Source organism: Ostrinia nubilalis, chromosome 23 (assembly GCF_963855985.1).
Source record: "Ostrinia nubilalis chromosome 23, ilOstNubi1.1, whole genome shotgun sequence".
NCBI classification, from domain to species: domain Eukaryota; kingdom Metazoa; phylum Arthropoda; class Insecta; order Lepidoptera; family Crambidae; genus Ostrinia; species Ostrinia nubilalis.
The window spans coordinates 4,550,213-4,694,391 of NC_087110.1; the positions used below are offsets into that span (position 1 = coordinate 4,550,213).

The window sequence follows — 144,179 nt, forward strand, 5'->3', positions numbered from 1 at the left end:
TATTTATGAGGATATTCTTGTAATGATGAAACTATCTGCATGACAGATACCTTGAAATATCCATGCCTTGAAAAGGGTTCCATTTAGTACCCAGTTGTATTCAATGTTCCACAAGATCGAACTCAAAAAAGAGCCATGTGGATCTTCCTACTCGATGCCATGCTGTCAAACTTGGCCGACACTATTGATAAAGAAAATTTACCGGTTCTACAAGTATTCTTCAGTCAAAAGACCCCTTAGATAAGGAAGAATCTTAAGGTATTGAGTGCCTCCAAAATGCAACTATCTGGGAAACGAGGCGGGACGCTGTTATGCCTCGTCGAGCAGGACTATGGGCCTAGAGTGAGAGTGTAAGATGTGGTGTCAAAGTAAGACTGATGTCAAGATGTCATACAACTACGCCGTATCAACCGCTGATGGGATTTATTGAGAGACGTGTATTAGCTGCCGAATGCTTTATTGCACTGATTATAAAAATGTTAGAACTACCAAAGTCCCAAATGTAGGTCAGGCGTAGCTGGCCAAAGTGCATGAATAAAATGCAAGTTAACAATAAATTAATTAGTAATAAAAATGTGCGAGTTGACTCGTACAGAGAGTTACTGTCAATAGTAGCTGAACTTTGTTCCCGTGTACAACTACTTATGTGGCAGTTAATAATTTTAACAAATATATTACTCCGACGTAAAAGTTAGTAAGTACCACTTACGTAATTTGTAATTAGAAACTTTCCGTTGTATAAGTGAGTAAATGACAAATACCTAATACACTTATTGTGATTATTTTTTGATAATTCTTCATGTTTTATAAAATATACCTCATATAAAACTATCATACCAAATTTCATCAATGTATGATAATTAAAACGCGAGCTACACATGTTTAAACTTTCAAACCGCTCTCCTGTAAAATTGACCGTTTTCAGATACGTTTTTATACGTAGGGACCGTCGATATTATCTTCATTAGTAGGAGAGGTATTGAAACGACAATAGCCTAGTGGTAAAAGTGTCACATTGGCCGAATTGAGATCCGAGGAACGCGGGTTCGAACCCTGCCGTCGCTGGACTATTGTGGTGAACCAACTCGTAACTCAAGCATATTATTTAGCTTACCATCCGGGCTAGAATAGGTATGCATCGTGATAAAATTTTATCGATCGACAAATGTATAGGCCTATCGCTTAGAAATCGATATTATTATAGTGCGATAAAAGCTTATCTTATTAAGTAATTAACCAATATTCTTTACTAACAAAAGAAATAGTAAGATGGAGGTTAGTAGGAAGTACTTTATATCGTAACACATATTCGAAACTACAACTTAAGATAAAGTTAAAAGTGAAACAGAAAATAAAAGCTACACAAGTGTTTCGAGAGAGCAGTAAAATGCTTGAAACGTTAAAAGATTATCAAACAAATGTTACTGTACTAGATAGAGACTGGAAATACCCCGATATTTTGTACTCTTTCAGAGAGTTCTAGCTTTGGAAAGTCCTCTTGAGGAAATTGATTTCAATAAGTTACATAATATACTTACTTGATGGGAAATCTTTAGATGCTACACCACAAATGAAAATACCTAATATTGTACACATGCTTTGAACAAATTATGTATCTTTATCTCTACACGTTGCTACTTATGAGCAATTTTTTATGTTCTACTGTTTTTTTTTTTGTTTCATATGATACGTTTTTATTGGATGGGAATATTTGCCATAAGTGCCTTTTGTTAATTAGTCGTTTAATGCCTGTTTTCACCATCAATCCCTAATTTTAAAGTGATCCATATGAAAACAATATTCCTGTTATGTGTTACCTTATGGGTCACTTAAAAATTAGGAATTGATGGTCAAAACGGGCATAAGTTCGCTTCCACCTTCGGCCTGATCGTCACTTTACCATCAGGTGAGATACAGGCCAAGAGCTTCCTCGTTGTGGATAAAAAAATAGTTCTCTTTTTATCCAAAAACAAGAGAAAGAAATGACCAGGCTGAATCCTGAACTAAAAACCTCAATCAAATTAAAATATCGAAATACTCCTATAATAGAAAGTAATAAAACCGTAACAACCATTTCAAATGATAAAAGAAAATTGGAAACATGTAAGATGTAACACAATATCAAATAGGTAAACATTCCAAAAGTTTAACAGAGCAGTGAAATGCTTTTTAAAATGATGATCCGTTCGAGTGTTGCCATGCTCGAGTCGAAAATATCCGTGGAAAAGTCACTGCAAAGGAAATCGATTTTGAGACGGGAAATCTTTTCCTGCTACATTCTTGCTGTTACTTTTGAAATAAGTTTAAACATTTTACTTGAAGTTAAAAGGGAAATAAATATTGTTTTAAACGGCTACCGTTTTTACCCGACTGTGTCTGGAGGGTTATGTTTGTCTTAAACAGTTAGCATCGATGGCGAGTAAGGTTCTGTTCACTAGACTTAACAATCTAGAGGAAAAAAAACTATTAATTTATATGAAATTCCTTCTCTTTCTAAGTAAATATTTTTGACTTCCCTAAAGTGTAAAAAAGAGAATAAAGAAATAAGGATATTGTGTTTAAAGTAGGTACATAAATTAAAAAAAAAGGAATATCGCAATTTAAATTAATTGATTAATTGATTTAATGAGATTTGAAACAAATCGCTATCAGAATTCACCATTACATTACACCCAATTTACAAAACCGTAAATCACCACTCAATCTAACCTCAAAGTTTAAACGAATCAGTGCATTACGTCATAGATCATGGAACCGCCACTGCGAGCCATTTATCACTCAATTTGAGAGCTCTACGTAATCTATGGTTAGATAGTACACCCCTGTATCAGTACACAACCTCCCGACTCTACGTCAGTACAACCCCTGGTTGGCGGGAGAACGCACGTCTTGCTCCCCAAAAGAGCGGGAAACCGCGAACTCGGATTCGTAACTCGAAAAAATAACTGGCAGGTTGAATAAAAAATAATAATGTGGCAGGAAAAGTGTTAAATGGATTCTAATTTCAAATGTGGACGCGCGATTCGATTTTGTTTTGACTGACTTTGTGTTGCGAAAATGGATTTGAAGTTTTGGAAGTGTCTGCTATTTTTGTTTTGTTTTGGTAAGTTGTTACAAATTGTTATAACATCGTTAATTACTAATCAATACTTGGAAAATAATATATCTTACACATATTTCATCATTTTAATTACAATTCATTAAGGTTTTTTACTTTTCCCTTGCCGGTGGTTTTTCTAAAGTTGTGCGTTACATCATGTAAAAAATAATTCGGGCAAAACAGGTAAAATTGTAATATCGTCTAATTCAAAATTAAACATTATTCAATCTAGAATTTATTTGAAAACTATGAAAGTATGAAGATTTCACAAAGTAAGTACAAACTTACTAAAACTAGCGTAAGTATCAGTAAAGGTAAATCTCTTTCAAGTCAATAACTATTAGATAATCATGCAAAATAACTTATAACATCGAAATTAATGACATAAAACAATAGTAACAATGGTTTATTCGTCTAAAAGTGACCTTCCCTTTGATGCCGAATAATCCGATACAATAAATAAAGTTAATCCGGTCCTTTTCTATCTCCGAATTCCCTGGACAGTCGACTTCTATTCTTATTATTGGCTTAGTGAACTATTTTCGTATGTAATACACTCAACGTCAAATAAATTGCACCTCCCGCGACAATAACTTTAAAGATTTTCTTCAGACACAATCATGGTGCCCCACCAATATTGTTGTTACTTGAAAGCCCAATAATTAATAAACTTGAAGAAAAACTCATTTTTTTTATTAACAATTAACAGGTACCATAAATGTGACTTGAAAAAAGCCTCACTTGGGGCCCACCTCTGGGACCAATTAGACAATTTTTGTAGTTCTAAAACTAAATAATGTCCTCTCAGATAGTTAATCCATAATATCCATAAAATCCATAATATCCATAAAATTCATAATATCCATTATATCCATAAAAGTTCATAACAACCTGTCGCATTTTAGGGGTAAAAACCTCTCCTTTAATGAAATGAAGTCTAGAACTAGGCTTTCAAATGGTACCAATATTGGTAGGAAGTGGAGATAAAGCATTGTTACTATAGTGAGGATTTTGTCGGCCGTTTGGTGTATTGGTTCGGAAACGGACTACTATGCTGTGATTATGCCGAGAGGTCCCGGGTTTGATTCCCGGCCGGGCAGAAATTGAAATTATGAATTTTAATTTCTGTGACGGTCTGGGTGTTACTATGTATAATATGTATGTATTTACAAAAAAAAAGTATTTAAGTATGTTTATATCCGTACCGTATATGTCTAGTACCCATAGTACAAGCTTTGCTTAGTTTGGGACTAGAAGCGTAGTGTAAAATGTCCAAGGATATTTATTTATTGATTATTTATTTATTTACTAGCTGACCCCGCGAAGTCTGTTCCGCCTTAAAGGCAATAAATAAGCCATCGCAATTTTTCCTTATTTGCTCACCGTTTAGACCTACCCTGGACTACGACAAACATTTTAAAACCAAAATCAGCTCAATCGGCCCAGTCGTTCTCGAGTTTTAATCAGACTAACGAACATTAATTCATTTTTATTTATATAGATTTTATACCTTTGAATTTGTTTGTCGCGGGAGGTGCGGTTTATTTGGGTTAGTCCCAACGGCCCCGGTGGATCTGCCCCGTCAACGGGGTGGATGGGAAAAAGTGTTTCAACGACCCCGGTAGTCATAGTCTTAGCGTTCAACGGGGTAGATGGAACACATCAAGTGTCAACCACCCCGGTATATCGTTTAACGGGGCGGATGGATCAAATAAAGTTTCAACCACCCCGGTATTTCACTAAACGTGACGGATGACACAGATCTAAAAGGTTCCACCTCGGTATTGCATACCGAAAATAAAACCTGTTAATAAAATAAAAAATAATAATATGTAAATAATAATCAAGTTTTATATAACAGTCACTGTTTAAAAAATGTTCAGCTTAAAAGTAAGTTTTATTGTCACAAAATATTATGGTCATAAACCTATAGATTACTTTTAGAATCACAGATACGCAATTGCATTAATCAGTCAATATTAATAACACTCTAATAGTCTAATGTGATAAAAAGTAACTCTAAAACTCCTCACTAACAAATAATAACAAGGAAATCTAAAATTTTTACAAAATATAATTATTATTTAAGAATCACAGATACGTAGTTACATTTATCAGGTGCAGTGGCGGCGTAGCATAGGTTGGCACCCGGGGCGGCACCCCCCCCCCCCCCCCCGTCATAATATAAATTATAGCCTAAGGCACCCCAGAATGGCACCCCCCCTGTCATGACATCACGACCGTTCTTGCCATGCAGATGCGTCAGTGAGTACTAATCTGCGCGACTTTGTCACCCCCTGATGCTTGGCACCCGGGGCGGACCGCCCCCACCGCCCCCCCCTTACGCCGCTACTGATCAGGTGTTGATTAACAATAGTACTTAAACTACTAATTAAATAAATCATTAATAACGAAAAAAGTATTCTAAAAGTGACATAAAAATATCACGGTAAAAAATTATGATTAGTCCAGTCATTAAAGCATTATAGATGGAAAACCGTGGAACACAATTTCTGACCTCGGGACTTTATTTAGACTAGTTAGGAGGTGAACATAGCAAAAGTCCCCGCCCTTAGCCCTTGAGCCGGCGGGAAGAGGGGGGTTTAAAGGTACCACTTTTCGGTTTTTTGCTTAATCCTCGGAAACTATGCGTCCTAGTGACATGACTACTATGAACCAAAAAAAGCTTATTGAATTTGCTACAGGTGAGATAGTCAAGTTTTTCTATATCTTGTATAGTTTTCGCGGCATCTACTCTAGAAGGTCTGTAATATTGGAAATTTTATTTTTGTCTTACATGTTCCCATCAGGAGAAAATCGACTAAATCAACATTGAGCAAATATTTTAGACATGCGGGAGCATGTTAAGCCTAGTTCCAGGGAGGGGACTGCACCGTGCGTATATTTAGACGAACCACTTGGAGCCACTTTTGACTCCTCATCACTCAAAAAGTACTGTGCGTTAACACTTTAAATTTGGCTCATGTGTTGAGACTTGCAAAATAAACATCAGCTTCAAATTTCATAAATATACCTCAAACGGTACTTTAGGTATTGACGTCCAAAAATCTACATGGCTGACCTATAAGACCAAATTCTAACCACTTCCAGGTGACCTTGAAGGTTCAAATTTGGCATCCAGATAGGTAGTTGTGTAAATACAAAGGAACAAATAAAAAACCAGTAAATTTTAACATTTCACAGGTGATAGATAGATTTGAGTGTCCTAAATGTCGATTTTTGAACGTCAATACCTAAAAAACCGTTTGAGGTATATTTATGAAATTTGAAGCTGATGTTTATCTTGCAAGTCTCAACACATGAGCCAAATTTAAAGTGTTAATGCACAGTACTTTTTGAGTGATGAGGAGTCAAAAGTGGCCCCAAGTGGTTCGTCTAAATATACGCACGGTGCAGTCCCTTACCTGGAATTAGGCTTAACATGCTCCCGCTTGTCTAGAATGTTTGCTCAATGTTGATTTAGTCGATTTTCTCCTGTTAGGAACATGTAAGACAAAAATAAAATTTCCAATATTACAGACCTTCTAGAGCAGATTACGCGAAAACTATACAAGATATAGAAAAACTTGACTCTCTCACCTGTAGCAAATTGAATAAGCTTTTTTTGGTTCATAGTAGTCATGTCACTAGGACGCATAGTTTCCGAGGATTAAGCGAAAAACCGAAAAGTGGTACCTTTAAACCCCCCTCTCCCCGCCGGCTTAAGGGCTAAGGACGGGGACTTTTGCTATGTTCACCTCCTAACTAGTCTAAATAAAGTCCCGAGGTCAGAAATTGTGTTCCACGGATTTCTCTCTACACCGTCGTTAAAGCATTCATTGACTGGACTAGATTATAAGTTTTAGAATCACAGATGCGCAATTACATTCATCATCATCATCATTTCAGCCACAGTACGTCCACTGCTGAACATAGGCCTCCCCCAATTCCCCAACGTCTCTGTGATTCTAAAGTAATAAAATTATTATATTCTGTAATAATTTTAGATTTTTTTTGTTGTTATTATTTGTTAGTAGTAGTTAAGAGTTACTTTTAATAACATTAAAGTGTTTATTGACTTATTAATGCAATTGCGCATCTGTGATTCTAAAAGTAATCTATCTATAGGTTTATAACCATAATGTTTTGTGACAATTAAACTTATTTTTATGCTGAAGATTTTTTAAACAGTGACTGTTATATAAAACTGATTATTATTTACATATGATTATTATTTATTTTATTAACAGGTTTTATTTTCGGTATGCAATACCGAGGTGGAACCTTTTAGATCTGTGTCATCCGTCACGTTTAGACAAATACCGGGGTGGTTGAAACTTGATTTGATCCATCTGCCCCGTTAAACGATATACCGGGGTGGTTGACACTTGATGTGTTCCATCTACCCCGTTGAACGCTAAGACTATGACTACCGGGGTCGTTGAAACACTTTTTCCCATCCACCCCGTTGACGGGGCAGATCCACCGGGGCCGTTGGGACTAACCCGTTTATGGGTTGTTTATGGGTTTATTTTGACACCGTGTGTAGCTCCTACTGTGTCCTATTATTATTTTCTACGTCCGTGACTTCGTCCACGGGATTTTTGGCCTGATTCGGAGTTATTTTTATCGCCCCTATCATTATTACATTTTAATTTTCTCACCGACGACATCATAAAGGTAGACATCATCAGGAAGGCGCTGGACGCAGGCCGCTACCAATCAATCAACATGAAAATCATTGGGGAAGGCCTATGTTCAGCAGTGGACGTCCTATGGCTGAATAATGATGATGATGATGATGATTTCTCACACAAAAGTTTCATCTAGTTCAACCGCGCGTGTCTATGGGCGACGGTAATCATTTACCATCAGGTGATCCGTCTGCTCGTTTGCCTCCTATCACATAAAAAAAAAAAAAACCTTTTAAGAGCTTTTTAACTGCGCAAAATTTTTTATCTTTATTTACTACTTATAAATGCGGAAGAGTTTGTTTGGTTGAACGCGATGATTTCAGGAACTACCTACTACTGGTCCGATTTGAAAAAAATATTTTTGTGTAGGATAGCCCATTTATGGAGGAAGGCCATAGGCTGATTACATTACTACGACTAGTAGGAAAAGAGCATCAATGAAAAATGGAAAACGGGAAAATTATTCCCATTTTTAAACTGGTTAAAAAACCAATTCTAGAATCTCTTGTCTAACATAATATACTTACGAACGGACTTGAAGATAAATTCTTACGTAGCCTAGGGGTGCACTAAAATCAGAGGGTGGAATGTTATTTGGGGAGTCCAAGTTTTAGGGTGAAAGCTGAGGGGACTTTTTTTTCATACACTACATAATGACGAAAATCTTATTTTCGAAATGATATTATTGATACTAATAGTTACGATCGATAATAATAGGAGATCGATCTATTGATAAAATAATTACTTAAACTCATAAGAACGAAGATTTTTAAGTGTGTATCAAAAACTGAATCAAATCGTTGGATATTTTATATTTATTCGGTCTGGTAACTTTGAAAAACAAAACCTGCGTATTCACAAACATTGCTTACTTAAATGAAGCAGAAAATCGAACAGCGTTGAATAGAGCTCTATGATTGGTTCATGTGTCACTCTGTGCGTCCACACACACTGTGAGACCTCATAGTAATGTTTGTGAATACGGGCGTAAATGACGACAAATGTGAATACCTACTTCTGTACAAATGCTGTAGAAAAGCAGCGTTCTGAAAGAGTTAATAAGTAAGGATTTTACTATCCAATTCTATTTTTCCATGTATTGTAGGTATAAGCCGTTAAGGCGTTAAAAGGTGGTCTTTATACCAAATAATATTACCAGCTATATTATTTTATTCCCATATCCAGAACACAATACCAATATGCCCGAATAAAATCTACTTTACTACCCTATTATCGCCAATGTCCAGTCTATGAAAAGGTGGGAAGCAAGAATAGCGCTAATACCCATTTGTGGGGTTATAAAAGATACACAGAGGGTTGGCGTAAAGGGTTAGTGTTATTACTGCTATTTTTTCGAGCAATAGAAAGAGCTATCGCAATAACTGACTCTGGTCTAAAGGTTAGGTCGCACTGTAAGAGAGGCTACTAAAGCCCGGTCTGTGAGCACGTAGAATTTTGTCCAATGAGCCCAAGCTACCCATCCTTATCGCTCGCGCGTAATTATATTGCTGTCACGACCGTGCGACGGGCGCCCGCAGTGAGTGTGCGAGCGATAAGGATGGGTAGCTTGGGGTCATTGGAAAATTCTACGTGCTCGCAGACCAGACTATAGAAATATAAAAACTTTATTGAAACTCTACTTATGTTTTTGTTGAGCGGCTTTTCTAGTTCAATGAAGTCCTAGGCCTATTTTTTTGTAGTTCGCCTCCGTGTCCTTATCTATTACGTAGTAGTTAGTAGTTTACTCCTTCTATGTTCTTCTGATTGATTTCGTTGCGGGTTCAATGACAGTTTAACTTTCCCCCGGGACCAACTTGACCTTCATTGGTTGGGTTTTTGTGGCGGTCAAGCTGTAGATCCTGGCTACACAGGAGTTGCAGTGGTGGGAACGAGAGGTGGGAATAGTCCCGTTTTATCTATTACGTAGTGCAGTATCTTTTAGGGGCGATATGTTTTACAATTTAAGTCTTATGGGCCTAGGATGTGTTTGCCCAGGTGAACTCACAAGCCTCATAGGCTTAGCAAGCGGTCTGTGCGTTAAACTCTTTTGTGCGCCTGCGCATCTCCGCTACAGTGAGTCTCGTAGCTACGGCAAAACAGAATACTCAAAACATTTATAAGTCAATTACTCGGCACTCGGTCAAGTGTTGTCGGTCTATCACACTTTTTTACTTTTTTATCAATCACCTTTTCACACTTCTATCACTGCACCGATTTTGGTACAGATAGTCTAGAAAGCCAGGGAATAACAAATAGCTTTTATGCTGGTAATTTAAAAGGGGACACGTACGCTTTAATTTTTTTCTGGGATACAACAAAATTCACGCGGGCGAACCCCTAACGGGACTATTCCCACCTCTCGTTCCCACCACTGCAACTCCTGTGTAGCCAGGATCTACAGCTTGACCGCCATAAAAACCCAACCAATGAAGGTCAAGTTTGTCCCGAGGGAAAGTTAAAATGTCATTGGACCCGCAACGAAATTAATCAGAAGAACATAGGAGGAGTTCGAAATTAAGGTTCGACTTCCCTCCATTGCAAAGCGGATGACAGGACAAACAAAGGTTTAAAACCTCTAAGAAAAGATGAACCGATGATGAAGGGCGAACCCCTAGCTACAATTAGCGTTTAGTAAAGTGTATCTTTCCCAGCAGTGTAGCACTAGCTTTATACCCAGCCCTCAATCCGCACAAATGACATCGCCTCGCTGACGCGGCGAGAACGCGTACGTAATCGTGGTCAACTACGGTACTGGGAAATTTTCAAGAGTGCGTAGTGGCCAATTTTGAAAAAAGACTCTAGGAGTTAGGGACCCATTTTTTTACTATAGTCTGGTCGCCGAGCACGTAGAATTATGTCCAATGACCCCAAGCTACCCATCCTTATCGCTCGTGCGTAATTATATTATTGTCGCGCTCGCACACGCACTGCTACCGCCCGTCGCACAGTCGCGACAGCAATATAATTAGAGCGATAAGGATAGGTAGCTTGGGGTCATTGGACAAAATTCTACGTGCTCGGCGACCAGACTTTAAATAAGTTTCCTCCGAATAATATACTCGGCTACGTATCTAAGCCCCATTTGCTATGGTGCACCAGTTTGGGCTGACAAAGCTACTATAGGAGCCGCTCGACGGAAACTACTTCAAAGTCAACGCCTTGCACTGATTTTTCTTTGCAAAGCTTACAGAACTATGAGCACGGAAGCTCTGGTGTACTGCCGATCGACTTAGAGGTACAAAAGCGTGCGGCTATGTACTTCGCATCAAGGGAAAATATAACCACCGATTTCATAAATAGCCACGGTCGTTCTAAAATAAGCCGACTATTAATTGATTACAGTCAAGTCGTTGAAGAGGAATTACTTACTGAATGGCAAAAAAGATGGGATACGTCAGTCAAAGGGCGTCATTTATACAGGGTGGAAACGATAAGTGACTCACTCGATTATATCTAAACTATACGATATCGAAAAACTGGTTACTGATCCTGAAAGTACTTCACAAGTCTTTCAAACGGTATCAGTAATAGGTTACAGAATTAACTGGATCTATCGGAAAATTCAATGTTTTCAGCTTCCATACATTTAGTAAAACCACATACCTAATTATTTAAAACTATACAAGATATCCAAAAAATATAGTTTATAAACACGACAAACGTGCGTCTCAAAACGTCTAATTAATTTGAAAGAGCTTCATTTGGCAATTCTGCGAACTTTGGGCTTTTCAATATACGAAACAATTACTTTATTTGACAACAAAAACATCGCAACCACGTATTAACAAAGCAGTCTCCAATTCCCCCAACTTAAATTGGGGAGCCCCAAAGTTAATAAGATTGGGTAAACAAATAACACAAGCTCATAATATTCCACTGCATGTGGAGTTTAATTACGCTTAAGATGTCTCAAAGACAAATATAAAACTTGAGACTGAAGTCAGACATAGACCAAATGGAAGAAACAACCTTTGGACGAACAAATAAAATAAACTTTAGTCGTTTCGCACTATCATTAATTTGGACCGCGAGCGGTGTGAATCTTCTAAGTGCTTTTTTTGAAAGGAAACTTAGGGGTAAATAAAAAGACCAAAGGGATCATTTTGAAGTAAATGTCTTGGCCAACTTAACGTTCATGCATTTTATCAGACAAGTTCTTGTTTATAAATCTAGGATTAAAAGTACTTTGTTTTCTCTACCAGTATTACTCGTATTTATCCACCAAAAACATGTTCATGTAAAATCCCTATTGTCACATGATTGTAAGGTGAAACATTTAATCATCGTTCATTAGGTACTTATACTAGTTCTTGTAGCAACGAAATGGCCAAGCCTAAGTTAACTTTGACTAAGGTGTGGTGTAGAGTCGTCGTCACCTTTAGGACATAAAACAGCAATAGTTTCTTTCCCTTGAACTTCACAACCTTAACAAAAAAAAAATCTTAAATGGTGTGGCTGTTTTTACACAGGCTGTGGCAAATATGACTTACGCTGAAGAATATAGACCGTACGCGTCGTAATTGCTCAAGTTCGAGTTCTGAAAGTTTTAACGACGTCGCCAAGTCGCAGTCTCCAACAATATTACTTAGCGTTTCTTCACAGATATGAACGGTGCTTTGTATCTTCATAGGCACTTTTGTGAAGTTGCTTTTCTTGTCTGCTTTTGGGGTGTTTTTGGGGTTTTTCACTTGAAGGATGACAAAGGAACCCTATTAAAGTGTATTATGAAATCGAATAGACCTTGACAGATTTTATTAGATATTTATTATAATAATAATCATCAGGTAATTTATTCTCCACTACGGTAGAACGACCCCTACCTGATTCATCAAAGGGAAATAGCGGATTTGTATTACATTCCTCACATGGGTTGGGGAAGCCTGATTTTTCCATATTGTCCTTTTAAGACGTGGTTCTGGTCATATTACGGTGGTTTAAATCTATAACATACGAGTATTTTCATGTACTAGACACCATCCCGTTATAAGCTGTGGGGTACGATTGAGTACGAAGTGATGTATTTTTGTATACGGCGACGTTTAGTAGGTACTCAAAATTCGAGCTTGTACATAATATTTAGTTATTCAATTTAAAAATATTGCCGTAGCCCGTAACTGTAATAGTAATTGAACGCTCAACCGAACACAAAACAATAACGCCCTAGGGAACCGTGTTTGTTCCGGATACAGCACAAATATTGTTTTAACGTAATACCCAACGTAATTATTGTTTCAACTACAAGGGCTGTCGATATTTTCGCCCGTATTCACAAACGATGCTTGCTTAAGTGAAGCAGCAAATCGAACGCACAGCGTTGAATAGAGCTCTGGGATTGGTTCATGTGTCACCCTGTGCGTCCACGCGCACTGTGAAACCTCATAGTAATGTTTGTGAATAAGGGCGTTTGACACCGTTAGGTAGAAATTTTAATAAAATGAAATACGAAACACGTCTTCCATTAATTCTGTTATAAGAATGTTGTTGCATTGAAGTAGATTGGACCAAGGAATCGCTTTGCTCCATAAAAACTGTGTCACCCTTTTTTACCCCCTTTCTTATCGGATGCCTACGTCAAATAAAGAACACACCTTCCAAGTTTCAGGTCTCAATCATAATTCAGGACATAGCATTTTAATGTCAGTCGGCGTCAGAAAAATCTCTCTCGGGCCTATAGCTCCTAGATTTCCACAGTTCATATAGGCTTATACTGTAATTACATAAACATTACATAAACATTAGGTAACCATAGTGCTAACATAATTACAATAACAGAGCTGGATACTCGCAAACATTTTGTTAACTCAATTAAGGTGGATAGATGTCACACACAGGCTTGTGACGTCACAACCGGACGCTGGCGTACCGGTTGTGGTGTGGCCATGATTTGGTTTAGTTTTGGGATAAAATATTGATTAAATCATACGTCTGTATTCTGAAGAAGAAGGAAGGGAAGAGCCTGGATTGTGGAAAACCTTGGGAGAGACCTTTGTCCAGCAGTGGACAGTGAGACTTCATAGTAATGTTTGTGAATACGGGCGATTTTTATTAGGGTGTGGATTTTAATAATAATAATAATAATAAATAAATAATAAATAAATAAAAAATAAATAAATCTTTAGACAATTTCACACATCGCCAGCTAGCCCCAAAGTAAGCAACTTAATGCTTGTGTTATGGGTGCTAGCTTAACGGATATACTACTTATACATATACTTTTTTTTTAAATACATACATATTATACATAGTAACACCCAGACCCGTCACAGAAATTAAAATTCATCATTTCAATTTCTGCCCGGCCGGGAATCGAACCCGGGACCTCTTGGCATAGTAGCACGTTCTGAACCACTACACCAAACGGCCGACAAATAATAATAATAGTGTATCAATAATGTAATTCATAATTACATATTAAAATTTGAAAGATATTGACGAGTTATTGACTCTATCTACTACACTGTAAATGTAGATTCTATAGACAACCTAAATAGTATACCTCCCTACTCTTTATCGTTTATTAAACTAAGTAAAAACAGAACTTCCTTAGTAACATGCCTCTCAAATGATCACGACCGCAGAAAACCCTAAGGCTGGGTTGCACCATCTTACTTTAACTTTGACAAAAGTAAAAAATCTGTCAAACTTCATAAAAAAACACCGGTTATCGTTATAGTTACTGTCAAAGTTAGATGGTGCAACTCAGCCTTAGAGAAAACAAAATCATTGCAGATTAGGCACACAATCAAAACTTTTTTATAAAACCCAAAATCTAAGTAAGAAAATGGTAAGAAGTTAATAGCATTGAGTGAGTGATTCAATATTTCATTCCCCTAGGAACATTTTGAAAGCTTTATGTAAATAGGGCTGAAATTATTATAAAGGCAATCTTAATAGTAACATAATTACAATAACAGTGCTCTATACATTTTGTTGATTAAATTAACGTGGCTAGGGTTGTCACAGTTAGGTGGATATGACGTCTCAACCGGATGCTTGCCAATGTTTTCGGATATTATTGCGTCTTGATTTCTAAAAATAAATTAAAATAGTAATAAATTGAAAACAAAAATAATAATAAAGAAGCTAAGTCATGACTTCTAGAAATTCTTCAATTTTTTTTTGTCGTTTTTACATGTCAGTCTTAAAAACTCTTAGGATTTTTTATTTAAGTAGCTAAACTAAGATACATAAAAACAGAGCAATCAAAGCGAAAGTTCAAGTTTCAATACCCGCTAGAGACATTAGATGAAATTAATACTCGTAGTCTTGAAGAATTTCTCCAATGTGGCAACCCTATAGTTAAATCATTGATTTGCTGGTTAAGCTAGAGCTTGCGGTGGATGTTAGTACATCCGGTTCCGGGAAACCTGGTAATGTTGGATTTGCTTACATAATATAAACATAAATAATATTTGAACGCGAATACCAATTAAAATCAGGAAATTAACGGATTACAACAGATGCTGGTTCGAATCCCATCGCAGGAAGATTTTAGAGAGTTGAGTGTAGCGTTGGTTGTATAAGAAGACGGTTTCAATGTTTGAAACAATCAAATCAAATCAAATCGTCTACTTATGCAAGTAGGCTCCCCAAGAGCACTTTTACCCAAGTCTGTCGCCATAACAACAATGTTAACAGCAATGTTGTTTTTCGGCAGTTAGAGGTAAAGCTTCAACCACACCAACGCGTGCAGATCGCCATAGCCGGCGCGATCATAGGCCAATGACAGGTCGCGTGGAATATTATGGGTCGCGCGAGATCGGCGATATGGCGATCTGCACGCGTTGGTGTGGTTGAAGCTTAAGATGGCCAATTTTTCTGTAGTTGTGGATTCACCTTCGTAGGTCGAAGGTGAATCACGCAATTTATTTCATCTTCTGTACACTTACTCTGAATTCTAAGTTTTAAATGTTTTTACCCGACTGCACCAGAAGGAGTGTTATTGAACTAGGCTATAACTATGTAATATGGAAATATTATCATTGCACGATCAAGGGAAAAACGATCACACAGTCGAATTGCAAGCCTCCTTTTTTGAAGTCGGTTAAAAATAAACTTAGTCCCCCGTTCCCACACTCGACACACCCCCAAAGGCACAAAAGTCTTATCTAGGTTACATCTCGCCTCATTCAGACTTTGTCAAAGCGCTTTCAACTTAACAGGACTCTTTTGAGTCTAAGCAAGTACGGGAATTTGGGGCTTTTTGAGCTTCGCAAGCGCAATTAAAAGCTCCAACGAATGCGTTATAAGGGTGAGTGTCACTTGACACAAATGCTGCTATTTTGGGTTTTTAAAAGGGCAGTGGTGAAAATTATTATTAAGCGTTATAGAAAGCATTCTCAAGAGTCGTGGCGAGAGCTTATGAACAGTTTTTATGTTTTTGTCATTATTTTCATTACTATTCACGCCCATTCATAACCCATGGTCGTGGTTGTGCTGACGAGGTACACGGTGGGGTGTTCGATATCATCTCCGAGGGTAGCTCTCCTGGCGATGTGCTTCCATTTCTGACGGTTAGAGGCGTCGCGAGTACACTGGACCATGGTGGACTCAGAGCCTTTCTGACCTCAAATTCTCAACCTCTCAAGATCTCAAATTTTCCAGAGAAAATGGAGGACATGGCGGTTTAAGTAGGCCTGATGTACGAATAATAAAATGTTTGTCCTTTAAAATAATATGTTTTATTTATATTGTCATATTCATGGCCTTAATAAAAAAAGTATTTTTTTTTGTTTCAGTTGCTATAGTTTCATCGGCCTTTGTGGATCACCAATTCAATTTACTTGGAAGCGGTATCCAGATTTTAAGGTAAGATTTCAAGTTATTATTTTGTATATTTTTAAGATTGTTTTGGGGACCTTCAAGAATTTAAATAGTTGATTTGGTATTACTAGATTTCTTGGTATGACCGAGCGGAGTTTGATATGACCAAGTAATACCTAGTTATTTAGAGTTACTAAATACTCTAAGTCCCAATAGATTAAGATAATACCAGTAAAAAGATGTTAAGAAAACTTTTTAAGTGAGCGCGATTACATACAAACATAAGGTAGGTTTACTACTGTACTGTACCTATTTGGTTTGTTTTTCTCTGAAGTATGCAATTTGGAAAAGAAGGGTAATTTTATTGAATCACTACAATTGAAGCATAATACTTGTTTTGTGACTAAACTGATAGCCTAAATTAATAATAATTATGAACAATATTAATTCTATGCATAAAATTCATTGTCCTCTATAATAGGTATAATAACTTTAAAATACAATCGCATTTGAGCAATATGTAAATAAATCCCCTGAATTTACCAATACAATGTGAAATACGATTTACTTTAATTGAAAAGCTCGGTCATACAATATTAACCATGGAACATGGTATTGTAGCCAGTAACTATTGCAATTACGAACGACATACTCTCGTCGAACTTTGCTAAACTAAATTGGTAAATAATGTGGACTAAACACACTGTCACAGTATAGTGGAACTCAGTAGGTGCATTCATCTATCGTTCGTTCGTTTCAGCCGAATGACAAAGGCCTCCCCCAATGATTTCCACAAAGACCGGTCCTGCGCCGGCCGTATCCAGGCACTTCCCGCGACCTTCACCAGATCGTCGGTCCAACTTCAATACTATTTTAAATATTAAAAAGCTGAAGACTTTGTTCGATTGATGAACGCGCTAGTCTCAGGAACTGATGGTTGACAAGTTGGATATTTAACATTATGTTACGACCCATAGGAGTAGAGTATCAATGAAAAATGTTGCAAAAACGGAGAAAATTTTTGAAAGAGTTTGATGCTATCTGACAATACCTTAGTTGTCAATCTACAATGGACTGGCTTGGTAGAAAAGAACTCGAAAGATCCCTGTCTGTCTGTTATTGAACTGATTAAGATGGAGATCCAGGGCAAACACATCAGATTGGTTTTTTATCCCAGTTTTTGAAGAAGGGAAAAATCGTGTTCTTGGGTATGGATAAGTATGCTTGCGATAAAGTTTTTCTGTGACAGACCGTTTATGCAGGCGAATTTGCGTTCTAAAGTTAGTATCTTGCGGTTCATGTGTAAGTATTTAGAAAAGGGTCTACTGTTCCCAAATAATTTGTCGTTAGCTCTGAACTAAAGCCAAACAAGAGGATTATTAGTGTTCGTAAACTCATCTCTCTCCTCTGATGCAATTACGGTGCAGTTTCGTTTGACAAACTAAAAGCAACGGCCAAATCGCTTGTATTATGTTTCGCTAAGCAAAGTTTGAACCCTAATACAGTCGGCCATCAACACTTCAAAAATTTTCTGCAAAATAGCACTAATCCGAACTCTATAGGCTTTCGTCCAACTAAACTAAACGACGTTTTACTGCTGGACTGAGGCCTCCCTCAAGGATTTGCACAACGACCGGCCTTGCGCTGCCCGCATCCAGCTGTTTCTCACGACCCTCACTAGGTCATCACACCACCTAGGAAGCCTGCCTATACTACGCCTTACGGTACGGCCCGTGTAGTCACCACTTTAGAACTTGTCTGCCCCAATGGCCATCAATTCTACGAGCTGTGTCTCGTCCACTGCTACTTAAAATACCTTCCAGACGCAAATGGGCAACAAAAACGTATCAAGGACGTCCACTTAGTGTGAGTTTACACAGAGTAGGTAAATACAAATGAGTAGGTCATCTTCATAGAAACGCACCGAGCGCGGTTTGTATGTGAGCGCGCGCAACTCGGGGCAACTCACCGCTAATCCACGCTAAATTTTGGCAGTGTGTGCGTGCGCGCCGCATACGTATTGGCGCGCTCACATACAAAACGCGTTTGGGCGTTTCTATGAAGATGACCTACTCATTTGTATTTACTCTGGTTTACATCAAACGTCTTTACTAGTGTCTGCGTAAAAAAATGACATTAAATGTATGACGGATTGGACAGCGACCCTAGCGGATACTTTCAAGAACTAAATTTTTTATAGATTTTATTGACGCGCTCGCTAGTGACGACGGTTGATGTAAACTCACACTAAGCCCTCTGAACAAGGGCCTCTCCCAATGATTTCCATAATGACTTGGTAGCGGCCTACATCCAGCGCCTTCCTGCTACCTTTATGAGGTCGTCCCCTTGTGGGTACAAAATACCAACTTTCCGTTAATTTATCGAAGCTGACTGTGAACAACTACGCAACTTTATTTATTAAAAGTTGTATCCTTAATTAAAACGCGCATGGCAACATTGTTGAACTATGAAACATTCCAGCGAGTAAGTCGCGTTACCGAATAGTTGCAGCGAACTATGCGGCCGTTTGTGGAGCCCAACATAGTACAATTAGGTCAGCCAAGATAGAAAGATCGTTCGTTCGATCAGCCAAATGAGGACCACTGTTGGACAAAGGCCCCCAAGTTGGCCCCAATTGTCATGTGCTTCCCGTACGAAAGTGTTTCCTGCGACCTTTACTAGTTTCTCATTAATTCATTTATTTTCTGCAAATGTCAATTGTTTTCTGTAAACAGGTTTATTATTAAGCGCTTTTGCATGTCCTATTATTACTTAATCCTACTTACTGTTTCGTAACAATAAGTAGGTAGGTCAGTGCTGAAACTCAATGAGGATCAGTACTGTTGTAGAAAATTCAATAAAACTAGTATCTACGTTAATCTTTAAGACATAAGAAAGATATATCTTTTTGAATTATCCAAATCGGACCATTACTTACGAAGATATTAAGTAATAAACATAGGCCGTTTTTGCCGCTAAAAGTCAACGTACGCAAGGCCGCGTGACGTCACTATATCCGAATCGAGCGCAGCCGGCGTACTATTGGGATGGAAAATATTTTTTTCCGGCTAAACTATCAGTTTTAGAAAAAAACTTTTAATAACATTTATTCTTCAAAATAAAGTAACCTATCGACCAGTAATTTTTAAAAATAAAAATTGTGAAAAATAAGTATTGCTATGTCCAAAAACCACATTTTCATAGGATTCGATGCAATGCGGAGACGCGGTTGGGGTGAGTGTTTGTATTGAACATAATAATACATAATATGATGCTAATACCCAGTTTCTGGCCTGGGGGGGGGGATTGATTTTGTACTACACTTTTTGCTGAAAGCCAGTTATTGTTTTGAAATTAATTTGTGATTGATTGACACCTTACCTAAATTTTACAGTATTTAAAAAAATTAGAAACTGCTCTACTTTCTACACAATACAATATAATAAGTAGAAGGACGACGAATTTTTAAAATTATTATTGCTTACATAATGGTGTCAATTAACCCACGAAGAACTTGGTGGGAGGGGGGAGAGGCTTATGCTTATGGAGTGGGGGAAGGGGCTAGCCTTACCCAGCTTCTGGCTTGGGGAGGGGGGGAGGGGGAAGGGAGGGGTCAAGTCATAACCAGTTTCTATGGGCTGGGGGGAGGGGCTAGCCTTACCCAGCTTATGGCCTGAGGGAGGGGGGGGGTCAAGTCATACCCAGTTTCTGGCATTTCTGGCATGGGGGGGGTGTCATACCCAGCTTCTGGCCGAAGGGGAGTCATATCCAGCTTATGCTTATGGCCTGGGGGTAGGGGCAAGCCTTACCTAGCTTCTGGCCTGGGGGGAGGGGGAGGGGTCAAGTCAGCCGACCCAGTTTCGGGCGGGGGGGGGGGGGGGTAAATCATACCCAACTTCTGGCCGAGGGGGAAGTCATGCCCAGCTTATGACCTGGGGAGAGGAGAGGGGCGGGGTAGTCATACCCAGCTTCTAGGCTAAGATTAAATAGATTTCCAGCACGGAACGGCTGTCCTTTCCTGCAGCAGCTGGCCCGCCCATGGGAACGGCGAATAGATAGGTAGGTGCGTAGGTTTAACTCAGAAAAACTAAATAACAGGTAGGTATTGCGTGTACATCGAAATTATTTTCATAGCAATGTCTTGTAGCCTAGGCAGAGTGTATCTGCCTCAGCTATACCTTATTGTTAGAAGTAAATAAATTAATACTTATACATGTTTATATTTTACTTGGAAGAAGATATGACTCTAACAACACTTATGAACACTTTATTTGAATAAATCGCCAAATATACCACCGCGGAGACCCCAATCGCGTCTCTGCGTGCCATTGAATCGTATGAGCGTATGGATTTTTTGCGTTATTTTTCACAATTTCTATTTTTAAAAATTACCTATCGATAGCTTACTTTATTCTGATGAATAAATGTCATTACAAGTTTTTCTCTAAAACTGATAATTTGGCTAGAAAAAAATATTTTCTATCCACGCAGTACGCCGGCAGCGTTCGGATCGGATATAATGACGTCATCGTCCCCGCGCCGGGCGGTCAGTGAACTTTTTTAGTAATTTGGCCATAACTTCGTCAATTTTTGTCGTAGAACAAAAATTTTTACACTGTGTATTAAGGATTTCTTAGCCCTATAAATCTGCATTCACAGCTAAAAATCGAAATGATCCTCATTAGGCATAAACAGACGTTGATAGTTGACTATCTACATCTGCTTTGGGAGAAATCGCGTTATTTGTTGCGGAGTGTTGTTATAATAATCAGTTTTTTGGTAGGTACGAGTATGCAATTATCATAAATAACGTGTAGGTCCAGGTATGCCGTTGATTTTGATTCTGAACTAGCTCTTCTATTTACGCTGTGCTCATACTAACCACAAGCAGAATGTTGACGATTCGTCAGCCCAGCATTAAAAACTCATAGTATAAAACGTATAAAGGATTTTTGTGGTATATTACACCTCCGAAATACGAATTTAAACATTGAAAATCACAAAACAACTTTTAACTGAAATGAATAAATCGCTTCAACAAAAAGACGTACCTAAAAGCTTCTTGAAAGTTTCCACAACAACCGGTGCCCAGCAGATCGTCGGTCCACTGAGTGAGACGCCTGCCTACACAGTCTTCCGGTCAATGGTTGCCGCTCAATAACTTTTCTGCCCCAAAGGTCATCCGTAACAGTATAATGCCCGCTCACTGTCACATAAGTTTGGAACTTTTGGGGGTTGTTTATTTTTAATTAATTGTTGTTAAAAACTGGAACAGAAGTACACATTTTGTACCTTTTTCTTTTGTATGGTTCATGACATACAGTGGAGGAATATGTTGTGCATCATCAGGTCACTTTGTCACCACTGCAGGAGTATGTTCCTCTCAAACTTACCAGCCGGGCTACGATGTGCGCCATGATAAAATCTTATCGATCATTTTAGATGACAAATATATGGGTTTATCGCGTAAAATCGATAAAATGGCGTGATAAACGCTTATCGCGGCGCTCATCCTAGGCCTACAGGGGCAAATAATTTGGCCTACACTCCCCATGCTGGCCAGACGGGTTGTAAAGGCAAGATATTTGCGTCGTATATCCGTCGTTGTTCCTTATTATAGTAGACGGGGTCTTCCACCAAAGCGGGTAGAAGAGATGTCTTTGAATAATCAGGTTTCGTTATTTCCACATCATATCTCCGATCATTTCTGACATCTGTATTATACACGGGACTATTCCCACCTCTCGTTCCCACCACTGCAACTCCTGTGTAGCCAGGATCTACAGCTTGACCGCCACAAAAACCCAACCAATGAAGGTCAAGTTTGTCCCGGGGGAAAGTTAAACTGTCATTGGACCCGCAACGAAATTAATCAGAAGAACTTAGGAGGAGTTCGAAATTAAGGTTCGACTTCCCTCCATTGCAAAGCGGATGACAGACAAACAAAGGTTTAAAACCTTTAAGAAAAAGATTATGCACCACGGACAATAAATTAAATTAAGGGGGCCTATCTTATGAGCGATTAGCAACTACCTGCCAATAATATTTTTCACAAAATCGCTTAAAAGCACGGAAATTTTTCCTTGTCGCGACAAGATCGGTGTAATAAATTGCGGAAACAGATGTATGTTGTATTGAATTAAGCATTATATCACGTTCATGTTTCCAACGATCACACTCCCACAAGATATGATGGGCAGACTGCTCATGACTGACATCATCAGTGGAACACTCGCAAAAAGGAGACGGAACTAGTTTGAATTCGTGAAGTTTATGTTTAAAGTTGCCATGTCCCGTGAGGAACTGCGACGAGCAATGGTCGATTTCTAACCATCGCCTAGTTAGACGTTCGCGTACATTCGGGAAGAATTTATATAAGTGACGTCCTTTGACTGACGTATCCCATCTTTTTTGCCATTCATTAAGTAAATCTTCTTCAACGACTTCTCGGGAATCAAATAATCGACTTATTTTAGAACGATCGCGGCTATTTAAGAAATCGGAGGTTATATTTTCCCTTGATGCGAAGTACATAGCCGCACGCTTTTGTACCTCTAAATCGACCGGCAGTACACCAGCCAGGACTGGCAGAGCCTCCGTGCTCACAGTTCTGTAAGCTTTGCAAAGAAAAATCAATGCATCTGTATTATCTGAGATCTGTATTATTTAAATATTCAAACACATCTCTCCTCACCTGTCGGCCGTTTGGTGTAGTGGTTCGAAACGGACTACTATACCGGAGGTAGCGGGTTCGATTCCCGCACAGTACAAACATTTGTGTGCATGAACATATTTGTTTGTATTGGACTGGGTGTTTTCTATGTATAATAAGTATGTATTTACAAAAAAAAAAGTATTTAAGTATGTTTATATCCGTTGTCTAGTACCCATAGTACAAGCTTCATTGCTTAGTTTGGGACCAGAAGCGCAGTGTAAAATGTCTAAGGATATTTATTATTTATTATTATTATTACCTTTTGGTGGAAATCGGGCTTTAGACGGCCCCTGTATTAAAATTTGTTGCGACCAAAAGCTTATTTTTACACACGTACGTTGGTACGGCCGTAGCTACGCCTGTACGGAACCCCGATACTTTTAGATTGCGCGAAAATAAAAATAACACGTATACGGATTCTCTATGTTCATCATGAGCGAGTGTAAAGAGCTTGAGGCTAAACCAGCCTCCGGGAATGGTGCGAATTGCACTGCCCCTACTATTGGCTAGTCGAAACTTTTCGAAATCCTATGTTCTTCTGATTAATTTCGTTGCGGGTCCAATGACAGTGTAACTTTCCCCCGGGACAAACGTGACCTTCACGGGTCAGGTTTTTCTTGGCGGTCAAGCTGTAGATCCTGTCTATGTTGCTGTAATTTCCACATTGTAGAGTTTAGACTGATAACGGGCTTAAATGTTTCTTGAGTGATTGGGTATTTCTCGCACACGAAATTCTTGGACGAAAAAGGGCAAAGTTTAAAAGTCCCAAGAGGACTGTTGCCCATTTGATCAAAATTGTGGTACAATAGTGCTATACACAGCACTTGTCGTTCAAAATTAAATAGAAAATCTTTATTTTGCGGGATCCTGCATTACTGGTTCCCATAAAACTGGATTGCCGTGTGAACGAGCCTTTATACTTAAAGATTTAAATATTATTTAGTCACGAGTATTCTTATGAAAAGTGAAAAACAAATAGTAGGGCCGCCGAAAAGGAGTTTCAGCACAACGAAGCGAGTGAATGCGATGCGCTTCGTTTGCACGTGTACGTGTACACGTACGTACAGCCTCTGTTGTTTTGATAAATGACTGTGTTTACAAACATTGTCGTCATGGGGAAGAAGGATGTTTATTTAAAATGATTCGCTTAAATACAATTATCTCGTTAAGGCTTAAGAACGTCTTCGCTATTACAATCCATTATATTTTGTTTGTAATTGTTAAGACAAGGTTTGTAAGGTTTCTTTCCTGGAAAGGATAATTTTAAATTTCGGAATTGATTGAACGATATTTTTACCTTCTTCTTCTTTTCGTGTCGACAACAAACCTGCACAGTGTCAGCCCAAAACTCCGCCACAAGAGTGGCGTTGTCAGCAGCATTCATCAAATCCTCCTGTTTACCTGACTGCGTTAAAAGGAGGGTCATGTTTTTCTAAGGGACTTTTTCTACGATATATCACTATGTGATATACAATAAGGTTTTGCAAAAAAATTATAACATTATTTTAGCCAACGAAAAAATGTCTTCAAAAACGACGTCGCCAAATCCCGTAACGAAGACAGCTTTCCGAATAACTTATCGGATATTCAGTGATCCGGAGTCGCTCATTTCTTCTGATTACACACAAGGGGCCTTTGAAGACTGCCTTGAAAGGATTCTGCATGGAAATAGCTGGGTTGGGTTAGTACTTGTACTTGAAAAAACATGTCAATGTCATTTATAAATGTGTAAGGCAAAAAAACAGAAGAAAAAATAAAGGGTTCCGTACTACAAAAGTGACAGAGAGAGGTGGATTAGCTAACCTATTAAACTTAACATGTAACGCAAATATGTTAAAGATTTGAATTTGAATAAGAAGTCTCCTGACAGAAGGAAACCTCCAGGAAGAAAAGTTCCTCCACTAGATGGACCGACGATCTAGTGAAGGTCGCGGGAGGTGTGGTTGTGGAAATCCTTGGGTGAGGCCTTTGTCCAGCAGTGGACGTCATTCGGCTGAAACGAACGGAGAAGTCCCTTTAACATTCCTGTACGGAATCCTAAAAAGGGACAGTGTGTCAGTATAAGTTAAGAAACAAGAATAGCGATCTATAAATAACTAATCAATAAACATATTGAGTATTGAGTATTGAAGCTAATTTTAGTAATGTAGGGCACATGCCTTTCTCAACCTTGTGGGTTGTTATGACTTATGACCAAATTATTCCATATCTATGTATTACGCAGAGAGTATTTCAATATAATCCACCTACCCTTAAACTATGTTAGAGCTTTAATATTGACGGTTAAACACACTACCTACTACCCGTTCGCGCTAAGTTTGCCCGTCGTCCGTGGAATGCGCGTCCCCTACCCCAACCTCGATTAAACGCAATTAATGTGTCTTATTTTACGCAAATACACAATTTTTATCAATAATAACAAATAAAAAATATTTTAAATTTAGTTATAGTTATAGACGCTTCCCTTCGAGTGACGTCATATCGCAAAGATGTTGTGAAAAGAAGGACTATTCATTTACCAAAAGTTAGAACTATCACTGGCTTGAATATTTTTTTGTTTCATATTTCTTAATACGGTCCTAGGATCTCTAACTGCACTGATGACATACGTATTTCACGTTTTAATGAAAACGTAGTTTTCCCAACTCGATGATTTTTTTATCTGAATTTTAACTGTTATTTTCAATTCGGTTTAATCGAAACTGCAATCTGAATTCAAACAGCAATCCTAGTTTTAATAAAGGCAACACGATCGATCATTTTAAAAATTAATTGATGGTCATATTCATTACAGCGTTGTTTCTCAAACTTTTTGTAGCCCCCCTATATCAGAATGCTATTGATATTATTAAAAAAACATACCAAACGAATTGAGAACCTCCTCCTTTTTTAAAGTCAGTTAAAAACAAAGAAGTCATTGCCCATGGGTGGACATAATTTCGACTAACTTGTATTTTGTTTCATTCGTTCTCTCTCCAATGTGCATACTTTAGAAAAAGACGTACTCGTAAGCCATAAATTCGTTTCTGTTTCTGACGTACTTTTTGATACTCTGATACTAAATGCTTTTATAGAGCAAGAGCCTCAATAGAAAGTTTCAACAGCATCTTACAAACAACAAGAACTTCGATTAATACCTAAAATAGAGTTTAATCTGATGCATGAAAACACTTGTTTATTATTTATACGGCTGGATTCTGATTTCTAAGTTAAATTGTATAAATTTTAATAATCTAACGTATTCACGGCCCATTCCCACGAGTGTAGCAAAAAATATCTTACATGCCGATCTTAATTTGTAAAATTCCCTATCTTTTATTTCGTCCACGGCGTACTTGCTTTTGGATAGCCTCTAAAAATAACCCGAAAAAGTTATTCTCTTAACTAAGTTTGTTGCTACAACTTTTAGCACTGGTCCCAAAACGGTGGCAACTTGAAGTTTCACTGGACCGTTTGTATTTATTATACTCACAAACCTCAGTACTTCAACTTGCTAAAACGTTCAATTCTGAACCTTATGATAAAGCAGGTAGGTTTTGACGTACAACCCGATCGAATTAACTGCACACCTGGCAGCCGTGACGTCACACGGGGAGGTTTGCGAGTGAGTGCGAAGGAGAGTCGCATTCAAGCGAGGTGCGCAGTTAGTTCGATCGGGTTGTATATTAGTATTTACAGTCAACAGCATATCAGATTATTCATTTTTGTTGCAAAATATCAACATTTATAACGATATAAGATCCCCCAATGTTCAGTTTGATTTGCAGTCATCTGTAAATAATGGGGGCTAAACCCCCACAGTTTGAGAACCTATGCCCAACAGAATAACATAGCGACTCCACCGATAGTCGCCCAGACTGTCCATTAAAAATAATTGGTCCGTGCTTCTCACTTTGCATCCATTTTCAGGGAAAAAACAGCGAGCAGTCGGGAGCGGTGGCTAAATATGTATCAAGGTAAATAATAATATACCTTTCTTAGAAATATTGAATATTCTGGAAATATTGCGGGCAATATTGCCCGATTTGGAGTTTATTTTTAGTCATTTTACATGTCCGTATACAGTAAGTAGTATCTAATAAGTAGCCAAAAATAGTACCTTCTTTGGGTAGGTAGTACCTACCCAAAGAGTTCGAATTCGCAGCACGTTATTAATAATATTACAATTGGAATGAGGTTGCGTCGTTGTCAACTTTTGACTTTTGGGCCACTTTGGGTGTTAGAGCGTTTTCACATTAGGGCGTTAGTAACTTAGTAGCGCGACTGCAGCGCGGCAGCGGCGATTTTATAATGGTGCGTCCACATTGGGCGAACGGGCTCGCGCGGCACGCTGGTCATCCTGCTCACCCTGCTCTTGAGTGAGCAGGATGTCGAGTTTGCCGCGCGAGCCCGTTCGCCTAGTGTGGACGCACCATAATGTGAAGGCATGCATTCGCTGTCACATAGTAGGTACGAAATTTTCGGCAGCGCGTCTATCGCGCGTTTGGCGCGCTGCTAAATCGCCTAAATGTGAAAGCACTCTTATGAGCTATTTGGCGCTGATTGTAGGCTATACATAACATATTTGATTGTTGCTAATATAATCATTATCTTTCAGGTTCACAAATAAAAAGGTATAAGAGGAATATGCCAATGATAATGTCGCAGCATTTTGGAGAAACTACACTAATGCCAGGGGGTGATGTAAGTAACTATAAATTATTATTTGTAAATTACTATTTATTGATATTATACTTGATACGACGGGATAAAAAGGCGAACTTGATGCCTTAAGGCAGGGGTGGCCAACTTGATTAGACATAAGATCTACTGTTTACTAACGAAACCCTGGCCGATCTAACACTTACATACTTCTTGAAATCTTAAATGGAACAGCATAGTTTAGTACACAATCATGTTAAGTATTTTGGCTTGCCACTATCGACTGGACTAATATTCGCGATCGACCGGTTGGCCACCCCTTCCTTAAGGCATTTGATTTCGTCAAACGTCAACAATACAGAAATTAAACCATTAATTTCAACATAATACATTTGAGATCTAGATATCCTGAAACACCTTTGTCAGTCGCCAGAATGTCCCATAAAATTCTATAATACGACTTCCATGCACATAAAATTTCACACTAAAACAAGATTGTTAAATACAGGATGAATTGCCAGAAGATCTCATAAACATAACATACTAGATAATATATTTGTAACATTTACAATATTCAGTATTAAACGAATTTATAAAACATATTTTAGACAAACAATTTGACACTCCATTGCCATATAAATATGTATCCTAAATGTATAATGCTATATCTGTCTATCAAACGATAAAACATTTTAGTAATTAAAAAATAAATAGTTTGTTAAGCAATTCCACAGGATATATCAAATTATAATATTTAGAAACTACATAAAATATTTGTAAGTTTTTTCTTAAGACATTTTTTTAGGTTTGTTGGTAAATTATTTAGTATATACCAGAACCGTGGAATTGGGTCAAAGTTCGTTTTATACCCAAAACGGGGAAAAGGGACTACTCACAACCCAAATCCTTCAGACCCATAAGTCTAACATCCTTCCTGATGAAGGCCATGGAAAGGATAATAGACCAGCACATTAGAGCCAAATACTTAGTGAAAAGACCACTAAGCATCAACCAACATGCATACCAAAAGGGAAAATCTACTGAAACAGCCCTGCTCGATCTGGTCGACAAGGTGCAAAAATCCCTAGAGGATAAGCAAACGGCCCTATGTGCTTTTCTTGATGTTGAAGGTGCATTTGACAATACCCCTATAGAAACCATTCTAAAAGGAATGGAGGCAAAAGGGATCGATATAAGCACCATCAGATGGGTAAAAAACATGCTCTCCAACCGAGTAGTAAACATAACCCTCAATGCTGCAAAGTTTGAATTTCTTGCCACAAGAGGATGTCCACAAGGAGGCGTACTATCCCCACTTTTATGGACCCTAGCAGTAGACCAACTACTTATTAAGATGGCAGAAAAAGACTATGATACTCAAGGCTATGCTGATGACCTAGTGGTTATCATCAGAGGTCCCTGCCTAAGCACAATTTCAAGTCTAATGCAAGGCGCTCTCAACACCATAAGTAGATGGTGTAGAGAAAACGAATTATCTATTAATGCGGATAAAACAGTGATAATACCATTCACAAGGAAGAGAAAACTGGAAAAACTGGTAAATCTGAAGTTAAATGGAAAGACTCTTCCTTTCTCAAGCGAAACCAAGTATCTAGGGGTAACTTTAGACCAAAAGCTTACTTGGAACTCGCATCTAAACAACATCACCCAAAAAGCCAAAATGGCTCTGTGGAGTTGTTGTCGAATGGCAGGGTCAAGATGGGGATGCAACGTTGGGCGTTGGGACGATTAAATAAGTAGACTGACTGCGTATTAAGAGCTATTAAGCGTGCGTTTATTGACGTGCATTGCCTTATATACTATGTAAGGGATGTGAGTGTGTGCGTGCGTGACGCGCATACTACACCTCCCCCGTTTTTTTATATAATTTTTTTTTTTAAGTTAAGAAAAAGAAAAAAAATATAGTTAGATAAGATTTGAGAAAAAAAAAATCGTTTTGTATACGTTTTAATAATTGGTTACTTGACACCATAATAAATCCAAGATATAAGATTGAGTAAAATAAAACAAAAAACACATTATTTAAATCAGCGGTGTCAAATAACCATAACAATTGAATAGTGTTAAAAATATTAAAAAAAAATCTTAGTCTAAACGTGTTGTTGACGACTATTTAAAATGTTTCAAAGATATCAATTTTATGTAATAAAATAAAGTCACATCCAAGTATTTCGTACTAGTACCTACCCAAGTCATATCCATTAAAGTTTCCATTTACGTCATCAATTCTTATGAGGTGGCCACCCTCATGTTTTAATAGTTAGTAGATCTACTACACTTACAAGTCATTATTTATTTATTTATAGTCGACTTAATTCATTTTATCATTTCATCATGGTACTTTTATAAAATGTGCGCGCACTTTATAATAATATTTATTTATTTATAATAATCATTTAAATTAAGGGATAATTTTAAGACTTATTAATGTCTCCAACTATTCTCACAGAGATATCTAGTATGCACCATGATCGAACGAAGGATAATTCCCCTTAATATTATTTATTTTAGTACCATGTTTACATAATATTCATATAATATTTCAATATTCATTCAATATCTAACAAAATACTTTACAATCTCACAAACCTACGCAATCAATGCACAAGAATATCTTAAAACTTTTGGGTGATCAGTCCAAAATAATTAAAAGTATCATATGTAATGAATGCATGCCTAACTTTTAGCTCACCTTTACAAACAATATCAAACTATTTTATAACTTTGCCTATCTGAATTTCAAACCAAAACCTGCATTATAACAACAAACCTTTATCTCATATAGCCTTCATCATTTAATAACATTAACGTACATTCCTATGCCTACAGTTTTCTAACTTACAATATTCCTCCTTATATTTTTTTTTACAATGTATAAATTATATTCTGTCATAGAATCAAAATTATTCTTATTATTATTATCGTCTTATCCGTGCAATCATATTTTCCATTTCATAGTTATTACATAATTTCTAGTTACATAATAAGTCATTTACTATACTGTAGGGTAATTCAAGTGCAATCTGTCATTTCAATCTATTCTATTTGTCATTTAGCTTGTTTAATCTGTGCTCAATAAAGTGCACAATATTTAAGCAGGATATGGTTGCACGCGGATTTTTAGAGAGTTAAATCTTTTGGCCAATAGAAAACGTCATAAGAACTGGGATTGGTCAATGACTTTTGAAATTAAAATCCGATGGCCTGAAAAAATCGGTTTTCCAACAAACGTCAGTTACGCGCAAGGAGGTTTAGCTATTTATCCATCGAAGTTAATAAGGGAGAAGACATAAGACTAATTTTATTATTTGCCTGCCGCGACCCGGTTTTTACGAACAATGACGATGACGAACGATGAACCAGTAACGAGGAGCACACTTAGCAATGCTTCCAGGTTGCGCCTCGGTATCAATTAAGTAACATTTTTCGTTAAGTTTACTTTATGGCCAACTAAAGGACTTTTGCCGTCTCCATGGACAAACTCGAAGTATGATAACTACAGTCATTGTCAAAATTTTGCACTGCCATTGCCGCTGGATACCATATATCGCTACTATATTCATAGATAATAGACTTTCAGTTAATCGTCAAAATTGACATTGTTTTTTAAATAACAACAAATGGTATGAATTTTTAAATGTGATATTTTTATAAAGGTAAGTCCCCAAAACAACATTTGATAGCCTATTTTCTTTCGTTGGCATCTAAGTTCCTGTTTTCTACATATATGTTACTACACCTATTTGATAAGTAACTAAAAACTTTGTCATTTTTTCCGTGTGAACAAAAGCCCTACAATAAATCACCTATTTTTACCTAGTAGGTATACCCTACATATTTATGCTAGACGTGTTGCAAAGACAATAATAGTTATTATTAGCATAGCATGCCATAGGTACTACTCGTACCTATGTACACGTGTGGAATGGCTCACATACTACCCGTTCGCGCTAAGTTTGCCGCCCTTCTGACCGACCGCACCAACAAACCACACTACCAGTAGTGTCGTGGGGAATATTTTTTCCCTTCTACACTACCAAGCCAGTAGTGTCCTGGGTAATGGGTTATTTATAAGGACCATACATCTTCATTCCCATCGACACTACTCCATAACTAAACGCGCGTCCCCTCCCCCAACCGCGATTCAAGGCAATCGGTTAGTGATTAAACGCAATTAATGTGTCTTATTTTATGCAAATACACAATTCTTATCAATATTAATAAATAAAAAACATTCTAAATATAGTTTGTTATAGTTATAGACGTTTCCCTTCGAGTGACGTCATATCGCCAGCGGCAAACTTAAAGCGAATGGATAGTAATTAAGCTGTAAATACCTATACCCTTGAGCCATGTGCGTGTGGACTGAGTTACTTAGGGCTGTTATGGATATTATGTAGTTTCGGTTATGGATACAGTTACGGATATAGGAATAATATTATACCGGTTTCGGTTACGGATATTTTTTTCGGTTCATTCATGGCCGCACACTTTACATCGAATAAATAATATAAATTTATACTAGATGGCATTATAAAGGTAAATCAGACTGTTTTGCCTTTACATATAATGCTATACAAAAACAATTAAAACTGCCTACATCCGAAACTTTTAAATCGGTTACGGTTTCGGATAACCGAAAGTTTCGGTTACGGATATCCCTGGACAGAGTGATCTTTTCAAAAAACTCATCCAACACAACCAAATTTTGAGAGGATTTAGGATATAACTGTGAAAACTTCATAGTAAGGTATTCAATTTGTGAAACCTAAACATCGAAAGCTATAACTAATTTAATAAATCTACTGTCTGGGCAGCGCAGTTCTTTCACAATTATTCAAGTTTTATTTATTCATTCATTCATTTAATTTAAAGCAAGAAGTTATGAAGAAACAAATTTTATGGCTTAACTGCTCTAACTTGCTCAAAACTAAACAAATGTACATTATAGAGCTGCTTCAATAAAACAAGGAGGTATGAATTTTTTAATATTTTTATTTTTTTTTGGCAGCCTTTACTAGGCAGATTCAGTGGAGAACCTTCTGTTCTCTATTAAACAAAATCTTTTAATTAATATTATACACACTGATTGCTTCCCTTCTTGCCAGTCTGGTGAATGCATGCGCATTAAGTAAATCAAATAAATTGTTAAAATGCTCCAGAAAAGTGGCTGTTGCAACAGATCCTGCAGGCAGCTCATCTTAAACAATATTACAAGTTTTAGTTAAGTAATCAGATATTTTGACAGCATTTCTTAAAATAAAGAAAAGGGAGAAGAAACTAAGAAGATAATAATTTGATAGATAATTTATCCAAACAATATATTGGGCACTAGCGGCCGCCCGCGACTTTGTATGCGTGGATCCTGTTTTACCCCTATAGCCTATAATGTTATTCTGTGTTATAAAAAATAATACTGTAATATTAGTAGGATGTTATTATGACGTTTATACAATAATACTATAAAGTTTCAACAAAATCCCTTCAGTAGTTTTTGCGTGAAAGAGTAACATTCATAATACTCTTTTAATTTAATTTTAATTTGTACACCGCAAAGGTAAGACATGTTGATACCATTTTAAATGCTGACTTAACACCTTATGTAGGTACCTACACATGTTTGAACAAATAAATGTATCTTTATCTTTATACTCGCATAAACATACATTCACACACACTTTCGCATTTAAATAATATTATGTAAGATATTAAACCTTGGATTCCAGAGAAATTATTGTATTTCCCCGCAAAGAGGTTTCCTGTTTCAATGTTTCAATATATGACAAAGCTCCTGAAATTGGCCTTTGTTAAGCCTGTAACGTTGCCTGAACAGAAGCTCTGGCATGTCTTCAAAATTTTCTTCATATATTCTGGCTAATTCTCGCATTTTCCGCCTTCTCCGCAATTCTTCCCTGTGGGCAGCCCACAAGAAATGTAAAGTATTCATTTCGTTAGATTTTGTATCAAATAGTAGGATAGGGCTATTTGAAAAATAGCATCTGACAGTTTTGGTGGTAAAAAAAATATGATAGAAATAAAACCTTGACATTGGCAGCGGGGCGCCACCGTCAATACCGGATCGCTGGTTCCGATTTTTTGCCATGTTGGAAACTATATAGTTGAACGACGGTAGCGCCCCCTTATCAATGAGTTTGGTGGGACAGTTCAGTTTAGGCATAGAGTTTAGGTCATCTTTAAGATGTTTTTATATGTCATTGGATTGGAGGGAGGAATGATTGATGAAAGTTTACATTAGAGCTATAAAATAATAATTTAGTTATGTAAAGACAGCCTAATATAAGTCCCTCTGTTAAAATTACATAATATATTTACTTTAATGAAGACATTTATAATATACTAATATTATAAAGCTGAAGAGTTTGTTTGTTTGTTTGGTTGAACGCGCTAATCTCAGGAACTACTGGACCGATTTGAAAAAATATTTTTGTGTTGGATAGCCCGTTAGTTCCTGAAGGCTTTAGGCTATTTATCATCACGCTAAGACCAATAGGAGCGGAGCACCAATCAAGAATATTTCAAATCAATGAATTTTTACCTTTTGAGAGCTGATGCTGCGTAAACGGTTAAAGTTTCGCAAAAATCATGTATGACAGGATTGTTCCCCTTTAAAAGCTCTTTAAAAAAGTCCGCGGTAGCATTAGTCTATCTTTTAAGGTTGGCTCATAGTAACCATTTTTATGCAAAAAAAATCTGTTTTAAAATAATGCATTATTTGCGAAGGTGTTTTTATAAACATGATATTAATCCTTATCCAAATAAATAAATTATTCACCACAAGTATTTAATTTTAAACATTCTTGCCCTTTACACCATTCGATTTCAATAAATATCTTAGGAGATATCCCAGTTTTAAAATCACATCGCAGCAAAATAATGATCAAGTAGGTACTACGCGCGCTACTGATGGATCAATGCACAGCCTAAACCGCTGATCGTAAATACCTGAAACTTGGACGGTGTGTTCTTTGTATGACGTAAGCATCTGATAAGAAAGGATTTTCCAAAATTCTACCCCTAAGGAGGTAAAAAGGAGGGGCAAAGTTTGTATGAAATAACGAGATTCCTTCGTCCAATCTACTTAAAATTTTGCATAAGCATTCTATAACAGAATTAATGGAAGACGTGTTTCGTATTTTAGTGAAATGCACCCCCTAACTATGTTAAAAAGGGGTAGAAAGTTATTTTAGTGGTGATTTGCTTCAAAGTTGATATTAATTACTCATTAGTGCATTTTTTACAATCATGACGTCATGTTAACGACTACCATACTCTAGGGGCCTCCACTTAACCTCGGAGTGGGTGCCCGCTGCGTGCGCTCGCCCAACAATGCATAGTAATGCATGAAAGTCATGCCGCGGGCACCTGCTTGCGCTGTATACATAAACTCATTTTCGCGCGAGAGTTTTGGCGGAGGCCCTTGAGGTAGTGGGAGTAGTCTTGAGGAAAAGCTCCTTCTCCCACGGCCAGTGGCATGCTGGAAGCTTGGTGATTCTAGCACCCGTAGGAAAATATTAAAAAAAAGTTTACCAATAATACTGCGGTAGGTGTAGTTTTCGATTTCGTTGTAAAAAAATAATACCACCGAGTAACTTTCACCGGATCAAAGGCCGAGCTGCATATTCATAAAATATAAGAAAAAAATATTTTCATGTTTATTTAACCTGATTTTTATATTTTAAAAGTATTTAAACATTTAGATAATAACGTTAAAACATTTAAAAATAATCGTATGAGAACGTTTTCGACTTCTCCACGGACGAAGGCGCGGGCAAAAGCTATTTGTAAAATAATTAGACTAAATTATTAAAAGTGCCTACCCAAAGTCATTATTCCACGCGGACGAAGTCGCGGGCACAGCTAGTTTAATAAATAACACTGTGATTAAATCTGGATTTATCTGTAATTTACTATAAAGTGAATTTTAAAAACAAACTAATACAAAAACCATAAAGAAAATCGTATCATTTTCGGTCTTATTTAAAACATTACACTAATTGTCAAAAATGACAAATAAAAAAAACTATACGAATTCGAGCTAATTATTTTCATTGTAAATGGTTAAATCTTTAAATGGTTTTCAGATTATGCACCAAATCAAATGAACACAGTAAATAATGACAATAATTTAATCTAGGTGGAGAGATGTGGGTGTGCGAGGGAAGGGGTCAATCTTAATGTTAGATTTTATCAAATACTCAATACTCAATACGTTTATTGCTTCCATAATAGTAATATAGGTGTTACAATGTGATAATACAGTTAAAAACTGTTGTAAAGCCTTTGAAAATGACGAAAAGAGATATTAGCCCAGACCAACATTTATCGTGCCTTTCTAAGCATGGGTTATAATACTTATACTAGCTTTCCGCCCGCGGCTTCGCCCGCGTGGAATTTTGTCTGTCACCGAAATACATTACCGTGCGCGTCCCTGTTTCAAAAACCGGGATAAAAACTATCTATGTCCTTTCCCGGGAGTTAAACTATCTCTATGCCAAATTTCATCAAAATCGGTTGAAAGCAAGACAGACAGATTCCTTTTGCATTTATAATATTGGTATGGGTAGTATAAATTTATAGCAGTAAAACTAAGACACAAATCATTTTAGGCACTCTTACACAATTACGACAGCTTCTAGCTGCAACTGATTTCTACATACACACATACACGGTACTGCTCGAGCAGTTGTGACTACTTCGGCACGGTGAAATTTCAGTTGCCAGGTATATTTTATACTGACTGACAGGTATAAATATTACAAAGTAGCAGTGGTTCCTCTTCCTCAAAATCAATGTTGCTACTGATTTGAATGAAAATGAAATTGTGACCTGTTGAGCAGTTTCACTACCAACTACTCCAGCAGTTACCTATCAATGGTAGATTCAAGCTGTTGACTGGCTGCAAAAGCGGTCCGTGCCTTTATGTTGACCACTGGCTAATTGCTCGAACTGTCCGTGTATGACGGGCCCAAACAGACTAATTTTTGCGCATGATAATTTATTATATGAAAGTTCTGTAGCTCTACCATAAGTTTAACCTTACCAAGTGCGTACAAAATGTATGGCAGATTGCACAGCGCCCCTAGCGGTGAACGGCAGAAGTTTGTGTAAGTTACAGTTAGTAGCAGCTAGTGGTAAAGTTTTTTTGCAGTTTTACAAAACACTCCATCCACTATGTCATCCACTCCATCCAGTAGGTACCTATCCATATTTCTGCTTAAAAATCCAGACATAAGTGTAATAAGTTATATTATGGTAAATTTATGTTCAAATTTAAGCAAAAAGCATTCTGTGTTTATAAAATATGTTTATTTGCACCTAGTTTATCAATCACCATGTTATTTCCATGCTTTCTATCCAGTCGACTGCTCTAACGACAAGGGTGGGCAGTCGTTGAGATGACAGCGCGAAAATCGTCGGCATCCACTAATTATGACCCTTATGTACCACTATATTGACAAAGTTCTCCGTCTTCGTACGCGATATTGGAAATTTGGCATCTACCATCGGCTGATCTGACATTAGGCGTAGTCTGGCTTTGATATTCAATTTTCAACTGTATTACCTTGACAATCAGTTCAAAATTGATTACTAGAAAATTATTTGACAGACGATTTCTACTCTCGACAAATGCATTTGAATTAGCCCACTGAATAAACTGTAATAAAATCATATTAAAAACAAAACAAATAGATTTTAAGTAAAATTATTTACGTTCATAGTCGTAAAAGTTAAAATGTATGTAAATCATTGTGCAATATCTGTTGTGTGTTGACCCAAATAAATCAGCAATCTATAAGTCAGCCAAGTGATATTTTACCTACATTTTGCAAAATATTTTTCAACATAGCAATCATCAAATTCTTTATTTCATCATTACATAAATATTACATTACTTGACCGTGAAAAAAAATGTCAAAAGATTATTTTATGTACTTCAAAGTTAAATCCAATCAATAATCCTAATTAATGATTTTGTTAAGGATCCATATTTAGAAATGTGATCTTGGTAGTCTCAAAAAGTCTAGAAAATTATGACAATGATTTAAAGTGTTTACTTGCATATCAAACATAATTATTGTTTAAAAAGTAAAGATCTTAATTACAGCGAAGTATTGTGTCGATACGCTAGAAAATACCTACATGTCATCATAACGTGTCTGATGCTAAATCACGTTTTGCTGATTTGCAATAAGTCGTATGCGTTGAGTGCAATGACATGACTGAGTAACAAAATTATTGACCTACTTTTAGACAATCAAATTATTTTAAAAATTGTTGTAATAATATTAATGTACTTAAATAATTCCTAATCAAATAAAATGTAAAAAAATTAGACTGTAAAATATCACTGGTGTAAAACTACATAACTTAATTGCCAAAATATAAATAAAATCTTAAAAAAAATATCATGAAATAAAATTATTATGCAAATTATTATTCTTTCTTATTATCCAGTATTACTATATTGTTCAATATTATTATGTTATCAGTAAATTTACTAAGTCGTCAACAAACGTTATTATAAAATGTAAAACAATTACATAGTAAAAATATTCAAAATACATAATAAACATTTAACATCTTCAATAAAAATATCGAATTCTATTATTTATTCCTTTAAGTATATAAAATTGCAATTTTGTAAATTAAAATTAAGTAAACTAATACATTCAATATTTCTATAAAAAATATTCTCACAAAAATAATTTTCTTTAAAAAAAACGTTACGAAATTATTAAAAAAAATCATATCTCAAATTAAACCAATAAATTAGCAGTCAAAATTTAAATTAATCTCCAGAATTTAAATGATAATACTTAATAAATGACAAAAATATTTTACCGTAGAATGATGACCTATTTTTGAAGAGGACAAGAGGACTTTTCTTCATGGGGGACAAGGGGACTGAGAATACTACTGCACAGGGACTTATCATGACGTAGGGTTCTCCCGGCTGCGACCACTTCCGACTCGAACACTCCCGGCACCCCTGCTACCTGCTGTTAACCTCATCTGGCTCCATCATCGCCCGGCTCCCAGCACACTGTTGTTACCTCATCTGGCTCCATCATCGCCCGGCACCCAGCTTAACCAGTTCTTCATCACCTCGGTCCGTTTTCATACTTCTTATCTTCTCATCAGGAAATTCTTGCATTTTGGCACTTTTTTATTTCTATTTCGCGTACATATTTTTAGTTCGTTATTTTTATTGAAGATTTATTTAAGTCCAATATGTTTTAGTCCATTTTGTTTGTTAACATTTCACTTAATTTTGAATATATGAAACATTATTTTAAATAACTTTTATATTTCCTAAACCATCTGCGCAATGCTGCGTGAGCAGCACTGGCAGGGTCGCCATGCAACGTTGGGCGTTCGGACGATTAAATAAGTAGACTGACTGCGTATTAAGAGCTATTAAGCGTGCGTTTATTGACGTGCATTGCCTTATATACTATGTAAGGGATGTGAGTGTGTGCGTGCGTGACGCGCATACTACAGGGAGTAAAACCCGCAATCGCCCTATGGCTGTACACAGCGGTCGTGAGACCGATAATAACCTATGCCTCTGCCGTCTGGTGCAGCAAAGTCAACCAAGTGACAACAATACAGAAACTGAGCAGCCTACAACGGCTAGCCTGCATCACAGCAACCGGAGCACTATCAACGACACCAGGGGCTGCATTAAATGCTCTGCTGGATCTTATACCACTGCATATGCATGTGCAAAAAGAAGCCAAGCAGAGCACATAATAGAATCTGCACCCGCACGAAAGTCAGATGGGCTTCTCAAAATATGATAAGACTCAAGGAATCAGTACTTGAAAACAAACTTCTGTGCATGCCTAGTGACGACATGCATACGGAATGTAACTTCACCAAACTATATTCCGTAAACATACCTCCTAGAGACAAATGGCTAGAAGGCCAAATGTCATTTAAGGAAGGTAGTCACGTCTGGTACACGGACGGATCCAAAAAGGAAAATAATGTAGGTTGCGGGATCTACGGAGAGAGGCCTAAGCTCAAAGTTAGCCTAAACATGGGGACTGAAGCCTCAATCTTCCAAGCCGAGGTCTTTGCCATAAACAAATGTGCAGAGATAAACTTGGAAAGGAAGCTCCAGGATCAACACATCTACATCAACTCAGACAGCCAAGCAGCACTGCTGGCCTTAAAATCCTTCGAATACACGTCAAAATTGGTGCAAACATGCACCGAGACACTGAATGCACTGGGAAATACCAACAAAGTAACGCTTACATGGGTACCAGGACATTCGAATATAGAAGGAAACGAAGTAGCAGATGAACTCGCCAGAGATGGAGCCGATAACCCTCAAATCGGCGTAGAACCGTTCTGTGGCATTACCAAACAACGAGCCACCACGCTACTAACCGCCCTCTGCAAACAAGAGGCTATTGAGTGGTGGAAGTCTACATCGGGACAAAAACACTCAAAAGCACTCATTCAGGGATATAGCAACAAAGTAACTAAGGAACTGCTAAAGTTCAAAAGATACAAAGCCTGTGCAGTGACTAGAATACTGACCGGCCACTGCAAACTAAACAAACATAAATCGAACATGAACATGACCGAGGAAACTCTGTGCAGATTCTGCCATACAGAAGAAGAAACGGCCATGCATGTTCTTTGCTCATGCTTCCCGCTTATGAGCAAAAGAAGTATCCATCTCGGGCGACACATCATGCACCCGGATGAGATAGCAGATATCACGCTCCAAAGAATCTGGAAATTTATAGACTCAACGGGACTAAGCAGTGAACTCTAAAGACAAGGGCTGCCACAATAGATCAAACCTGGTCGAGTTGGCGCAAGTAAAGGCCCAAAAACCAATAATAATAAATTATTTAGTAAGCTTCCTATTCCTTCCTTTTTTAAAAAATAACTTACTCTAATGGTATTATTAGGTATATACTCAAGTTATACGTAGCGTAAAGTCAGTAAGTAGGTACCTTATTATGTTTGATGGCACAAATATTACTTTGCCTACGAGAGCAGATTCCATTCTTTACTTGTCACAACACAAAGAAGTAAAGCGAATTTAAATAAAGCGAATCTGGGGGCACGGTAGTGCCCCCGCCAAGTCGAGCGCGAAGCAAACACTGCCGTACCATCCTTTACTGAAATCATTTCGCCGCATTTTCAGGCCCCTATTTGAGAACCTCTGGATAAGACCAGAACGCAGAAATTTTCGTCATCTAGTAAGCTATAATCACATACTTAAAATCCAAAATTTCAAGTCTGTAGGTCATTTAGTTCCGAAGTTAAGCGAAAGCAAAGTTTCGCATTTATGACACTCACTCACTCACTGATGATCATCAAAATAGAACTAGTACTTCCCATAAACTCAGAGAGCTGAAATTTGGTACAGAGTTAGGGTTTAATGGCCACATAAAGGGAAAACTATAAAAAACTAGGAAAATCGAAGATCTGGAGTAACACCACATTCATAATCAATACTACTAGCGCCACACCGGCACCGTGTACCGCTCACCGCTAGATGGCGCTAGCACTTTGAGCGTCGATTTTCTGCACCGCGGTGTCCAGATTTTTTTTCTTATTATATCGTGAGGTTCGCTAAGGTTAAGTTATTATTGAAACAATTCTGATTCGTTGTCCATTTTAAAGGTAGATGTGTTTAATATCGTAAAAAATGACAATAATATTAAAGGACGACGACGTTAAATAATTATGCCACATTCTACAAAAAGAAGTGAAATCCCACCAAAAACATTCTGTAAAAAACTAGCCAAGTCTCGATGGAGCTGCTTGTTTATCTCTAAAAAGTAAAGAAATCTAGACAAAGTCGTGCCAAGTCTATGGTTCTTTACTGCGATTTCTTTATTATTATAGTTAATGTTGTGTGACTTGGCCGTTGAACAATCTTTATTAAAATAATCAATAATCATGCATAAGTATTATTGAAATACGCAGCTTTATTAAGCCTACAATTCACTGGTTATTAAATCAACGTTTTCCAAGTGGCAATTTTCCATCGTCAATGGGTAGTGGTTCTGGCAACAGATTGGTGCAATGGTGTCATGGAGCACCTGGTTTTGTACCCTTCAACGGCCAAGTCACACAACATTAACTATAATAATAAAGAAATCGCAGTAAAGAACCATAGACTTGGCACGACTTTGTCTAGATTTCTTTACTTTTTAGAGATAAACAAGCAGCTCCATCGAGACTTGGCTAGTTTTTTACAGAATGTTTTTGGTGGGATTTAAATTACAATGAATATTTAATGTACCTATTGCCGATCCATCCATTGTGTCGTGAAATATTTTACTACCGAGATTTTATGACATCAGCTATATATCTTTTTTGGCAATACGTCAAACTTTTGTGAAAGAAAAATGTTTTAAAAGTTAGAGAAGTTTTTGTGATGGCTTCTTTAGCGACTTGACACGTTTTAGAAGAATTCAAGTTTTGATTTTATTATTTGCGCCACATTTTTTACTGACGGTAATATTTTTAGATGCTTCACCTCATAGGGCAACAAATAAAGCCTTTATTCCCCTCGTGATAACAGCTATTATAGATTATTTTTTATTACTTCTTATCCCGTCGAATACAAGTATGTTCTTACAAAAATCTACATTAATTAATTTCCAATAACGTTGTGACTAAACCATTAAGACGTAATCGTTACAATTTTAATTATAAAATATCTCCAGACACGACACCCTATATTGCTTACGAAATACAGGTCTATTTCATGAATCACAAATGTAATTATTCTCCAAAGCAAAATTAAATACAGTGCACGGTATTCTAGAACGTATTCCAGACACATTAAGGGTGTTTTTGGTTTCAGGTCAGCCTCCAATGTATAGTCAACGGGCCTCACCCGGCCAGATTCGTTTGGGAGAGAGATGGGCTGGTTATTTCGTCCAACACAGATTCTAGGTTTGAATTTTCGCATTGATTTCGGTTTGGCACAAATTTCTGACTAAATTTGAGTTGGTACAGTATTCAGAATCAAGCACGTTACACAAGACTTTGCTGTATAACAGAAGAGACTTATTTTAGAGACGGCTCTCGTTTATGGTAGAGAGAAATAGAGCTGAAATTATTCCTGACGCTTTTATTTCACTTAAAGTCTCAGAAGTTATTTTGGTATGTTACTTTTTTAATTAAAAAAATAACGGAGTAGGCCTTTGTTATAAAGAGACACTCAAAAGTCTAATAATATTTAAGCAACCTAATATCACGTAATCAAAATGCGAACGTAAAACAACTACACCGTTATCTTTTGACTTTGACTAACTTTAACTTTGACTTAGTTAAATGAGTTGTTTATCAACAACTTGTCAGTAATAATATTTCGGTTTAGCACAGCCTGTCTAGAACCCATTTTTTAAGACGTTCAAAACTTGATAATAATTACAAATAACTGGTAAAAACGGGCATAAGTCAGATATAAATAAAGATTTTCTTCCAGATACGTGATCGGTCAAACTATGGCCCCCGACGGAGGTGTGGTGTCCCAACTCAACATGTCCCACGTTATGGTGGACGATGGGGGTCTATTCTCGTGCGTGGCCCACCACGGGGACACAGTGCTGGCACACCATGACAGAATTAATGTGTATGGTAAGTTATTTTGGAATTTGTAAGGTAGTAAAATAGGCGCTGAGTGAAACTGGAATATTTTCTGACAAACGCATAAGCGTGGTGCACATCGACTCATTGGGATCTTTTGTGCTTCCCTTTACCTTTATTCCCTCAACTGCAAAAAAATCTATCCATTAGTTGAATCAAGTGCTTGGGTGAGAGGGACCTAAGTCTTCTGGTGCCGGATAAGCCGACCCCAGGAGACCCATCCTAGTTCTTGCTAGCGCGTCGCATTCGCACAATAGGTGTTCCATGGACTTTGAGGGCATAAGTGGCCCTGTAGTTATAAGACATACTCGTCCCAAATAAAGCTTGCCCTACCACCACTTCAAGACAACATACAACAACAGTGATGAGAAGAAGTAGCGAATGAAACTCAGTCACCTTTGTCAGTTTGACTTTGACATCTTATTTAAATGTTATATTCCAACAAAAATATTATACACTCCTAATGTGCCTGCATATTCTACATTTCATTCCACTCGCTGCACTCAAAATGCGGTATTAATGTTTTCTGAATATCAGGTTAATTCAATAACATGTGAAACTTTACCCCTTTGAGGGGAATTTTACGAGCGAGCGGTGCCTGTGCAAATGCTTTGCTTAATGTTGTTTCAAAATCTGTTGTGCATTGTTCAAATAATTTGGTTTGGCAAATATGACGTGGTTATTTAATACAATGCTTTGACGGTAATATTTGATTGACGTTTGTTTCTTGTTTTATAAAAGTAATTTATTAATGCAAGTAGGCTTTTAAAAAGCACTTTTACACGTCCCAGTATTAACCCTACCACTGCTTCAGGACAATAAATGGGCCAGTGCTGAGAAGAAGCAGCACAAGGAACTCAGTAACTATTTATTACTTCTTCCACAAATCATTAATAGTCTCGCCAACCTCTTGTGCTAAGCTAAATTTTAATATGCTTGTCATACGAGTGGATTCACCATAATTTGATTAGAAATATTGCAGGATTAAAACAATAAGATTGTCTTATAAGAAATACGATTCTGAGCTTTGGAGAGCCCGATGATTCTGAGCTTTGGCCGTCGGTCCGGTGAGCCAAGCCAAAAGCTTATTTGGTCCAGTAAAGAAATCAGGGTTGTTGGATTTTAAATCCCGTAACGGTACTCCCATTCACTTGATAATGTTTGACAGAATGTGAACGATGGTTTCTGCGACTCTTTGATGGTATTTCAAAACCGCGATGTATGGACATCGCGTCATCTTTTGGTCGCCGTTGAAACTAAATTGGCTAGTTTGTAAGGTAATTGCTAAGTGCGATCAATGTAATATAATGGTTTGTTACAGGTCCGCCTTATATTAGAACACTGCCGCCTTTTAAAGTTCAAAGTGGTCAAAGTGTAACATTAAGATGTCCTTATTACGGTTACCCTGTAAGGTGAGTTACAATTTGTACTTTAAATACTTCTTGCGGGATTCGGACTTGAGACCATTGACTTTGTAGTCCCGTTCTAACCACAACTCGACCTGTTCAAGATCTTCTGGCAAAGTTTTCAAATAAATCTTGAAGTCGTTACCGATTTTCATTTCAGAAACTGATAAGTAATAAAGTTATGTTAAATATAAATTTGAATTTATAGAATTAGATATACAATATTTCAGATGAAAACTAAGTCCAAACTTAGTCTTGAGATCTGATAACAAAGATAATATAAAGTCACGCAAAAGTTGACCCTACTCCAATAAAGATACAAGCGAATTCATGAAAGTTCAGACTTCACTTTTCACACACAATTCTAATCCTTATCTTTCAGAGAAATAACATGGGAGTACAAAGGTAAAGAAATAAGCGCCGAATTGACAACCCAATCCAGTCGTTTTAAGCGTTTCGTCAAAAACACGGAGAGCATAGAGATATTTGGTCGAAAGCCCAAGTTAAGAACGAAGAGGGACTTAGCTACGGTGACTAATGATGGGGTTTTGAATATATTAAAGGTCACTAAAAGTGACAATGGGGCATCTTACGCGTGTATAGTGAGGAGTCCTACAGGGGAGATGGCTAAAAGATCGTTTGAGCTACATGTGGTGGAACCACCACAGCTAGAAGAAATATTGCTGGCTCAGGATCTGCAAGAAGGTCAGATAGTCCAAATACACTGTAACTTGAAGAGTGGGGACTCGCCTGTGTATTATTCTTGGCTGAAAGATGGCAAGAAGATTCCTACGCATCTAAAGGTGAGTCCAAAACTTAGTCTTTTTTGGTGGAATTACGATTTTACTCACTTCAATTAATTTCAAAACACTGTACCATCTATCTCATATCTTTCTTATTAATAAAATTACGGGTTCAATGAAGGAAAATTTTCCCGAATATTAGTGCACAAATTAGGAGTGAGTTCACCACCATAGTCCAAGTAAGTACATTTCGGGTCCAAACCATCCAGACAGAGTAAAATATCGTCTCACTGAAGTGCCTAATTACGCACTGTAGGTTATGTGATCCGAATCTGAGAAATTCTGAGAATTTTGGGTAGTTACACTGAATCTGGCCCTGGTCAAACAAGAGTGATGGCAATGAGAATTAGTGAAAGGTGGGAATAGTCCTGTTTTTCGCATCCGAACAGCTTAAATGGTCGCTTGGATTATAAATAAGTCCCCAAATAAATGACTTTGTAATTAAAAACGCAATATTCCGACGCATTAGTCCTCAGGGATCCTCTTAGGCCATACCCTCGAGCTATTTGCTTTGTTTCGCCCAGAAAGTCCGCGAATCTCAAAAGTTTTGTTGAAACCGATGAAATTTGCATAAATTAAAATTAAACACAAGTTGTTTGTTGTAATTATATCCTTAAACCAATTTTGGGAACTCTCGTTTGCATAATCCGCAGATTAGATGTTATTTCATTATTAACGCTTCAAATGCTTCATAATTTTGCCGCCATTCAGGGATGGAAGTCCCTGTTTCATCAAGGATGAAAGTCCCCGTTTCAGCGGGGGAAGTCTTAAAATTAATCTGGCTGTGACGTCATCTTTAATTATGTTGACATTGGCGCTGTTATCTTTTTATCCGAAAGCAAAGGGTTGGCTTAGATTTTGAATTATTTTTGACAACGATATTTTAAATGTAATAAATCGGTACCTGCCACTGTGTATTTTCTGACAATTACTTACATGCTTAACTTTCATATTTAACAAAGCACTAAGTAATAAAAGGGCAATTTTTCGACGCTTTCTCACACATAGAGTTAGCGTCAAATAGTTCTTGACACCTAAAGTAGCCAATAAGTGCGAACACACGTCTTTATTACAACTGAAATAAGATTGTGTTATCAACTTTTTGGCCACTTTTGGTGTCACGAACAAAATATAATATATTTGATACTGAAATAGAACTCCATTTAAAGCGTAATTGCAATTTTCAGATCGTAGAGCGAAGCATGGAGGTTTTCAGTGTGCTCATCATAAAGAACGTGTCTTTGGACCACTGTGGAACTTACACATGTGTGGCGGCCAACCACGTCGCCAAAGTGAATCGGACCGTCAATCTGTACATAAAAGGTATGTTCTTCTTCATCAGGTTACTTACCCCCGTATTCACAAACGATCCTTGCTTACGTGATGCAACAAATCGAACCGCACAGCGTTGAATAGCTCTGTGGTTGGTTCGTGTATCACCCTGTACCACGCGCACTGTGAGACTTCATAGTAGTGTTTTTGAATACGGGCGTTAGTCTCTACTACAGGAGCACGTCCTCTCTAATTTACCAGAGGCAAATGGATACAGAATCAGAAATGAAGAGATCCCTAAACGAACTAAAGTCGCTGACATAGCCCGACGGATCACCAAGCTAAAGTAGCAATGGGCAGGGCACATAGTACGCAGAACTGACGGCCGATGGGGCAGCAAGGTTCTAGAGTGGAGGCCGCGTACCGGAAAAGCAGCGTGGGACGTCCACCCACAAGGTGGACCGACGACATCATAAAGTTAGCAGGAAGGCACTGGACGCAGGCCGCTACCAACCGGTCATCATGAAAATTATTGGGGATGCCTATGTTCAGCAGTGGACGTCCTGTTGCTGAAATGATGATGATGAAATTTAGGATTCGGGCAACGCTTCTCACGCTGGCACACGGGTTGGGAAGTCCTGATGTTCAAATATTGATGGTCCATCAGTCACTTTTTACGATATCCATGGTAAAAGTAAGGTCTTACTCTGCTAGAACCACACTAAGGTTTGTATGTAGGTATATTACGAGTACTTATGTCTATGTCACCGTAAAATTGTGAATTCCGTCAGATTATAATCTGACGCAGTTAAATTACAATCTAACCTAACCCACTGTTAGTTTACAATCTAACGCGTTATATTATAAACTGACAGAGTTCACAATTTCACGTTGACTATATTCTATATTATAATGGCAGTATACGAACTAATTAATGTACGCAGGCGGTAACCCACAACTGGGGGCGTAGTGTGAATTTACGTCAAACGCACTCGATGTCGTCGACTGCGTAAAAAAGTGACATTATGTATGACGGATTGTTCAGCGACCCTAGCGGTAACTTTCAAGAAATAAAATCTAGTGACGACGTTTGATGGAAACTCACACTAAGGCCCAGAACAGACGGTGAAACACAACTGCAACGAAACTGCAACTTTCTGATGATTCTGATGAATGAAACTGAAACTGAAAGTTTCAAACTGGTCGTGTCATGTGTGGTCTTTCAACGGACGCTATGGCAGAAACTTAGATGCAACTCATAAGTAACTAGCAGTTGCAGTTTCGTTGCAGTTGCGTTTCACCGTCTGTTCTGGGCCTAAGGCCTCTGATAGACAAAGAGATAGACACTTTATATTTGCATACCACATTAAACTGACAATCAGTACCTGGTAGGTACAAGATACCATACCACGATAGAGCTCTGTGATTGGTTCGCACTCACTTAAGTATTGTCTATGAGTAGGTTTTTGGGACCCTGTGCGTCCACGCACACTGTGAGATCTCATAGTAATGTTTGTGAATATGGGCGTTAGTCAGCTACACAGGAATTGCAACCAATGAGAATAGGAAGTCTCTTTTGTATGCAATTTCGAAAATGTAATATGTAATTTCAAACCTTTCAAAATATCGTAACTTCGTGGGTTTTCTAAGGAAGTAAACGAAGTTAATGGTGATTGAAAACTGTGAAATTTGTTCGTTCCTGAGAGTAGTAAAGCTCGATCGAATCAAGACTGCTGATATAGTAAAAGCTGTTTTTCCTTTCTTCGAATAAAAACTTATGTGGCAGCGAATCACGTAGCTTAAGCTGAGGCACACAGAGAGTTTGAGGGTTGCTTGATAAGATTGAAAAATATTTTTAATTTTTTACCACTCTGTAGCAACCGAAGTAATTTTGCTCATAATGAGAGTATCTAATAAACAGCATTATCCTTTTAATTCCACTTCCACGTCATAAAAGGCGACATAAAAGAGATGCGAACATCTGGCCTACCTTTCTACTCTCAATACTCAATTCTTTATTGCATTTCACAGTGTAGACACTCTACCTTAGGTATGATGATAAATAAATAATAAATAAATAAATCTGTATGCCAAACGCTCTATTTGCCTTTGTTAATTTAAACAGTATGGTGTTCTAGCAGTAGACACTAAATACACACACAATATGCACAAAGCGTACAGGTAACTACTAAATATAATATTTTTGTTAAAATGTTATTTTAAAATAATTCTAACTGGACTTTGATATGGTGAAATCAATCTGTCAAAGTATTTTTTTAACAATAGTAGAAGGTAATTTTACCACTGTCTGGCACACTGGGGTCACAGGGGTGAAAATATAAATTAAACTTCAGAAATCTAACCCTTTCGCTCGCCGTGTGCCCCCATCGTAATGACCGTGCCGTTAACAACTACCTACATAAAAGGTAATATCGCCTTGGATCTGCAAAATCACTGCTCTTGTGTGTTTTTCCATTTCATTCCATCTGCGTTTGTAGTGTATTGAAAATAATGTGTTAAGGTTTTCGAAGAAAGCAAACGTTGTGTAGAAGAACGAGTAACAAAGAAAGTTGTTACTCATTTTACTAAGAAAAGATTGTTATCAATTTCCTTGGAAAACTTTCATAATTAAAGTTAATCAACTTTATTAATTTCTCTCCAGCGAGAGAAATTACACGAGCAATTAAAATTTTTAGTTACGTCGCAAATTGTTAGTGAAAATTTCAAAGTTCTATTGTACGGGTCATGTTATTTACATGCTGTCTCAATTTGTAGGTGGTATAAATAAGTAAGTTTTAAATACTGTGCCATCTTATGTCCTCGTAATAGGTGCTGTTTTCCAACAAAATAGTCTGATGTGTTGTTGACTTTACTTCATTTAGCTAAGTTGTGTCCCACCAACCGTCCAATCTGGAAATCATCAAGAGAGGCCTTTATTCAGCATTGGACATCCAGTGGTTAAATTGATGATGATATTGGCGACTTAAAGTGATTGGTTTGAAAGCTTTCGGTGTCATCATCATCAAAGCCAGCCATAGGACGTCCACTGCTGAACATAGGCCTCCCCCAATGCTTTCCATGTTGATCGATTGGTAGCGGCCTGCGACCAGCGCTTCCCTGCTACCTTTATCATGTCGTCGGCCCACCTTGTGGGTGGACGTCCCACGCTGCGTTTTCCGGTACGCGGCCTCCATTCCAGAACCTTGCTCCATCGGCCGTCGGTTCTGCGTACCTACTATGTGCCTGCATAGGCAATGATTTCTACAATGGCCGGTTGGTAGCGGCCTGCATCCAGCTCCTCCCTGCAACCTTTATGAGGTCATCGGTCCACCTTCGGTTTTCGGTGTATCCTTTGCTAATTTCATTGTTGTTTCTATGTTTAAACAGTTGCACCCAAATGGAGTGAAGAGCCTCAGAACGCATCGTTGTTGTTGGGACGAAGCGGGTACATATCGTGTAGTGCGAGTGGCTACCCACAGCCCCAGACACATTGGCTGAAGAGAGACAGTAAGAATAAGTCATAATATAATATTTGTATAAACCTTCCATGAAACTTGTTTGTGTTATTTGCCGAGAGATGTCACTGTACTTTGAGACGCGTAAAGCTGTACCGCGGTGTCCAGATTTTTTCCCCGGCTTTATATACTGTGAGGATTTTGACACCTTTGTGAACCATTGACAACCTGTGTCAAGCAATAAATTGTCACCTAAATATTGACGTCTTATATAAACCTAGATAAGAGTCTCTTAAGTGCGCCGAGAGTATCCGTGGTTTATTCAATATTTTCAACTTTCACGTTGCATTTGTTTTACTTAATTTTCACTAAAACGGGATTTGGCAACACATAAACACTTTTAAAAATGTTTTTACCTTTCCAACGTTTCGACTCGGTAGCACGAGTCGTTGTGATTAAAAAAAAATCTTGGTCGTGGACAGACTGAAGAAATGCGGCGTCGTCTGCTCGGGCGCGATTAATTTTTTTAACCCACCCGCATTTCCAAATCCCGTTTTAGTGAAAGTTAAGAATAAGTCATTTTAGCTTAAAAAATACCTTAAAACAAGCTTCTAAGAAAATGCACGAAAATAAACGAGGTTCACTTTCCATCTCCATCATCAGATCAAATCCATGTCATCACAATTTGCATTATCACGCTTTACCCATGCATGCATTTCAGCTCAATAGAAAACTGATTGGTTCAAACACATCTCTCTCCGGTTTGCTTGAAACCTTTGGTTTTCACCAAGGCGGAGCGGAGAGCGGAGAAATTTTTTGAACAACCAATCAGATGTCATCCAGATTTAATAAACTTGACAAAATAAAATCTGATTGGTTATTCAAAACACTTCTACGCTCCGCTCCGCCTTGGTGAAAACCGGGGCTTATGGTGTTTTTAATATCGTGGATTTCATCATCGCGAGATACCCGCAAGTGTCCTTTCCATACAAGTATTTATTGTAATGCATGGAATACGCAGTAAGACGTGCGGTTAGTGAAAATACTTGTATGAAAAGATCACACGAAGGGTATCACGCATGCGTAAATCCCGCGTCCATGAAGAAATCCGCACGATATTAAAAACAGCGTAATTTATTTATTTATTTATTTATTTATTTTGGCTTTTCAACAATAAGTACACTATTAAAATTTAAAATACATAACCAAAATTACATGTATAAGTGCCCCATCACTTAAAGAAAAGCACTGTAATCATGATCATATTCATTCATAACACACATTTTTCTTCCAATATAGTCAACTTGTGGGGAATCAGACTAGCTACTTTCCTGTATTATTTCCCCCTAGTTGTGTCGGAAGCCTGGAGACCAGTGCTAGAAGTGGCTGGAGGAGGGGTCCTCAGTCTGTCCAATGGGTCTCTGATCTTCGACTCGGTGGCTTTGTCTGACGCTGGACTGTACACTTGTCATGTGGAGAATGGGGTCGGAGAAGCCTTGAGCAAGACCGTTTGGATCTCAGTCAATAGTAAGTAAATGATCATTATAATCTGTCGTTGGTAAAACCAAATCCCCGTAACTATGTATTTACTACTATTTAGTTACTCTAACTACTACTTTACTATACAACGGAAATCAAAAGTGTCTGTTAGTTCAACGACTGCCTACAGGAAATCTCATGATCCGTTTTTACTAAACAAGCAACCTCTTCCAGAACCGGTCACCTTCGACCACGTATCAAGGAACGTCACAGCTAAACTGGGTCAGCACGTGACGATAGAATGTCACGCCAAAGGAGATGACCCCATTAGGATCATGTGGACGAAGAACACGAAACCTATTAATCCATTGACTCAGAGGTGTGTACAGTACTTCTCAAAAGAAATTGAAAATTTTAACCGGTATTTTTCGTATGGAGTTCACAGTTCAGCAGCTGTTTGAGACGATTTTCATCATAGTGCATTTACAAAATTGGCAGTTTTATTGCCACGGACTATAGTTGTTTTTAGTTGAGTAGATCGATAGACCTAGTGTGGGCAGGCCCCCCACTAGGTGGACCGACGATCTAGTGAGGGTCGCGGGAGATGCCTGGATGCGAGCGGCGCAGGATTGATCGTTGTGGAAATCCTTGGGAGGCCTTTGTCCAGCAGTGGACATCATTTGGCTGAAAGGAAAACGAACGATAATTGATTTTGTACAACAAGGTTATCCTAAGTTTCAAGTTAAAAGTGTCACTAGCTGTTTCTATGTAGGTACTTATGTGTGCTATGATAAGAGGTAAGAAGAGAGAATATTTGATAAGTTCTACATACTTTGTTGAAGTTATGAAAACTTTACAGACGGGTGAGATTCTCGTCGTCGACGTCTGAGAAGACGTTCACAGAATAGAGGTGTTATAAAGTCCCCTATTTCAAAATAACTCTCAAGATTCAATTTTAGTCGGAGATTGCCTTCATTGGTTAAAATATTGAAATTCAGTCAAATGATGTACATACTTGACTTTAAATTGAGTTTTGAGCTTCGATCTGTTTCACTTAGGCCTGAAAACTTTTATCCGAGAATAATTACTCCTGGTATAACTGGCACATTGACAGTTTCAGTATGGGAATTGTCAAAATGTCGAATAACTGACGATTTATTCAGTGATTAATATTAAGGTACTCTTGTTTGGTCGAATCCTCCTTTAGGTGTGCAATTACCTTGATTTGCATCTTTGTAAAATAAAATCATTAAAATAATATGAGCACAGATATGAGGTAGAATTTAGGCAAAAGTCTACGTAATAAGAGGTTTCGGTCCAATACATAGATGACATTTTAAAATGTTTTTTATGTGTCTATTTTTCACAAAACAAGTGGTAAAAATGTGCGAGATTATTAATTGATTAAAATCATTTATTCTATTACTGTCAAGTGCCTGATGACATCGTTTTTATCCTGTAGGGTAAAGATCTCTGAAGCGAAGACTGACGACGGCCTAACCAGCATTCTGGAGCTGATGCAGACGGAGACGAGCGATGGAGCCTTGTACCAGTGTCGAGCTGGCAACCCATTCGGCGCTGATGTGTTCAGCGTGCATCTTACTATTTTGGGTGAGCTGTTTTTATAATGATTTGGAAAGGATAAGTGGATAGGCCAAATCCTTAATTTGGCTCTGGTTTTGAGAAGTTCGTATTCCTGCAAGGGAATCCTGATAATGATAGTTCGACAAGTTATGAATCGCCCATATATCATTAGATTTTAAAAATAAACTGGAAAGCACTGAAAATATATAAAAAAAACTAAAAATGTCAGTACACAATACAGTTTATTTACATCTGTAGATGCAGTGAACACTTGAACTTCGAATTTGACGTTCGTTGATTGATTGGAATATTTTGATCTTCTACGTTATCTATCTCTCTCCACTATAATATCGTCTCTAATTCGAATATGATTCCCTCTATATCTAAAACATGAAAGCAAACGTCAGCTTTGTAACCCTTTACTATTCTACAAATAACTTCTAAGTTCTTAATCCTAAGGTCTCTTCTAGAACCACCATCACCCCCAACGGACTTATCCGTGGATTCCATCAAGAGTCGATGGGTGAAGCTCTCCTGGCGCGACATGGCTCGCTCCCTGGCGCAGTTCTACAGTCTTCAGATCACCAACAGCCAGCGGCTGGCCTGGTCGAGTGCCAGGACTATCAATGTCACCAGGTAAATAGACTATAAGTCAAGGGTAGAAGTATCATTTATCCGTGGACTCTATAAAGAGCCGCTGGGTGAAGCTCTCCTGGCGCGACATGACTCGCTCCCTGGCGCAGTTCTACAGCCTTCAGATCACCAACAGCCAGCGGCTGGCCTGGTCGAGTGCCAGAACTATTAATGTCACCAGGTAGGAAAATGGACTTTAAGTCATGGGTCGAAGCAAACGTTAGATCAGTAGCTAGAGATTAGCTGAGGTGAGTGTCAGGACAATATCATAAGGCAGGGAAAGAGACTAAGGGACAACCTCGCTGAGTTCACTGCGCACTTGGCAGCCGTGACCTCACATCGACGCTTTAGTACGGACGGGACCGAAGCGGGGAGGTGTGCGGGTAAGTGGGAGGGAGAGTCGCATCCAGCGAGGTCCGCAGTTAGTTTGATCGTCCTATCCTAATGCAGTAATGTAACAATCCTGTTTGAGTACCAGGACTATCAGTATCACACAGGATAAGAATAGATTTTTAAAATAAGGGTTCCGTTACTTCCCATTCTTAAACAAACTATAGAAGATCACTCACTAGAATTCAGAGATTAGCGGAGTCGAGTGTCAGATCCATAAATAACACGAGGTAGGTAATTTCAAGAAAGTTACAGTTACTTGAATTATAATAATATGTGTTCCTAGCCATTTCCATAAAGTTTTTAGTGAGAATTGAAAGTTTTTAGTTTAACACCCGAAATATATTCCATCAGTTCCATCGCCAGTTAAGCCAATATTGTCACAATCCTCAACTTTATGCCTTTGTCTTTAGGTTGAAAATGTATGGGGAATTTCCAGCTTGCTTGACTGTTAAAGGGTAATAATAAACTTGGTCTGGCAAAAAGTCTGCGGATAGTAACAGTTGGTGTCCTGGACGTCTGCCAGGAGTTCACGTCAGCACGTTGGATTAATTGGTTTTGTTTCCGGGTGTTTTTAGTTTTGTGGCTAAATATATTTACGAAACGGATGGTTTTTAACGAATAGGTTAATGGAAACAACACTGCAATATTCCCGATAACATTTCCAAGAAACTAAAATGTTTATGTTTGAAGGAATCGAACTATAGTGACCCCTAAAATTTTGGAATCGGCAGTCCGATGCTCACACTGTTAAGCTCACCTTGTTACCTCTTTTGGTCCTATATAAGGGAATTATTGTCCGAAGATCCAACTCTAAAGGGATGGTTTTAAGCCACTATGCTTTAAAATACCATGGGGCATCTTCTGTGCCAAAACTCATCACACACCTCTTCTGGTGAATTAGTTATGTAAAGTAATTCCACTCATTATACAGGGTGGAAACGATAAGTGATCTCACTCGATTATTTCTAAACTATACAATAGTTATCGAGAAACTGGTTACTGATCCTAAAAGTCACGAGCTCTTTTAAACGGTGTACTTTACAGAATAAATTGGATCTATCTGAAAATTCAGTGTTGATGGCATATTATAAAAAGTTTTTGGCCAATCACTACACTGCATGATTTACTATCAAATATTAACTTTAGACTGGATCTATAAACCAACTATCACGTTTCCCCCCAATAGATTAGATTCCAGACTTCCTGGAATCGATACCGTTTAATTTCGGGATCGTGCGAAATATAGGGTATCTAATATAGGGTATCTAATATAGGGTGGGATGTAATTATTGGCAAAGGGATTATCGTCTTGGCATCAAAAGATTGGCTTCCCATAAGACGCGCTCTCATAATAATATAACGTTGACTGCTGTTATAATGGTGAGTATGCATCTTAACTTTTTTAGAACAGCTAGTGATTGGAATTCTTGTTTGCAATTTTGCCCTGAGAAATATGACGTGTATTTTTAGGATTAATAATAATAAATAGGTACACTAAAATACACGTAAGACACGGGTCTTAATGCGACGTTTATTAATGAGTTACAATAAAAAAAAAACTTACTAGACATGTAAAAGTAGGAACGAGGTCTCATCAACCCGTCTGACAAGCGTGTGCAGGAAAGAATAAATCCCTAAAATCCCTAAAAAGGATTACATGCTGAGGCAGGTACCTACGTTTTACCTTAAATTGCATCTACACTTAACATTAGACGAGATTACGTCAAAGCCCGCTCATAGCAGATTTTTTTAATTTATTTATTTAAAGGCATAAATATTTATATCTCAAGTATATGAAATGCTATATTGTGTACTCATCTTTACGAAAAAGCCAGATTCATACAACACGTCGTCTCGTAGGTATGTTATTTTAACAACATATTCTTAGATTACGAAACCTGAAAACTTTTTCAGAATCAGTAAGAGTTGATAGATGGAAACATTGAATTTCGGATAGATCCAGTTTATTCTGTAACCTATTTATTGATACTAAGTTGATAGAGCTCTCGAAGCACTTTCAGGAATCAGTTTTTTGATATCTTGTATAGCAGGGGTGGCCAAACTTTTGACCTGTGAGGTCTGCTTAAGCTCGAAAATATTTCTTGTGAAATATGTAAAACATTTTAGCAGCAACAATACTACCACGTTTTACGACCGACCGAAGCGTGTACCTATATTTATAGGTAGATAGATAGCCAGTGTTTTGGCGCAAATAGTACATTTTAAAATAAGTTCAGTTTGTTTAACTTTCGCGGGCTACCAAAGTCGTCTTCGCGGTCGACCTCTTGGCCATCACTGTTGTATAGTTTAGAAATAATCCAGTGTGATCACTTATTGTTTCCACTCGAGTGCATGGAATTGCATTTAACAAACAAGTGTTATAAAATACCTACGGTATTTGAAGCTACCCACCAATTCCCATTCTACACATATTTACTGCCTTTAAGTATAAATCAATTGTTGCTTACTTCTTACAAAACAACGTTGTATTCCATAATAGCATGCTCATCAAAACCTTTCAAATCATAATGTAGCTTTTATTATGTCGAATAAAGAGGGCTGGTCTTCTACTGAATAATAAGCAAATTTTCTTGGAAAACGTATTAGTATTCATGAAAAATCCATTGAAAACTTCTTGATGGGTTATCGATTGCTTTGTAGCGCGTGTTTGACGTTTTTTAATAGCATCATATACCTACATGTGGTATACAAGAATGTGGCGTTACATTTATTAAAATTTACATACTTACTTACCCGTTTATGAATAAAAGCTACACGCGCGTTAAACACTTGTTTAAAGCGACGTTTAGTATGGAAATGACATTTTAAACGACAGTTTAACGCGTGTGTAACTTTTTATTAGATATTAAAGGGGACAAACGTCTATTTATATTTCTTTTGTTAAATATGGTGTGATATCACGAAGAAATTAATTACGGCATCAGTACACTCGAAACTACATAATTTATTAAAAACCGCAAGAGCTTCTACGCCTAACGCCCGTTTCCCTTGTCAGTCCTTGTCCAAATCCGGATTTCAACTGTAAAATTGAATTCAATTTTAAAACTAACCACTATATTCGATGAATTTATTTACACTTTAATATTGTTTATGAACAATATAAAAACATCTAATTTGCAGATATTTTGACGAAAAACATATTGAAAGGACAATGTTCGTTCTCCATACATTGTTCGCCTAAAGAACCAACAATTTTGACATATTACTACCCGAAAGCGAAATAATACGATTCTGTGTGTAAGAACAATGATTCCTGATGGACACTTGCCATAAAATTAATGATTAAGAATATTAAATCACAGCGATTTTATAATATGTCGTTTATGACAACATGGCGTCTAATGTATTGTGTGAATGTATGAACACCGATTCGCGAAAAATGTTTTGTATTGTCGTCACGCCGAGTCGCAGCCAAATAGTATAAAATAATAGAACAAGTTTTAGAAATACAACTCGGAATTCCACTTTTACAATATGCCCACATATTGCACGTAAATAAACAACATGAATCGTAGGTTGTTTCCACCCTTGTCATCTGACACATGAAATAAACTCCTATTGTATTATAGATATCGAAGCCGAATCGTATATAATAATAGAATGGGTTTTGGAGATCACTCGGGGTTCCACTTTTATAAAATACCTACATATTACATAAAAATACCACGAATCATGAGTTTTCTTTTCACCATTTACATCTGACACGAGATAACAAACTCCTATCTCCATGACTACCATCGTAGTCTATGCCAAAGACTACAATATTTTAAGCAAGAAGTTTCAAACCTTAGCGGCTACGGTAACCCCTGAGCCACATACATCATGATAACATTCGGTCGACACCGGAACGAAGTCTTGCGATTATGCAAAAAAGCATCGTATTCTAGTGCGGCTATATCACGTTCAACCGGGGTTTTAATTCGACTAAAGTCCTGACTAAAGACTGGAAGAAAATACGCCGCATTGTATGAGCACTTCGTGTTCGTTAAAGCGGCTTCAGATCTAGAGCCCACATAGTTTTCTTTCCAATAATATCCGCAAGTAGCGCTGCATGATCTTTACAACAAAAACGGCAATAGTTATTAAGGTGCCAAAATTATATGATTACTTTGGCACGGTATTATACACGTGCGAAGATTTGTCATTTTCATTCATTTCTTCATCATCATCATCATTTCAGCCACAGGACGTCCACTACTGAACATAGGCCTCCCCCAATGACTTCCACATCGCACGGTTGGTAGCGGCCTGCATCCAGCGCCTTCCCGCTACCTTTATCAGGTCGTCGGTCCACCTTGTGGTGGGTTGACATTGCAGAATATGACTTTTGATAGGTTCATCATAGAATTCGGCGGGGATATCCTCACGGAGGAAGTTCGTAAAAGGGCGGAACAAGATCTTATAATAATGCAAGGCCGAAGCTGTTACGCGCGTGCTCCTACGTGTAATCCGGCGAGTATGCAATAAATAGTAATGTCTGGTAAATAGTGGTAATACGTATCGTTCGTTCGTTCGTTTCAGCCGAAAAGACGTCCACTGCTGGACAAAGGCCTCCCCCAAGGATTTCCACGAAGACCGATCCTGCACCGCTCGCATACAGGCACCTCCCGCGACCTTCACCAGATCGTCGGTCCACCTAGTGGGAGGCCTGCCCACGCTACGTCTTTCGGCTCGTGGTCGCCACTCAAGAACTTTCCTGCCCCAGCGGCCAGGAAAGTCAGCTTTTTTTTCTTTTTTTTTTTTTTTTTATGTGATAGGAGGCAAACGAGCAGACGGATCACCTGATGGTAAGCAATTGCCGTCGCCCATGTACACCCGCAACATCAGTGAAGTCACAAGTGCGCTGCCAACCTTTTAAATCCCATTCCCCCCCAATTGGGCCTCCGGTATCCTCACTCACTCGGCGAAACACAGCGCAAGCGCTGCTTCACGCCGGTTTTTTGTGAGGCCGTGGTATCACTCCGGTCGAGCCGGCCCATTCATGCCGAAGCGTGGCTCTCCCACGGAAAAGAAAGCTTCAGTCTGTCTGCTCTTCTGTCAGCTCTACGAGCTATGTGCCCCGCCCAGTCTATGTCTGTATGCGCTACGATTACAGGGTATCATTTTGCATAGTCGCAAGACTTCACTCCGCTGCTGTCAAATCAATGTCGTATAATGTTATCGCAATGTGTGTGGCCCTTGGCCAAATCACAGAAGCCTATGCGAAGAAAGAGCACTTGAATGACAATAAAAATCAGGGTTACCATTTTATAAGATTTCCTCACTATTGAGGGTAACAAAGTAACATTAATAATCTAGCCATTAATTACATTTATTACCTATACGAGAAAGTAAAGCAACATGCGGTTTTATTTTAATTTGTAAAATATTAAACCCCTCATATTTGTAACAGTTTGTTCCAAGTTTAGTTTTACTGTTTTGTTAACAGTATTGCTGTTTCAGCTGTCACTGTGAAGCTTTGGGAAAATAAATAAATAGAAAAAATATTAACATAAATATTTATTTAAGTTTTTATGTTCATTATCATAATATGCCAATTTAAGTTACACTGTGTGACAGTCTTTGACACTAAACAAACTCTTCAGCTTAATAATACCTACCTACAGGGCGTTTTTATAGTTACTCTTGCTGATGAAACAAGAAGGGTTGATTCTACTACTGAAATACAACTACTTTTCTTACAGGACCAATATCAAATTCTCAAAAAAATTCACATCCTCGTGATGGTGATAATTTCTATGGAGAGGTTTTTTTTATATTCGGTCTCTTGGGATAAGTTATTCCATTTGAGCAGTAGAATTAATCCTTTTTATTCGATCACATATAAAAACAACACAAGTGTTTAGGAAAACTTCTTCTTTGGTATGGTATCACTACGGAGTTATAATGTCGGCAACTCTGTATCACTGACTTGTAACTTTCAAACAGCATGAATAATAAGGGCACCACATTGGTTTTCTTTCTGAAAAAAGGCTTTCAGTTTTAGTACTAACCCTTTAGCACTATTTCATTGAAATAAAAATACAATAAACGCACAGAAGACTGAAATTGAGTCAACTGACGTGACATTTATAATTTGTTGACATTATGACAGTTTGACAAGACTAGGGATTGAAAAAGTTTTAATTGAAAAAGTAAAATGACAATTTATTAAAACGATTCACATGGATATAATCGATTAAAAATATTTATAAAATGTTCTGATACTTGCCTGTAGCGATTATCCAATCCTGGTTTCTACTGAAAAACTACCTCGTGGCAAGATTTTAATAAAATAATAAAATCTTTATCTTCTCTTTCACAATCTATAAAAGTTCATTTGGTCTATTATTATACATGTGCTATGAATGAGGGTTTTCGCGATTGAAAAATCCGCGAGATGGCAATACGTAGACGCGAGGTCCAAATGCTGCATGATTGGTGGATATCTGTCAATGTCATGTCAAAAATAACCAATCATGCAGCATTTGGACCTCACGTCTACGTATTGCCATCTAGCGGATTTTTCAATCGCGAAAACCCTCATTGGCATAGATTATGAGAGACTGGCAACTATACTAGGTTGATATCAGGTGATCCGTCTGCTCATTTGCCTCCTGTCACATAAAAAAAAATATATATATGTTTCTCACACTTCAACTGGCATTGGATTCAACATCGGATTCTGACACTTTTACAGTTATGATACCATGAATATCAGTTTATGGTCCTAATTATTTTTATTTTATTTACGACCTTCGACCAGTTGGACACTTTAGATATCTTCTTGTAATAGTGTCAAACTGTCAATATCTTTTTAGCTTTTAACGCAAATCTAGTCTTCAAAGCAGTTTAATCGATTTATTTTATTTTCAAAATCGATATTTTATTGTCTATGATGGCCGCAGGAACATCACTATACATGGACTCCCAGCAATAAAGTACGGTAATGCCTCGTACAGATTTCATCGGCAAAAATTATGGAACTTGATAGGTTTTAGACCATGCCACGCACCAAAACGTCCGGAAGTTGTAATAGTATTATAGAATAAACGTTAAAAGACTTATTTATTTAATTTTTCAATGCTTAAGTGTCCATTAGAATGAAAGGGTGCTTAATGTATTAAAAAAAATAGAAAATAATTATGATGGGTTAATGTTTTTGGGCGGTTTTTTAGGCGGTTTCTGACAATGTCCTTTGCCAGTAGACGGACGGATTTGGATTAGGATTGAATATAGAAATCCAGCATAAGTCAGTCGCGTAGAGCTGAGGCTGAGTAGAATAAGATCACAGTCAGTGGTCTGACCACTCCCACTCTTCCTGTGGATGTTGTAAAAGGTGACTTAGGAACAAATATGCAAACATCAGGCCTCCCCCAACCCATCTGGCCAGGGTGAGAAGATGCAGCCCAATTCCTTCACTTGCCTCTGGTAAATTAGAAAAATCCTACTCCTGCAGTGGAGACTGGAGACTAAATTCACTTCAATACAATTAGGTTCACAAAAAACGTATTTTGAATTTGAAAATGATAATGATGATGCCCTGTTTCCTTAATGTCGTACTTCGATCTTGATGCTTACGGGACTATTCCCACCTCTCGTTCCCACCGCTGCAACTCCTGTGTAGCCAGGATCTACAGCTTGACCGCCACAAAAACCCAACCAATGAAGGTCATGTTTGTCCCGGGGGAAAGTTAAACTGTCATTGGACCCGCAACGAAATGTTCTCTTGATGCTTCTAAGCGACGGTGTTTTTCTTCAAAATATCAATGTTACTTCACACTACATTTCTCCGCAAGGCTTCATAAGCTTTCCTTTCACAGGCTAGACGACATCCGCCACTCCATCGAGATCGAAGACCTCCAGCCTGCCACAGGTTACACCGCGAGGGTCGCTGGAGGGAACCAGGCGGACCTCAGTCACTACTCTACACCTGTGAGGTTCACCACCACTGAGGAGGGTAAGTGTTACGGGACTACCTACTCCCATCTCTCGTTCCCACCTCTGCAACTCCTGTGTGGCCAGGATCTACAGCTTGACCGCCAATGAAAACCATGTCAAGATCAAGTTAAACTGTCACTGGACTCGTAACGAAATTAATCAGAAGAACATAGGAGGAGTTCGAAGTAAGACGAAGTGTATTGGTAAAAGAGTTATATCCTTTCGATTTAAGTCTTCGAGTTCGATTCTTAGGACAAATTGAAAATTATGTATCTTTGTTTTTTAAATGCCATTGTCATTTTCTGTACTAATGTTCAGTAAGTAGGTATGTAATAGTTGTGGGCCGTGTACCTTGTCAGCGCAACCACGACCACTCTAACAAGAGTGTCCGATTAAGATGAAGAATAGATCGAGGGTCTTCTTATAAACGTATACATGCCCCAAACTACACTACACTGATCTTCTGAAACCTTAATGGTACTGCAATAAAGACGTTATTTGTCTATTTTGTCGCAGCCCCATCATCACCACCTCTCGGAGTGCAACTGGAACAAACTGACTCCCCTGGAGAGCTCAGGGTGAAGTGGCTACCTCCACCGGCTGATGCTCACAACGGCCTGATCATTGGGTATCGGGTGAAGGCTGTTCCTCAACTCAATGGGATGATAGGTAAGAGTCACAAATAGCGATAGTTGTTCCTTTTGTGAACATTTAAACTAACTTGAAAGGAGGAGGCTCTTTGTTCCACTATACCTTTGTATTTTTCAGATGTGTGGGTAGTAAATAACAAAGAATAATAAATCGGTAGACTGATTTTTGCAGGAAAAGCATGGATGTGAAAATGCTTATATTCACTAACCACCATTTTAATTATTTTACTCGTACAGTACAATCCTTTTCTCATCCTTTGTCTTGAATAAACGGTTTTATAATATTTTGATGTTCTTTAGAATGAACTTTGAAGAACTTAAGTTTATTTTTTCGATAAACGAAAATCTGTCCAAACGAAAATGCTCCATAAAAAGTTCAATTTAAATTAGAAAAAAATGTCGTCCCCCAAATTTTATAACTCCGGTAGTTACTTATCTCGGATATTTTACGAGCACACTTTTATGTCTAACTCGAATTATTTCTTGCAGAGACCGAAGAAGCCAGCGATAAGACCATAAAAACTACCTCCTTATATTCCAAGCAGGAGACTGTTATTACGGGATTACTTAAAGGCGTGAGGTAAGTAATTTAGTAATTTTGTATCACTTTCCTTTCTTTTAAAAGATTAACTACCCTCGCGAGCAAAAATATGCAATCACCCCATTCGTTTCGAGTGATCTTTGGAACTAAATGACTGTGAATATTAAATTAGAAATGGTACCAGTTTAAAGGTTATATGTAACCTGTAACTTGATACCATACATACTAGATAATCATCGAGTTCATCAGATCGCTGGGAACGAAACACAAGAGGATGATTCCATACTTTTGTTAGTAAGTAAAGTAGTAGGAAATATCCATGCATCGACTTCAAAGTTATTCCATATCCAGAAACTGTATCTGTTGACTTCTCACCCTGAAACCACTGAAACGATTTATATTGAAAATTGGTTTAGGTATGTGACAGACCAACTAAGCGGGCGAGCCAAAAGCTATAATTTCATAAATAATAATTTATTTAAATCGACTGTAATCCATTTTCATTAAAAAAATATTTACTCTTCAAGTAGGTAGGTACAGCTTCACCGATTCGCAAAACTAAGTAACTTGCTTGATGTAAAAGCACACAGACTCAATCGTAACAAACTTACTACCACATTTGTAGACCTGTGCGCCCAGTGTTAGTTTACATCATGAATGAAAATGATGAAAATAAACAAAATAATGTATGAAAATTTTAGTTTTTGAACGTTTCCCGCTAGGGGCGCTGTACAATCCGACATTTTTGGCGTAAACTCACACTAGGCCCTCAGGGGCAGCATTCAACGGGGCCGGTTCAGGACCGTATTCCAATCCTTTGTTCCAAGTCCAAAATCCAAACTGAATCGTAACAAATACTTAAGTATCACCTTTGTTGCCCAGGTACGCAGTATCCATAGCAGCGTTCAACGGGGCCGGCTCAGGGCCGTATTCGATTCCTTTGTTTCAAGACACCAGGGAAGGCGGTAAGTTTGCCCAAGTTAAATCTGATACTTTACCCTTTAGCGTACAAAGTGAGGGCCACCGATGTACGATTGTCAACCTTATTGGTCACTGTATTCAGTGTATGCTGTGCAAGACGAGTCAGGATCGCTTGTAGCTGATTTACAAATTTCATCCTTGTTGACCAGATGTACGCTGTACGACTGACTATATTATGTGTTCTAAAATGTCCCACCGAAACGGTTGCCGAAGGGTAGTCAAATAACATGATGTCCCACACTCCTGGGCCACACAAATGGCAATATACCGAAGATTCGCACTATCGCGATGTGTGTAGCCCTGTAGCACGAGCCAAATTCGCGTATAATTTGATGCTTTTTTGCATAGTCGCAAGAACATCGCTCCACTGTCGCTTGAATAATATCGCGCCTAGGCTTACACTTAGCCGCAGACTACAGGCTTTTTGTCGGCCGATAGTTGGGTCGGGCTGTTAGTCAGTATTAGGTATGTATGTAAGTGCGCACATTGGATCGGCCGATTCTTCATACACATTAATAGAATCGGGCCCAACTATCGGCCGACTAAGAGTTTGTAATCTGCGGGGAGTCTAAATAGTCGTCGCTGAAAGATAAAATCTATCATGTGAATTTCAGTTCTTTTCATAAAAATTGCGCATACAATCGCGTCCAGTCGTTTCAGTGTAAATGTACCTTTTTATGTTTACTTTTATTGGTATTCCCTTCTTCCTTAATGACTTTTTGAGGAAATAAATCACTGTAAATCATTTTTAAATGTGTTTTTCATACATAAAACATATTTTATTGAAATTCTTTCATGTACTGAAGGTTATGCCAGTAATTTTAATTGAGTACGAAATGGTTTGAATGTTTTAATCTTCCGGGAACAATTGTATAACCTGCCCTTGTTTATGAATTTTGTAAAAAAAGCTTGTAGTCTATTAAAATATTATATACAGCAAACATTCCCAGAATGGAACCTTATCAATTTTGCTTTGACAAAAATGATGAATGGAATGTTCTTGTTAAAATACTTCAAACAATAAATAGGGAATTGTTAGAACAAAAGGATGTGTAATCTCGTTCCCGGAACACTTGACTAATAAGTATTTGAGTAGTGCACCTAATTAATTCTAAATTAGAATAATAATTCTTCAAAATGTACATAATTACATATTTTGACGTGCCATACTGAAAGTGAAAGTTTGACGCACATACAAGGTGAAAACGATAAGTAAGATCACCCTGTATAGTTAATATTAAAACTTCGCGTTTTAATATTAACTATACTTACTTGAATTATTAGCTTTTCATTGCAATATTGCCTAATAAATAAAGTTTTAAAAAGCGCCTTAAAAACAAAATGAAATGATCAGCAATATTTATTAATTTTGTTCTAAATGCTTAAAATCGTAAGCCACCTCAATAAATTTTCTAACAAAGAAAAAGGGTTAATAAACTGACTTTAAAAGAGATCGCCTCATCGGGCTCTTTGTTATCAATACTTTTTGTTGAACTTTCTTAACAAATACAAATAGAACCGCCATTCAACCCTTGCTGAAATCTAAAAGGGTACGTTTAGTCCCAAGTTCCAAACTTCGCTTTGTTCGTGTAGATTAGAGGTTCCCAAAGTTTTTTCTCGTAGATAGAATGTTTACTGGTTTTACCCTCCGAAGCTGCTTATTTTCCATCTTTCCAAAGGTTGTCATAGCTGAGAAATAGTTTTATTTCTTATACAGTCAGCGTCTAATATATAATAGTTCGTGACACCAAAAGTGGCCAAAAAGTTGACCATATTCCAATGGCAACAAAGCTAAATACGTGTTGCAAGCTTTTAACAACTTTAAGGCTGGGTTACACCATCTTATTTTGACTTTAACAAACGTCAAAAATCTGTCAAACTCCATACAAAATACGCCGGTTATCGATATAGTTACGGTCAAATTAAGTTAGGTGGTGCAACTCAGCCTAAGTGTATTTGACGCTGACAGAACAGCTTATCTATGTCTCAATGTGACATTTGTTCACGGAAATCGCATTTTTTTCTGTTGAAACTGGATAAAACTTCAAAAACCCTCACTTACAACTTGTAAACTCCCCTTTTTTATCACCACAAAACATAGACCTCCGTCTGCCATGAAACCCTAGGGGGCTCGGACAACTTTTGGAATCACTGACGTAGATGCAAATTTAGAGGGAAATGTTTTCCCTCTTTGTTGTGTCTGCGTGGCCTACATTTCCTTGCGATGACAAGGCGACTCTTGGCACATGGAAGTTTAGACCAAGATGTTCTAGTGTTGAAATATTTTTAGTTTTGAATTTGTCTTTTCTAGAACGGATTGTGTGAAACTAAAATGACGTAACTTAAAATTCAGAAGTTTCTCATGCATTTGTAAGGTAAATTTTTCTGGCATTCTGTTACCCCTTGGGATACGTCAGTTAATGTGGAGGTTTGCGAGTGCAACTAAAATAATATTAAATCTGTATAAAGGCCGAAAAAAAATGTATTTCTCGTCTGTTACTCTTAAGTACATAAGCAAAACTACTGCTTTTTGTTTAAATTTTTTTTTTTTTTTTCAATATAATACCTGAAAACCAGTGTCGAGACACGCGTACACGCGCGTTTCGATTAATACTTTTTGGCACGAGATTTATGTATTGTTTAATGTAATGTTTTTTTTTTGTGTTTTCTGTTCTTTTATTTGTTCATTTTCATTTGTGTTTTCGTGTCAAATAAAGGTTTTTCTATTCTATTCTATTCTATTCTACATTATTTTACTACGAGAAACCTTTTAAACAGAGTTTTAAAGGAGCACAAAATGTAAACTACTTGGGGTTTCCAGTCATAAATCAGATAAATCAAATGGATTAACGGTATCATCACCTCAGACACGGTTGTTAGTTGTAAAGTTTTCATATGACGTGTTGCTTTATTAATAATTGCAATAATTTATCTATAACCTGAAGTGCTTTCAAAGTCTGTATAATAATATTATGTTATCATATAAGACAAAAAAAATATATTAAGGCTGTTCCTTTCAAACTAAAAAACGACTCTTTTGTTTTCTTCTGATTATCTTACGCTCATCTTAACAACAAAGTCTAAAATATCACCGTAATCCCGCTTGAAAATTAAAAAGAAGTTTCAAATTCTCCTCGTAAAAAGGTGGGAAAGTAATTATAACAACAATAAGGAAGTAAGACAGTGTTAATGAAGACAATAAAGGTTCACGAGGCAACTTTGCGAAAAGTCTGAGTTTCTCTAATTTGTGAGTTGACGCAATTTGCAATTTTGAGAACATTTTGTGAAAGTGCAAAACGCTTTGCGTAACAGGACGACGTTAACAGCAACAGAAATAAAGGCAGTATACCTTCCGTTTATAGGGTAAGGTAATTTTGATAATTATAGCGTTTTACTGCAATAATGCGCTAACTCATAGCCAATAACTCTCTCTATGCTGATATAAAATTAAAATACCAATTACAAAAATGCTTTAAGGGTTGCCCTTAAAAGGCTTTACAAATCATAAAATCTTTTTTGCCTTACGAGTGCCTTTGAGACACATTTAAAGATAAAAAAGTCATTTTTGAAATGCTTCTGCTAAGCCCAAAAGTTAACTGGCAGAGAAAGCCTTATGCCATTCAGTTTGCCTCATTAGTATGGCTTTAAAGTTTAAATATATAAATAAACTAGCGGCCGCTCGCGACTTCGTACGCGCGGATCCCGTTTTACCCCCATAGGGGTGGAGTTTCGTAAATTCCTTTCTTAGCGGATGCCTACGTCATAACATCTACCTGCATGCCTTTCAGCCCGATCCGTCCAGTGGTTTGGGCTGTGCATTGATAGATCACTATGTCAGTTAGTCAGTCAGTCACCTTTGAGTTATTATATTGAGATCAATTTAGATCAAAGCAAGATAACTCTTTACTTTTCCACTGTGATATCAGGAAGTTGAAAAGATGCAAAGGCGAGGAACTTTTGTTTGCCCGTCTTGGAAATGTAAATGATACGGCTCATCCTGTTTGGTAAACTCCGTCGAGTTGGAAAGTTATTCATATTAAATTACTTGTTTATTACTTTTCGTATTCTTTACTCTCTTTTCTATAGAGCAGATGTTCATGTGAACTCTAAAGACAAGGGCTGCCACAATAGATCAAACCCTGTAGGCCTAAGATGCGCGCTGCGATAAGCGGTTATCACGCCATTTTATCGATTTTGCCCATACATTTTGCCGTCGATAAAAGTTATCACGGCGCGCATCTTAGGCCTACTGGTCGAGCTTGCGCAAATGAAGGCCCAAAAAGCAATAATAATATTAGCAGATATGTTTCTACACATTCATATAATAAAAGGTTCTTCTCTTCTCTGTCTGAAAGCGTTTCTAAATAGATATTAAATTGTACCGATTTTCCCTCACTGAAACAAACATTCATGACATCCATACTTCCTAGTATATCATCCTACCGGGAATATACATAGTTACTTAACTATACATATTAGGTTTTTTCCCTTTAACCTGAATGATCTGTCATTCTTTTTGGTTGAGAATTCGTTAAGTGTCAGCCAAAGGACGTCCACTGTTGGACAAAGGCTTTCCCAATGATTTCCACAACGACCGGTCCTGCGTTGCCTGCATGGCCTGCCCACTAGTGCCCACACTGCATCTTCCGGTCCATGGTCGCAAATTTGCAAACAGATCCCTAAATGGAAAAATAGTCTTAGAAACACCTAAGCCATTTTAAAGACCTGCCCAACGAAACTCCACACGAAGGGGTACAAGATGAAAAAAAATTCATCCATCATGAATTTTTTTGATTTTTGATGATAACTCTAAAAAAAATTGTTTTTTTCAAAATTTTATTTTACTGTTTTGTCGGCGTAATTAAAACACATACCTCCACAAAATTACAGCTCCTTAGTGCCAATAGTTTCCAAGCAAAACCTCGGACAGACAGACATATCGAAACTAAATATCTACCTATAAGCGTTCCTTGTCAGGACTACGTAACCCTAAAAATATGGTTGAGTATTTAGGCAAAATTACAAGTATATTAAATACATAAGAAGACGCTATAAGGGCTTAAGATTAGATAATATTCATTAAACCTCAATTTACTTCGGGATAATAACAGAAATATGATATTTTAATTCCACACCACAATATCTTGCAAGACCCAATTACCTTAAAAGCAAGCTTTTGAACTGGCACCAAAAATAAGACGATGATACTTAATCCAATGGAGTAAAGTCGAGATTCTACTGTACATAAGAAATAATGAGATTTAGGCTTTAAAATTACAAAACACACATGTGCGCCGTTGTAGAATAAAGCAAGGAAAATATTAACTTAAGATAACGTAGTAAAGATAATGATAATACGCGATTTTTCTTGGTAAAAGGCATGTTCTTGAGGCTTATACAATTTTTGAAATGAAAAGCTTTTTAAGCAGTGTTCATACTGTTAAAGTTTAGTGACACCAGAAGCTTTGTGGTTATTTCAAGCTTAATTTGACGATGATTATTGTAGTAGTGGCACGTACCGGAAAACGCAGCGTGGGACGTCCACCCACAAGGTGGACCGACGACCTCATAAAGGTAGCTGAAAGGCGCTGGATGCAGGCCGCTACCAACTGCGCGATATGGATATCATTGGGGGAGGCCTATGTTCAACAGTGGACGTCCTGTGGCTGAAATGATGAGCGTAGTGGTTGAGTTGAGAACTCTGCCAGAGATTTGGGGTTTGATACCTGCACAGTGCACCATAAACATTGTTAGCTCCAAAGTTTGATGGTGAAAAAAAAAATTATTTTGCTACTAAAACGCGGGATAAAATGCGGGATATTTTTTTTTAAGGATTCCATTAAAATTTATGAAAAATATCCCGCGTTTTAGTCTTGTTTTTTCATGAATCAGATTTCAAAGCTTCCAATTTAAACTATCCCTTCTTATTGGAAAAGTTTTATTTTAAATTGACATGGATAGTGTTTTTATTTACATTGCTCTCGTGAATTTCGCTTTCACACAAATAGGGAAATATTCTGTGTTGCAAAAGGACTTATGCGGCTTTTTATTATTATTAATCGACATAAAATAGCATTTTTTTATTCAAAATCTAGCTAGAGCTAGAGCGAGATAAATTAACACTTTAGATGCCACGCGGTTCACCGGTGAACTTTGAACAATAATTTAATTATTGTTACCACCAATATATTATTATATTTATTATGTACCACCAAGGAATCAAAAATAAAATATTTAAAAAATAAAATAACACATTGATCAGAAAAGTTTGTATTTTTTTTTATTGCAAAGTATTGCAATTTACACTACATAATGCCCATAATTAATGTCACATACTACGTAGTATTTGAATGAGTAAATAAAAAATGACAGTAAGTCCATAAAATGCAGAGTTGCTGCAGTTAGCATTAAAAATAGTAACAAAAAGAAAAAATGCGCTCCTGTCAGTTCCTTGCTAAGGGCCTCCTAACATTTTACACCCGGCAGGTGTCTGTCTCTACGTCAATTTGTCTCGCAACCTGAACGCGGCAAATTCAGACCACAGTGTAACTGAATTACTCTTTTTTTCCTATTTTGTCTGTGGTCAGGCCACTGGGACCTAAGTTAATTACGTTTTCGGGAATACCCCAAAGATTTTTTGCTTCTTTTTGACAGCTTAAAGGCGGTTAAGCTACTGGCCAATTTGATTTGATAACTTTCTTTTGCCCTATTTCTATTTAAGTAGAGGAATGTGTGTGTACTATTACTGTTGGTATTTCTAATTGATATCAAACCACTGACGTATCAAAAAATACTGTTCAGTAAAGTTGACTTCCATATGTTCTAAATCTACTAGACAAGGCTGTGTTCTGTTTAGAATACCTAAAAATAGTGTGACAATGCGGACAAGCGCCCCGGGCGTCTGAAATAACGCTAATTTATCGATCGCCATGATAAATATAATTATTATAGTGTTAGTATGTCTATTTCAATCATCGTGGGCGTTCTTCAGTTAAGCATAGCATACATTATAGGTGCATAAGAGTTTTTGTAGTGTTCCAAGTAGGCACTGCCTGTTTGCCCATTACTATTCACAGCACTCCTGTTTATAAAACTCATTTTCACATTTTCCTAACTAGTTAACACTTTCATTGTCCACATCAGTAAGCACAGTACGTCTGAGCTAATGCATAAATTACGTAACTTTTTAGAATTTTTCCCTTTTAATTCGGAGGAATTTTGCACAATATTTTCGCTCCAATGAATGCTGAAGACAAACTTCACTAATGGCAAAACAGACTTTAGCTAAAGACAAATGACGTCATTCTCGTAATGCTGTTTCCACAGACCAGCTATTTAATAACATCAGAACATCACTTTGATATAAAAAACCGACCAAGTGCGAGTCTGACTCGTGCAATAAGGGCTCCGGTTAAATTTAGGTTTGTAAATAGTTTATTCGAGCAAAAAACAGCAAACACAATTACATCTATTGTATGCCCCACATAAAAAAAAACTTTGTTTTAAGTATTTGTTGTAGCGGCAAAAATACATAATTTGTGAAAATGTCAACAGCTTGTAGACCTGGGATGCGCGCCGTGATAAGCTTTTTATCACGTCATTTTATCTAATTTACGCGTTAAGCCATTTGTCGTCTAAAATCGTCGATAAGATCTTATTACGGCGGGCATCCTAGCCCGGCTGGTGACAAACACTGAGTGACACACAGTAGAGTCTTAGTAATAGGGTGACGTTTTTATCCGTTGTTTACGGGACCCCAAAAAGAAGCATCCTGTACAACGACCGGTAATATAATTCTATTATCCCCTTTCTCGGGTTTTTTGTCGGAACTTTTTGAAACTTTCAGCAATTAACAGAGGAGGGAAGTTCGCCGCTTTGTTTTCGTTAAAACTTCACACGTTTGCGAGATTTCGAGCGTAATAAATCCGAAATGTCTGAAGTTGGATTTACGGGAGCTCTTTGTGATGTGGATATGTGAAGTTTTGGTATATTCATCATATTGCTGGATGTTTTTTGGTGCGTGAAGTATCTCATACACTTGGAGAAAGACGAGCAAACTTATCTTAAGGTTGCATCCCACAATTCTCATTTTAACTAATTTCGTTGCGGGTTCAATAAACCACCTTGACCTACACTGCTGGGTTTTTATTAAGATGTTATCCTGCCTATACATAAATACGTCACGACGTCCCATTAGACCTTGCCACTGCTTCAGGACAATAAATAGGCCAGTGTTGAGAAGAAGCAGCGCAAGAAGAATGACTCAGTCACTATTACAGAAGTGGCATTAGTGGTTACAAATGGTGGAAATAGTTTCGTATCCATCACATGGAGTGTATTAGCAGAGCAATATACTCGTATTTATGAACTACATAGATTAGAAGACTTGGCAGGAGAACTTACGCCCGTATTCACAAACGATGGTTGCTTAAGTGAAGCAGCAAATCGAACGCACAGCGTTGAAGCTCTGTGATTGGTTCATGTGTCACCCTGAACATTCATCAATTATGTACATAATGTTTATCCACTGCCTGGTAGCATCATTGTGCAAGATTTGTATAGTTTGGAACTTGACGACACATTCTAAAATGCCCGTAGATATTTTTTATTTGTGTTTAACCTCTAGACAAATGATAGACATATCCACACAGTATCAAATACCTACTATCACTTTCAATGAATACCCACAACCTGTAGTTAAATTTAACGATACGTATCGAATAGCGGCCATATTCTCAGAGTCGACTGTTAGTTCTCGGTTCCACGATGATACAGAGTATTGTATTTCGGACCTTATTCAACAGATATAAAGCACAAAGTAAACTCTCTTCTCCATTGTTTGTAGCAAAGAATGGAGACTAAATAGATAACCTGATGATGATGATGACTTACTTTGACTAGATTAGTTTGAAGTACAGGTTATCTGTTACGGAAAACGCAGCGTGGGACGTCTACCCACAAGGTGGACCGACGACATCATAAAGGTAGCAGGAAAGCGCTGGACGCAGGCCGCCGCTACCAACCGGGTAACATGGAAAGCATTGGGGGAGGCCTATGTTCAGCAGTGGACGTCCTATGGTTGAGATGATGATGATGACAGGTGATCTGTAATGCAAGCCCCTCGTCTAGCTCAAACACCAGTTCTACAGTATAATATGATGTACAAATTTTCCATCAGCCCTAGAACAGACTTTTTTCATTAGGTGGCTATAAAAATTAAAGTTTTTTAATTCCTCAACGCTCAGCCTTCTTAACCCGTCTCTCTAAGAGGGTCTAAGCTGTCTCTATGCTCTAGATACTATATTATGAGCTTATAATAATGATGATGATGATGACTTACCTACATTTTTTCCATTCCCACCAGCCCCAGAAGAGGCGCCATCTTCAGTGGAATGTGGCGGAGTGACGTCAAGCGCTCTGCGAGTGAGTTGGCAGCCGATACCGCCGCACCGACAGGCTGGGGCACTGATCGGGTACAATGTGCTCTATGCTGCGCAGGGTAAGGCTTACTTTCCAACAGCTTCAGAAAAGCCTCTGTAGTTTAAAAAAGAAGTGAAGTCAAGCACTCTACGAGTGAGTTGGCAGCCGATACCACCGCACCGACAGGCTGGGGCACTGATCGGGTACAACGTGCTGTATCCTGCGCAGGGTAAGTGTTATTTTTATTTGCTTACTTAAGGCAGAAAAGTTCATGAATGGCGACCACGCGCCGGAAGATGTAGTGTGGCCAGGCCCTCACTAGATGGACAAAGATCTGATAAAGGTCATGGAAAGTACCTGGATGTGGACAGCGCAGGACCGGTCGTTGTAGAAATCCTTGGGGGAGGTCTTTGTCCAGCAGTGGACGTCATTTGACTAAAACGAACGAACTACTGCACCGACAGGCTGGGGCACTGATGTAGTTATTATCTTATAAAAGGCTAAGGTTCCTGTAAGTAAACTTTACGGTTGCAGTTTTTTCAAATTTAGACGGCAGTGAATGGGTTAAGTAACACCCAAGTTGAATTAGCCGGGATAACCTCGTATTCCACATTTTTGGGACTGTCACTCTTACCCGTACGTTATTTATGAGCTAAGGGATGCGAAGATACCGCTGAAATATGGTGTGGCAAATATTCAGTTTGAATTTGTCTAATATTTTTTATTGTTTTTTATTGTTGTCTGACAAATTGTATGCTCTTTGAGCGGAACATAGTGATACTACCTAATGTAACATGTCACCATTTTACCTATGATTCACAATAAATGATTTTGTATTTGTATTTGTATTTAATTTTACATCATATTATGAAAATATCTTATATTAAGTGCAGTTTTGCAACAAAATGCTCTATCAAGCTACTGTATACCAAGAAATGAACACATTTTCTCGCTTATTCTTTCTATATTTTGAACACAAATACAAACTTTCTTGTTATAACCGTTCGCTCGTTGCCGGAAGTGTTATTTCCTTTTCAATTTGAACGGTGCGAGTTTACAAGTTGAAGTTTCGGTGACATCAAATAGTAGGTATTTAAGGCTTTTCCACACTGGTTGTGGTCTGCAGTCAGTTCAAAGTAAAATAAGTTCGAATATGTATGAGCATTGTCGTTCAGGGCAACGGTTTAGGGTTCAGATATGATATGATGACCCACTTCAGACTGGAATATTCTTTAACATTAGGCAAAAGTAAACAGTGACTGCTGCGCCAAACTTTCATAAGTTACTACAATATCACAATCACTTCGAGCTAACTATACAATTTTGTTGTAAAATCACACTTAATATCACAAATAAATAAGATGCCACAGAGTCAGCTTGATGTGCTGCTGTACAAATTATTCAAATAGCACTGGACCCAAGTCGCAGCTGAGTATGTCCCTTGTGGCTGAACTAGGAACGGATAGTTCTGGTTGAAACCCACAGACCAGAGAGAACAGCTTACAACTGTGAACCGATTGGAAATTATTTGGAACTTGCATTCGCGTTTATCGACTTCGTACGCGTGGATCCCGTTTTACCCGTTTGTATTTTGCTAATTCCCCTCTTAGACTTCTTGAGTGACAAAATTTGACTAATTTGAATATAATTTTACTTTTATTATCAATTATCAGATGTACCTATTGTTATTATGAATTTTAGTGAGCAACTACGTTCTAAAAAGAACCCCCATGCAAAATTCGCGACTCCTAGCACTTGTAGTTTCTGAAATTTCGTGATGAGTGAATGAGTAAGTCAGTGACCTTTCCCTTTATAGATATATATTTGTTATTGGAATAAATTGCTAGCCCTATCCAACTGTGGCGAATTCACCCTTACTTCAGAATAAGACAACACTACACGACAAGTAGGCTGAAACCTAGGGCAGGCAATTTTCGGGGGCGGCTGGGGACAAATGTCTGCTTTTCAAAAAAACAGTGCCAGTATATGAAATCCATCGATTTACCTAAAATGCTTTAGCACTTTCTGATACATAAATGTTTATTTCATTGTGTTGAAAAAAAAAAGAAAACACTAGTTGTGTTTTAATTAAAGTGTTGTAAACCCTTTGGGTAAATGAACCCTTGTAATTTGGTGCTTATTCAAGTTTTTTTCTACAGGTCGACAATGGATCAATGCTACTTCGCTAGTCACTGAACTACGGCTTCAAAGCTTGATGAAATTCACCAACTATACTGTAAAGGTAAGTAATGATTTCAAATTAGTAGATTTATTTTTTATCACATTACATTAATTAACTAAATAAATGAAGGTTTCTCTCCTACTCTTGCTCGTATATCGTTCTCTACAACTAGAATGAGCAAAGTACCTACGTAGGTACTTTACTCATTTTAAGTGGTTTAGCCACAGAACACCTAAAGAAACTGAGTCTTACTCATGTGGCTTAGGGCCACTAAACATTCGTTATATTATTTAGTCCCTTTTCAAACACTTGAACTCGTTCCAAATACGTTCCAAGTCCCATTTCAGAACAACTACTGTCTAGTCACTTACTATGGGCCTCATAAGAAGGCTCAAGGTCACCCAAAGAGCGATGGAGCGTGCTATGCTCGGAGTTACCCTGCGTGATCGAATCAGAAATGAGGAGATCCGTAGGAAAACCAGAGTGACAGACATAGCCCGCAGAATCGCCAAAATCAAGTGGCAGTGGGCGGGCCACATAGCTCGAAGAGCTGATGGCCGCTGGGGTCGGAAAGTTCTTGAGTGGCGACCACGAGCCGGAAGACGTAGCGTGGGCAGGCTTCCCACTAGGTGGACCGACGATCTGGTGAAGGTCGCGGGCGGTGCCTGGATGCGAGCGGCGCAGGACCAGTCTTTGTGGAAATCCTTGGGGGAGGCCTTTGTCCAGCAGTGGACCTCTTTCGGCTGAAACGAACAAATGAACTGTCTAGTACTGAGAAGTGGTGGAAGAAACTTTCTTATCATTGTAATGCCAAAGTGGAATATTACAGTTCCATTCTGAAGAATATGTCTTTAATCTTAGGTGGCTTGCTTACTCCTCGTTCCAAATACGTCCCAAGTCCCACCACTTCAGAACAACTAGTGCTGTGAAGTGCTGGAAGAAACTTGTTAGTTCTCTTTGTAACGCCAAAGTGGAATGTTATATTATTTTATTTTAGGTGGCTGGCTTCTCAAACTACGGGCTGGGGCCGTTCTCCTTCCCCATTGTCTGCTCGACACTCCAAGACGGTAAGTTCCAATTAGGGTTACCACCTCTAAAATTTTTCAACAGGACAAGACGCGTGAAAACCCCGGATTTTGAAGGCCACAAGCCGGGTTATGTGGGACTTTTATTTTAGGTGGCTGGCTTCTCAAACTACGGGCTGGGGCCGTTCTCCTTCCCCATTGTCTGCTCGACACTCCAAGACGGTAAGTTCCAATTAGGGTTACCACCTCTAAAATTTTTCAACAGGACAAGACGCGTGAAAACCCCGGATTTTGAAGGCCACAAGCCGGGTTATGTGGGACTTTTATTTTAGGTGGCTGGCTTCTCAAACTACGGGCTGGGGCCGTTCTCCTTCCCCATTGTCTGCTCGACACTCCAAGACGGTAAGTTCCAATTAGGGTTACCACCTCTAAAATTTTTCAACAGGACAAGACGCGTGAAAACCCCGGATTTTGAAGGCCACAAGCCGGGTTATGTGGGACTCTCCCCGCTTGCTCAGTAAAAGCGAGTCCTACCCACTAAAACCCGACGAGGTCCACCGGAGTACAAAAAACGGAGCCGCGAGTTATTGTCCTAGCTCGGACACTAGTCCACAGCTCCGCCTCAGCGCCCGGACGCACCCTAGGCCCCGAATGCGCTAATTTGTAATGTCTTCAATTCATTCGCGTTTCATATCTAGTCCACACTCCAATTACGCTCCATTATCATTCCAGCTGAAGTGCAATTTGGTATCGCGGTAAAGTTCACGCGCAAACAACGACAAAACAACGGATTTATGCACTTTCCATTAAAAATCCTTTTTTTTTTACTAAAAATACTAAAACACAGCATAACTATATTCGTGAAGCGTTTGACTTGCGTGTGCGACAAAAGTAGCTTACTGTCAGCTTTGACTCAAAGGCGCAGTTGCGTTCCGTTTAAGTTACAGCCTCGTTTGAACTAGCTGTCAAAACGACACCGCGATACGGATTTGTGCAAACAGCTGATGTTCGTCGTCCAGTTGCATTGCAGTTGAAAATTTTTTAGCGCAATCGGGGCACTGGATGCTCCTTATACTAGGACAAGTCCGGGGAAACCCGGACGGATGGCAGCCCTAGTTCCAGTTAGCGTTCCCAAACTGGAATTGTGACTAAGATATAGGTCGTTACCGGCTACAATCGAGTTTAATTTGTATTGTAATGGCTCCTGCTGTAATGTGAATTCTCAAGTTTTAGTGCTTGAGATTTCACGAGAATCTGTGTTGAATAGCGATAGTTCTGTATGGTGATTACATTGTTGGTTTGTTGCTACGTTTTAGTATTTAAGTACTATGAAGATCATGCTATTGGTGTAATAATATTTAATTTCACGGGTATAACAATGAAACTGACGCTAAACTTAGTATAGATGACCCACGCTGAACTGTCCCACCAAACTCAATGACAGGGGGGCGCTACCATCGTTCAACTATATGGTTTTCAACATGGCAAAAATCGGAACCAGCGATCCGGTATTGACGGTGGCGCCCCACTGTCAATGTCACGGATAGGACAGTTCAGTATTTTGGAACTATATAGGTCTAGAGAGAGGGTGTTTTTGAGACGTCAAAAGTCAGGGAAACTTCAGGTATGCTTTAGATTTGTATGGTCTGTCATGTCATAACATGTCAATGTCGCCTCTCCCGCTCCCACACCTCAGACACTGACTGAGTTATTATTTTTATTGTTCCACGATAGATCACATTAATGGGCGCTCGTTTTTATTCAGAAGTTTCTTCAAATTGACAATTTGACAATCGCATATCAACCCTTTGGCTATAGTTCCAAAATACTGGACTGTCCTGTCGATGACATTGACAGTGGGGCGCCACCGTCAATACCGGATCGCTGGTTCAGATTTTTGACATGTTGGAAACCATATAGTTGAACGATGGTAGCGCCCCCCTGTCATTGAGTTTGGTGGGACAGTTCAGCGTGGGTCATCTATAAGATCAAAGTGTAGTAGACAATTTGACATTTGTCACTATTCAGTTCACGGCTATGAACCGCAGGTAATTGGCCACAAATAATTAATATTAGAGCGTTTAGATTATTCAGACGATATCAGTATTGACAATAATCAACGGAGAGAAATTCTAAGGGATTACATAACAGCTGTTACTAAGGGCTTAACATTTTGAAAGGCCTAAAGGTCAAAGCAGACTTATCAACTGGGAAAGGGATCAATCGCCTTTTGCTAGCTGTCATCGCCTTACGCGCGCTGTCAACCGCGAAGCGAGGCGTTTACGTTACGGTGCGGATAAGTATGCGTTGCAGTATGGAGTTTCATACGAAGAATAAGTTCTCTCGAGTTCATACGGTTACGATCCCTTTCCGGGTTGATAAGTGTGCTATTTCCTTAAATTGTGCCGTCTCTTTTTTTCTTTTTTTGTCTTGTGTGGTGTACAATAAGTGTGTTCTCTCCATCTATTTTAAACGTTGAACTAATAATTAATTTTCTGTAATGTTAAAATGGTGTAGGTGTTTATGAATATGAATAATTTTGTTTGGAACCCTTATTAAATAATATACTATGTTTTAGTTCCCGACGCCCCAGCAGAAATCAAGCTTCTATCGCAATCTTCAAACATATTACTGGTCAGCTGGAAAAAGCCACGACAACCGAATGGCAGGCTGCTACATTATACAGTTTATTGTAAACCCACTGCAAGGTAAGAACTATGTTTGTGTTTCTGTCTCCTTTATTTCCTATAGTATTTTTCTTTAATGCGTAACAATAGGATCGCATGCCAGAACCTCCAATAAGGTGGTAGACGAAGTATCTCTAAATTATTAATAACTTGAAAAAATCGAACTGCCTAAGGCGGGAATTGAACCCACGACCTTTCCCGTCCCAAGTCCACTTTGATCACCCAGGTGATCTGTTTTATGCGGTTTTTAGAAAATATAAAAAAAAAATTATGTAAGTACCTACAACAATTGGACATGTGACTATTCAGAGGAGGTGTGATTTGTTTGTAGGTGATCAAACGACACTAAAATAATTATAATAGGTAATTTAACTGGATTACTGGAGTCCACTTTGATCATCCAGGGCAGCGTATTCGTGGGTGATCAAAGGACACTAAATTGTCGCTGGAAGTCCACTTTGATCACCTGGGTGAACAAAGCCAGGTGATCAAAGTGGAATAAACCTTAGATTTGTATTTACAAATTAAATTCCAATTTTTTTTAAGTTGCTTAATTTAATTATTTTTATTAAAAGATTCACGTTGGAACTTCCAAGAAGGCTAAAGAAACCAATTATATTTCCAACGTGATTATGAAAATCGTGTTGAGAGTTGTTCGTAACTAAAACTTTTAATTATTCGAAAAGTTTCCAAATTAGTGTCATAAAAACGTAGAAGCACTCATTTTAATATTCATTAAAATCATTTCTAAGTATTATTATAAGTATTATTTATCTTTTTTACTTTTAGACTGTTTTGGGATTATTCTGGCCAACAATATTTATTATAATAGTTTATTTCAGCTCATTGCAGGTGAACTATGATCTTTCATAATAAAGTTTCTATCATTAAAATCAATGTTAGGCTGAGTTCCACCACCTTATTTCAGTTGTAATTTTAACCATAACACGTGTTTTTGGATAGAGTTTTATATACTTTTGACGTTAAACTTGTTTGTTTGTTTAAAGTTAAAGTATGATGGTGCAATCCAACCTAAAGTTTCGTTGAATATAATTATCTTCCAACTTAATTCATTAGATATTGTATTTTGTTCACTATATCAAAATTCTGCATACCCATAACAAAGTTTTCCATTGTGACTGAAGTAACCAACTCTTTTTAGCAACGACGGCCCCCAAACCCTTCGGATAGACGCACAGCAAACGACTGATGCTTATGAGAAGACTCAAACAGTAGAACTGAAAGGGCTGAATGAAGGCAGACAGTATGACGTATGGGTCACCGCCAGCACAATCATCGGTGAAGGACCTGAGAGCAGGAGAGTCACTAACACTCCTTCACAGAGAGGTAAATGATTTTTCTTTGGAAGGGCGTAGGTACTTCAATATGCTAGTAAAAATGCGAGATCAAGAAGTTTGAAGACTTAGGACTATACTCGTTATGAAATCCCAAAGACTAATAGCTATTTGGCTCTCTTTGCGGTAGCCGCATCACGTTATATCGATTTGCGTCTCGTTTATCCAATGTAGCGCATGTCTAAAAAGGTGTGTAGCAAAATAATACGATGTAGGTATTAAAAACATGTGTAATTAAATAAAAGAATAAACGATGCACACAATCTTCAGAATTTATTTTTTGTAAGTGCACATAGACACTCATATTCACTGATATTATTGCATTGTTATTGTAATTATGTATCTTTACTGGTAAAAGCTTCCAATCTAGCTTAATATCTTTTCTGGAAACAACTTTAAGAAAGCACAGACTACTTAGGCACAGAACAGACCGTGAAACGCAACTGCAACGAAAGTGCAACTTTCTGATGAATGAAACTGAAAGTTTCAAACTGGTCGCGTCATGTGTGGTCTCTCAACGGACGCTATGGCAGAAACATAGATGCAACTCAAAAGTAACTAGCAGTTGCAGTTTCGTTGCAGTTGCGCTTCACCGTCTGTTCTGGGCCTTACTTTCATTTTGTTTTCCACCAGTTGTGGCAGGCGTAGCGTCATTAGGAGGAGAAGTGACTGTAGCTGTGAGGAACTCCCTCCTCCTAGAGTGCAAGAGTGTCGGCTCCCCCCCTCCTAGGACCGTGTGGTACCACAACCAGAACATCATCACCCACCACCCCAGGTTTACCAGAAACCGGGACGATAGCTTGCTGATTAAAAGTAAGTAATGAATAGACATTAAGGCTGAGTTGCACCACCTTCCTTTAATAACCGGTGTTTTTTGTATGGAGTTTGACATACTTTTGATGTTTATTATTGTTAATGTAAGATGGCATTTGACCATGATGACCCAGCCGAACTTTTTGTTGTTAGTTAATAAAAATAAATAAAATTAAATAAAAATAACTTAAACTTTTGAAAAATTAACAGTAGCGAGCCACCACACATGTAAAGAATTGGAGAAACTATAGTCGGTGATGTGCTAGATTTTTGTTCCTTACTTTTGTTATTGAGACCATAAAAACTACAGTTAGAGCACTTTCACATTATGGCGTTAGAAGCGCGGCAGCAGCGTTTTTATAATGTGAAGGCATGCATCCGCTGTCACATAGTATGAAATATTCGCGCGTCTGTCGCTCGTTTGTCGCGCGTCTGTCGCTCGTTTGTCGCGCGTCTGTCGCTCGTTTGTCGCGCGTCTGTCGCGCGTTTGTCGCGCTGCTAAATCGCCTAAATGTGAAAGCGCTCATAAATACTGTCTAACTTTTGTTGTTCAAAATCATTATTTTTCTGATTTCACAATTCAACGTATACTTAATAGACTCCTAGTATACACCTGTAGAAGCCAAAAAAGTCACGCTCTATCGATTCGCGACGTGTACATTTTTTTTATTTCTCTTAAATAATTTGTAAACCTCAAGAATATTTCCTCCAGGTATAGACCAAGCTCTGAGCGGCAACTACACCTGCCTAGCCAAGAACCTATACGGTTCCGACTCGGTGGTGTACACGGTTCGAGTCTTGCCCTTGCCAGACCCTCCAGCTATAAGGGCTACCCCGTATAAGGACTACATTGTGGTGGAATGGGATGAGATCAGACCTTATGGGAATGACACTTCGAATTTGGGTATCAGTGAGTATGACATTAGAAGTACAATTGTAATTTTTTGTATTTTTGCTCTACAATTTCCAAAACAGGCCTTTTTAATTTTAATATCCCACAAAATAAATTTTCACGATATACTTTTTAATAGACTTTAGTAAGCATTTGCCAAAACATAGCATAATTTATTGTCATAAGACAGATTAGCTTACATTTGACGCCTGATTAAACTAATTTAATTCTATTTAATAATCTAGAAGATGTCTTTTGAAACGTCTACAAAGTCTTCCAAGTTGGACAAAGTCTTCCAAGAATTTCCCCAACTGGTTGCAACAACGCTTTCCACGACCTTTACCAGATCGCCTGTCCACCGAGTGCGAGTCATCCCTATATCTACAAAGCCTTACTTTTCCGATTCCTTGGACCGGCGACCTCATAAAGGTAGCAGGAAGGCGCTGGGTGCAGGCCGCTACCAACTGGGCAATATGGAAATCATTGGGGGAGGCCTATGTTCTGCAGTGAGCGTCCTGTGGTTGAAATGATGAAGATGATGATGACTATGACTACATTTTCCCCTAGGTTACAATCTAACCTGGCGTGAAGGCGACGGCCTCTGGCAAGAGGCCTGGCCAGTAGCCCGAGAGACCAGGCTGCCTGGCGTCCAGCAACACACCCTGGCTGGGTTGAAATGCGGGACCAAATACTCCGTGAGGGTCACCGCCACCGACAGCATTGGGACGTCTGTGCCGGCGCATGCTGACGTCATCACTTTGGGAGGAGGTAAATGTCGATACAATTTTTCGTTGATTTTTGGAATAAAATCTAAGCTATGTCCTTGGAAATGGTCCCAGGATCTTAGAATAATTACTTTTATTATGCAAGACAGGGCAGGTATACAATATTTGATCGCAATCGCACCTGGTGTTAAGTGAGATTGCGCCTTGAAAAAGCCCGGATTATAGTATTCAGGAAAGACAGCAGCAGGCAGTGAATTCCAGTTCCTAGCTGTTCGCATTATAAAAGAGTTATCGAAACGCTTTGTGCCAGCTGGTGAAATGTCGACAATGTAGAGATTGTACGCTAACCTGCGTCTGGTTCCCCGGTGATGGAAGCCTTGCCAGTCAGTTCAGCAGTTTAAGCATGAAAAGGCTGACTGAGCTACTTTCGGATTTATAATTAAATAAATATTATATTAAATATGGAAGCTACAATCTAACCGTGTGGCGAAATATAAAATAGGTTTTGTGGTTAAATCCCAATCATCCAACATCAATATAATTATGAACGTAAAGCTTTTTATAAGCCTTTCCATATTTCCTCTACTATTTAATTCTATTTTATAGCACTTAAAATCGCTTTGAACGAAAACTAATCTAGTTTATTATAAAACGGAGATAAATATGAAGCGGTTTTTAGACGAGCTTATGAAGCTTTTTAATTCCATTACCTCTGCTCGAGGTAAAGATACTTTTAATGAAAGTGGCGTCCATTCTGACTTTGGCAATCAGTTAAAGTATCCTAATGTGATTGTTGCTTAAAATATTTAGACCTGGAAATTTGTCGGGTTAAAAACAAAATATTTGTGCTTCAAAAGATCAAAATCCAGGTCTCTTGAGAAATTATTGCTGGTACAGTTAGCGTCAAATAGTTCGTGACTCTAAAAGTGGCTAAAAATTTTACAACCCAACCTTATTCCAATTGAAACAAAGATGTATTGCGATTTTTGGGTACTTTGAGAGTCACGAACTACTCGACGCTGACTGTACCTGGTACAGAAAACACTCATGGTTCTATTTACTCATCTTCTGTAAGATTTATTTTAGCATTTAAAGGTCTAATATTTTTTTCCTAGGTCTTGGTTTGTCCCTATAGGAAAAGTCGTCAAAATTGGTTATTTAAAGCTATGCATTGTATTGTAGCGGCACATCGCAAAGATTTCGCCGAATCGCGCGACGCGGCGCCGCACTGCTCGTGTGCCCGCCACAGATACTTCTAAGTTCTATTTAATGCTTCATTTTCAACCACACCAACGCGTGCAGATCGCCATCGCTGGCGCGATCACGGCGCGATCATAGGGAAATGACAGGTCGCGCGGACTGTCATGGGTCGCGCGACCTGTCATTGGCCTTTGATCCCGCCGGCGATGGCATCTGCACGCGTTGGTGTGGTTAAAGCTCAAGACGAAGCAGCGACACTGCTCCGGCGTCGCACCACCATCGCAATGCATCGTGTGCTTTACTCATAAGCGTGAAAACTTAATAAACTTTTCTTTCGAATTAGGTATTTTCGGATCTCATTTATTTTGTAACATTATTATTTATTGTCATCGGAATCTAATCACTTGAGTCAAGGACTCTGATTTATCTTAATTGAAATTAATTAAGTAATATCCGCAGTAAGATTTATTCCCAAACTTCGGAAACATTACTGACCTAATTATCAAAGAAAACAAATTGAACTAAACTCGAGTCTTTAAGTATAATTAAGCCCTTAAGTTACATTCGAAATGATTGAGTCAGCGAAATTTTGTAGGATTGTTTGTACTAAGTAGCTTACCAAGTTTTCTCCGAGTTTGCCCGTCTGTATAAATTTTATAGGATCTGTCTGGATTTCAATTTATTTAGGACGGATTTTGCCATTAAACGAGTTACTTTAAACTAAGTTTAAGAGCTGCCATCGTCATGACGAGAGCATGTTTGCTGTCACCTGTTGTGCCTGATGTCTCCAGAAAATTAATGTAATAATAATAGAAAAAAAACCTTCTTGAAAATAAATAAATGTATCAAAAATTATTCTCATTTTTATCAAAGGCAATTATTAACAAAGTATTTTTCTTTTTAAAACAGGACAGTAAAAAAACCACGTTGCTGACAATGACAACTCTTAGGCTAAGTTGCACCACCTTATTTTAACCGTAACAGTAATAATAACCGGTGTTTTTTGTATGGAGTTTGACAGATTTTTGACGTTTGTCAAAGTTTAAGTAAGATGGTGCAACTCAGCCTTACTTACACACTCTGGTTAGACAACTCTGACTTAGACAGTCACAGAATATACCTACTGAGAAATGTGTTTAGTAACAAGTTTAAATTGCCATTGGAATAAATTGACACTTTTTGTAACATTAGCGTATTAAGCTTACTACAAGGGGTTAACGGGTCTATTTAATATTGTCTAGCGCTTGCTTAATTCAGTCAGTGCCTGTGGCATGGGAGCGGCACGGGAGGAGTGACATTGACATATTATGACGTGACAGATCATACAAATGTGAAGTCTCGCTGACGTTTGACGTCTCAAACGTCCCGTGCCGCTTCTATATCTCAGGCACTGATTGAGTTAAGTTCTAGATCTATAATTATGTAATATTCTATAAAAACAAACGTGTTTACGATTGTTCAAGCTCATAATTAATTGCGTCGCTGCCCTCAGATTAACTTTAGAATTTTATTGCGCTTCAAAGAAATAGATTAGGTTCATGATAATCTCCTTGAAAACTTAACTCGTTAGGGCTTAGTGATGAATATTGTAATATTCTAATCGAGCCAAACTAATTAATGAGATTCGTTAGCGCATCAATCTTAAAATTAAGTTCTTGGAAACTTCGTGGATGAGTTTATAGGGACGTGAAAAACAAAAAGTTGTTACTAGCGCTATTTTGTTCAATTCTTGTAGCAAAAAAATTATAACTTGGTTACTGACTCTAAGCAGAAGCCTGACGTTACGTTATATCATCATTTCAGCCATAGGACGTCCACTGCTGAACATAGGCCTCCCCCAATGACTTCCACATCCACGGTTGGTAGCGGTCTGCATCCAGGCACCTCCCGTGACCCTCACCAGAACGTCGGTCCACCTAATGGAGGGCTTACAGGACTATTCCCACCTCTCGTTCCCAACTCCTGTGTAGCCAGGATCTACAGCTTGACCGCCAATAAGAACCCAACCAGTGAAGGTCAAGTTTGTCCCGGGAAAGACTAGCCCACACTACATTTTCTCTTAAAGCTTTTTAATGAGCATTCTTTTAAACCAGCACTTCTCCACAGCTCCGATCTCCCCACCATCGACCGACTGGCTATGGAGCAACGCCACCCATATTTACATCCAGTTCAGCGGCTGGGACGATGGCGGCTGTGACGTCACCAAGTGGGAGGTGGAGTACAGACCTCTAGGATCCTCGAACTGGATCCGAACTGACAATAAAGCGGTAAGTTTGATTTTTATGTGACGTAAAAATATAGGGCGGTCGTAAAAAAATAAGTTTCGTTTTTTTTTTCATATTGCGTCTTCGTGCCTTGAACATTGTACTTATTATGTCAAGTTCTAGAGTATTTTATCTTCAGTATCTTTACTAAAATAAAAAAATGGATATTTGATAAATTATAGATGAATAAGGAATAACTGTTTGGGAAGTAAATACATGAAAATTTGATGTTCAAAGGTTAGGTACATTTATTAAGTGCACAAAATAAAAAGGTTTATCTATAAAAAATACTATGAAACAAACATTAGATCTGGTAAAAATGACCCTTAGTAAGGTAGTTTTTTATTTGATTACAATAGTACTTTTGTAATTTTTAGGCTCTATTTTTATAGAACCGAAAAATTATGAGCTTTTCTTCCGTAAAATTATTAAAGTTCCTTTATTTACATTGACATTTAGAGCGAATAACAAATGCCTACATTTCTCCCTAAGTGTCTTGAATTGATGCCAATATCATTTTATTACGTCAATATGTTTGCCTTGTATTTGGCAAACGTTTGGCAAACATTAACCAATATGGAGTAGGTATTCGATAACTTTATTACAGACTAGCGGCCGCCCGCGACTTCGTACGCGTGGATCCCGTTCTACCCCCTTAGGGGTGGAGTTTCATAAAATCCTTTCTTAGCGGATGCCTACGTCATAACATCTACCTGCATGCCAAATTTCAGCCCGATCCGTCCAGTGGTTTGAGCTGTGCGTTGATAGATCACTATGTCAGTCAGTCAAACGGTCAGTCAGTCACCTTTGAGTTATGTATATTTAGACTACAGAATACATGCTATATTTCAACAAAAATAAATGGCTTCACTTACTGTATGGTTAATTTTTTGTAGAATTTATGACAGGTAAGTTTATTTTACGAGGCTCGTTTTTATGGGTAATGAAATACTTTTATAACAGTTTTATTCCCCATTCAGACATTATGGAAGTTTTTTTTTCACAAAATATTATGAGTAACACTATGCAAAAGTTATATTAAAACAAAGAGCGTACACTATACAGGGTGAAAATGCCAACAGTTGCCAATTTTTTTAACGTTATATTTTTTTTCAAAAAAAAAAAGTATGCATACCTTATGTTTTAAAGGCTAACTAAGGCTTCTTTTCGCCCACCATAATGTCTATAAGTTTTGTAGTTTACTGTGCGTGCTTATTTTTCTGTGAACGAAGTAAATTACCCACAAGTGCCGATTTTGAAACCGCGCCACAGAATAAGTAATAGTACCAAGGACCGCGCGCAGCGTATTACTTTTACATGACGGAAAACTGTAGTAGACGTGAGAAAATGCAAGTTTAGCAGAATTTAGGACACCGTAAAAAACCTAAAATTCGCCAAAACAAATAATAGTACCAAACATTCTATACTTTTGCCTGACTTTGCAGAAAAAGGGTCATGTTTTTATTCCTTCTTATTCGATCTTTTTGTCCAGCCCATGGACCTCAACCTCGGCTGGAGTTACATCGAGGGCCACTACCAGGCCCCCCCTCTGCGGTCCATCCCCACTTCGTACGCGGTCGGCTCTCTCGCTCCCGCCAACTGGTACCAGCTAAGAGTGACTGCGACGAACGATGCTGGCACCGCTTCTACCATCTATACTTATGCTACGAAGACGCTGGATGGAGGTGAGTTTCACTTTTTTGGTCTAGGTTAAGACTCTCCCATGGAGACATCGCGTTTTATGAAGGTACTCTTTTTGTCGGATAGACCCTTTTAGTAGTATAAGATAAGGCTGAGTTGCACCACCTAACATTAACCGTATAACTTTAACGATACCCCGTGTTTTTTTTAGTGGTGTTGACAGATGGATCAGATCCATAATGGAATGTAATGAAGGGGCTACTTATTCCAGATTTGTCTCAATACAAATAGGCTTAATATAATCAATTGGATTGATCAAATTGGGGTACTTATCATTATTATCTATTGAAATCCTAAAAATAGGGTAAATATTACGCAACATAATGAAATACGTAACTCAACTGGGTAATTTAGAAAATATATTTACTTCGTTGTTGACAAAGTAATTGGTTTCTAAGACACAATTAAGTTACATAAACAGAGAAAAACATACCTTTTTTTCGTGTCCTATTTTAAGCAAAACGACCCTCAACACCAAATGTGTCTCCTCTCCTGTAAACCAACAAAATAGAACCGAGATCATATTATCTTAGAATATTCTAAGCATTTTAATTTTAAGCACGAAATATTCAAAGCTTTTTAAGCCCGCTTTGAGCACTCTAATTTAAAATTGTTGGCAAATCTTGACACATACCGAAAGGGCATCGCAATAATGCTGGCTTGTGACGTCATCATTGATTTAGCCCAATTTTTTGGTTTTCAATTAGGCATAGAACAAAAAAACTATTAAGACTATTTTAATTTCTTCGTCTATAAAGACACCGTTGCTTTAAGGACTATACACACCAAGCTTGGTGTCGACGGCTTTATATAAAAGAATCATAACGACGTTAAATGACCATACGTCGTATGCTTTCTCTATGACTCATAATATCTGGCGGATCGGCAGCTTTGGTGTACAGATGCAGTATACTGTGTAACAGACAGCATTACACAACACAATTCTTTCGATATTATAGTGAAGCAAAACTATTAGTGGTCCTGCGTAAAGAAGAAATAAAACAATCCTAAGAGCCAAAGCACACGATGCAAAGATTTCGCTGCACCGCTCGTGTGCCCGCCACAAATAATATTTCTATATAAGACGACGCAGCGACACCGCTCCGAAATCGCACCGCCACCGCAACGCATCTAAGTAGGAAGTGTGCTTTGGCTCTAAGCAGGAAGAAATCTTAACATTTTCAAGGCACCCCCACACATAATAATCATCGTCTAATTTCCAAGTTTATGAATGACAGCGCTCGCTGACTTTGTCAGTTGGTAATAACCAAAGTTTGGAGGATCCAACTTCCTGATCAGCATTGCTGATTGTCAGCAAGTCGGCAGTTGCGAACAATTATATTTGAATTGGTAGTGATTTTGCTGTACTGTTTAATTTGAGAACTTTGTAGAAAGCAAGAAGCATTTACGTAATTTTCTTTTTTATTATGATTTTGTAAACATTTAAAATCACTTAAGCTTAAAATAAACGTGCTCGAATAGTTTTATCCACGAAGTAGGTAGGTATATCGAACGTTTCATCCACGAAGACGCGCCCCACCACTTTTTGGTCGAGGGAAGCGCGGGGTGCGGGAAATTTGATTCGAGCAATCCGAGCATCATTATTGTAGTGTGCGTGTGCACTCATGGATAATTTAGCGTGTACCGATAACACTCAAACATTAGCGAAAAAATGGTGGGGCGCGTCTTAGTGGATGAAACGATCTATGTACTAGCAATAGTTCAATAGTGTCATGAGTTTGTGCTAGTAATGAGCATGTAATTGTGCCTTAACGGTAGATAAATGAAAGATATTGCTGATTGTATGTATATTTTTCTTCCGTATCTGATACTATCTAATTAATATTGTGACAAAGTGACCTCCCCGGAATACCTTCCAAAGCTTTAAGTATTTCAATGGAAAGCTGAAATAGGTTAATTAAGGTTCAGCCTAAATCTTAATTAATTCTAAGACTGAGAACTTTAGGAACTCTCAGTCTTTTGTAACAAGTTTTATTTATCCCAAAGAGACTAGAATTTATGTTTTGCGAATTAAAGCTTCAATACAAATTGAAATGTACTTTAATTGAAATGGACTTCACTTAAAATGATTTCAATAAAAAAAATAATCACTAGCTTTTGCTCGCGGGTTTGTCCGTGTGAATTTCGTATCTAATATCTCTTTCTCTATGCCAATCGTCTTCGTCTAAATTGGTTCAGTGGTATAATAGGTATAAGCTTGAAACGGTAACAGACAGAGAGTTAATGTATGGATATATCGGGAATCAATAATAATTTAACACGATAGCAATGTAAAAGCTCTTTGTTATGATTTTGGTGAAGCCGCGGGCAAAAGCTAGAAATAAAGTCTTCATAGAGATTTTTATCCACATTTATCGTAATAAAATGTTATTATTTGTTATTACTAAGACATGTAACTAAACAATAAAGTTTTAAGTAGACCAGAATGGTCTACTAAAAGTTTTCCCACTTTTCGTGCGCTTACTATCTATCTAGGCGTAAGTTGTTGGCCTGGTAATATCTATAAGTACCCTAAAAGAGCCGGCTACTAATAATTTGAATTCGAAAACATTAAAGATTGAAAACTATTTTGTCATAGAGGAAATCGGTCCACCATCAGAGCTGTTCGACCTGAACATGCTGGTCATCATCTGCAGCTCCATTCTGCTCGTCATCTGCCTGTTCGCATTCTTCTGTATACTCTTCAGGAGGCATCGGTGAGTACATAGAATAAGAGACTTGTTTATGAGACATAAGTTAATCTATATACAGGGTGTCCCGTAATGTAACGTCAAGCCGGAACTGGGTGTTGAGGCAAGTTGTGCTGGTTATCAGAAAAATATAAAAAAAAATCTATGTGGCATATTTTAAAAATAATAGGCATTTAAAAAAAATCTAAAAATTCTACTCCAGGTGACGGTCCTTTTACTCGTGTTGCCACAAATCTTCACTTTTTCCAAATTTTTTTTTTGTTATGTAACCCTGAATAATGCTTCTCTAAATTGTTATCAAAATTACAAAACCAGCTGCTCCAACTTGGATGAAAAAAATAAATTATTCCCAAAAAAAATATCAAAATAAAAATTTTACCTAGTTTAAACTGACTGTACTGAAAAAAAAATTGTACTACGCAAGTGTGGCAAGTGACGTCATAATTTGGCGCATTTAGTAAGGATTCCAAAATGGTATAACACTTTGTAAAATCTTGCTGTAATTGTCAACAATTTTTGTTTATTGGAAATAATCCCGTTTTTAACTTTATCTACCTTGGTTAAAAATATTATTCTAATGTGCCCAAAATGCAAGTTTCTGGCTTAAGTGAAGTGGAGAAGACATTTTAAAAGGTATGAGCGGGACGGAGAGGGCCATCTTACCAAGCAGGGATGTTATGGATATCCGTAACCGTAACCGAAACTATCGGATATCCGAAATAAAAAAATGTCCATAACCGTAACCGAAACTGATTCAAAAGTTACGGATAGTTTCGGATAAAGGCCAAACTGCAAAACTCTATGAAATCTGCAGTATACAGCCGCAGCTGCAATGCCGCGCTGCCGATTTCATGTAGTTTTGCAGTTTGCGGTTGCAGTTTGCGGTCTGCGACAAGTCTTGGAATTGTACCTTAAATCTTAATATTTGTTACCAACTTGTCTGGCATTCGCTGGCACCATCTAATATGCCAGCCTGTTTTACCTTTATCATACATAGGTGTCGTCTTAGTTGGTACATAAAGTAGCTATGTGGGTCACGCAGCATCTTGCTATTTGAATTATACCTACATTTTTGAAATTCTAATAATTCCGTAACCGAAATTATCCGAGACTTTCGGATAATCTGAAATGATTTCATATCCGTGACCGTAACCGAAACCGGTATAATATTATTCTAATATCCGTAACCGTATCCATAACCGAAACTTCATATCCTTATTATCCCTGTTACCAAGTACAAGTGCAGGCAGAGCAGGTAGTAAAGGCGCGCGCGCACGGGTGACTTTTGTCACAGTATGTCAACTACTAATTACCGTCATGGTGACAAAAGTTTCTGTGACTGTACGGTAGTCAGTCACAGAAACTTGAATTTTGGGCACATTAGAATAATAATTTTTAACCAAGGTAGATAAAGTTAAAAACGGGACTATTTCCAAAAAACCAAAAATTGTCGAAAATTCCAGCAAAACTTTACCAAGTGTTATACCATTTTGGAATCCTTACTAAATGCGCCAAATTATGACGTCACTTGCCACACTCGCGTAGTACATTTTTTTTTCAGTACAGTCAGTTTAAACTAGGCAAAATTTTTATTTTGAAATTTTTTTTGGGAATAATTTATTTTTTTCATCCAAGCTGGAGCAGCTGGTTTTGTAATTTTAATAACAATTTAGAGAAGCATTATTCAGGGTTACATAACAAAAAAAAAATTTGGAAAAAGTGAAGATTGGTGGCAACACGAGCAAAAGGACCGTCACCTGGAGAAGAATTTTTAGATTTTTTTTAAATGCCTATTATTTTTAAAATATGCCACATAGATTTTTTTTCATATTTTTCTGATAACCAGCACAACTTGCCTCAACACCCAGTTCCGGCTTGACGTTACATTACGGGACACCCTGTATACAGGGTGTTAGGTAAATGGGTATATGAGCCGACACTAGCCCATGTTAACATGGTCATATAAATGGTATGGTGAAGTCAGAAAATTGATATCTTCATTTTAATTATTTTAACTTTCATACAAATCGGATTTTATAAAATTTATTTTGGATGAAAATTAAAAAAATCAAAATGATGATATCAAATTTCTGACTTCACCATACCATTTATATGATCATGTTAACATGGGCTAGTGTCGGCTCATATACCCATTTACCTAACACCCTGTATAAAAGAAAGTCGTGTTAGTTACTCCACTTATAACTCAAGAACGGCTGAACCGATTTAGCTGAAAATTGTCAGGGAGGTAGTTTAGAGCCAGGAGAAGGACATAGGATACTTTTTATCCCGTTCGAAATAAAAAAAAGTCTGCTTATTTATTGCCATTAAAGCGGAACAAAGTTCGCCGGGTCAGCTAGTTGAAGATAAAACAAGAAAGATAGATACGTACGTCTAGAGTCGGCCGACATAGGTTAAGAATATAGACTAAATAAAATCTGCAGAAGGCATAGATAAGATAAGTAGGCATAGAACATAGATACATGTATGCTCAGTTCAGGCAGGAGACATGGCAGTTTAGACATAAAATATACATGTGAAGGGTCACGAAACGTAAGTAAGTAAGGCATAGAACATAAATACCTGTAGGGTCAAATGGGTAAGTAGGCAGAGAATAAAGTTAAGCCAGGAAACAGGTACGAGTCAGGAGATATAGGTAAGTAAGGTCAGTAGTAGACAAAAATACGCGTAAGGTCAGGACTTCAGGAGACACAGGTAGTAGGCATAGACTTATGTAGATACGTGTAGAGTCACAAGAAATACAATCTTTACAGCTCACTCATTCATACGAGTAGAACAAAATTCAACTCAGACCCAGTTCCCATTATCCTATTTACAATTAACCAATCTCCCACCAGGCAAAACTACTCGTCCCAATACCGGCACTCCATAGCTGACGAGGTGAAGTCCCGCAACGAGAGCGTGGCGTCCCACTCGGAGCACAAGGAGCGGTATGCGCACGCGCCGCGAATATACACGTCGCCCGCGCACGTCAGGAAGGCTAGTAAGAATGGTGAGTGGAAAAAAATATAGTTTTTTATATTGTGTAATGTAGGTATTACATATTCATATTTATATAAATTATTTATATGTTTTCCAAATAAAACAAAATCAAAACACTTAAAAAACCGTCTTAAAGGCCACCTTCTATCAACTGAGCGCGTGGTAAGTAACTTGCTTCTGAATGTATGTAACTTCCTACTTTTTTATATTTTTTTATATTTTTAAACCGGCAGACAGTGGTGACTGAGTTTGTTGCGGCGCTTCTTCTCAGCACTTGCCAAATGTTTGTCTCGAAGCGCTGGTAGGGCAAAAAAAGAATGAGACATGTATAGGCTCCTTAAGAGCATTTGACGATTTGCAAGAACTAATTTAATTAGTCTATTACAAATAAAGATAATTTTGATTTTGATTTTGATTTTGAACAATTTTATAATACTTACATATTTTACAAACATTTTAAATTATTTAAAAACTAAACTTTCAAAATTACTTTTTTGTTTACTATTCTATTCAATATTAGACCTACCCTGTCTGGGAATTAATTTCATCAAAACATAATTATATCGAATTCAAATTGTAACTGAGACAGTATTGGTTTTCGCTTTAGAACTTTTCTTTGAAACTAAAATTCTCAAGTTCCTATCTTTTCTGTAATAAGTAGTATTTTTCTTTTTGTCAATTAATTAACGTTTTTAACGTTTTTTTTTTGTTTAGAAATGTTCGAGATAAGTCCTTACGCGGAGTTCGCGCTCGGCTTCCGAACATTCGACCACGTGGAGAACCAAGACCTGCCCAGTCGACTGCCCAGCAGGCCGAGGTTTGATACAGGTAAGTCATTATCGTCATTATGATCATCATCATTAGTGCACCATCATCAGGTTCCACAGCGAGGCGAGGTAAATGAAGGGATTCTATTGGTTTTTTAACGACACAGTTAAGAGTTGCATCTCAAACTAATTTGAAAAAAATATTAAATAACTTGAAAAAATCTCTGGCCGTAACAGCGTAATACATTTGAAAATTTCAACGGGTTCATCCAGTGTCGAAGTAGCTCAGAATATGGAAGAGCAGTTGCCCGGCAAGCGAAGAGTCGTGGTTTCAATTCCCGCCTTAGTCAGTTCGATCTTTACAACGCATCGCTCGCTAAGCATCCTCGCACATCTCTAGTGGAAACGCAGCCTTAGCCGCCTCTTCTCGACTTGAATAATGTTTAATTTCAATACTATGTTTCCGCGACAACAAAACAAATGAAAAAAAAAAAATATCCAATCCAATCAGGCTGTAGCTATACGAGTACAGGCAAGTTTTGATCAGTTCCCAAATTAATTAAGAAATAATAGACCCATTTTAAAATTGCTTCATATTCCCAATCCACAAATGTCGACATACACGTCACACAATGTTACAACAATGTTCACCACCGCATAGCATTCCACAGTCTTTGCCAATCATTTCATTTTATTGCCCGGAAGTAGTCATAAATTTAATTTATTTGCTCGATTCCCGCTACATTCTATTTATAGATTCACCAATAACATTATGTTACAACTTCAAACATGACTACTGATTGCTCTTAGCAAATAAAATAACGAATACATAATTATTAACAGTGACGTCCATGGGGATTCGAATTTCTCGTTGCCAAATAACAATCCGTGGAATCACCAACCTGTAAAATATTGAATCACTTTACGTAATTTTATCGCATTTTTATTTTTATTTGTTTACAACATTCTTCCTCTTTTTTATGTCATTTGGGTTAAATTTTCTTTATGTGACCTTAAGATTATAAAAACCTGTAAAACACTGAAAAAAACATACCAATTAAAAATAAATACATCGTTTTCCCCATTCGCAGTTAAAAGGGGAGTATTAATACTACTTCTCCCCATAAATCTTCGTGTAACATAATAGGGTACAATATAAAGCCGCAATGTGACACATTCGGGATAAAACCTGTTTTGCCCGTAATCTAATTTATTGTCCCCAATTTTTCTGTAATTTTCAATTACTTACATTATTATTCCCATTCGTAGTTAAACTCTCCGTTTTACCTAATTCTCCCCATAAGTCAACGTGCCACATAAGGTACATTATAAAGCCGCAATGTGACACATTCGGGATAAAACCTGTTTTACCCAAAATCTAATATTGTCCCCCATTTTTCTGTAATTTTCACTTAGTTACATCATTTTCCCTATTCGCAGTTAAACGTCCCCGTATAACCTAATTCTCCCCATAAGTCAACGTGCCACATAAGGTACATTATAAAGCCGCAATGTGATGATAATTTTAAACATCCCACAGTACGGTACGCCAAGTATTTCACTTTATTGCCACGGGAGCGGTCGTAAATTTAATTTATTTGCTACATTATATTTTAGATTCCCCAATATTGCTCGTTGTTTATGCGTCGAACGTAATTGCTTATCTGGCACATTTTATCTGAAACTTCCTCTTTGATGATTTATGTACAAGATAAGGAATGTTGAAGTTAATTTTAATATTGTACTGTTATGAAAACGTGCACGAAAAAAGTTGTATCTGTAGGTACTGCCTATACATGTAGGATGTATTATTTTTTTTCGTTTTGAAATAAAAAGGGTTTTCCAAAAGGTCCACAGCTCTATTGTTTTCAAATAATGTAAGTTCATACTTTGATTTTATTCCCAACGGGAATCAGCCGGTTATCAGCAAGCTACTTTAAATTCTTACAAGCTTTTATTTGAAACTTGCGTTAGTTTATTATTACATAATTTAAATACAAGACATTTTTGATTTCCTCCTGAATAATTAATTTAACTATTAGTTAATTTAGCTACTATGTCAGAAATTAACCTACTTAACTATCAGAAATTGGGGCTCAATTTCAAGAAGTAATTTAGATTACGTATCTAGGTTATTTACTTCAAAATAAATTTATAGGAATCACTTAGTTACTAAGTAATCCAATATCTCTGATTACTTACAATAAAATATTAATTTTCTTCTATTGATATTTGAGCTTACAACTTTGGTATAGATGGAACAAATAAGGTATCAGGTTTACAAAAAATAAAGGACTAAAAGCTGCTGAACATGGTTTGGCTGAAACGAATTTGTTTTTTTAACGTACACGTTAGGGCAACGGGTTGTGTGAACACAAATATCACACACGTCCGATCCGAATCCGTCAAAATATGGATCACAAAAAACTATTAGAGAAATCGGATGAAGAATACCGGATCTAGTACGTAAACTACCATACGAATAGTTCTAATACCTACTCCAGACTGTATACGGGACTATTCCCACCTCTCGTTCCCACCACTGCAACTCCTGTGTAGCCAGGATCTACAGCTTGACCGCCACAAAAACCCAACCAATGAAGGTCAAGTTTGTCCCCGGGGAAAGTTAAACAGTCATTGGACCCGCAACCAAAATTAATCAGAAGAACATAGGAGGAGTTCGAAATTAAGGTTCGACTTCCCTCCATTGCAAAGCGGATGACAGGTGACAAAAAAAAGGTTTAAAACCTTTAAGAAAAGATTATGCACCACGGACAATAAATAAAAATTAAGGGGGCCTATCTTATGAGCAATTAGCAACTACCTGCCAATAGTATTTTTCACAAAATCGCTTAAAAGCACGGAAATTTCTCCAGACCGTATGTACCTTTAGTTGCGGATCTTATGTCTCTATCTAAACGCCTCTGTGTGTAGCTAGTAGTAAGACCACCTGCTTCAGACCGTAGGTCTCGGCTACTACTCCCAGTGGGAGAAGAGTTTTCTGTTTGGTTGGCCGTTTGGTGTAGTGGTTCGAAACGGATTACTATTCCGGAGGTAGCGGGTTTGATTCCCGCACAGTACAAACATTTGTGTGCATGAACATATTTGTTTGTATTGGACTGGGTGTTTTTTATGTAAAATAAGTATGTATTTACAAAAAAAAAGTATTTAGTATGTTTATATCTGTTGTCTAAGTACCCGTAGTACAAGCTTTGCTTAGTTTGGGACTAGTCCCAAACTAAGCAAAGCTTAGCGCTTCTAGAAGCGCAGTGTAAAATGTCCGGAGATATTTATTAGTTCCTTCCTTTACCTTCGGCCTGATCATCATTTACCATCAGGTGAGATACAGGCCAAGAGCTTCCTCGTTGTGGATAAAAAAAAAATATTATTTTTCTTAGTCTACCTTGTGAGTTTCTATCATCTTACCTAAGTGTCGCCATATAATAACAATCGATGGCTCCTACGTATAAAGGCGAAACTGCCGCTTACGCCTTTTTCCAATTATTTAAGAAATGATTTCATTTTGCTCTAATCTATAACGTCAGTAAGAAAAAAAAATTTTTTTTCCATTAGATACAAAATAAAATTTTAGGCAAATAGGCGTATGTGCAAAACTACGCCACGTATAAAGCCCAATCATACGATTCGTCAATCTATACGAGTAGTTGCTTACATAAATATATATTTTTTATAATCCAAATCTTAAATAAAGCCATGAAAATATTTAGCAAATTGTTTTATTTATAAATTATGACACATTATATAGTTATTTAATTTTTAGCGTTAAGAGTCGCATCTCAAACTAATTTGAAAATTATAAATAACTTGAAAAAATCGAACTGCCTAAGGCATCGTGGGTTCAATTCCCGCCTTAGGCAGTTCGATTTTTCAAGTTATTTATAATTTTTAAAAATATGACACATTATGTTAAAAGACCTAACTAAATCTCGAGCACAGTATATGGGCGTATTTGCGATAAAACGTAATAACGATACATTAAACAACTTTTTCTAACTGATTTATTATTGATATAGCACATGATAACAATTAAAATAATTACATGCATAAATAAAGAGAGTAATCGCTTAAAATATTATATTTACGTTGTCATTTAAGTCTCTTTACGTTGAACAATATACATGAAATTATAGAAATGTGACGACGTAAAAGGGCAATGCGTAAAATCTCAAAATATATAAGAAAAATATAAAAATTGATAACAGCAGTAGCAAAAGCATTACATGTTAAGGCTAAATGTGAAATTTCATTAAATTCGTTTTAGTAGGTCAGAAGATATGACCCAAAAATATGGTTCTGGCCACTAAAATGGCTCTCCTGTAAAATTTACTTTTTTCACTTACGCCAGTATACGTAGGAGCCATCGCAATGTCAGTGAGATCGCAGGTCAAGAGTTTCCCCGTCAGATGTCTCGTTTGACAATAGACCAGAATTTCAACTCAACAGGTTCCAACTAGCTACTACGTAAGAATTTAAAATTGATAACAACAAAAGTATACCTTTACAATGCTATTGTAAGTATTGTAACCCAAACTCAAAGAATTGATCCCTTAAACATTTTCCTTTAAAAACGGCACAAAGAAACCATTAGAAAATAGGTTTTTATTTTTTATTCTTTGACTCGTTGTGGATCGAATCTTTCAGTATTCAGAAGGCATTCAATCAATCATGCTCAGTCATTGCCTTTTGATAACGAATTCGGTTTCGGTAAAATATTGCATTGATGTTTATTTTAGTTTTTTTAGATTCCATACGTTTTTGCGATTACTTTTTTTGGATGTTTTGAAAATTAACTATTTAGAGTACATTGTCTTCAAAGGGTTAGCGTGGTGACTACAGGGTCGTTATGTTGCAATATTTCTGGTCTTATATTTTAAAATCCTGTAAAATGATCAACAACTCCGTAGGTTTCGACGTGTTGCTTATTGGGCACTTTTTTGAATTTGCAAGTTTACACTATTTACCCCTAATAACCGCAAATCACAAAGGAATAAAAGCTTGGTCGATTTCTACTACGCTAAAAGCTGAAATCGTTCGTCTCAGCCGAAAGACGTCCGCTGCTCGACAAAGGCCTCCCCAAGGATTTTCACAAAGACCGGTCTTGCGCCGCTCGCATCCACGCACCTCCCGCGACCTTCACCAGATCGTCGGTCCACCTAGTGGGAGGCCTGCCCACGCTACGTCTACCGACTCGTGGTCGCCACTCAAGAACTTTCCTGCCCCAGCGGCCATCAGCTCTACGAGCTATGTGCCCCGCGCACTGTCACTTGATTTTAGCGATTCTGCGGGCTATGTCAGTCACTCTGGTTCTCCTACGAATCTCCTCGTTTCTGATTCGATCACGCAGGGAAACTCCGAGCATAGCACGCACAAAAGCTGAAATAAATCTTTGAAAATACCTTTTAGAAACTCTAACGAGTAAACCTTTAAAAACAATAAAGAATATTTTATACTGGACTCTACAATATTAAAAAAGTACAGTTAACCAAGTTTTTATTCAGATTCTAAGTTTATTTCATGGACTTCGGTTTTACGTTATCTGGATAGTAAACGAAGGGAGTTAGGTGATTGAAAAGCTATTCAGAATACATTGTCACTGCTGTGTTGGCCCATAAAGAGATAGTTATACTGGATGTGCCAAAAGTATCTTTCCTTTCAAAACATTAGCTCGAAAGTGAGTTTAGAAAATTCAAGAACTGGAACAGAAATGCGGAAAATGTTTTTTTTGACGATTGTGTCAACCCTCCTTGGGTTATGTTTTTCGTGTTACGAGTATTTATTTATATTTCTTGGGCACGCTCATAAAACTAAACGGTTTGGTGGATTGTGAGGCGTCGTTAGATTCGTCTCAATTGTAAGAGTGAAAATTACTTTTCAATTTAAGTACACAATTTTTCAGTCAACGACTGGGGCTGGGATTTGTTTTTTTTTTTCAACAATATTACTGTATTAAATGTCCTGCTTCGATGTAAATATCTAAATAATTTTGAGTCATGCTCTTCCATTCTCTTTGCATCAGTGGCTGATTCAGCAGCGCGCCACCGCTCGGTTTCTTCAAATTATTGGACGACGTGCAGTCTTTATACTGATCAATTCACTGCTGGTCCCAAGACAGTTTGAGACGAGATTGTATGAGAACCTCCTAGTTTTTGAAGTCGGTTAATAAGATGGCTATTGTTAGTGGACGAGTTGTAAAATATTTTAGATCTTGGACGTAGGAATTGCAGTAGTTGAAACGAAGGAGTTTTTGAGTCGGAGAAAGTTGCGAATACTGACGACTCAACTTTTGCCAAATCTATACTCTATACTAATATTATAAATTCGAAAGTAACTCTGTCTGTCTGTCTGTCTGTCCGTCTGTCTGTCTGTCTTGCTTTCACGCCTAAACCACTGAACCGATTTTTATGAAATTTTGCTTAAAGATAGTTTGAGTCCCGGGAAAGGACATAGGATAGTTTGGAAAGCTAGTACTAATATACGCGCTAGCAAGAACTAAGATGGATCTCCTGGGGTCGGCTTACCCGACATCAGAAGATTAGAGGTCCCTCTCACCCAAGCACTTGATTCACTTAATGGATATGATTTTTTGCGGATGAGAGGGAATAAAGGTAAGGGGAGATACAAGAGATCCCAATGGGTAGACGTGCACGGCCCCTAAACAAGATACGATGAGATTTGCCATAGTTACTTCGTTTTTTTTTAATTGTTTTTATTATCAGAGTTTGCAAATGAATCTGTCAAAGCAAGCTGTGAATATTGTAGGTTATTTATATGCTATATTCTGTTTTGATATTTATATATTTTTTATTATTGTATACTTGTTTAGATCACAGACTGAGAGAAGGGAAACTAAACAATTTTCATTACGTGAACAGTGTGGTTGCGGTCGACTTTCCCTAATAGTACATACATAGTACACTATAGCATTAGACTTTAAATGTTTGTTGCAATATCGCCCTTATCTATACTCTATACTAATATTATAAATGCGAAAGTAACTCTGTCTGTCTGTCTTGCTTTCACGCCTAAACCACTGAATCAATTTTAATGAAATTTGGCATAGAGATAGTTTGAGTCCCGGGAAAGGACAAAGGATAGTTTTTTATCCCGGTTTTTGAAACAGGGACGCGCGCGATAAAGGTTTTTCTGTGACTGACAAAATTCCACGCGAGCGAAGCCGCGGGCGTAAAGCTAGTTATAAATATGTAAGATGCCACCACGCCACTATGCTAAGCCAGTGCTGACCATCTGACACTGAAAACAAGAAAACAGCTGACGTTCGTCTAGCCGACGATTTTCCACCGAAACTTTCATTGTTCACTTCCATTGTCTCTAAATTCGTGTCTGACTCAGCAGTGAGCGTTTCCTTTGAATTATTGGTAGAGAGGTACAGTTTTGTTGGTCCCGACTAGTGTTGCCGATATCGATAGTGACTGAGTTCCTTGCACTGCTTCTTCTCAGCACTGGCCCGAAGCATTGGTAGGGTTAGGACGTGTAAAAGTGCTCTTCGGGAGCCCACAATAAATGTTGTCATGAAGTAAGCTATATTTGGGACGTGTCTAAGTGCCCTGGAAAGGGAATGTACTGAATAAACTATTTCATTTCATTTCTACTTGTAAAAAATAAACGATTTAGATTTTTGATTAATTAATCGATATTACAATGAGGTCCAATGTAACAGATTTATCGCTAGCAAGTTTTGATACAATTCTGTTGATTTTATTATTGATACGATCGGTAGTACGGGATGCTAGACAAAATATTAAAATCGAACATTTATCGTAAAGTTAAATATTATGTATCGATATTGGCACTAATGTAAGTATTAACTGATAATCGATTATTAAATATCGAATCTTCTTCTTTTCGTGTCGACAACAAACCTACACACACAGTGTCAGCCCAAAACTCCGCCACAAGAGTGGCGTTGTCTGCAGCACTCATCAAATCCTCCTGAGTGCAGTTAAATACCGAATAAAATCAATTCAATCGATAAATCGATTATTCTCCAACACTAGCTCGGACTGCTGCGCTCTAGTTAATTGGAATCTGCACATAAATGCATTTTGATTCTATTCCGTTCCGTAACTACTTATTTAAAACCTCTATTTAATTGTAATTGAGATTTGATGAACTTTCTTCGTAATTATTTGTAGTTCGCATACCAGCTGTTGTAGATTGAATTCCTACAGTTAGCAAAATTAAATGTTAATGCGATTAAATACAATACGAACAATCCATCTTACTTTGACTTTAACAAACGTCAAAAATCTGTATCCATACAAAGTACACCGGTTATCGTTATAGTCACGGTTAGGCCCAGAACCCACGGTGAAACGCAATTGCAACGAAACTGCAACTTCTAGTTACTTTTGAGTTGCATCTAAGTTTCTGCCATAGATTCCGTTGAGAGACCACACATGACGCGACCATTTCAAACCGGTTTCAAACTGGTTGCAATTGCGTTTCACCGTGTGTTCTGGGCCTTAAAGTTTGGTGGTGCAACTCAGCCTTATATTCTTTTAAAAAAATCTGAACAATACAAAAAATATAGATTCTCGCATTTTTCAGCATTTCCACAGTGTTAATCAAAAACTCGTAACTGAATTAAGGGAGATAAAAGTCTGTAACTGCTACCAATAAAGAGGGGGAATTCTCCCATTTCCCACTTTTGTCAGCCCCCGATTATGTCTATTAGTCGTTCCTAAGGACCTCTAAATTTTTCCCTGAAGCCAAAATGAACTGAATAAGCGTAAAAGTGTAAATACACTTATTCGTTTTCCCTAAATTCAAGGATACAAGGAATCCTTGGGACAGCGATTTCAAATCTGCACTTATTCGATTACCTACATTAGGTATAAAGCATCTTGAGGCAGACATATCAAATCAAAATTAGTTTTTCATGAATATTTGGATGCGATAGTTCATAGCACAGACCCTTTTTAACACGGAAAAATTACACAGAAAATAGCGACATGCACAATTCAACGACAATTCGTGATCTGAGGTATTCACCAAGATATACTTACATAGATTTTATTTGGTTTCGAATCGACTGCTATTCCTAACTGCTTTTGTAAAATTATATTTTATGCATAGGTAATCAAGTTATTTTTCCGCTGTTAAAATTATTCAAGAAAATTGAATTTTTCTTTTCGTTCGAAAAAGACTTAAAAATAAAAACGCTTCTGCGTTTTATTCCTTCTTCCCAGAGACTCCTCTAAATTGGTAACCTGGGAATATTAATTTCATTAAAAGAGTACCGGCGAAGTCGCCAATCCCAAGAATAAGGAAACTGTTGAGCTGACTTTGTAAAAATAAATTAAAAAGTTTGCCAAATCTTTGCGAGAGCCGCCACGTTGGAATTGAAATAATATCATTCATTTCCGACCTTTTTAATCTCGTAGCTTATGCAATTTGAAGATTCCTATTAGGTAAGTAGTATTATACAATAGTGACTGAGTTTCTTGCGCTGCTTCTTCTCAGCACTGGCCTATTTATTGTTCCGAAGCAGTGGTAGGGTTAATATTGGGACGTGTAAAAGTGCTTTTTAAAAGCCTATTTGCAAAAATAAATGAGTTTTATGAGTTGTTTTTATGGTTACGAGAATTCAGATGTTCTTTAATTCCTGATAAAAGGATTGTAAGTAAGTAATATAAGTATAAAACTATGTAGATAAAACAAAGGCTAGTTTCACCATCTTAGTAGGTATTGTTTCAGCCTTAGGTTTTCCTTGAAAATACTGTTTTTAAGCTTACAAAAATATTGTCTACGAGCTACTGACACAGGCAGATTGTTCATAGTTCATTCAAGTTAATGTAGGTAAATATTTTTGCGCGCATAGTTTTTTTTTACTATCTTTTGCCCGCGGCTTCAACCGCATGAAATTTAGTTTGTCACAGGTCGTCTTAAATTATAGCCTATATGTTATTCTGGGTTATAAACAATAATACTGTAAAGTTTCATCAAAATCCGTTCAGTAGTTTTTGCGTGAAAGAGTAACAAACATGTTGACATCCAAGCAAACTTTCGCATATAATATAAGTAGGATATAGTAGAATTTTAGATGTTATGTTTGTTTTTAATGTCTATTTTCACCGCAAAATTATGTTCATAATCACAACAATAAAAGACGATCCACGCCAATATTCATTCGTAAGATATAAAGCCTCCACATTAAAATCTATCCAACAACAAAGCGTTCGGCAGTCAAAGATGAAAGCCGAAAGGTTTCGGCCGAACATCAATCTGCTATATCTCGGTTGAAATTAATGGTTCGGCCTTTATTGTTACATTAAGGAAGCTCACAGACGAGTGACAGTATATTGGCGCGGCGACTGCTTGCTACAATAGCCGATAATCGCCGATGGTCGCTGACAGTCGCCGATGCATTGCGACTCTCGGAAACGGGCAGTCGTCGTTATACGTCAGGGGTGGCCAACTTGATTAGACATAAGATCTACTGTTTACTAACGAAACCCTGGGTGATCTACCACTTACATACTTCTTGAAATCTTAAATGAAACAGCATAGTTTAGTACACAATCATGTAGTATTTTTTGCCTAATAGTCGCGATCGACCGGTTGGCCACCCCTGTTATACGTATAGTCATAGTTTCAACATCAACAGCGAAAGGCGCCAGTCGGAGACTTTCGCCGACAGTCGTCTACAATCGCTGACTGTCGCCTACCACTATCGCAAGCAGTCACCGATATAAGATCGCTCGTCTGTGAGCTCTCTAAGATTGTATACCCACAGGACAGTGGGAGTCTTCGTCTTCCCGCAGACTACAGATTTTAAGTCGGCCGATACTTTGGTCGGCTTCTAATTTGTTTGAGGAATCGGTCGATACCTAATCGGTGTAATGAGCGAACTTTAATTTTTTTATGCATAACAAGGCAGGTATTTGACCACAATCGCACCTGATGTTAAGTGGGATGCAGTCTAGGATGGTACATATCCAGTGCCGTAACTAGGGCGGTGCCAGCGGTGCCCAGGCACAGGGCGCAGACCCTGGAGGGGCGCAGAAATGACCCGACCAGTATCTAGTTTTGTTTCATGCATGGTAGTTAGTAGGTACATTTTGTTTTATTGCGAATATGGTGTAGACGCGCCCTCTGTACTATCTATATCTATATGGCATTTTTCAAGCGATCTTGAAACAACAACACTTGTAAAGGTGGTTTTATATTTGTTTGATGTGTCGTGCGTGACGTGACGACGCGTCAGAACGGTATCGGTTTCATACATTTAGTACTAGCTGGTGCCCGCGACTTCGTCTGCGCAGGATTAGTATTTCGAACAATATGTTTATAAATTGTAGCCTATGTGTTATTCTGATGTATAAGCTATATTATTGTAAAGTTTCATTAAAATCCATTCAGTAATTTTTGCGTGAAAGAGTAACAAACATCCATCTATCATCCATACAAACTTTCGCGTTTATAATATTAGTAGGATGGTAACGTTCACACTAGTGCGTAACGTGTTGTGTTGTGATGGCTTATGTATGGAACCGATACAGTTCTGACGCGTCACGTCACGACACATCAGATAAATATAAATCCACCTTGTCTTGCTCGCAATATTACATATGTTACGGTTAATGTGATAAATTGAAAATTATTAATAATAACCGGTTATTATGAATAATTACCGACAGTCGCGGTAAAAGTGATAAATTAATCACATTTAACAGTGATTATTTAATAATTCAACCTTAGTACTAACAAATTTCATAAAAGAGAACAACATTTTGTGTACATGCTCCTGTACAGCCAAACTTTTGAACGTTTTGATATCATATATTAATATAATTTGGCATAATAAGTTTGGAATGTTTTTTGCATAATATTACTTTTCCATGATGTCTATAACATAATGTTTTGATTTAAAGTGAAAAATAGGTTAAGGTGCGGCGGGGGTGGCCCTTGGGCCACCCCTAAGCCGCCTATTTAGTTTTATACACACATAAATGACCTCATATTAATCACATTTACCAAATCATGCGGTAATTATTCATAATAACCGGCGATTATTCATAATTTTCACATTTATCACTTTGACCGTAACACATACACAAACAAAAGTACCTATACCGTAACGTAACTATGAGACAATTTCTGTCTATCTTCATTTGGAGGGCGCCACTTCTAACTTGGAAAGTTCTAAGCAAATCTGTCAATCTAGCTGAGGAGATGTACATATACAGGGTGTTAGGTAAATGGGTATATGAGCCGACACTAGCCCATGTTAACATGGGCAAATAAATGGTATGGTGAAGTCAGAAAATTGATATCTCCATTTTAATTATTTTAATTTTCATACAAATCAGATTTTATAAAAAATATTTTGTATGAAAATTAAAAAAATTAAAATGATGATATCAAATTTCTGACTTCACCATACCATTTATATGACCATGTTAACATGGGCTAGTGTCGGCTCATATACCCATTTACCTAACACCCTGTATAGTTCCAAAATACTGAACTGTCCTATCCATGACATTGACAGCGGGGCGCCACCGTCAATACCGGATCGCTGGTTCCGATTTTTGCCATGTTGGAAATGCCATCACCTTAAAGTTGAACGATGGTAGCTCCCCCCTGTCATTGAGTTTGGTGGGACAGTTCAGCGTGGGTCATCTATAGTTCACGTTACGCTGTCATTGCTGTCAGCCACATTCATTGGTCCTCCCTTTATCTTTGATTTTATTCATTAACTACGTGCGGCGTTACTGACGCACTAGCGTGCGAGAGATAGATAGAAAATTTATCGTTCGACAAGAGTGAAAAGGATGACTTACAAAACTAAACGATTCACAAACGTTCCATTCTGCCGCGCCGTCCCACCCAATGTTCGGGGATTCCCCGATACATCGAGAATCACGCATTCAGATAGCCGCAGTGTTGCCAGAAGGTTACTTTTGTAACCTTTTAGGTTACTTTTGAACTGCATTGGTTACTTTTAGGTTACACTAATGAAAAGGTTACTTTTAGGTGATTTTTCAGAAATTGTAGAATTAACTTTTACAGGTTATTCAGTAAAAAATATTAATAGTGACAATTTAAAAATTATGTCATAAACTGCATTTAAACATGAATTTGATTTATTATTTGTTATAAAAAATGAGTTTTAGCCAATGTTTTTCGATAGTGAAACGCAAATCCATAAAACACGTTTTTATACGACCGGTCACTTTTCGGTCTTCATGGAATGGTCAAAATTTCGAATTTAGGTAAATGATTGATGATCAATGAGGATCAGTACTGTTGTAGAAAATTCAATAAAACTAGTATCTACGTTAATCTTTAAGACATAAGAAAGATATATCTTTTTGAATTATCCAAATCGGACCATTACTTACGAAGATATTAAGTAATAAACATAGGCCGTTTTTGCCGCTAAAAGTCAACGTACGCAGGGCCGCGTGACGTCACTATATCCGAATCGAGCGCAGCCGGCGTACTATTGGGATGGAAAATATTTTTTTCCAGCTAAACTATCAGTTTTAGAAAAAAACTTTTAATAACGTTGAAGTGAGGTTACGTTGTAAAGGGTGTCCAGCGAGAATTTTCCAAGTTCAAAATTGAATACAAATAAAACCAAAGAGTTTTCATTAAGTTTAATTGTTTCAAAATAGAGTCTAATGCGGATTTGAAATACGTCATGAGTCACTGGTCGGGAGCCTACAGAGCGTTCGCAGTTGAGCATTATTAGAGTATTTGAAATGTATTGTCGAATGATCAATGAATGTCTGATACCACAACTGCAACTGCATCCCGGTCAACTACGTAACTCTATTTCAGCAAAAAGGTGTCTCACCACACACGGAGAGTACCTCGATGGAGACATTGAGGACTATTTTTTTTTTTCAAATAAATGATCAGCAAGTACTGGGATATACCCTAGCCGCCTCGGTCACCAGATCTCACACCATGCGACTTTTTCTTGTGGAGATATCTCAAGTCAAAAGTTTACAGCAAACAATCCTTAAATAATTCAGGTTCTGAAAGAAAATATCCGCCGTGAAGTTGCAGGAAAATTATTAACGCGATTTGCTCTCGCATAGTTGCGAATGTAAGGGTCCGGCTGTGAGAGTGCCTATAGTAAAACGGGCATCATTTAAAAGACATTGCCTATAAAAAATTAAATCCGCATTGTTAAACTTCAGTTTGCATTAGTAATAAATAATAAAAATCATTAATTTATTTGTTGAATACATTTTTGAAGTTGAAAAATTCCCACTGGATAAAGGGTGCTTTATTTCTTCTTCACTTCCCAATATTTCAATATACACCGGAAATAATATTCTACTAAGAATTCATAATTAATTTTTTTGTGTCTTAATGCCGGTTTTCTTTAATCAATCCTTATCAAAATCAACTGTAAAACGTCATTATGTTTTTGGTCAAAACATTAACGGTTTTCAAAGTTTTTACATAATTTCAGATTGAAATTTGAGAGTTGAAGGTCATTTTCGTTTTCGTTTTCGTTTTCGGCCGAAAATGAGACTGCAGCCGAAGCTTCGTTTTCGTTTTCGGCTGAAAATCCATATTCGGTCGGACACTAAATTTTTTTATATTTCTGGTAATTTCTGACAAGAGCATTTTTCAAGGGCGCAGTTTTGAAAGCTCGCACCGGGCGCATAAAAGGCTAGATACGGCACTGTACATATCTGCCCTGCAAGTGCCTATTCACTCTCGCCTTGAAAAGGCCCGGATTATAGATTAATAGCCCGACAAAGTCTGTTGTGTGCGAGGAGTCTTAGGTCTAGGACGTGACCTTGATACGGCCCAGATTAGAGGATTGTAGGTTTCTATACAAATAATGAAAAATTAGGGTCTCTACTCTTTTTTACTTTCGCCTCATGACTAATTCGGACCGCGGTGTTAATCGAGTAAGAAAAAAAATTCGTGTTCATAACTTGAGAGGAATAACTCGAAAAAGAGAATTGCGATACGATCGCGAAATCGGAACGAACGTCGAATGTCACATTGTCTGGGTAGGTGGACTAATAGGTAAAATTAGACCGCGCTCGAAAATAAATTCACGAAAATCTAGTAGGTAGGTACATTATAAATCGCAAAGTACTTTGCATAGCATTTGTTATTCAAGTTTTAAAACTCATGCACGTTATTTGCACTAGTGCAGGTTTTTAGCTAATCAAAAGTACATAGAGCTAAAAATTTTACTGCTGAATTTAAGCTTTTGCAAACATTTCGTTAAAGCACCTAAAACGTATTTGGATTCAGGTAAGTCAGTCCATTTCGTTGGATCGCGTTGTAGGAGATTCATGACACGTATAATTCGAATTACGATAGGAATAATCTCCTTTAGATGTTTTGTTTGTGTCCAAATAAGCAATTTTTTCTTTATTAATGTTTATCTAGTAGTAGTATAGTATTATCCCTCGTCTACTCGTACCTACATAGGTATTTTTCGAATTAGGTTACTAATTATAGTCAAATTAATTTTTTGTCAAAAAATAAAGGCTAAGCCGAAATACAAAAAAAAAAAACTAATTATTGAAACCACGTAGTAGTTTAACGTGTACACCGGCAGAAGAATATAAAATATTCTATAAGACCTGTTCTTTATCTCTCACATAATCAATATAACTGAGAGAGACGGAATATTTCTAACTCTGCACGAGCGTTCGATCTATTAACTGCCGTACTGTTTCCAGTTGGTAATTCAGTGTTAAACCCTCTAAGACTCATGTCGCATTCTTCGTGTTCTTCATCTCTTTCTTGACCAATATAAGTGAGAGAGACGGAATATCGGTTTACACAGCGTCTCTAGCGTGGCCCTCGATCAATTAACTGCACCAACTGATCCCAGTCGGACCCAAACTGGGCCAAGTTGACTAATGACGTCCGTCCAGTTAAAGTTACTTCGTTGATAAATTAGTGTTGTAGAACTATCGGAAGTTTGATTAGGGATATCGATAGTATAATATAAATGTTAGTGATAGTAGTGCAATTAATGATTAGTGGAATTATTCATAGAGTAACTTATTCACCACAAGTAAAAATTAAGGTTGGGTTGCACCATCTTACTTTAACTATAACAAACGTCAAAGTCTGTCAAACTCCATACAAAAACACCGGTTAAAGTTAAAGAAGTGCAACTGAATCAAAATGTGTCTTACTAACACTGCATAGAATACAAGACATAGCATTGTAAAATTTTCCAGAGGGGCTTCATTATTAGTATGTAGGGACTTTATTAATGGCGCATATTATACACGTCCTAAATATAACTTGCTCAGAAACTCAGTCAAGACTGATCTCTAATCAAGATGTTATTTTGTCTTGACAGTTTTAATTCCGAAATCGTTTCGCTTCGGCTATTTTTCCACTTGGTGAAGAAGTTATTACAAAAATGCTAACGTCCGTATTGACAAACGATGCTTGCTAAAGTGAAGCAGCAAATAGAACGCAAAGCGTTGAATAGAGCTCTGTGATTGGTTCGTGTGTCACCCTGTGCGTCCACGCGCACTGTGAGACCTCATAGTAATGTTTGAGAATACCGGCGTAAGCTTATACTTTGTCAGAGGAGCCAGACTCTTTTCCCTCTAGACTGTAGACTAAGGCGTTACAACAATTAACTAGCTGAATCGATTACGCTCAGTTTTGGACAGTGACGTAACTAGGTCGCGACGGACTAATCACCTGAGAGAAAAGGAGCCAAGATGATCGGCACTTTAGGTCTTTTCTCAATAACGTAACAAAACTAGAGCAAACTCTAATAATTGGACTGAATTCTTCGAGAATCTAGGTATAGTTTCTAATTTTAAAAAAACCCGGAATCATATTACCTATTTTTTCAATCAAATAAAAGTTTTTTTGGAATCGGCTCATGCATTGTCGGAATTCTGCAAAAACAAACATTCAATTGAATTGAGAATGTTCCTTTTTTGGATTATTTTTAGGCTTTAAAAGCGTTCGGTTACATTTTATATTGGCCTCATGCAGGGCTAGCCTTTCACTGGTTTCTAGTAAAGTTTCAGATAGTTTATCAGATAACGCTATGTAATAAAGGTTGCTAAATACTCATGTGACTTACGCCCGTATTCACAAACGATGCTTGCTAAGCAGCAAATTGAACGCATAGCGTTGAATACAGCTCTGTGATTGGTTCGTGTATCACCCTGTGCGTCCACGCGCACTGTGAGACTTCATAGTAATGTTTGTGAATACGGGCGTAAATGTTGTAGTTTATCTGACAAATAAGTCCCTGATAACCAGTTAGGAACTTATGTTTCCTAATAGGCGAGAGCACGAGAAGTCGTGAAACATGCTAAAAAAAATTATAATAAAAAAATCTTTTTTAAAAAACAAGCTTTATTCTGAAATGCAGTTGTACTAAAATGAAAAAAATAATTGTATGCTAGGTTTAAATTAATAATTTCGAAAGCTTGTATCGCGCATGGAATTTATTCTTCTTTTTTTCTGTTTGCGCTACAAGCTTTCGAAATTATTAATTTAAACCTAGTAGCATACAATTATTTTTTTCGTTTTAGTACAACTGCATTTCAGAATAAAGCTTGTTTTTTAAAAAAGATTTTTTTATTATAATTTTATTTTACACTTTTTAGTTGTATCTCAATCTCAGAGCTTTGGAGATCATCTAGCACTAAAGTGCTCAAAAAGACAAATCCAACGAACCCAAACTCGATGAGGTTCCGCCGTTTCGTTTAGGAGTTCCTATGGCCACCTCCTGACTCCATCATCAGACCAGCTCAATGGTACCATAACATTGCATTGTCATCGTACTTACATAAGTATGCCAAATTTCAGCTCAATCGGTTGAGAAGAAGTGGTCTTAAATTCAGTTGCAAGATTTGTCCCACACATACTAACAAGTGAAGTCAATATAAAGCTTGTAATAATAATAATTATAAAAGGACAAAAAGATCTCTTCACACCTCACGATGAATTCCCGTTCAACTTTAATAAATAATCCTTATTTGTCAACAGAAACAAGCTTCCAGAACCGGTCGGAGTCGGACGACAGTGACAGCACGTCAAAAGCCACAGTGACAGCCGCGCCAAGACGTAAGTGACATTTCAGAGATATGACGAGATATTTGGGCGACTTAACGTAGAAAGGGTGCAATTCATAAAATGTATAAATTGAGTCAAATACACTTGTATTATGCCCGTTTTCACCACTAATCCCTAATTTTTAAGTGACCCCTAATGTGTTACCATTTTGATGGAATGGAATTTTGTTCTCATAGGGGTCACTTAAAAATTAGGGATTGATGGTCAAAACGGGCATTAGTAATTTATTAGTAGTTATCTATAGTATATCTTTGTTTTTATTTGATTTCTTATTATCTTTATTTACGACTGAATTCAAATTTTAACTTGGTTTGGAATCTAAATGACGAGAAATTGTACTAGGCTTAAAATGTTATCTGAAATACCGAAGTTTTTATACTCAGGAATGTAAATGTAATGAAAAGAAGGCACAGTTTTCTGCGAAAAGTCCTCGAATTGTTTTTACAAAAACAAAGTCTAATAATGTAAAAATAGATACAAAGAATCTTCAAAGCAGTTCTTCGAAAAACGAAATAAATTGATCCTGATTGAAGCATGATAAACAAAAATACATACCTACAGTCTAACATTTTTTGAAGTCTGTTAAAAACTCACGACAAAATACGCGACGCTCCATCAGTAGTTTTTTAGTTGGTTCCTAGCATTTTTCGAATCGGAACAAAGAAGTTCGTCACCGCGCTTGCGAAGCGTTTTCGCAAACGCAAAACGAGAACCGATTCACTATTACCCCTGAATAGACAGTACAAGCGATCACACTGATTTCGGTTAGAAAACACTGTATTGATACCAAGATTAATGCCTCTGTCTCTGATAACGTACGGCTGAAGTTGACAAAATAATCTCATAATATTCGGAATTAATGAGAATGCTTATAAATCGTCATAATAACGATAGAAGAAATGAATAACATTAATGAGAAACGTGATTAAGCGTCTTTTATCTTGTCCGCTGCCGCTAATATACTTGTGAATATTTATTTATCTATATTTATAAAAGCGAAAGGTCACTAACTGACTGACTGACTGACTGACTGACTCACTCACTCATCACAAAATCTCAGAAACCACAAGTGCTATCTATGTCGCAAATTTTGCACGGGGGTTCCTTTTAACGTAGGGTTAAAACAGTCAATATTGATGTGTTATTTTATTCTGATAAATTAATTAATAAAATCAGTTGGTGCATTTTTCGTAAGCCACGTACAATACACGTCTTCGTTCTAACCAAAGACGTCACTGCTGGACTAAGGCCCAAAGATTTCCATACTGACCGGTCCTGCGCTGCCCGCATCCAGGTGCTTCTCTTCTCTTCCCTGCACCAGATCGTCGGTCCAACAAGTAGGATGGCAAATGTTATTCGTATCAAAAATGTATAGCCTATGCTGTTGACTCTACATTTGTGGTTTTGATTTATCCGCACTGCGTGTTTGGCACATGTAACTAACGTTTCAGTCATGATGCCAAGTTGCAATTAGGCTGCTTGCCACTTCAGCTTGTCTGATGAAGAGTTATGGGGGAGGGGGTGAAGGGGACATTTTGGATTGAATTTATTAGTTCATAAAATTTTACGCCTTTAGTGCAGTTGGTCAAAACTGTTTTCCTCATGAATTGCAATGCAATTTTTTTTTTAATATTTTGTTTTTGCAAAAATTACTCATAGCACTAATAGTCCCGTTAGCCCCTCGTACTAAGCTAAATATGCTTGTGTCACAAGTAGGCTTACCATAATAGTCGAGCGTCAGCGGGTTCGAACCCGCGTTCTTCTGATGACCAGTCGACCAGTCCGACCCCTTCACCGTTCGGCTATCGTGGCTTCAAAATTGCAATACAGGGTGTTGATTTCAATCCTCGCCATATTTATTTAGTTAGGTGATCTATCATGACTTAAATAAACGCACCAAAAAGTTTTGCAAACGAAAGTGGAATTTTCCGTGCGAAATCAACTGTACTCGCTCGCTTATCATGTCGGATAACCTCTGAAGGAATCCACGTAAAGTAGGTAGTGTAAATAGGTATTTTTCTTGGTATAACTAAAGTTAAAATTAATATTAATTTTTTTTCGAAGTCAATTTTTTTACTGATTCATGATCAAAATAAGCTACTTAATCAACTCCCTAAATATGGCGAGTATTGAAATCAATACCCTGTATAGTTAATCTATTTAACTTTTGCAATCGAAATATATGGAAACACGTAAAGGATTTTTCTAATTTATTAACGTTCTTGGGAATATAACCAAGTCAGTCGATTTAACCGATTCATTGAGAATCACAGTTGAACTAAAACTTAAATTACTCGGTTGAAGTTTTAGTAGAAATATGACTCTGGGGGGTGTTCTACGATCTAGTTAAAATTTCAAATGGCGCGTCTTTAAAGTTTAACTTTACTTATTAGACTATAAATATCAAAGTAAATCAGAGTACACGTAAATATTATTTTAGTAAAATTTTAACCAATTTTCGGTACAGTCTAGTCTCATTTAATTATTTCAAACCTAAAAATTTAACGAAGACAATATAGTAGTCAATTGACAAAATTTACATACTTTTTAATACATATCTGTCTAAACTAGAATCTCCTATAGATAGATTTTTCATAAAACGATGATGTCACTTTTTCACCAAAGCCGTTGAGTTACTATTTTGGTGTTGATTTCAAGGGTACCTACTAATATCATCATTGAAAAACTAGGTAATTGTCAACCCGTACGAAGACGTATGTAACTAAGATAAAAAAATGTCGCGTTGAGACCCGTGTTTCTCTATTTTTAACCGACTTCAAAAAAAGGAGGAGGTTATATGTTCGACTGTATGTATGTTTTTTTTATTAAGTAATTGTGTTTCCAATCGGTTAATCTGGAAATCATTTATGAAAGCCTGTCGCCCATGTTCAACAATGCACGTCCTGTGGTTTTCAGTTATAATTGTTTCTTTTTGCCCTGAAAGGACAATGTTCGTTCTCCATACATTGTTCGCCGTTAGATCAACAGAGCCGAAATAATACTTTCTAGGTTCTAAATGACACAAATCTTTATGTAAGAACAATTATTCCTGGCGGACCAATTCTATAAACTTATTGATAGCAATATTGTTATCATAACCTCTTACTTACTAGTATTGTATTATATTATTTTATGCACATCGATTTGGGAGATGTTCTGTATTGTAGTTGTCGCAGCCAAATTGTATTATAATATTGGACGGGTTTTGGAAATAGCTCCGTTCCACTTTTATGATTTACTTACTTACATTTTGCACGTAAATAAATAACATGAATCCTATGTTTACTTTCCACTCTTGACATTTAACACGTGACTTACCAAACTAACTATCTCCATGGTTACCGTCTTAGTCTATGCATGACTAGGGATTGAACAACTTTTAATTGAATATTATTAACAATTCTCGATAATTATTATCGATTGAAAAATATTCGGTATTTGAATCGAAAGATATATTCAATTTTATCAATATCAAAATATTCAATTTTAATAATAAAATAAATATTATTTACTACCACCTATGAAATGTTCTAAAAATTGCCTGGAGCGCTCCCCCAATCCTGGGTTTTTCCCTTTCCAAGCTGAGAGGATATCATTTTGGTTCTATCGATACATTATAAAGGTACTTAATATTTGAAATGTATTACCAATTATTGTTATAAGCATTTTGAGCGAATAAAACTTTCAATTCTATTAGAACTTTAGACATTTCTCTTACTTTAAGCGGCATTGGATTTTTCATCGAATTTTGAAACTGTAACAGATATATTAAAGATGATCCCATATTGTTGTCATTGTCTATATCAGTGTTATGATCACAATTCTTTTTATTTTATTCATGACCTTCGACCAGTTGGACACATTAGATAGCTTCTTGTAGTATCGTGCAATATATTTTTAACGTTTAATTAAAATCTAGTCATACTGTAGCAATTTGGACGATTTATTTTATTTACAAGATCGGTATCTTATTGTCTATGATGACCGCAGTCAACATCACTATTACATGGATTCCTAACAATGAAGTACGGCATTGCCTTGTGCCGATTTTACATAGATTTTATCGACACAAATTATGGAACTTCATAGGATATGGAGCAGGCCACGCCCTAAAATGTCCGGATGTCGTCATAGTATTATGGAATACATATAAAATACTTTTATTATTTCATTTTTTAATCCTCAAGTGTCCGTTACAATCTAATTAATATTTAAGTATTCAAAAAGTAAGAGATTAATTTTGATACTTTACTGCTGTGCCCAGGAATCTAAGGCGGTTTCTGACAATGTCCTTTTTGGACTAAGGAGTCAACTAACCCTACCCAATTGTATACTTAACAAAGAAAACACACCAGTATCTGCAAAATAAGTATTTTAAAGATTCAGGCAGCTATTTATTACACCACAGCATTGGTTCGGCGGCTTGATTTAGGAGCGGCGCGTGCGTCGATGCACAATGCTTGCTACGTGACGATACGATTGCTGGATGTTGTTGGAACTATTCAAATGTTTGGGGTTTCGTCAAATCTAGACTTTTTGCATACTATCCCCCTTACTAATAAAACTTACACGCTCGTTGAACAGTGTTTTAAAGTGACGTATAGTATGGAAATGTCATTTTTAAACAGTGTTCAACAACTGTGTAACTTTTTATTATGTAAGGGGGTATGTTGATAATGCAATTAGGCTTAGTTTTTATATGGAGTTTGACAAATTTTTGTGAGTTTATTAAAGTAAGATGTTGCAACCCAGCCCAATTATACAAAATTATAGTGGTTACGTAGATTTACTTGGTTTTATTTTTCTTTTTAATTTTAGGTAAGTATTATTTTTACTAAGGTTTATGTTATTATCTTTTGTGTTATAAGGTTTTTAGATTATAAATAATTATAAACAACCTAAGTCTACCTACTTACAGTGACTTAATGTCAACTAATCGATGGAAAAACTCGGAAAATTGTTCTTAAAATTAAATTAATTAATTCAAATAATAATAAATTATATTGTTACAGGACACTGTCGAACGCCGCATCACAGATAACAAGAAAATTCAAATTATTAACTAAATAATACAGAATATAAATTCTTTTGTAACATTTATTAACTGTTAAGTTACAGTATGCATATCAGTAAATGGAAATAATATAATACATATTATGTATCATTTTCTCTCAAACGAATATAAGCTCTATTATTGTGAATGTATTGTCTGTTTTAGATTGTATCCCTCTTAATTAAAAGACTGAAGTTTCAACATTTTAGGATGTAAGTTAATGCCAAAGAACTTTCAGGACTTATACAGGGTGGAAACGATAAGAGAGCTTTACTAAATGTATGGAAGCTGGAAAAATTGAATTTTAGGATACAGTTTGATAGAGCTCGTGAAGCACTTTCAGGATCAGTAACCAGTTTTTCGATATCTTGTTAAGTTCAAAAATAATCGAATCACTTCTCGTTTCCACCCTGTATACTGTATACGGTCGCCGGCACATCAAAGTTACATATTTGGCCCTTAATGCCATGTCATAGAATTCAAAATCCTGTAAAGAAATTAATAGTCATTCCGTGGTCAGTTATGCATGGTCTGCATTTTGTAGCAAAATCGATCTTATTGCCACTGCATAAGGTACGTTGTTCATGTTGATGTGCCGGTCGTCCGTATATGTGAACGATATGTATATTGTTTATGCATGTATACTGCCAAATATTACAAATATAGTCTTGATTGAATGTTTCTAGAGTGATAAAGGATGATTCACACGATAGCTTAAGATTTTTGGGTTTTTTTTACAGAATCCACCTATTTTTTTTACAATTTTATAAGATTTCTGCTATCCGTATTGTAGTTTTAACCCTTTAACAGTCAAAAAATTATCAAATTATTCATTGTTTTTGGACCTGACGACAAGCTTATAAGGTTCAAAATATGGTGGGAAATATATTCCCACTTCTTTTTTCTTTTTTTTTTACCCAGGAAAATGGCCTATCAAAAATGGCAAGTTATGTGGGGCTCGAACCCACTAAAAACCTGGGGTGTTCCCTCTGCCGTCTATTGGTGGGCGCCTTGGGTACCTACTAGAAACTACCAAGGCGCAAGTATATTCCCACTGCCTTATAAAGCATTAAGGTATGAATCAAACTTATTATTTTATTAGTTAAGAATAAAAGAAACTCGCAACTTTTTATGAAAATATATTTTCTATTTTAAAATTATTCATTTTCGTAATTATTATTTAAATACTTTGCATCGTGCCGTGTGAATGATCCTTTATTGGAGCATGCAGGATTCTGGCATGTAATAACAACAAATTAGATTTCTTTGTTATAGAATCTTCTAGAGTAATGTGAAAGGTAATAAATGTTTGAAGTATGCATCATCTGTTTTATTCTCCTTTTCCTTGAAAATTATTTGGAAAAGATTTTTTTAGATAACTTTTAAAAAAAATAAAACCGACTTCAAATGCGTGAACACAAAAAAAAACTAAAAATTAAAAATATTGCGTATAAAAAAGTTCATCCCCAATTTTCCACCCTTGGGGGTGAAACATTTTCTTCAAATTCGCATGAAACCACCCTTTTGATAATACCTATTCAACAAAAAAATAATCGTTCAAATTGATTTATAATCGGCGGAGATATTGCGTATAAAAAAGTTCATCCCCAATTTTCTACCCTTGGGGGTTGTTTTTTCTATTATTAAATTTAAATGGGATCACCCTTGAGGTATTACCTATACGCCGAAAAAAGATTTGTTCAAATCGGTTCATAATTGGCGGAGTTATCGCGTAACAAACATAGAAAAAAAACATACGGGTCGAATTGAGAACCTCCTCCTTTTTTTGAAGTCGGTTGAAAAGATTAGACAAGATTGTCGATCGATAAGAGTATGGTGTTAAAAAGCATTACCATTGTAATAATATAAATGCTTTTAAATCCATTACTTAGTATTAAATTGTTTGTACTTAGCTAACAGAATATAAAATTAAAAAAAAATCGGTTGGCAGATTTTATAAATAGATTAAAATACAAAGGCTATTTTAAACAATGGATACAATCATAAAACAGCCAGTTCGTTAATCGACTGTAAATAAATAATTTAAAAACCACAACACAAGGTAAATAAAAAATTTGTAAAAGTAAATAAATTACATTTGATTTGAAACAACAAACTACTGAAAGTGGCTTCAGCAGCTTATAACGTGTTAATATAACAGCTACTATTTTATTTATTTAATAAACAACTAAGTTTTATTTTAAACTAGCTTTCCACCCGCGGCTTCGCCCGCGTGGAATGTTGTCTGTCACAGAAAAACAATATCGCGCGCGTATTTGCTCACCGTTTAGACCTACCCTGGACTACGACAAACATTTTAAAACCAAAATCAGCTCAATCGGCTCAGCCGTTCTCGAGTTTTAATCAGACTAACGAACATCAATTCATTTTTATTTATTTAGATTATATGTGTCGGTTCTGTGTTAGCAGTGGCATAAATAATTTCGTTCAATACAGTACTGCCTCATAATGAGATATGAACTGTTTATGAGGATTAATTGTACTGTTTTAGTAAATAATATTCAATTATAACTAAATAACTTGGTAATTGATTTTCATTTAGCTTTTACTAAAAAGATAGATAAATATTAATAAACAAACAGGAACAGGATTTAATGCAGTTTTCTCAACAATAGAATTACGTTGTACCCGTGCGAAACCGGGGCGCTAGTATGTATGAAGTTTAGGTAAGTTTAAAGCAAGCTGAAGTGCTGATGGGCAAGGCACATAGTACGCAGAACTGACGGCCGATGGGGCAGCAAGGTTCTGGAGTGGAGGCCACGTACCGGAAAGCGCAGCATAGAACGTCCAGCCACAAGGTGGACCGACGACCTCATAAAGGTAGCAGGAAGGCGCTGGATGCAGGCCGCCACCAACCGGCCATTGTGAAAATCATTGGAGGAGGCCTATGTTCAGCAGCCGACGTCCTATGGCTGAAATGATGATGATGAGATGAGTGATTAACGACAATTGAATAAGTGAATAATCGTCTGTTCGAGTTCCAGTCGATTTTGTCATGTGGAATATTATGTAACATAATAAAATAGGATATTCTGTTTCAGCTTCAAGATCTCTTAGAGAGAGATGGTACAGCGTACAGCGTAAACAAATCGGGTCTGGATTGTAGCACACAGTGTAGAAAGAGGGAGTATCCTCATTAACTAGACTAGCCTAGGCTTTTACCGTCATATTCGTAGGACAGGTTACTTTGATATGCCTGAGGTCGCGGGTTCGAACCCCGTACAATATAAACATTTGTGTTAAAAAATATTTTAAAATATAACCCTCCTTCTAGCGCAGTCGGGTAAAATACCTGGGGGTTTGTGTCGTACTTTTCCGATGAAAGCTTTGCTTAGTTTGTGACTAGATGACGCAGTTTGGGAAGGATAGGTAGGAAATTCCCGTACCTGTATTACTGTTGTTTATTATAGTGATATCCCACTAAAAATAACATTTAAAAACTTTCAAACAGTCTCAAACACACTGTCAGATCTCACAAAATAAAGCTCTAAAGTCGAGTCTCCCTACTTTGAGGTTGTAGTCCGGGCGCATAGTGCCCTCTTTGATGTTCCTTTAGTTTTTATTAAGGGACGCGCGCTGATAGCTTGAAGAGCTTTTCCAGCTTCACCGGGCAGAGTGGTGAGTATAGAAGGTACTCTAGGGCCGTATCGAGCGCATAAGGCGCCCGATCAGTGGCGAACCCAACTAGAGGGTTGCCCACCGCGGTGTTGGACCAAAGTCCAGCCTACGGCGGGCTCACTCTAGTGGGCCCGATCAAGGGGACTACGGACGCGGCCTGAGAGCGCCACGGTAGGCTCGGTCCTCGGCTCAGGCCGTGTCCGGGGGACGAATAGAGTCCTATGGTTCAAAACATTCTCACAAACCTACTGATACGTCTTACTCTGTGGTTGTAGTCCGGGGGCATATGTGCCCTATCTTGCTGCGCTGAACAAACGGCGAGGATTTATGTTGCGGCCTGGAACTTGGAGACTGCAATATTTGTACATGAATTTAGCTGGGACTACACAAGCTTATGCCGTGGCTTTGTCTGAACTGATTTTGTGTCGTAGCATATCCTAGACTTTAGGCAGCGTATCTACAGGGCTACTAAGTTTTTAGGTACTATTTTATTTTTTACACCTTAAACACACTCAAGTATACTAAAAATGAAACCCAACCAGCGAAGGTTGAATAATCCCAGGAGATCACTGTCGGTCTTAGATCCCTCAGAGAATTCGATCACAATGGACCGTGGAATACATTTTTATGGAGAAATCACTTACTTACTGGTTTAAATCTGATATCTCTGATGAAGCCTCCTAGCACGAACTTAATTGTCAGATAACAGAATAGAAGTCGTTCATTTAAATACACACAACATTTTACATACAACATTTTTAATATGCTCGCGACCATACCATGCCATGGTGAATTGTAATTATACTTATTACGAGTACCTAACTTCGTCAAGACAAACGATCCTTGCTTAAGTGAAGCAGAAAATCGAACGCACAGCATTGAATAGAGCTATGTAATTGGTTCGTGTGCGCTGTGAGACCTCTTAGTAATGTTTGTGAATACGGGCGTATCTCTCATTTCCGATGTAATACGTATGTATCGTAAATTCCTAGCTGCAAATAAATTTATTTTTCCGCATTTTAAACTGCAAAACAAAACGAAAGTTGCTGGCAAGTTTTCTAGCTTAAAAATAAAAAAGACTTCGAGTATATTTGTTTGCTTTAACTTTAGGGTATTCGGAATTTACCTAAAGGATACAGGGTTTATTTGTTCGAGAAAAATGCTCGGCTGAAATACTGAAAAGTAGAAAAGTATGTAGGTACATAGAGTTTTCCTATGTTTGTTTTAGATCGACTTCAAATTCGTTACGATTATACACTTTTTGTTACTGATACCAAATCGTCATATGATGGCATGTAGAAGAAACTGGATACAAAATGTGTTTGCGCTGAAATTTGCTGATATGTGGCTTGTGTACCACACCAGATACAAAAGTAAGTACGTCTCTTAGCTATTCGTGCGCAGCATAATAATAAAAATATTATTGAAATAACAAAAAACCAACTAACAAGAAAAACAAGGCAACTTAGTCTTCACAAATGCAGTTGGAGTTGGACAAATTAACCCATCAAAAACAATACTTGTCAAAAAAACCAAGTCTCGCAACTCAGTTGTTCTACGGTAAAAAGTTGTGAGATCCATGTAATACCAAGTCCAGGCCAGGAAATCTTTAACGTTTTACATAAATTATTGACTTGGCCATCGCACTAAATAATTTAATTTACACGTGTTTTCATGCGATGGCCAAGTCAATATATTTATGTAAAACGTTAAAGATTTCCTGGTCTGGACTTGGTATTACATGGATGTCACAACTTTTTACCGTAGAACAACTGAGTTGCGAGACTTGGTTTTTTTGACAAGTATTGTTTTTGATGGGATCTCATTTCTTTTTGTATTTTGTAGACAGCAGTTATGTATCTAGAAAACTGGACCGAAATTGAAAATTTTACTCGACTTGGCGGTTGCACTACCGTGCCCCCAAATATTTTAGTTTTTCCTTGATTCATACACCAAACACTACTTATATTCCAAATTTGAAGCTTCTAGGTCTGCTAGAAGTGCCTTAGAATTTTGATGATCGGTGAGTCAGTGAGTGACAAAATTAAGTAACTTTGACCCGTTATAATTCCTAAACTACTGGTTCAAATTGAATGAAATTTTAAATATACCGTGTCTTTACAATGCCTGCATAGCTAATGAAAATTCAGCCTTCTAGTTTTATCCACAACGAAGTTACAGGCAGTCGAAAATGGCCTGAATTGCTTCGAGAAAAGGATGGTACGGCCGTGCTGCTTTTTTGCTCGACTTGGTGGGGGCACTGCCGTGCCCCCAGATAAATAACTAATTCATTTGATAAGTAGTGATACAATAATTGAAAAAAATAACCCTCCTTCTGGCGCAGTCGGGTAAAAAATGTGCTATTATCAGAGGCTAAATTACTTAATCCTTCACCAATTTTTACCTTTGTCTTTCTCAGTTGGTAAAGATAATTGTTTTTCCATCCAACTGTAAAACCCCTTTGAAAGATTTAGCTTTGAAATCGGGAAAATCTATTGAAAAGAGTTTACTATATTTTCCTGTCTAAATAATGAAACAAGAAACATTATTTTTATACCTAAGCTCATTCCCTTATTTCTAAGACATTTGAAATGGATGAGATATTTTATATTATGGCTGCTTCTCAAACACATCTAGGTATATCTATAAAAGCGAACTTAAAGGTCACTGATTGACTGACTCTCTCATCACAAAATCTCAAAACTACAAGTGTTTCAAAATTTGCATGGGGTTCCTTTTAGAACGTTGGTGCTCACTAAGACGGGATTTTGCAAACTTCAACCCCTAAGGGGGTAAAACGGGATCCACGCGTACGAAGTCGCGGGCGGCCGCTAGTTATGTGATAAAAAGTGATAAATATGTAAGAAATAAAAAGCTAGAAATAAAAAATAAAAACCTAAAATTGTTCTCTCTAGATTTGAAATTTTGGACACTCGATTGAAATTATTCCTCTTTTGGTTAGTTAGGCACAGGACATAGCCTGATTTCACCTCCATTTACCTACAATTTATTTTAGGTTCAATCCAGTATTAATTAATAGCGTTAAATATTCAAACCACTGGACGGATCGGGCTGAAATTTGGCATGCAGGTAGATGTTATGACGTAGGCATCCGCTAAGAAAGGATTTTACGAAACTCCACCCCTAAGGGGGTAAAACTGGATCCACGCTTACGAAGTCGCGGGCGGCCGCTAGTTAAAAATAAAATACCACGATTGATTTTGGCTACTTCTATTTTAATTTTCGTCATAAAAGACACACAAATAACATCTGGCAATATTACACGAGCCCCAAAAACCGACCATCGGAAAAGCTGCTTACCATCCAAACGTATTGAATCTGCAAACAATAGACCCAGTCCGAAACTAAGATTAAATCTAGAAATTCCCATTGTTTGGATCCTTGCGACGTTATGTTAATTTTAGGTATTAGTACAGGATCGTTGAGCGCCAATAAATTATGGACCAGCTCGACTATAAGTTATATGTTGACATACGGAGGTTTATTTGGTTAAGTAACGTTTGCTCAGATTATGGACATCAAGAACTTGTGTGGAAATGGGAGCCAAGTTTGATATTATTGACGATTTTGCTGACGAATAAATTGAGGTATAAATGAGTGTTAAATTCCGAAGACATTAAGGCTGGGTTGCATCATCTTACTTTTGCTTTAACTTTGACCAACGTTAAAAATCTGTCAAATTCCATACAAAAAGCACCGGTTATCATTACGGTCAAAGTTAGGTGATGCAACTCAGCCTTAAAAATTCAGGTAGTACAGCTTCGTTAAATTTCGTGACACCCAAAGTGGCCAAAAAGTTGACAACACAACCTTATTCCAATTGTAACAAAGACTTATTGCAAACTTTTTGAATACGTTGAGTGTCACGATCTATTTAACGCTGACTGTACTACATTAGTAATTTAATAAGGAGTTTGAACAAATAACTAAATGTAAGATGTAGATAGAGCACATAGAAGAAAGTGGCATCTGAATTAAAAAACGATGCTGAGGGGACTAAAATTTAGAGACCTGATGATGAATAATTAAAACCCTGTGTTTATGTGAAATTAAGAGGCCAGAAAAAGTGGCTCCTAAATACTGATTTACGCAACCACAGGGCTGCAATGGCGCCTAGTTCCTTTTTCTTGCCTCAAACTTGGCTTGACACGCTACTCGTGTCTGGATTTGAGTCCATTGTAGAATACATTGTCGGGGTGGACTTTGAGTCATAATAGCGCGGTTGACGCTTAATCTGGGTGCTGTTTAACTAGTCTCAAGTTCTAAAACGATGGAATTACACGGGCTTAGAGAACTTAGACAAAATAGGCCGTTATGGTTTCTGTTATCTGTCAATTCATACATAAAATTAACATATTGGAAAAAATATGTTTAGTGAAGATGTTTTAAAACTTTATAATGTCGCACAGCCAAGTATTGAAGATTCTTGTCAAAGTATTTCCGAATTCCTTTCTTACCTTCAGTTTCTGAGTGAATCTAGTAAGCTCACTTTATCAAACATTCTGTCTGCATTCTTCGACTGAATTGTAATAGAGAGCTGACTAACTAAACATTTTAAAAGATGTTTGGTACATTTAATTAAAGAAGAACTGACTTTTGACCCTTGGTAATATTTCACAAATATTAATATATTTGCGACTATAACACAATGTGGTCCAACATAGTTAATATTAAGTTTTGGGGTACAGACATAAATTATGTGCAAACTTAGCTCTAACTTTAAAGTTCATGCATAGCGCCGTTATGTTGTAAAATTAATTAATTGCTTAATAGTTTCTAATTGCTCAAATAATTACTTAAATTTGATTTTAGCTACAAAATAAATAATCTCTATTTGAGAAAATGTCTGTTTCGACAATTTTCTGCATGGAGGCGTAACGTAATAACAGAATGTGCGTTCAATTTAAATTTGCCAAGATGCTTAGAAAGTTAAAGGTTACAGTGAAATTGAAAGTGAAATTGTAATTATGGATCGTTAAACTGAAATGACAACTTAATGAACTTAGGAAAAGAAGGAGCGCTGTTATGTTATACGTTAAGGTACTGCCCGGTACCGGTAGCCCACATTTTGTCGAAGTTTTGTTCCGGCCTTCAAGATTTAAATAAAATACGCTCTCTTCTTGAAAGTTTGTACTGAGCAGATGCCATTTTGGTGATTGTACCTTACTGTTTGGTTTCATTAAACTTAATTATTATTTTCTTTTGTACTTGCATCGAATAAATACTTTTTCTTTCTTTCTTTCAAAAATCAACTTTTCTCTCAGACCAGTCGCGTGCCCGCCCCAACTGTCAGTCCGTATGTTTACAAACAGTGTCTTGGCGTGCGGTAAGCTAGGTGGAGCCTTAATTGCCACGTCAGTGCCAGTTAGGAGCACGGCTTGTTGTGGGTACGGAACCCTTGTCGGATGCAGTATGCTGTACTTTAGATAACTGAGACAGTTTTTGTTAGTGCAAGAACGGAGTTTGTGTCCGGGTTTCAGGTCAGTATATTCACAGTTTCCAGACGGATTACCAAGCTGAAGCGGCAATGGGCAGGGCACATAGTACGCAGAACTGATGGCCGATGGGGCAGCAAGGTTATGGAGTGGAGACCGCGTACCGGAAAACGCAGCGTGCGACGTCCACCCACAAGGTGGACCGACGACATCGTAAATATAGCAGGAAGGCGCTGGACGCAGGCCGCTACCAACCGGGCAACATGGAAAGCATTCTTCTTATTCGTTACGCTCTTGGCAGAGCGGTCGTGATCACGTTGAGGCGTTGTTCACATCGGTTGTAGAGGCGGATATAACTCTCCGCACGATCTCCCACCATCTCTCTCTATTGGCAGACTGTCTCCCACTGCTGATTTAACTTGGTCGGTTCAGCGCATTGGTGACCTGCCACGCGATCGGGTTCCTTCGACTTTTCCTTGAACGACCAGTCGTTCTATGGAGTTGTCATCCCGTCTTGAGACATATCCGAAGTATTGCAGTATGGAAAGCAATGGAGGCATAGGCATAGGCCTCCCCCTAGAACATAGAATAGTAAATAAGTACCAAAAAATATGCAATATCCCAACTCTCCTTTATTACAACTCACCTTATAGGTATTTATTTAATCTAATAGTGTAGTTACAGCTTTACGTTGATGGATCTCAGCGATTCTAATCCAAGTACAGTGAAGCAAAGTAAATTGGCTCGTGTTTACCGAGAATCTTTGATGGCGTGCATGGCTGGCTAGGTTTAATCGCAATCTTGCCTATTTACATGTAATACGAATGGGATATATTATGTAAAGGTTTATTATGAGGATAAGGTAAAGCTGTTTTACTCTCGAAAGATTTATCACGTCTTTTGACGCGTGTTTCGTGGAAATCTATTTTTATCTTGACAGAAAAAGCAAGCGTAATATTATTATATGACGATTGTGTCTTTTATACAGGGTGGCCAAAACAGTGAGGTCTAAAAGAAAAATTTAGATTCCTTATAACAAGGTGTACCTAAATCACCCCCATGTATATGATACGATTGTGCTTAGTTTAGGAGATAGAGTTAATTTTGTGATATTTTAAAATTGTATGACCTAGTAGGCTTTAAACATTTTTATCTTTTTTTTGGGGTGAGTTTTCTCAGATTTCTTTTTTTCGACAGATTTGTTATTAATTGCAGATGTTTGAAAAAAATAATCACCTTCCTATCTTTGATTGAAGATACAAAAGTTTTGCTAGAAGAAACATTAAAATTATGCTTTTATCAGAACACTATCAAATTTTCAACTTAAAAGTTTAAGTAAAAAAAAGAACTTCCATAGGTCCAGAACCATTTTTAAAACAGCGCCGTTTCCTGAACATTCATAATAATACAAAAAAAACATGTACTTAATGGGCCACTATTTCCTGTAATCGGTCCACTAAAGTGGTAAGTCGGAGTTTCCGTTACATGTTTTTGACTATCTTAGAGTGAATTAATACTGGGAATCCTCTAAGTTTACATTACGTAGAACAGATTTAGAGCAGTAATTGGACAGAACATGTTTTTATTCTCAACGAGGAAGCTCTTGCCCTTCATCACACCTGGTGGAAACTGATGATTAGGCTGAAGGTGGAAGGGAACTTCAACTACAAAGGAACTATGGCTTCCTACCTCCTCCTCCTCCAAATGCCGGAGTACAGCAATGCTATTAACATTATTGTTATAGTGACAGACTTAGGAAAATAGAGTTGCTAGCCAGGCATAAACCGATACCTACTTATAAACGTCAAAAATCTGTCAAAGCCCATATAAAATATACTGGTTATAGTTAAAGTTACGGTCAAAAATAGGTGGTGCAACTCGGCCTAATTATTTAGCGTATCACTAATAAGTTACTCTACACTCCAAACTCCAATCCAGTTTCCTAAAGTATGAAGCCCCATTTTAGGGCACTTTTACACGACTAAATCACAGCTAAAGAAGAATATATCGGCAGCCGTAATGCCGAATCACAGCTACAGCATCCTAAAGAATTTTCGCGAAAATGTAGGTACCTACCTAAGAACTTAACCCCCCCTAAGCGGTCGGGTAAAAACTGACAGCTCAAGAGTTAATGCTTTTAGTACAGCAAAGGCAATAACTCAAAGCGTATACTAATCCCACGCACACATCGCTACATCACCGGAGTTTGCCTTTAATCTCATTAAATTTTCACTCATCCACATAGCTGTAGCACTTTTGCCGTAGCTCAAGTAAAACAGTAAACCCGTATCATCGCCACTTCATCTAAAACAAACTAAATAAAAATTTATTTATTTTTCAGTAACTTTTTCAAGGTCACGTCATCATTATTTCAGCCATAAAACGTCCACTACTGAACATAGAGCTTCCCCCAATGATTTCCATAGTTTAGTGACCTATTGGTAGCGGCCTGCATCTAGAGAGCGCCTTCCTGCTACCTTTTTGAGGTCGTTGGTCCACCTTGTAGGTGTTGATTTTGAGTTCCTATCATTTGAGTTCCTATTTCTTCGAGGCTTTCCAAGTTTTTATATCATACTGTTTTCTCTGTAAGTTGTCTAGAAGATATAGCTTCTTAGGATACAACCGCATAAATATCTAAATAGGACTAATAAATTATTAACCTAATATAACTAAGCAAATGCGAATAAAATCGGCAAGCCTTGGAGCGAGATAAAACGCGAAGCTGAAGACCGAACGCGATGGAGGACTGTTGTGGACGCCTCTTGCCCCATCCAGGGGATATAGAACATTAACTCCCGTATTTACAAGCATTACTATGAGGTCTCACAGAAATCGTTTTCACAAACATCGTTTGTGAATACGGGCATAGGTCATAACCAAGCAAAGACTGGACTATATTAGTCATTTTTCAAGGTAGGCAGTAGGTAAGTTGACATTTTTTGTTACCTCATTAAATCCAATGCGAGGATATTAGAATTTTTGAACGTATTAGCTGTTCTCCCCAGTCTATAGTTCGACTCCCGATGGAATCCATTTTGCTAACTCGCGCTCAACTGCTCAGTGTATTTGCTGGAATTTTTAAACTCCAACTATTGAGTTTGCTGAATAATGTAGTGGATTCCATGTTGGAATAACGGAACTGCAGTTTTTGAATTACTCTCCACCGATACATGGGGGATGAAATGTTTTTATAGGGCTTGAGTTCATTACGGCAGCCGAAGTAGGTATTTGTAAATTTTGAACAATTTGTTTTTTAAATTGCACGTCATGTGACTTCGTGACTTATTGCTTAACCAATGAGTATATCAAGAATTTAAATCAGTCAAATAAACTAAAGTCTTCGGTTTTAGATGTCAGATAATAACTCTTACCATAATCGCTATCTGTTAGATAAACTTTAACGTTATAAACTAAATTAAACCCGTTGAAACTGACCCTTTACATTATATCGTTGAAATTATATACTACATGTTTTTTTAGATAATATTCTTAGACATACTTATTAGGTAGATAATTAATTATTGTAATAATTGGTTCCAACAGAGATTAAGTATCTTCAGTATGCAATTAAAGATAGGTCTACTCATCATCACCATCATAATTTCAGCCATAGGACGTCCACTGCTGAACATAGGCCTCCCCCAATTCCACAATGGCCGGTTGGTGCCGGCCTGCATCCAGCGCCTTCCCGCTACTTTTATGAGGTCGTCGGTTCACCTTGTGGGTGGACGTCCTACGCTGTCGTCCAGAAAGCGTTCCGGTAGGTACGTGGCCTCCATTCCAGAACCTTCTTAGGTCTACTCAAATAAATAGAATAAAAGACCGACTCGTCTCAATATTATTCGTCTTTACTTGTCTATAACTAGTATTAAGTAGTAAAATTGCGCGTCCTATACCTACTTAAAACCTTCACATAAACGAACCTTCAAAGCACATAGAGGTAACATTACAACTTATTTACGCTTTTTTCCATTTTCTGCTGACCGTACACTCGTAACTCTACAAAACTCTTTAGCCGTACTCCAGGGGGTTAGACAAAATTGAAAACGAGCGGGGATCGTCTGGGAAAATTGTAGTTTTAACGCGAATATACTGCGGCGAATATTATATTTATTTAGTTGGTGATTTAGTACACATCTGCGACCAAGTTGGGTCTAATGTGGCACGTGCAGTAATTAGTTGGGTGATATATTGGAAAAGTCAAAAGTCGTTTTAATGTAGCATGCCATTTTATGTGTTTAAGCTAGCTTTTACACGCTGCTTCGCTGACGTTAAACTTTGGTCTCCATTATTGTCTCCATTTCATCTTTTTAGTAAAGGGCTTTGGAAAATTATTTCTTAGTGAATGTGTACATCATACCTAATTAATTTCTATGTACATAGCTTTTGTACAATCCATTCAGTGATTTTCAAAAACCTATGTCCAAAACCTTTTTTCACGATCGCTGCACAAAATAACTTGTGAATTCTTCACAAAAATCTCAGTAAAGAAATCTTGTAAGTAATGTCATAACTCTGAAGATTAAGCATAATTCAAAACAAAGCGGCAACAAAAATCATTCCAAAGAATCCTCAAAAAAATCTCATTGCAAAACGACTGCGCGCTAAGCGTTAAAAATGGCGATTCCCAGCAAACCTCATTATCTGGACAGGATCTGGAATAATATTAATTTAGGCCAGCAAATAGCTGCCTTATCGGCCAATGGGATGACTTAACACTGATTACTTTCTTTTTCCGCCATCTCAGCTCGCCTTTTTCATATCAATTTTGTAGGGATGGACAAAAATGAATAGGATACATCGCTGGCTTAAAATAGGGGCTTGCCCCAGGTTCTAATAATTCATTGGCTGGTTACTGTGTGGTTACCTTTACCTGAAACGTCTTAAAGAGAAGGGAGAAAAGAGACTAAGGATATAATACATATGCAAACATCAGGCCTCCCCTGACAAGCGTGGCAGTGTGGGGAGAGTAGGCCAATTCCTTTAGTTTATCATCATCATCATTTCAGCCATAGGACATCCACTGCTGAACATAGGCCTCCCCCAATGATTTCCATGTTAATCCTTTAGTTGCCTCTAGTAAATTACAGAAGGTAGAGCTCCCTTCAGTAGAGACTGATAACAATGATAATATGATGACGATGATAATTGTTGCTGGTTACAAAACCCTTGAATTTCTGTTCGTTCGTTCGTTCGTACGTTTCAGCCGAAAGACGTCCACTGCTGGAAAAAGGCCTCCCCCAAAGATTTCCACGAAATCCAGTCCAGTTCCAGTTTCCAGTAAATTTCTGTACATCAAGAGATAAACATGGCACCTGCCTAGCTGAATCAATACAATAATGACTTGTGTTTTATACCTACTTACATTTTATGTTAGTTGATTGTCATGCTGACATTCCTCAAAATACAAGGATGTATCGTCATACCACTTATCGTACTTTAAATATATCAATCACTATTTCTAAAGCATCTCTCGCAAGGTCGCAGCCAGCAATGGATACATGACGGCCATTTATCTTCACCCCAATCTAGGTTTACCACACTTCCATAATATTTGGGATACGAAGAAAATTTTGGATAAAAAAGACAAGCTTATAATAAATTAAACAGTTCCCATTTTTTATCCCGCCGACTTAAATAAAGGATTTTCTCAGTTTGACTTGTATATTAGTGCCAAATCAATTTTGATGGGGTTTTCAGAAAAGTATTTTTGAACAAAATTTAAGTTCAGAGAGAGAGCGCTTAAAGTTTTTTCTGAAAGAAAAGTAGTAAAAATACTTACTACATAAAGCCCATATTTACACCTAATAATACTAAAACTTGATCCGTTATTCCCGAGATTTTCAAAGGAGTTGTATAATTCCCAGAAAATCACAAGCAACAATATCCGTTGCCTTAATTTCAATTAACTTCAACTTCAATTGAACCCTCAAGAGCTTATACAGGGTGTTAGGTAAATGGGTATATGAGCCGACACTAACCCATGTTAACATGGGCATATAAATGCTATGGTGAAGTCAGAAAATTGATATTTTCATTTTAATTATTTTAATTTTCATAAAAATCGGATTTTATAAAATTTATTTTGTATGAAAATTTAAAAAAATAAAATGATACTATCAAATTTCTGACTTCACCATACCATTTATATGCCCATGTTAACATGGGCTAGTGTCGGCTCATATACCCATTTACCTAACACCCTATAATAATATATTCTTGAGGAGTAACCGAATTTTCAGAACGCGAGATAAATAATAGGGAATTGTGAACGCTTTATGGTTTCGCAGAATTGTCCTTATTTCCCGGGAATTCCTGGTAACCCTACCCCAATCCCTTAATAGAGGCGTAAGCGGATTAACGTAATGGCTCTTACAGGCTATTTCTATTGGCCGATGAAACAAATCTTCCTCTTTCCCGTGCGTTACGAAGTATTCCTTAATGCGACCCTTTGTTCCCGGGCAGATTCAATTAAATGGGAATTCCACATAAGCTATGGAACTGTTTTAGTTTTGTTATAAATTGTTTTAGTGATGTCATTTTATTACGCAGAAAAAAGGGAAAACCTATTCTTTTTGCCTGTTCAAATATAGGTAATGTGAGTTTATAAAAATAATAGCAAATTAGTGTGATAACCCGAGTTTAGGGATTAGGGACTTACGATAAGATGTTTTTCTTTATTTATTTAGGAAAACAAACAACTGAACAATACATATTATTCTTTCAATAAATATAAAGACTAAGTAATTGGACAGTCAAAGACAATTTTCACTTAGGTTACTGTACAATTTTATTATTGCTTGAGTCATGGATTTCTATTTAGTTAAAATACTTAACCCTTTCGGACCGCTCCAATACAATTGTGCGGGTTACAAAATCGAGATTATCTCATTAGTTTTACATCGGAAGTGGATGGGCTGAGTATCGTACGATTGTGCGGGATGCGCTCTTTCACCTCCCGTGCAAATTTTGTCCGAAGCGCAGCTGGTGAGCAGGTTACAACCTGTACAGTTCATGACTGATTGCGCTCCCCGACTTGGCGAAAGAAAGTACATACTATGGTTTTATTTTTTAATTGTAGTAATATACAAGTTATTGATTAGAAAAATAGTTAAAAATAGCATCTTTTTGTGATAACAGTGACTACTTGTAAGCAAAGGCTTTGGCGTAACGGCTTAACGAACTTTACTGACACAATTGTATCGACGTGGGCCCTACAATACCTTATGAGTATTTTAAGTTTCTCATAATTATCAATTTTTCATGGTTTCCGCACCATGTTTCCGATTTTAAACGACGCTACTATGGCAGAGATGCTCAATGCATCTGGGGATGAGAGCGATGACAACGACAAAAGCTAGTTTCGGCTACTTCAGATGAACTACTCCTCTTCTTCTGATGAAGGCTCAGACATTCATGACGATACATACCTCTGTGTATGCAAGCGGCATAGCAGACGAAGCCCTTCAATCGTCAACATCTTCCAGGAGATGCTGTTCATGATCCAGGAGATATTAAAACTCCATAGGAATATTTCGAGCGCTATATTTACTGTTGAGCTCATGGAACAGTTGGTTTTGCCCACAAATCAATATTAAATAGCAAATACTGGTATAAAAATTAAACCTGTTTATTCCTTACTGGTTATAAATACTTTTTTCGGAATACATGCCATTGATAAAATTTCCAAAACCCTTACAATTTTGACCCTCACAATTGTACGTAGGAAGTGAAGGGCCCAGTTTGATACAATTGTTGGTATATGAATTTTCCAAGATGGCGGCGGAAAATCTGGAAAATTATAGCAGATTCGTAGTCTGCGGCCCCAAATTACTTATAATTCATGTTCAAAATTACAAATTTCTTTCTAGTTTAAGCGCGGGTCCGAAAGGGCTAAGCGTACTATGGCACAGATCTATTTGGTATAGTAGGTACTAGGCAGAGATTTGGTGTAAAATACTTTGTTTTATTTAGGTAATTTATCACTTCATTAATTTATTTTATTCCATAAAAAATGTCTAGTTGCATTCTTTTAATTTTTCCTCTAACTTTATCACACTCATCATCATCATCATCATTTCAGCCATAGGACGTCCACTGCTGAACATAGGCCTCCCCCAATGCTTTCCATGTTGATCGATTGGTAGCGGTCTGCGTCCAGCGCTTCCCTGCTACTTTTATGATGTCATCGGTCATGCTGTCATCCGTAGGGGAGACCGAGGAGAGTTGTAACTTATTAACTATCAGCAAGTTCGCAACAGCGCGTATTTGTTAGCTCGAGACTTGAACTAAAAAGCGCGCACTGTTACGAGCTCGCTAGTAGTTAAGGCCGGGTAACAGAGAAAATGGCGAAAATGAGGTTTTCATTTTTCATTTTTGAGGTACTAAACAGTAAAATAAAAGGCTAAGATTTTTTTTGGGCATAGTTGAGGATATTTTCTAGGGCTATTAACGGATGGAAACACGATTTGATGAAGTTGACTCGATAGAATAAATTCCCAAAGTTACCTCTATTCGTTTTCTAATAATGGTTTTATTTTTAAAATAAGCGATTTGAGATTCTGAATCTTTTACTAAACTAAAGTTCAGAAATAACTTGAGGGCTTTTAACGGATGAAATTTTTATATTGCGTCTTATTTAGTTACTATGTTAAAAAATGTGGAAAAAATCGCCCATGACGGCTTGGACAATCTCAATCAGTCGCGCGGTGGCGCTTACGGAGGACGGACGCGTGCCAGTTTTTTGGCCGTGACAGTTCTCGATTTGTCAATATTTTTGACAATGATGACTTTGATGAGTCACAGTATAATAATACCAGTGTTACTGGAGAAAGCTAAAATTTTTGATAATTAAGAATTCTGAATTTTGTCTACCTATTGAAATTTAAATCGTTGGCATCCTTTTAAACTAAGACTCTACTCATGATACATTCCTCAAATATGAGACAAAACCAATGAGTTAAAATTACATTTTAATAGTACCTACATACAATCGTCTTCACTCTTTAGAAGAGCACACTGACACAAATAAATAAATAAAAATTAGGTCAGTGGGTCAAATATAGGGGCAGCTGCACGTCACTGAAAGACGATTCTGTTTACTCGGCATCTGGGCTGGAGAACATGAATCCTTGCTTACAGATGCAGATGTAAATAGAGTTATAATTGAACAAATTTTACATGAAATGTTTAACAGAACTCAGTTAAAAGACACATACATGGAATACCTATAAGGTTGCGGAGGGAAAGCTACCTATTATAAACTAGCGGCCGCCCGCGACTTCGTTCGCGTGGACCTCGTTTTACCCCCGTTAGATATGATGTTTTACCTCATTTTACCCATGTTGATAGATGGCGTTTCACGGTTTCCCCCGAATGAATATTTACGAACGTCATACCGTAGTTTGTCCAGTGCTGTAGATTTTAACCAATGACGATAGATGGCGCTTTTAGACACGTCTTATTTATTTATTGAAATTTATTTGCCACATATCGTCATAATATTAATCTGGGTTATAAACAATAATACTGTAAAGTTTCAACAAAATCCGTTCAGTAGTTTTTGCGTGAAAGAGTAACAAACATCCAGACATCATGACATCCAGACATCCAAACTTTCGCCTTTATAATATTAGTAGGATATTTCACAATCCAAACTAATATTTACTATTTAGCATTTACTTACAGTAAATATTAGTAAAAAATAAAAAAAAGAATAAAACAAAATAGGGTTTCAAATTACCTATCTATAATCTAATATTATAAAGAGGTAAAGTGTGTGTTTGTATATTTGTTAAATTGTAAGGGGTAATCTCGGGATCTACTGAACTGATTTTAAAAAATCTTTCACCAATAGAAAGCCACATTATATCTGAGTGTAATAAGTTATATAAAAACCAAAAAATTCCACGCGGGCGAAGCGGCGGGCGGAAAGCTAGTTTATTTATAATTATGTAAGAGCATAATTATTAAAGTCGAAGTCAAACATTCTTTATTTGTGTGGACCTATATTAACGAGAGATTACAAGAGATTACAAGGCGTCAAATATTTCAAGAAAAAATTAAAAACTATTATAAAGCTAAATTTTGCTCTCATGGAGCCTTTACCTACTCTGACAAATTAAGACTTAGAGAAGAAACTAATAATAAAACTATTTAACTGTCCTGCAATGAAAAGCTTGATCGGGTACAACACCTCAAGTTATTTCAGAACTTGATTTCATTAAAAGACTCCGAATATCAAATCGCTTAGGTATCTAAAGTCAAACGATTCTGAAATGTCAAGTGGACTAATGAATAACCCATTAAGATAGTAGCGCCCTCCTGTCAATGACATACCTGGAACGATAGAGTTTTGAACAACTAATAAAAATGCTTTGTCCTAAATGACTGACGGATATATCGTAGAGACCTGAAAGTTGGAAGGTGTGTTCTTTTTATGACGTAGGCATCTCATAAGAAAAGATTTTCCGAAATGGGGTCATGAAATGAAGGGGGTGAAAAAAGGGGGCAAAGTTTGTATGGGACAAAGTGATTCCTTGGTTCAATCTACTTGAAATTTAGTTTAACAATACCTTAATATAATTTATGAAAGACGTGTGGAACGGGTAGAAAGTAATTTTGGCAGTCATTTTCTTCGAAGTTGATATCAATACTACTTAGTGCCTTTGATTTAATTACTTTTTATTTTTACAAGTGTTTGAAAACTCCATTTCAGATTGTGTTCAATGTCAAGTGAAATCTCAAATTGAAATGTCTCAATCTCAATGAGGAGACTCTGTATTTATTCCTAGAATTCCCCAAACACCGTCAAATTACCCTTTCGAATTCAAGACAGTGCAGTTTCCCATCAGTCTGCTTCGTAATGACTATAAACAAAGCTCAAAGTCAAACTCTAGGGACCTCTGCTTAAACTCCCATGAGTGCACAAAGGTACGCAGGTAACCGTGTGTGATGCTTATAGCAATTTTCGATAGGTACAGAACCCCGTACATACGTCATACATATTATAGAAAGAAAACACCCAGACCAATACAAACAAATATGTTTCTGCAATTTTAGTATGATATTTTTATTTATTAATAAACAAAGAGACTGAACAAAATTGATGCGTACCTATACTGATTAATGTTATTAACCACATGCAAAGCTTCGTGAATTGCAACAACTATAATTAAAATTATCCAAGCTCTAAATAATCGCTACTAAGAGTAACTTATCATAAAAAAAATTCCAATCGCTCAAGCTCCCAAGGGCCTACCGATAGGTCGGGTGACGTAATCTTGAAATTCTTTAAGCCGGCGCAGAACTTCCAGAAGGTCGGGCGACGCCACGGCCACTTTGAACAGTGTTTACTTCTGCAGTTATATTTTATATTTATTCGATTCTAGAATATATTCCCAAAAAGTCTAAAAGGTGTTTTAATTTGTATCACTTGGATATGATTTCTATTAGAAAGTGTTGTGAGTGTGACGCTTGAAGGGAAGGAAGTCAACCTAACCTAACCAACTGCGTATTTCTATACTGTGTAGCTGGAAATTGTGGCGGGAGCTCTTTGACGCGCTGTTTTCGGCGAAGAATTGCGCGCGCAGATTTTGACAGCGCGAAATACCTACTTTAGAAGAAATACCAAGCCTTAATAAGTTCCAAAAAATCGTCAATGTCTCAACTCTTCTCGGTTTCAAAAATTCGGTACAAAACAGTGAATGTGAAACTTTTAAGCGCCCGCTTAATATACTACACACCAGTAAAGTTAAACATGCGAATATAACCATTAATAACAATTCCCATTACGTTTTACAAAGCTAAAATCGCTTGGCTAACGAGCGTGAACTCTCGCGTTTAAACAACACGTTTCAACCGAAAGGCATAAAATAACGAAAAAACAACGAGACGAGAGTGAAAATAAGAGGGCAGAAGTACTTCGATTTATTGTTGAAGTAGCTTGGGAGTAATGAAACTGAATAATGCATGCCAGTGAATATTGCCCGCGGAGGTAGGGCGGCCAGGTGTGTGTGTTTTATTAGGACTTTCTGGGATTTTACATGCTTTTTAGAATCTTGTTTGAGGCTTACAGGTTTTTTGGTATTAAGGAATAAGGATGCGTTAGAAAGGCACTAAATAGTACTTAGGTAAAACTTGTTTTAATGAGAGTGGAATTTTAGAGAAACTCGAAAATTGTATAGGTACTAATCGAGTTATACAGGTAACAGGTATGAAATGATCAATCTCCGCTTGGTTGCTTATCACTAAATATGGCTGCTGCAGTGAGGTAATCAATAAATAAGGTGTCAAAAAAAATTGCATACAGGATAATCACAATATTTGTAGGAATTATACCCGAGACTATCACAAAACCTCACCAGAACAACCTCTGTGCAACCTAGTGCTTAAAAGTGCGGCGTTTGTTAAAGCTCATAGCAGACTTGTCTTATCAACTCGGAAACGGATCAACACCGTATCGCCTTTCGCGAGCTGTCATCACCTTTCGCGCGCTGTCAACGCGAGGCGAGGCGTTTACGTTCCGGTGCTGGTAAGTGTGCGTTGCAGTATGGAGTTTCATGCAAAGAATACTGACCGCCTCGAGTTGATACGGCTACGATCCCTTTCCGGGTTGATAAATGTGCGACGTCCTTAATCCTGCAAAGTCCTGCCTTTTTCAAAAGCCTGGCCACCCCAAAAGGGAGCGGGCCATAAGAGAATCCCGTGTGATCACACAGCGATTAGATTTTCATGAACCTTTGACGAGTCCGATGCGCTTTCAGCAGATCGATGAATAATAATGGAAAGGATTTTGCAGCACAAAGTAACGGATTAAAACCCATGTTGGATATTGGAGATTGCAAGTTATACATTTATGTATGAACTAGCGACCGCCCGCGACTTCGTACGCGTGGATCCCGTTTTACCCCCTTCATCTATCTTACGCGGTTTAGATTTTTTCATACAAATGTTTTTTCCCGCTAACTCCCGTTCCCGTGGGAATTTTGCAATATCCTGTTGTAACTAAGCTTTAGGATTACTAAGGTGCCTGCATGCCAAATTTCAAGCGTCTAACTTAAGCAGTTTAGATTTTTCATACAAAAGGATTTTCCCGCTAATTTCCGTTCCCGTGGGAATTCCTAAGTATACTATAACCTGCCCAGGAGTATGAAGAATAATTGTACCAAGTTTCGTTAAAATCCGTCGAGTAGTTCTTGTTTCTATAAGGAACATACAGACAGACAGACAGACAGACAGACAGACAGACAGACAGACAGACAGACAGACAGACAGACAGACAAAAATTTTACTGATTGCATTTTTGGCATCAGTATCGATCACTAATCACCCCCTGATAGTTATTTTGAAAATATATTTCATGTACAGAATTGACCTCTCTACAGATTTATTAAAAGTATAGATAAAAGTATAGAAGAAGATAATGCAAATATCGGATTCGCATTAAAGAACAACAGAGTTTAATTCTCATTTTGTCAAAATCTCTGACGAACACTGTTTCTGAAATATTTATAAATTCTTGTGTAATGTTACGTTATGTATTTAGATTAAACTGTTTTAGTTAAAATGTTGGCGTTACTTATATTGTTTATAGTTAATAACAAATAGTATAATAATCATTAAGGTTCGTTTCTTCAACAATACATTAAGGCTGAGATGCACCACCTAACTTTGACCGTAACCATAACGATAACCGATGTATTTTGTATCAGTTTGACAGATTTTTGACGTTTGTTAAAGTCAAAGTAAGATGGTGCAACTCAGCCTAAGAATTAGTCATTTTCTCGCTCTAATTACAAAGTATTAATTACGTACTCCATTTTACAGAAAATAATTACAGTAAGTAATTAGTACTCCTATTTCCCAGAACGGACTCTAAATCGGGTACCTAGTGCCAGCCAGTCAAATACATTTCGCTGTCACCGTGGGAAATCCAGTTTTGAGAGTCTCCGTTTGGCTACGAACTCCTCGTCCAATATTATTTTCCGTGGTGCATAATTACTTACAGTCACAGCGCAGAAAAACAAGCCACTACATGTAAACACCTTCTGCGTGTTATATGCCCTGCGCCCATTGCCACATTGCAAATCCGTCGGGCTATGTCAGCGACTTTAGTTCGTTTACGGATCTCCTAATTTCTGATTCTATCTCGTAAAGAAACACCGAGCATAGCCCTCTCTATAGAACGCTGTGCAACTTTGAGCTTCCACATGGCCTGCAGTAGAGGCCACGTTTCATTGTCAAATGTCATCACAGGCTGGTTGTAAACTTTCGCCTTTGGGCACTGATGTATTTTGAACGAAGACTGATTTTAAAGACAAATATCGGTGCATTCTGAAGTTTTTTTTTGTGAAAAATCTCATTTGAAATGAGACAAGAAATTGTTCAATTAGACTCAGGGTTTCTCAAACTTTCAGCTCCACGAACCACTGCTAATGTTTCCATGGGCTAGCAAACCCCTTAACTAGCTATTTAAGCCCTGGGTGTGCCTGTTACTTGTCGCAAATGGAGTAATTTTGGACAATATTTCAGCCTTAATTCTGTCACCATTACGTAAATTTTGTCGCGAACCCGCTAACGCCGAAGGCGAGCCCCTAGAGGTTCCCGTACCCCACTTTGAGAAACCCTGAATTAGGCTGTTCGTTCTATCTTAGCTGTGTCCCTCTGTAATCGTGTTGCTCCATCCAAAGTTAATTCAAGACTCTTCTTGCCTAGTTCGTCTAAATGAGTTAGGTCGTCGAACAATCTTTTCCAGGGAATATTGTAGAGGATTTTAATTGAAAAATTAACATTTTTATCTTGGCGGAGCAAAATGTTCGTCAGCTTTATAACCGGCTTTTAATGAAAGAGTTTCTCGGGTGTAGATATCTTTAGGGCTTTTGTAAATTACTGGAAGTCTACATGCTACATGGTACCTAGATGATTTATGTTAGAAAATGTAGCACTTTTTTATGAAGTTTTAGGTAGGTATAATTATATATACTATTTTCATCACTTTATCTTGTAACATCTCTATCTTATTATTTGACACAGTAATATGACCATGACCATATTGACCATAATATAAAAAAGTTGCCAATTATTTTTGCAAACTATCTCTATCCTTAAGTTCTTAATAGGCTTTCAGGGACTTATCAGTACGTAGTGAAACAGCATCCTCATTTTTCACTTCTTGGAAAAACTACGCTCCTTCTTCTTGTCGTGTCGACAACAAACCTACACAGTGTCAGCACAAATGTCCGCCACAAGAGTGGCGTTGTCAGTAGCAATCATTAAATCATCCTGCGTGCAGTTGTTGAAACTACGCTTGAAAATTACTCTTATGTTACTAATACTCGTATTTCTTATCTTATCCGCTATCAATCACTCAATTTGCCAAACGTAAAATACATATTATACTCTCTATATATCAGGGGTGGCCAACTTGATAAGACATAAGATCTACTATTTACTAACGAAACCCCCCCTTCTTGAAATCTTAAATGAAACAGCATAGTTTAGTACACAATCATGTAGCATTTTTTGCCTTGCCACGATCGCGATCGACAGCTTGGCCACCCCTGGTACATAGCATAGGTACATCAAGTAAGTAACTAAATAATTGTGTACCTATTATTGTACTAAAGGGACTGATTGAATCGTTACAATAATAGGCATTCTTAAAGCGCCAGCAGAGACGTTTTAGTATGCGCCAGCCTGCAATATCCTTGTTGACAGTGCGGTTGTGGACAGAGGCGCCATCTGCCGGCCTATCAATTACCTAATGCACGGCCGCGCTCGCCGCATGAATATGGAAACGGGCACTCAGTGAATTCGGTCATTAGACTGTGAGGGTGAGGTTTCTCGTTGAGTACATTGGATTGGATGCTGTGATTTTTTTCTTTTGTGTTGAGCTTGGGCACTTGTGGTTTAGCATTGAAAGCTTTTGAAGTAGTTATTTTTGTACAGTTCTGAAAATTAGTGGGATTGCTAGAGCTTACTTTGACAAGCTGAAAATGCGTGAATAAGAGTTGGATATTTAAAACTAGAGATCCTTTTGGGTCTTTATGTACATTACTAGCGGTCGCCCGCGACTTCGTATGCGTGGATCCCGTTTTACCCCCTTCATCTTTTTCCCGCTTACTCCCGTACCCGTGGCAATTTTGCAATATCCTGTTGTAACTAAGCTTTAAGTTTACTAATGCCATGCCAACGCATGCCAAATTTCAAGCGTCTAACTTAAGCGGTTTAGATTTTTCATACAAAAGGATTTTTCCGCAAATTCCCGTTCCCGTAGGAATTTCGGCAATTACTTTAGTGCACCTCTACGATACCTAAGCTACGTCCCTTCCAAATTTCAAGTGATATGTCAGTCAGTCAGTCAGTTTAGATACACAGTATTTGGCACAGTTATACTCGTTTATTTTTACGTATATTTATGTACAAGTTTAAAGAAAAATCCTTATAGTCTGAATCGATCCTTGTTTG

General features: G+C 37.5%; 3 protein-coding genes and 2 long non-coding RNA genes across 5 annotated transcripts; 4 read left to right on the forward strand and 1 right to left on the reverse strand.

Annotated features, from left to right (window-relative positions):
• The first annotated feature begins 27,218 nt into the window (after positions 1-27,218).
• Positions 27,219-50,593, forward strand: LOC135083207 (cell adhesion molecule Dscam2-like). The gene is made up of 8 exons (XM_063977941.1): positions 27,219-27,228; positions 27,870-27,955; positions 42,801-42,892; positions 43,428-43,579; positions 44,910-45,000; positions 45,377-45,797; positions 46,985-47,120; positions 50,457-50,593. Exons 1-8 carry the CDS (start codon positions 27,219-27,221, stop codon positions 50,591-50,593), a joined length of 1,125 nt encoding a protein of 374 aa, XP_063834011.1.
• Positions 32,910-34,319, reverse strand: LOC135083330 (uncharacterized). The gene is made up of 2 exons (XR_010259577.1): positions 33,649-34,319; positions 32,910-33,134 (listed from the first exon to the last, which is right to left on the reverse strand). It is a non-coding gene; the product is annotated as an uncharacterized LOC135083330 (long non-coding RNA).
• Positions 50,594-53,274: 2,681 nt separating the features above from the next.
• On the forward strand, positions 53,275-77,452 carry LOC135083208 (cell adhesion molecule Dscam1-like). The gene is made up of 11 exons (XM_063977942.1): positions 53,275-53,279; positions 53,466-53,614; positions 54,058-54,223; positions 62,437-62,573; positions 63,071-63,223; positions 63,694-63,784; positions 64,628-64,710; positions 74,091-74,225; positions 76,306-76,388; positions 77,326-77,395; positions 77,439-77,452. The coding sequence occupies exons 1-11, from the start codon at positions 53,275-53,277 to the stop codon at positions 77,450-77,452; spliced, it is 1,086 nt and encodes a 361-aa protein (XP_063834012.1).
• Positions 77,453-77,683: 231 nt separating this feature from the next.
• Positions 77,684-82,205, forward strand: LOC135083526 (uncharacterized). Its single transcript, XR_010259632.1, has 4 exons — positions 77,684-77,755; positions 79,932-80,061; positions 81,203-81,387; positions 82,029-82,205. It is a non-coding gene; the product is annotated as an uncharacterized LOC135083526 (long non-coding RNA).
• A 331-nt stretch (positions 82,206-82,536) lies between these two features.
• On the forward strand, positions 82,537-118,623 carry LOC135083209 (cell adhesion molecule DSCAM-like). Its single transcript, XM_063977943.1, has 10 exons — positions 82,537-82,561; positions 82,921-83,118; positions 83,668-83,868; positions 87,132-87,292; positions 88,782-88,974; positions 91,590-91,707; positions 94,560-94,714; positions 95,419-95,532; positions 113,478-113,555; positions 118,577-118,623. Exons 1-10 carry the CDS (start codon positions 82,537-82,539, stop codon positions 118,603-118,605), a joined length of 1,272 nt encoding a protein of 423 aa, XP_063834013.1. The 3' UTR covers positions 118,606-118,623.
• The last annotated feature ends 25,556 nt before the right edge of the window (positions 118,624-144,179 follow it).

Coding starts and splice junctions, on each gene's coding strand:
- LOC135083209 (XM_063977943.1), top strand. CDS start 82,537: ATGGCGTTAGAAGCGCGGCAGCAGC. Junction 83,119..83,667: donor CACTTCGAATTTGGGTATCA/GTGAGTATGACA, acceptor ATTTTCCCCTAG/GTTACAATCTAACCTGGCGT. Junction 83,869..87,131: donor CGTCATCACTTTGGGAGGAG/GTAAATGTCGAT, acceptor ACTTCTCCACAG/CTCCGATCTCCCCACCATCG.
- LOC135083208 (XM_063977942.1), top strand. Junction 63,224..63,693: donor TCAACTCAATGGGATGATAG/GTAAGAGTCACA, acceptor TATTTCTTGCAG/AGACCGAAGAAGCCAGCGAT. Junction 64,711..74,090: donor TCAAGACACCAGGGAAGGCG/GTAAGTTTGCCC, acceptor CATTCCCACCAG/CCCCAGAAGAGGCGCCATCT.
- LOC135083207 (XM_063977941.1), top strand. Junction 45,001..45,376: donor TATTACGGTTACCCTGTAAG/GTGAGTTACAAT, acceptor CTTATCTTTCAG/AGAAATAACATGGGAGTACA. Junction 45,798..46,984: donor AGATTCCTACGCATCTAAAG/GTGAGTCCAAAA, acceptor TGCAATTTTCAG/ATCGTAGAGCGAAGCATGGA.